This window comes from Mesoplodon mirus (genome assembly GCF_964341445.2).
Source record: "Mesoplodon mirus genome assembly, chromosome: 11".
NCBI classification, from domain to species: domain Eukaryota; kingdom Metazoa; phylum Chordata; class Mammalia; order Artiodactyla; family Ziphiidae; genus Mesoplodon; species Mesoplodon mirus.
The window spans coordinates 20,869,649-21,000,173 of record NC_138987.1 but is presented as its reverse complement, the minus strand read 5'-3'; the positions used below and the strand labels follow the sequence as shown (position 1 = coordinate 21,000,173).

Genomic DNA, 130,525 nt, shown 5'->3' with positions numbered 1-130,525 from the left:
TTCTCTGGGTATATGCCCAGTAGTGGGATTGCTGGGTCATATGGTAATTCTATTTTTAGTTTTTTAAGGAACCTCCGTACTGTTCTCCATAGTGGCTGTATCAATTTACATTCTCACCAACAGTGCAAGAGGGTTCCCTTTTCTCCACACCCTCTCCAGCATTTGTTGTTTGTAGATTTTCTGATGATACCTTTTCCTAACCAGTGTGAGGTGATACCTCATTGTAGGTTTTTTTTTTTTTTTTTTTCCGAGGGCTTTCTCTAGTTGTGGCAAGCGGGGGCACTCTTCATCGCAGTGTGCGTGCCTCTCACTATCGCGGCCTCTCTTGTTGCGGAGCACAGGCTCCAGACGCGCAGGCTCAGTTGTGGCTCACGGGCCTAGTTGCTCCACAGCATGTGGGATCCTCCCAGACCAGGGCTCGAACCCGTGTCCCCTGCATTAGCAGGCAGATTCTCAACCACTGCGCCACCAGGGAAGCCCCTCATTGTAGTTTTGATTTGCATTTCTCTAATAATTTCTCTAATAATTTCTCTAATAATTAGTGTTGTTGAGCATCTTTTCATGTGCCTCTTGGCTATCTATTTGTCTTCTTTGGAGGAATGTCTATTTAGGTCTTCTGCCTATTTTTTGATTAGTTGTTTTTTTAATATTGAGCTGCATGAGCTGTTTCTATATTTTGGAGATTAATCCTTTGTCCGTTGATTCATTTGCAAGTATTTTCTCCCATTCTGAGGGTCTTTTCGTCTTGTTTCCTTTGCTGTACAAAAGCTTTTAAGTTTCATTAGGTCCCATTTGTTTATTTTTGTTTTTATTTCCATTACTCTAGGAGGTGGGTCAAAAAAGATCTTGCTGTGATTTATGCCAAAGAGTGCTCTTCCTATGTTTTCCTCTAAGAGTTTTATAGTGTCCAGTCTTACATTTAGGTCTTTAATTCTTTTTTAAAAATTATTTATTTATTTATTTATTTTCGGCTGTGTTGAGTCTTCGTTGCTCCGTGCGGGCTTTCTCTAGTTGTGGCAAGCGGGGGCAACTGTTCGTTGTGGTGTGCGGGCTTCTCGTTGTAGTGGCTTCTCGTTGCGGAGCACGGGCTCTAGGCACACGGGCTTCAGTAGTTGTGGCACATAGGCTCAGTAGTTGTGGCTTGTGGGCTCTAGAGCACAGGCTCAGTAGTTGTGGTGCACAGGCTTAGTTGCTCCGCAGCATGTGGGAAATCCCCAGACCAGGGCTTGAACCCATGTTCCCTGCATTGGCAGGCGGATTCTTAACCACTGTGCCACCTGTGAAGCCCTTTGATCCATTTTGAGTTTATTTTTATGTATGGTGTTAGGGAGTGTTCTAAATTTCAGTCTTTTTCATGTAGCTGCCCAGTTTTCCCAGCACCACTTATTGAAGACCAACTGTCTTTTCTCCACTGTATATCCTTGCTTCCTTTGTCATAGATTAGTTGACCATAGGTGCGTGGGTTTAACTCTGGGCTTTCTATCCTGTTCCATTGATCTATATTTCTGTGTTTGTGCTAGTACCATATTGTCTTGATTACTGTAGCTTTGTAATATAGTCTGAAGTCAGGGAGTCTGATTCCTCCAGCTCCATTTTTTTTCCCTCAAGACTGCTTTGGCTATTTGGGGTCTTTTGTGTCTCCATACAAATTTTAAGATTTTTTTTTTTTAGTTCTGTAAAAACTACCATTGGTCATTTGATAGAGATTGCATTGAATCTGTAGATTGCTTTGGGTAGTCTAGTCATTTTCACAGTATTGATTCTTCTAATCCAAGAACATGATATATCTCTCCATCTGGGTTATCTTTGATTTCTTTCATCAGTGTCTTATAGTTTTCTGCATACAGGTCTTTTACCTCCTTAGGTAGGTTTATCCTTAGATATTTTATTCTTTTTGTTGCAGTGGCGAATGGGATTATTTCCTTAATTTCTATTTCTGATCTTTTGTTGTTAGTGTATAGGAATGCAAGAGATTGCTTTGCATTAATTTTGTATCCTGCAACTTTACCAAATTCATTGATTAGGTCTAGTAGTTTTCTGGTGGCATCTTTTTTTTTTTTTTTAATTTTTACTCATTTTGGCTGTGTTGGGTCTTTGCTGCGGGCAGGCTTTCTCTAGTCGCAGCAAGCAGGGGCTACTCATTGCGGTGGCTTCTCTTGTTGTGGAGCACGGGTTCTAGGCATGTGGGTTTCAGTAATTGTGGCGTGCAGGCTCAGTAGTTGTAGCGCATGGGCTTAGTTGCTTCATGGCATGTGGGATCTTCCCGGACCAGGGCCTGAACCCATATCCCCTGCATTGGCTGGCAGATTCTTAACCACTGCGCCACTAGGGAAGCCCTCTGGTGGCATCTTTAGGATTATCTATGTAAAGTATCTTGTCGTCTGCGAATAGTGACAGTTTTACTGCTTCTTTTCCAATTTGTATTCCTTTTTATTCTATGTATCATAAATGGGTGTTGAATTTTGTCAAAAGCTTTTTCCGCTTCTATTGAGATGATCGTATGGTTTTTATTCTTCAGTTTGTTAATATGGTGTATCACATTGGTTGATTTGTATATATTGAAGAATCCTTGCATCCCTGGGATAAGTCCCACTTGATATGGTATATGATCCTTTTAGTGTGTTGTCGGAATCTGTTTGCTAGTATTTTGTTGAGGATTTTTTGTATCTATATTCATCAGTGATACTGCTCTGTAATTTTATTTTTTTGTGGTATCTTTGTCTGGTTTTGGTATCAGGGTGATGGTAGCCTCATAGAATGAGTTGGGAGTGTTCCTCCCTCTACAGTGTTTTGGAAGAGTTAGAGAAGGATGGGTGTTAGCTCTTCTCTAAATGTTTGATAGAATTCACCTGTGAAGCCATCTGGTCCTGCTTTTGTTTGTTGGAAGATTTTTAATCACAGTTTCAATTTCATTACTTGTGATTGGTCTGTTCATATTTTCTATTTCTTCCTGGTTCAGTCTTGGAAGGTCATACCTTTCTAAGAATTTGTCCATTTCTTCCAGGTTGTCCATTTTATTGGCATAGAGTTGCTTGTAGTAGTCTCTTATGATGCTTTGTATTTCTGCAGTGTCCATTGTAACTTCTCTTTTTTCATTTCTAATTTTATCGATTTGAGTCTTCTTTTTCTTGATGAGTCTGGCTAAAGGATTATCAATTTTGTTTATCTTCTCAAAGAACCAGCTTTTAGTTTTATTGATCTTTGCTATTGTTTTCTTTGTTTTTTTTTCATTTATTTCTTCTCTGATCTTTATGATTTCTTTCCTTCTACTAACTTTGGGTTTTATTTGTTCTTCTTCCTCTAGTTCCTTTAGGTGTAAGATGAGATTGTTTATTTGAGATTTTTCTTGTTTCTTGAGGCATGATTGTATTGCTATAAACTTCCCTCTTAGAACTGCTTTTGCTGCATCCCATAGGTTTTTTTGTTTTTGTTTTGCGGTACGTGGGCCTCTCACTGCTGTGGTCTTGCCCGTTGTGGAGCACAGGCTCCGGACGCGCAGGCTCAGCGGCCATGGCTCACGGGCCCAGCCGCTCCGTGGCATGTGGGATCTTCCCGGACTGGGGCACGAACCCGTGTCCCCTGCATCGGCAGGCAGACTCTCAACCACTGCACCACCAGGGAAGCCCCTGCATCCCATAGGTTTTGGATAGTCATGTTTTTGTTGTCATTTCTCTCCAGGCTTTTTTTTTTTTTTTTTTTTTTTGCGGTACGCGGGCCTCTCACTGTTGTGGCCTCTCCTGCTGCAGAGCACAGGCCCCGGACATGCAGGCTCAGCGGCCATGGCTCACGGGCCCAGCCGCTCCGTGGCATGTGGGATCTTCCCGGACCGGGGCACGAACCCGTGTCCCCTGCATCGGCAGGCGGACTCTCAACCACTGCGCCACCAGGGAAGCCCTCTAGGTATTTCTTGATTTCCTCTTTGATTTCTTTAGTGGTCTCTTGGTTATTTAGTAATGTATTGTTTCACCTTCTTGTGTTTGTATTTTTTACGTTTTTTCCCCTGTAATTGATTTCTAATGTCATAGCATTGTGGTCAGAAAAGATGCTTGATATGATTTCAGTTTTCTTAAATTTACCAAGGCTTGATCTCTGACCCAAGATGTGATCTATCCTGGAGAATGTTCCCTGTTCACTTGAGAAGGAAGTGTAATCTGCTGTTTTCGGATGGAATGTCTTATAAATATCAATTAAATCTATCTGGTCTATTGTGTCATTTAAAGCTTGTGTTTCCTTATTAATTTTCTGTCTGGATGATCTGTCCATTGGTGTAAGTGAGGTGTTAAAATCCCCCACTATTACTGTGTTACTGTCAGTTTCCTCTTTTATAGCTGTTAGCATTTGCCTTATGTATTGAGGTGCTCTTATGTTGGGTGCATATATATTTATAATTGTTATATCTTATTCTTGGATTCATCCCTTGGTCATTATGTAGTGTCCTTCCTTGTCTCTTGTAATATTATTTTAAAGTCTGTTTTATCTGATATGAGTATTGCTATTCCAGCTTTCTCTTGATTTCCATTTGCATGGAATATCTTTTTCCATCCCCTCACCTTCAGTCTGTATGTGTCCCTAGGTCTGAAGTGGGTCTTCTGTGGACAGCATATATATGGGTCTTGTTTTTGTATCCATTCAGCCAGCCTGTGCCTTTTGGTTGGAGCATTTAATCCATTCACATTTAAGGTAATTATCAATCTGTATGTTCCTATTACCATTCTCTTAATTGTTTTGTTTTTGTTTTTGTAGGTCCTTCTCTTGTGTTTCCCAGTTAGAGAAGTTCCTTTAGCATTTGTTGTAGAGCTGGTTTGGTGGTGCTGAATTCTCTTAGCTTTTGCTTGTCTGTAAAGCTTTTGATTTCTGCATCGAATCTGAATGAGATCCTTGCCGGGTAGAGTAATCTTGCTTGTAGGTTTTTCCCTTTCATCACTGTAAATATATCATGCCACTCCCTTTTGGCTTGTAGAGTTTCTGCTGAGAATCAGCCTTAGTTAACCTTATGGGAGTTCCCTTGTATGTTATTTGTCATTTTTGCCTTGTTGTTTTTAATAATTTTTCTTTGTCTTTAATTTTTGTCAATTTGATTACTGTGTGTCTTGGCGTGTTTCTCTTTGGGTTTATCTTGCCTGGGACTCTGTGCTGCTTGGACCTGGGTGGCTATTTCCTTTCCCATGTTAGGGAAGTTTTCAACTATAATCTCTTCAAATATTTTCTTAGGTCCTTTCTCTCTCTCTTCTCCTTCTGGGACCCCTATAATGTGAATGTTGGTGCATTTAATGTTGTCCCAGAGGTCTCTTAGGCTGTCTTCATTTCTTTTCATTCTTTTTTCTTTAGTCTGGCATGGCAGTGAATTCCACCATTCTGTCTTCCAGGTCACTTATCCATTCTTCTGCCTCAGTTATTCTGCCATTGATTCCTTCTAGTGTATTTTTCATTTTAGTTATTGTATCGTTCATCTCTGTTTGTTCTTTACTTCTTCTAGGTGTTTGTTCTTTAATTCTTCTAAGTCATTGTTAGATTTCTTGCATCTTCTCGATCTTTGCCTCCGTTGTTTTTCCAAGGTCGTGGATCGTCTTCACTGTCATTATTCTGAATTCTTTTCCTGGAAGATTGCCTATCTCCACTTCATTAAGTTGTTTTTCTGGGGGTTTATCTTGTTCCTTCCTCTGGTACATAGTCCTCTGCCTTTTCATTTTGTCTTTCTGTGAATGTGGTTTTCGTTCCACAGGCTGCAGGATTGTAGTTCTTCTTGCTTCTGCTGTCTGCCCTCTGGTGGATGAGGCTATCTAAGAGGCTTGTGCAAGCTTCCTGATGGGAGGGACTGGTGGTGAGTAGAGCTGGCTGTTCCTCTGGTGGGCAGAGCTCAGTAAAACATTAATCCACTTGTTTGCTGATGGATGGGGATGAGTTCCCTCCCTGTTGGTTGTTTGGCCTGAGGTGACCCAGCACTGGAGCCTACCGGGCTCTTTGGTGGGCCTATTAGTGGACTCCAGTAGGGCTTATGCCAAGCGGTACTTCCCAGAACTTCTGCTGCCAGTGTCCTTGTTGCCACGGTGAGCCTCAGCCACCCCCCGCCTCTGCAGGAGACCCTCCAACGGTAGCAGGTAGGTCTGTTTCAGTCTCCTATGGGGTCACTGCTCCTTCCCCTGGGCCCCAGTGCACACACTACTTTGTGTCCTCCAAGAGTGGAGTCTCTGTTTCCCCCAGTCCTGTCGAAGTCCTGCAGTCACATCCCACTAGCCTTCTAAGTCTGATTCTCTGGGAATTCCTCTTCCCGTTGCCAGACCCCCAGGTTGGACAGCCTGACATGGGGCTCAGAAACTTCACTCCAGTGGGTGGACTTCTGTGGTGTAATTGTTCTCCAGCTTGTGAGTCACCCACCCAGTGGTTATGGGACTTGATTTTATTGTGATTGCACCCCTCCTACCGTCTCACTGCAGCTTCTCGTTTGTCTTTGGGTGTGGGGTATCTTTTTTGGTGAGTTCCAGTGTCTTCCTGTCAATGATTGTTCAGCAGTTCATTGTGATTCTGGTGCTCTCACAAGAGGGAGTGAGCACACGTCCTTCTACTCTGCAATCTTGAACCAGTCTCTGGGATTATTTTCTCTTAATGGGTCTCCTTAAGATGTCTCACTGTGTCAATGGCATTTAATTTATAATTGTGCTGGCCATTCATTTAATAATCTTTACTGTAATTTTATAGGATAGCACTTTTAAGTATCATTGTCAGACTTTTCATTTCATTCGTTATATATTTGTTGCAAATTTGACATAGTTATCCATTTGTTTGATTCTTGCATATAAAAGGTGAAGAACTGTATCCAGCAGTTACATAAAATTGTTCTTCCTAGGAAAAGCTAGAGATGTTTCTTCATTTTACTAAGAAATTTGATTTTTTTTTTTTGGTACTTGAGCACCATTCAGATTCTGAAAACTTTGCAGTGAAGAGAATTGAAACTCAGAAATATTGAACCTTGAACACGTGATTCATCTTAAACTGACAAGGTTCTTAAAGGTAAGAGAGGATGCCTTTTTGTTTTCCTTCCAAGTGATGTTGTTAACACACTGAATATGTTACTCTCTATATAGAAGTGGCTGCATTCTATTTGGTGCTTTATCAGCTTACATTTGAAAGAGTACTTGTTAACATGTTATAACGATCTTTTTGACCCAAGACAGTTCATGTGGTTGTTATTTTTGTGTGTTTTTGTTTTTACTATTTTTTAAAATTGTGGTAAAATACATATAACATAAAATTTGCCATTTTTACACTTTGTAAGTATACATTTCAGTGGCATTAATTATTACGTTCACAGTGTTGTAAAAGCATTTACCACAATCAAGCTCCAAAATTTTTCATCACTCCAAACGGAAACTTTGTACCCATTAAGATTTAGCCCCCGCCCTCCCACGTTTTCCCCTTTCCCCAGCTCTTGGGTTACCTCTCATATTCTGGATTGGCCAAAAAGTTCGGTTGGGTTTTTCTGTAAGATGTTATACGGAAAAACCTGAATGAAGTTTTTGGCCAATCCAATACTTTTTGTCTCTATTAATTTGCTTATTCTAGATATTTCATGTAAGTGGAATCATACCACACTTGTTTTTTTATCTGGCTTATTTCACCTGCATAATGTTTTCAGGGTTCATCCATGTTGTAGCATGTGTCAGAACTTCATTTGTTTTCATGCCTGAGTAACGTTGTACAGCTATACAACATTTGCTTATCCACTCATCTGTTGATAGACACTGGTTTTTTCCATTTTTGGCTCTTGTAAATAATGTCACTATGAACACTGGTATACAAGCATCTGTTTGAGCCCTTGTTTTCAATTCTTTGGGTTTTATATTCCTAGGAGTGGAATTGTTGGGTCAGTTAGTAATTTTATGTTACATTTTTGAGGAACCGCCAAACTGTTTTCTACAGTGACTGTACCATTTTACATTCTCAGTAGTAATATATGAGGTCCAGTTTCTCCTCGTCCTTGCTTTTTAAATTTTCTCCCATTATATTCATTCTAATAGCTGTGAAGTGGTGTCTCATTGTGGTTTTGATTTGCATTTTCCAAATGACTGGGTGTTAAGCAGCTTTTCATGTGTTTACTGGCCATTTGTATATCTGCTTTAGAGAAATGTCTATTCAAGTCCTTTGCCCTTTGAAAAATTTGGTTGGATGTCTTTTTGTTGTTGAGTTGTAGGAGTTCTTTATATATTCTAGATTAGACCCTTATGAGGTATATGAGTTTTAATTATTTTCTCCTGTGGGTTGTGTTCACTTTCTTGATGGTGTCCTATTGATATACAGAGTTTTTAATTTTAATGAAGTCCGGTTTATTTTTTCTTTTGTTGCCTCTGGTGTTGGTGGCATATTTAAGTTGCTATTGCCAAATCCAAGAACATGAATATTTTCCCGTTTTCTTTTAAGAGTTTTATAGTTTTAGTGCTTACGTTTAGGGGCTTGATCCATTTTGAATTAATTTTTGTCTGTGGTGTAAAGTGAGTGTCCAACCTTATTCTTTTGCATATGAGTATGTAGTTTTCCTAGCCCTACTTGTTGAAAGAACTCTTTTTCCCACTGGATGGTCTTGGCATCCATGTTGACAAGCAGTTGACCATAGGTATGAGGGTTTATTTCAGGGGTCTCAGTCCTGTTCTCTCAGTCTACATCTCTGTCCTTCTGCCAGTACCACGGTGTTTTAATTAATTGTAGCTTTAGAAGTTTTGAAATCAAGAAGGGTAAGTCCTCCACCTTTGTTTTTCAAGATTGTTTTGTATAGTCAAGGTTCCTTGAAATTCCATGTAAATTTTAGGATGGGATTTTCTATTTCTGGGGAAAATAAGTTTCTTTGGGATTGTGATAGGATTTGCATTGAATTGGTAGATCACTCTCTGTAGTATTGTGATCTTAACAATATTAAGTGCTCTAATCCATGAACGCAGGATGGCTTTAATTTCTTGATGTTATTTGTAGCTAAAAGAATAAATGGTAATTTAGTTTTTCCCATTCTCCTTACCTCCCTATCTCAGTACAGAATGACAGACAGAACTTCAGATTTAAAAGATCACAGGACCACTTTTCAAATCCATTCCCTTCCACCCAACTCAACCTCAATAAGTGTATTTGTTTCCTTAAATATCTGTGTTTAAATAAGATTTATATATACGTAGTATGTTTCGATGTGCAATATTTAAGCTAAATAACAATTCATTTTCCAACTTATACCCTATAGAATGGTGGAATTTGGATCATCCCAAGTAAATGGAAGTAAACCAATCCACTTGCCTCTTCACACCTTTTATCACAAAGTATTTATTGAACAAAAATAACAGTAAAAATGATACATATATGAAAGTTGAATGAAGATTTGCAGTCATAGAAAAGATGTGTACAAAGAGACCAACGTTTAGGTTATAGTTCTATAAAACTTTACCATAGCGTTTTAACACTGATCAAGCAAACATATAAAAAGGGGAAAACAAAGTTATTTCTTAAGTTTTTTGAAACCTATTTTCTGACTAAAATAATTGTTTAAAAAAAAAAAACAAACCCAACACACAGAATGAGTCAGAGCTATAAGTGTTATACTTCAATACCTCCAGTTCTCTGTTTGTGTTATAGTGAGTTTTTTGATCCATCAAAAATTATTGTATTTTTCCATTTCTAATAAGTGGAGTTAGAGTGTATGTTAATCATAGTATTTGGAGGAAGGGAGTACAAGAATCAGATTTACATTCAACATTTACATTTAAAATAATATTTTTGGTTGAGGTTTTTGCACATTGACTTAGTTTGTAAGAATCTTGAATTTGAGGTGTGCTCTTATCTGACAAAATGGGTTTTTTTTAATGCTCTTTTTTTTTTTTTTCCTACCTAACATACAGTTTTGGACCAGTAGTTACCTATAGCTAGGCATGGGGAACTAGAACTGGACTGAGCACCAATCATTGTTCTACCTTTAATGAACTATGTAGCCTTAGGCAACTCCCACTTCTCCTGTGCAGTGTCCTTAACCTGGAAATGGTGGTTGGATGCATTTTCAAAGGCCTCTTCTAACATTTTATGTTTGGTGAATACCAGTCCCCTGGACCAGCTCTTTTATTTTAAATGTACAGAATTATCCTTAGCCTATAAGGGAGTGATAGTAGTGTCTATTTGGAGATTTTGGAACCAGGCCCATTATTTTATATTCAAAGATGCATATTGGAGTGTTTGTTTGGATTTTTTCCCCCCAGATAAGGGCATACATCCCCAAACACAGAGATGCTCAATTCCACTTGAAAATCTCAAGCTTTGTAAGTGTCAAAACAAAATTTTAGATTTCCTGAAAATTCAAGAATATTTGTTTTGGCAACCTTTATTTTTTACCCTTTCTCATAATCCCTGCCATTTAATGCCTCATTTGGATCGAATTATTTAGCCACATTTCAAATTGGTTTCTGTTACAGTTAAGGATGATAATTAATTTAATATTGAATTGAAAGCACTGGGCACTTTCCAGTTCTTTTATCTTACATTAGAACTTTACTACTTCATATACAGAATGGCACTGTAGACTGGTGCCTGCTGATTTTTTTGAAGGAACAGAAAATATGTTTCTATTATCACTGCTCTAAACTACACTGCACAGAATTTACTGCTGAGCATTCCAAATTGTTATATAATCAGTTCAGTTCCACAATGATGAGGTTCCTGAAGAATTTTATATTTCTTTTATCAGTTTTCCTTCATTCTCACCATAAACAGTAATACATAAAGCAGTGTATCCTACACCTCTCAATTTCCACAAGCAAGGGTATACCTATACACATGAAGACACCTGGTGTTACAAAAAAATTGTTTGTACAAAATTGTTTCTTTGTTATTTGTATTCATCACCAGTCTGTGAACCTCTTCCAAAGCATAGGATTTTTAAACGTTAATTATAGTTTCTGGGGTTTAGAGAAACCCTAACATAACGATACAGTAAATGCGTCAGAGAGGTATGATTCTCTATGGAAAACTGGGAGAACCAGGTTAATTTTTTTAAACAAGAATGTGCTAAACTAGGAAATATTCCAGGGGCATGGATAGAGTGAACTTTCTATAGCTTTTCCATCTCAGGTTTTTGTTTGGAAGGAGTCTAAAAGATTGTAAACAGGAAGCTAGCCTTTCAACGTTCATTTCTCAAAAAATGCACTTTAGAATATTTTCTTTTATGAAAGTTTATTGTCTAAATATGGCTTAGTTTTTTCTTATAAAAACATTACTTGGACATTATATTCACTGAATTTCAGTTCAAAAGAGGGTTCTAAGGCAATTCTCATACAGTTGAAAGCAAAAAAGAAGTAATATGAATGCTTTCATATTGCCTACTTGTGAAAAATAATGAAATTCTACTAGAGAGCTGTTTGATACTAATTTTTGTCTTTCAAACAATTTCTCTTAATACTAAAAAATATATAAATCATTTACATTAAACTAAATGCAAAGGAAGGCACAGCTGGTTATAGTGTATATAAGCACAGTTCAGCATATGCAGAATTAAAGAGGAAAAAAGCTTCACATCCTTATTAGTTACATTGAAAACCATTAAGAAAAGTTCTTCACTGTCAACAGTGTTCAACACTTAAGAGCTAAGAAGATATAAAAACAAAAACATTAAAATTCACTTAATGCAAAACAGATTTTCATATATACTTGAATATAAAAAAGTTTTTAAAATGCTAACATAAATCTAGACCATCCATGTTATGAAAAGTGCAAACCAAATTAACAGACGGGTTTCACAACGTCCTTCTCACGACACAGGTAAACTAGCCCATGGGGACAAATTTGTTTCATCAGTTAATGAGTCTTTAATTGTGGCCAGATGTCATCAGGATTTCTGAGAGTTCGAAGAAAGCAGTACTGGAGAAGCAGCTCTGTCCAGACTGGGGATTGGCACTGGCATGTGGCCATTAAGCAGTGTAGGGAACTGTAGTGGACAAAAGATTTTTTAAAATAGTTATTGCAAATCCATCTGGAAGACCTGAGTTCTTTACACTCCTAGACAGACCATAGTGGATCAGTTCTCTCATCACCCCTGTGGTTGATAGAGGTCAGTTGCCCATTATTTTACAGAATGTGAGATTGGGAGATGACAATGAAATCAAGGTTACATACAGCAAACAGGCTAAGGCTTAGAAAATGTCCCTAATTATTTTATGTGCCTAGGCTAGTAGAAAAAAATATGTACTTTATATGTTGCTAAAGTATGTTCTAATACTATTTCTAAAAGATTCCAATCTACTCAGAATGATAATTTGCTTTAAATACTAAGAAAAATTAATTTTGAAAACCAGGAAACTGATTCCTTGCATGTAAATCAGTAACTTCTCATACTGTATTTTGAAATTGGCTATCAGTTTTCCAGAGTACTACAATGATGCTTCTTGGTAACTGTTAAAAATGAGGAAAGTTCTTATCTTTAAAGATATTCTTATTTTCTAAATCTTTTAAGTATTCTTTCTAATTAAAATGATAAACAATATCAAACTGAGTAGAGAGATCACCCATAAGTGCCCAAACTTAAAGACTAAAGTTAATTTCTGTCTTGTTGGTAACTAGGATGATAAATAGGACAAAGGTATATGATTTGATACCTTTCAGGTCTAAAATACAGCAGCTATACTCCCATTTAATTTTAATGAAATAATTAAAGACCTCCTTTTAAAACTGGTGGAAACTAGGTTTTCATTGTCCAGGATGATATGTGTCACAATGCTCCTCTCCTGGGCTGTCTTCTAGTTTAATTCCTATTTAGTCTAGATAAGCTAAATGTTAAACTTCACTTCATCAGTAAGTATCAAACTACAGAGCCAGGCATGTGTTAGAAGTACAATATTTGTAGAACAAGTAAATATATTTTTGCAGTTTTCAAACTATTTCAGTAACTGTTATGTGTCTAGTCCCTTACAGTTTATCAGTGGTTGTCATTTCATTTGATATCTAGAGCCTATAAAAGTTCAGTTATCCCCATTTTATGGATGAGAAAACAGATTTCAGTTAAATTCTGATTGGCTAAAGGTCATAGCTTAGAAGCAGTAAAGCCAAGTTTAAACTCTGAAGGATACTGTGCTTTCTGTACCAAACTGCCCAACTTATTTTTGTCAGGGGTTGGGGGATGGTGCTCTTTAATTACTATTTCAGTTTATTCAAGGTTTTTGTTTCTTTCCTGACACTTGGAATTTTAATGTTACATAGAATTTTATCCATTTCAGCTGGGTTATCAAATCTATTTGCATTTAGCTTATACTCTTTTTATTTAAGGCGTGCTCCTAACCACTATTCCCATTGATTAAGAGTGAACATTGGAAGAAGAGCAGATTTTGAATTTTCATTCTTTGAGTTTATTTATATCTTCTCTCAGTTTTTGTCCATCTTATTGGTGTTTTCAAAAGAATCAGCTTTTGGTTTTGTTACTGATTTCTGTCCTGTGCTCTTTATTTCTGTATACTCAGTTGTCATAGTTTCTCTTGGTTAGCCTGGCTTTTCTGACATATTTCATACTCCTCTTTATTGCCCCACCCCCCAAATCATCCACACACGGTCCCTTTTCTTAAACTTTTGTCCTCAGCCTTCCTTTCTCCTATACTGGACTCAACAAACATTTCCTGATGTCAGTTAGATATCCCCACCAATGCCTCTTCCCCACTCACTCTTAAGTCAAGAGGAGTGGTGGTAAGGAGCTCGGCCCTGAACAGGAATCAGGGCTCTGCCACTTATTAACATGCAATCTTGGGTAAGTTGAGCAACATCTCTGGGTCTTAGTTATCTTTTCTTTTTCTCGTGAAATTGGTTATCTTTTCAAATAGAACTATTGGGACTATTAAATAAGAAGCCATGAAAAAGTGTGCTTAGAACAATGTCTGGTATACAGCAGTCCTCAAAAAAATGGTAACTATTGTTATCAGTAGCATTCCCAGTCTTCTAATCACTTAGTAATCCTTGCCTTTTCCTAATTTTCACTACCTACTTCTTACACTCAACTAAGTCATCCTCTCAATTTTACCTCTGGAATGTCTTCTAAATATATTCCTGTTTTCACTGTTCTTATCTAAAAGATGATTCTTCCCTCAGAATTTGGAATAGTATAAATTTCCTCATGTTTTCCTGCCCCTTATGCTTTCTCTTCTGTCCTTTCTAGAGATGTTATGCTATTTCCAGCTTAAAAAGCCTTCCCTGGTTATCACTTAACAACTCCTTGGTATACTCTTCAAATCCCACAGCTGCTTTTCCAACCAGTCTCCTATCACCCAGTTCCTTCCAGAACAGACTATGTACGTTCATATCCAAATGATGCAGATCTATTCATTTAGAATATACTTTGCCAGAATCCTGGCCCTTCTTCCTAGCTCAGGTGACACTCTGTCCAGCCCCCAGCTGGAAAGAGCTACTCCTATGGGGCTCCTGGAGCACTTTGTTTACACATCTATTATTCACATATTGTATATCGCCACAGTCCCTGCCTCAGAGCATTGCAAATATTTGTTGGGTTAGATTTGTTGAATTAAAAATGACAGAAAACAGCCTCAATTGAAAATTACCTTGTTTCAAGATATAGCTGTACCGACCAGGTGTATTCCAAATCTGATCAAAATCTGTTTCAAAAGTGGAACAGACATCCTAAAGACAAGCTTAAAATGCTAAACGGTCCAACTGTAACCCATCTCTATTTATAAATCAAGGTTGTATATTTAGATTTAGCACAATGTCTTTGGCATCTCTCTCTTCACTAAAATGTGTCTAGATTCCAAAGCATACCTCTTCTAGAAAGGGTAATATAATATCTTCACTCTCCTTCCCTTAAGATTTTCAGTATCTGCTCTCACTTACTATAGTAGTATCAGGGGACCTTCTGTGCCAAAACCCCTCAGCTCTGTCAACTGTTAGCCTAAGGATTCTGATCGTTTCTAGTCATCATAGCAGGAAATCTGCCAGCATCATTTAAAACTTACTATAGGCCAAGTCTTAATTTGTTTCCTCCTCTAACACATTCACATAGCATATGTGATAGAGGCTTGCTATTTTTAAAGAAACTTACTTTCATTAGTTTAAAAAGGGGTACTGTTGATACTAATCTGAATTTTGAATCCCATCATTTGACATGTCTAATTATTAAAAATCTAATTCTTCTTCTTACCATGTTGTTTTACCATTTTCAAAACTGCTAATTAATTTCAGCTTTCACCAGCTCAATGCCCTTATCATAGGAAGAGTAATAATACTTTAAAAGGTACAAAATTGTTCTTCCTTAGGGCCCAAGGCCACGCGACCTGTCAGCCATCCAAACCTGGTTGCACTTTCCTTTTCAGGAATTGTTTTGCATGGTTCCAGGAGAGAGGACAGGTCCAGTTTGTGAAATCAAAATTCTGAGCAGGTAGCCTTTAAATGCAGCATTTCTTCTGCAGAATTCTAAATGTCAATTAGGAACCGCTGGTCCTCAGTGGTTCTCAAAGTGTGGTTCCTGGAGCAGCAGCATCAACTAGGAACTTGAAAGAATGTTTTTATCAGGCCCCATCCTAGACCTTCTGAATCAGAAACTGGGGGTGGGGCTCAGCAAACTGCATTTTAACACACCCTCCAGCTGATTCTGTTGCACGTTAACTTTGAGAACCACTGGTCTACAGTAGTGACTGAAGAGGAGGGATATGCCTATCTCCCAATTCCCAGAGCTCCTGATACCCTACTAATGTGTAGAATCACTAGGGACACAAACCACTGTTCCTGTTGGGAGTAACGGGCTGGAAAAGGTTTAGTGTCTAAGGCAAGAGATCTCAAAGACCTCCCAACCAGTAGTTCTCCATGGCTTCCTTCGGAGGTCACCAAGCCCTGCACCAGTCAGGTGGCAGAATTCCCAGTGAGGAGGGAAGGAAGAGTCCGTTCATTATTCACAAGTATCTAGGGAAGCCTAGAGAGGCCCTGTGTTAGGTTCTAGGATTAGAGTAGTATTACAGTCCCTACCGCCAGGGAGCTGGCTGTACGTATGCACCATACAACTAACTCCTTTCTGCTCTACTCGGAAACTCTCTGCTGCTCCCATCTGGAGACTTCCAGGAAATAAGGTCTGTTAGTTCCCCCACCAAAAGATTACTAATCTAAAACTTGCCTAGTACTGCACTTGCTCACTGGTTTTTGCTATTTCTAGTTTTTGTTTCCTTGCCTGAGTTAAAATGGCTAAGAATCACCACATTGGCTGTGCATGACCATATCCTCAATTTCTTGTGATGAGAAGGGCCAGGAAGAGAAACCTGATTACTCCAGGGATATAGTCACATCATGACACCCTACCTCAACCCTATTAGGAAACCAGAGAAGCAAGATAGTAATCAAAACCTCTTTAGCTCCACCCTTCTCCCAATGAGACCCTGAATACCAGCATGTACAGCCCATGGCACAGAGGTAGATATTAAACTTGACAAGCAAAATGAACAACTGAGAAAAGCACTGGAGGCCTGATCTTTTTAACACGTAACTTTCTTAGACATCTCTTGATGAATTCTGAGGCATCCATTCCTTAGTCGGCCAGTGATACTTACTGAACATCCTTCTGTGTACCAAGAAATGTGCTAGATGCCAGGCGCACACCACAGCAAACAAGATGGCCTCTTGAGGGCCCACAGTTTAGTGGGGAGATTGCCAGCTGAATACAAAGTGGCAAGTGCCAGATGCAACGAGAGCAAAAGAACTACAACTAACTTGGGGTAAGCCATGTTGGGGGGCGGGGCAGACGTGGGGTGCAGGGTGAATGAGACAGACCAGGCTAGAATCGGGTCAAGAGGGGGTTTGTACTTTATCCAGTTTTGCTTCATTCCTATGCCTAGGATCCCTTCTATACTACATTCACATATTCAAACAGTAACATCTTGGTCAGTGAGTAATCTTTGGGTCTCCAAGAGGAAATACTGATTTCCACACAATAGCAAGCGATGCTACTGCAGGATTCTAGTGTGGGAATGACTAATGAATGTGCTTACCTGGTACAGGGAGTTTTACAAGATAAAACAGCAGAGGCTTAATTCGTTTTTAACCAAATGACCTGGAAGCTTTTTTTTTTTTTGGATCAAGAACTTGATTCTGATTCATAGAATTATGCAGGTAACTTTTCCATTACAGTTTGGAGAAGCTGTTCACTATTTTTCAATTTACTTTGTGATGTCACTACATTGACTAATAATAGATTAGTATTTTAAAGTCTTTTATGAGATTTTATAAAATACAATTAGAACAATTTTTTTCCTTAATAAGTTTCCAGTTTTCATAGTCAGTGAAAATATCCAAAACACTTCAAGAACTAACTGTTCTATTTATGGGTATCTGACATGAGAACTCCACCTCAGTGAAAATACGTGCCTCTGAAGACAGCCTTTTGCAGCCACGTGAACATGAATTCCTTTTGGAAACTGAAACAGTGAGTTCTGCCCTATATTTAGTGAAAATATTACCTTGCAGGATATACTGGGGAAACATCCCTTAGAAATTCCACATTTAAAAGTTCGTTTCCAAATGCTCACCTGGAACAGCGTGTTTGGCCCTTGCAGCCGGGCAGGACTCAGTGGAGCAACTGGACTAAGGCTGCTCCAGAAATGTATGCTGGACAGCAGTGGGCTCGGGGTCAGAAGCAATCCATTTGGTGTCTGGGAAAGAAGCACACACACAGTGTTTGATACAGGTATCACCTGACTCCAGCTGTGGTCAGTAGTGTGGCCAGGGGCATTAGCCACAAACCAAGAAACAAGCGTCACCATTTTAGGAAAATCTGACAACTTTTTTATTTCTGCAGGGCTGTGCAGCTTAATTTCCTTCAATGCTAACTGTATGAGCAGTTTTATAAAGGAAGAAAGCATGGAAACGTTACGTTCCTTAAGCATTCTAGTAGAAAAGTCAAGTTCCTAGCAACTTTTGTCCAGGTGCTCTTCAATTTGCTCCTCCTCACGCATTAAACAAGATTTATTGTACAAGTAAGTGGGATCCCATAAAAGGGCTTTACTTTTTCTTATCTATATTTTCTTATTTTTCTACAGTGGACATCCATTCCTTTGGCTACACACACACACATTTTTTAAAGGGCCTCCCAAGCTTCACTTTCCCTATCAACAGCCCTTTAATACTTCAGGATCTGCTGCTAAAATACCCTGTAGCAGCTTCATCAAAAGCTCTGAACTGGGTTTTCCAGATTTCACTCCAGATATGGGGTTCATGAGAATTCATCTCCCTGGCAATGGTTTGGAGGGGGGGGCGGAATCCTTTCTTGTCAGATTGGGTATAAAGCCAGAACTCTGGGTTTCCTGGGAGAGTGCCAAGGATTGCATTTGCTTGCATATACGCAGCAGGAGTCCTGGCCTGCAAGCCAGCCAGAGTGCAGAAGAAACAGCACTTACCGCCCCAGCTGGCAAGTCTGCATGGCTTTTATTCTCAGCGGAGCCAAGCGCCCTGGCCAGGGTGGTTTTGTACCTTTGCTGACTAGGAGGGGCCCCTCGGTGGTTTTGTGATGTCAGTAAGGTGCTCTGCGTAGGAAGAACGACAGTAAGGGCGCCAGCATTTCAGATTGCATCATACTAGATGCTGAAGTGTTCTTTTTTCCTAGAATTGGCCCTAGCAGCTTCGTTAATTATCCAGAACATTTAGCTTAAATGAAAGGTCTGCTCTGTTCAGTGGAAAGGAGACAAACATCCAAAGGTTCTCAATCAAGCTGCTGATCAGACTCAAGTTATTTGAGTCTTTGGTTCTACAGCATTTCCTACATATTGAATGACCTATGAGGTCACTAGGATAAATACTTGTTTTGGATAAGCTTCCCATTTGTTCTAATTCAAGGCAATTTCACAAACTTGCCAGGCCATCTGGCCTAACGGTTCAGGCTTAGCAGTTCCACATGGGCTCTGCCAGGGTTCCAATCTCAGAACCACTACTTACTAGCTAGGTAACCTTTCTATGCCTCAGTTTCCTAATCTGCAAGACAGGGAGAAAAATGCCTACGTTTTTTGCATTACAGGATTGTTAGGAAGAATAAATAATCTATGTAAAGCTCTTAGTATGTGCCTGGAGCAAATGCTCAATAAGTGTTCAGGACTGTTATCATTAGTAATTAATTCAAAGTATACTTGATGAACTGTATTTCACCTATTCATGGGAGAAATCCTCAACTGTATATGGAAAAGTACTTAATGTTCTGAAACAGACAAACCAACCTAGTCAGCTGGTGCTTTAAGGTTCCTCTCAGTCATGGTAGGGTCAAGTCCACAGCTCAGGTGATCTGAGAACTAGTATTTGCATGTTACTCTGAAGCCAGGTCCCAACCACAGTATGCCACATTAATTTACTAACCAATGTGTTCAGGGCCTCCTAGTTTACCTACCAATGAAAGTCTCACAGCTCTAAAGAGACAGTGAATCTGCTAAACTACAAAACATAGCTAGCTACCTTTCTCTCATCCATGGCCATAAATATATATCCATTTCTTTTTAATCCTCTGAGCAACATATGAGGTGTAGAATATATTTTCATAGTCTAAAATTCATCCCCATGTCTGAATTTGAGAATTTGTTTCTAAGGGATACAGGATATACTCAGAATACAGTAGCCTTCTGTTTCTCATGTTAAATACATTCGAAATGTCTTCTATAATACATGCAAATAAATACTGTAAAATGACTACATTCACTCCTCTCCCTCCCATCCCTGTTCTGCCTGAAGATCTGCGGCCGTAGAGAAAAAAACTGGTTGGTTGCTCTTTTAGGGAAAATTCCTATAAAGCCTGGCCTGGGTTATCTCTGGTATCATGTGAGCTTTCACAGCCTCTCTCCACAAGCACCTTGAGTCATGGAGGGTAAGCTGAGCCCGAGGTAGAGGCTAAACAAAGAAGCCACCAGCAAAACGCACGCTTCCTCTTCCTTCACTGAAGAATGTCTTAGCAAATGAGCTCTTCCTTCACTGAAGAATGTCTTAGCAAATGAGCTCTTCTGAATGGCAGACAGGGACTGATCCTGGCACCTGCCAGGGAAGGGGATGCCCTAGGGCCCAAAGGCAATGGGTGTTCATTTTCAAGGGGAAAGACCCTCCTCTCAGGACCTCATTTCATCCTCCCCACTCAGTTCTTCTTACACTTAATACTGAGCCTTCTAGAAAGCCCTCATATCTGAGCTAAACCTGGTGAGTGAACACTGTCCAGACACACCCCTCCTGAGTGCCGTCCTCCTGGATCATGCCCTCTGACCATCAAAATGTCCTCCACCTCCTCAAAGGAGATTCCTGATTTCCCCTCAACCAGACAGCACAAACTCACCACCTTCTTTCCAAATCCAGTGTTTATGACGCATCCATTTCTATCAACAGGAGCACCATTTATCTAGCCACTCGACAAATACTGACCGAGTACATAGTATGTATCAAGCACCAGAGAAACAACGGTAAAACAAGACACTATCCCTGTACTCACAGCCCGGTCTACGACCCTGCATCCAGTCACTGAGGTGCAAAATGCCTTCCCCTCACCCCCTGCCACACCCTCTGGGCATGGCCTGTGGACACTTCCTGGAACTGACTCTCCTGTTTACCCCCTCCTTTGCAGTCTTGCTGCATCCAAGCCCCTATCAACTTCGGTGGCACTCAGCAACTGCCACCTGAAGCAGCCCAGCTGCCTCTGGTCTCTCCCTTCCAATCTGTTCTCATCACTGCCACTTGAATCACTCCCCTTAAGACACTGGGTTTAGTTTCAGGGAAAAAAAGAGTACAACCTCCCTGGCCACAATTCTAGGTTCCCCCATCGCCTAGTTTCATGTGAAAGCCCCCCCCCGTACGCCCCCCCACCAGCTTTGGTTGAAGTGTCCTGAGCACCACACAATTCCAACCTACTAGTTCTTTAGCACTCATTCCAGAACTGTCCTGACCACTCAGCCCATGGTCCCCTGGGCTAGAGCCGTTCCACAAGTGACCGTATCTGCTTCTGCAGTTATTAACCAACCACCACTTGACCATCCCCAGACTCTCTCCTTAGCCCCAACCGAGCTGGGTGTTTCCTCCTGAATGTCCTTCAGGCTCCTCAAACTCAGCACAGCCAAACCGGACCTGTAACCTTTCCCCATGAGCTTCTTTCCTTCCGTGAAACTCATACTCAACTTCTGGCTCTCCCCTGGCACCTCCACACCCATCACCAAGTCCTGTTGGTGGCAGTCCCTGTGTCCCTCAGAGCCATCACCTTTCGCCTCATGCCACTATCACAGCCTTAGGTCCTCGTTGTCTTTCACCTGGAATTTTACAGTCATATTCCTAACTGCTTCCAGCCTCTCCCCTCCCTTATCCACGTCATCAGGATGGTTTCTAAAACACAATTCTCATTGTGTCACTCAGGCTCCATCTTCCACCACTTCCTTTACCTTTGGAATGTATCCTCCCCTCTTGCTGAACTACTGTTCTGCCCTAATGCACAAGGCTATTGCACATCTTTTTTTTTTTGCGGTACGCGGGCTTCTCACTGTTGTGGCCTCTCCCGTTGCGGAGCACAGGCTCCGGACGCACAGGCTCAGCGGCCATGGCTCACGGGCCCAGCCGCTCCACGGCATGTGGGATCCTCCCGGACTGGGGCACGAACCCGTGTCCCCTGCATCGGCAGGCGGACTCTCAACCACTGTGCCACCAAGGAAGCCCCACTGCACATCTTTATGCTTTGGCTCAAGGTGTTCCTCTGCCTACAATGCCCTCTTCACCCCACGTGCCAGATAAATTGCTGCTGATCCTTTAACACCCTGCCCAAGTGTGATCACCCCTTCCACGAACACCTTTTCAACACCCTTCCCCATCCCCAAGAAAGTTAATACCTTCTTCCTTAGTATTCCTTTTATACCTAAGAATTCCATTTGTACTGTGTCCGGGATACTATATTAACCAACTTAAGTTACGAGTTCCCTCCCAACTAGCAGGGACTATCTAATTCACGTTTGCACCCCCAGCTCCAATCAAAGCCCGTGACATGACAGGTGCTCAATCTGGGTTTGTTGAATTGAACTACATGTTCTTTCCCCGTTCTGTTCCTAAGGTACTTCTCTGCACTGTGTATCTGGCTCTTGCCGTGTGCCATCTTGTGCGTGTGTATGCCTTGTCATGGCTAGGTCCTAAGGTCATAAAAATAGGCACTTGTACTTTTGGTGTCCTTCTTGTGATTTGCAGATAATGCTAAATAATTACTTGTTGATAGATTCTAACAGGGATTTTTGTTTCCCTTGACTTACACCTTCAGCAGCTATTAATTTCCCATCAAAACAAGTCTAAATTCCTCAGCGAGTTCCCAGGGCCCTGTATAATTTCACACCACCGCACGTTACATATTGCCCTTATTCTTTACCTACTGGCAGCAAGCTTGTAAGCTCATGAGAACAGGAACTGTGTCTGTCTTGCTCACCTCCGTATCTCCAGGTGCCTAGCCGATGGCTGGACAGGTTGTAGCAACAAACATCTCTAATCTTAATCTCCCATGGATGCCAACAGAATCCATGACAGTGCCATTTTGTGGTTAAAAAAATCCTCAAAAGGTGACAGTGAACCTCTGGAAACTCCTAGAGTTGTCTGAATTCAAATAAAAACACGGTTTTAAGAACTTCCAAACAGAAGTAGAGTCGCAGAGAAGTTTGCATAGCACTGAATGCGCGGATCTGAAGGAAAAGAGGACAAACAGGAGAGTTCCCTATTGGTCCAGGGCAGCCATGGTAAGAGGGGGAAAAACAGAGTAAGGGTAGGACTGGGGAGAAGTCGGCAGATCCACAAAGGATCTACAGAAAAGACGGGCCCCAGGGTGGAAAGAGGGAGGGCGACGGTCACACTTCGTTCATCTTAGGCAATCCAGAGCTGGGAGAAGAACCTTCAGCTGGAGTGTCAAGTCACCCCAAAGTCTACCAGTGACATCCTCCACTGAACAGAGCTCCTGAAAGGACACCCTTCTTCTGTAGGGCCTGGAGAAAGCTGCAGGCCGAGCTAGGGCAGTGTTACGGAGTGGGACGAAGGGAAAAAAAACCAAACTTACTTCCTTTTGGGATCATGGCGAAAGAGAGAGTAAGATGGAAACGACTCCAGAGCTGCGCCAGGAGGCAGTCTACCCAATGACTCCACACCACACGCATCCATTTTACGCCCAATTCCCACCTTACGATCTGGGCTCAAGGCTGTCACATCCATCAGTAAATGCAGGAGGGAGGTTTTAGCAGTTCAGTCCTCAGCAAGCTGTCTCTACTCAGTGTTAACCCAAAGCCGCTACTAATAAAATAGCCCGGGGCATGCATGCTCAGACTGATGTGAGTTCACGCCCTGGTGCCCGTGCATATCTGAGTTCAACATCTTAGACATCACGTGTGAGATGAACAGAGGTCTTGGCCTACATGGAGGGACGTGCAATGAGCCAACCTCCGATTCTGAGCTAACTTTACATCGGTAAGACAGGAGGAGGGAGAGACTAAAGAGAAGAGGCAAATGGAAGGAAGGAGGGACAGGTGACACCCAGATGCAGAAGATACAGAGAATCAGAAGTTCCAGCTGGCACCATTTGGGCTTCCACGGTGCCTGGCTGGAAACCAGGAGGGTTTCACATCCTGGCTCCTCCCCCCACCCCCATCTCAATTTCTGTAGCTCATGCCATCAGAGATAACATTCCTGTTTTTCTAGCAACAGCCTGATGTGACCTCGGTGGCTGAGCTCCAACTACCTCACTCCTTGGTGCCAGCTGGCTTTTGTATTCTCATTTTCTCAGTTCCTCACAGTCCACGCTGGGGCTGCCTCGGGGGGATCCTCGTGTCTGTCTACCTTTGTAATCGTTTCTCAAAGACTCAGGAGACTCATCTCAACTGCATCTTGTATGGGTGCCAGCAGATGTGCCACAAGTATTCTTGATGGGAGTGGCGGTTATGATGTTGGGGGAGTGGCAGAATGCCGATGCTTTTTCATGCTCATCATGCTGCAGCCTGAAATTTCTAATCTGAATTTGGGCCTACACGAGGTATGTGGTTTAATAAGGTCCTTGGAGGGCACTGTAACCACATGACCCTAAGCAGGCCAAGACATGCTTAATCCTACCCTTCCTCCTGCCACGCTTCTAGCTGAAACTAACTGGGAATTATCCTTGGAATAAATGAATCAATAAAATATAAATCATTCTTGGAATAAATACAAGTTCTTGGGAACTTCATTTTCAGGGTATCAAGTTATTACAGCACACTTTTATCTCTTTTAAAGCTAGCCACGAAGAAAGTTGATAGGCGGTCCCCACAGGTAACCAAATGTTTCTGCATACACACTGCACACCCCACAGAAAGTGGGAGTTTCTGCGACAGAAAGTGCTAAGGGAGGAGAGAAGCCAGTGAGCCGCGGAGTGAGGCGCCACTGCTGCCTGTGAGAGAAACGCCCCACACTCCCTTGGGTGGAGAGGAACCCCCCAGAGTTGACCTGGGGGCCAACAGGAGTCCGCTCCCATCCCTGGGGGCGATTTCAGGGAGATGGGCTCACCCCTCAGTTTGAGGCCCAGTGGACTTCAGGAGAACTGCTGAGGGAGCTGATGCTGATTCTGACTGTGCACTGGAGAACCAGGGGCTGGTGGGTGAGTTTCTGGGGCACCTGAAACAGCTCCTGTTCTCTGAGAATCCAAATCCTTCACGGACTCGAGGCCTCCCCGAAATCCTAGAAGACTCAAGGGCTTGTCAAGTCGAGATAAAACCACCTGACTCTCCTGTCTGCTCTCAGAGAAGCCACCTGGGGGAACACCCCACCCCTGAGTCTTGCCCTTCCTCTGCTCTCTCTGGTGTCTCCCTCCTGGCCTCTCCTCTCCCTCCCTGTCAGCCACAGGCGCTCCAGGTGCAGAGCTGAGCCCGCTAGAAGGTGAGGGGATCTCAAGTCCTGAGACTCCGCCATCCCCCAAAGGCAGCCGTTGACTCCTTTAGCTCTGAATGGCTTCAGACACTACCTAGCCCCCAACGCCACCCCCTCACACCTGATCCAAAGCCCCTCCCCTGGCCCAGGCTGCCACTTCCCCTCTCCTGTCCTTGTCCAGATCCTGCCCTGTGCCTCTCTCCCCTCAGGAAGCGCCCTCCCATGCCTTGGACGTTGTGGCCCACAGGTCGAGGCCCCGCCCTCACGGCCTGGGAGGACCAGCCCGCGCATCTCCCTAAGGCACAGGTTCTCTGTTAAACATCCGGCTTTCCCGTGCTTCCCCCTCCCTGCTGGCAGGCCATTCTAGTAGATGCCGTCTCCCAGTCCTGAGCTTTGCATCCATTCCTCCACATCCACCCTGTGTCCCTAACTCGTGTCACTGTCCCCCCTCCCCTCGGCCCAGTCACACATCCTCAGTCCTGTTGCCCGGAGCCTCCCTAAATTCACTATGTCCAGGCCCAGAACCACAGGGCTAGCCCGAGCCGCTTTCCTCCGACGCGACTACAGGGCTGGCACGTGTTCAGAGACGGTGATACACAGAGAAAGCAGAGACCGAAATCAGAGTTGGCCTGGGCCTGGCTCTAGGCCTCTCTACACCTCACAGCTGGAAACACAGAGGAGGCCGGGGAGGAGATCCTCAGATTGCACCCCTGGCCTGCTTCTCTAGTTACTTCTCTGAGCGACATCGGAAGCCACTGTGCCTGAGCCATTTACTCAGCGGTCCTTAGTCACTGGACAGCTTTGCTTGGTCAGGAAATGCCCCATTTAAGAGCACACATGCTCATTCTGCCTGTCACGGAGCCCTGAGCCCTCCCCTCCGCAGCAGCCTGCCGTCACCACCAGCTCACAAGCTGAGCCGACATGAAATCCCTGGGCCACAATCATCTGGGAGAAGCCATGGAGAGGAAAATGCCCAAGAGCTGCTTTCAGCTGCCTGCAGACTCCACGGGCGTCTCATGATCAGGGACAAGTGGGCATTTTCCCAGTGCACATGCCGAGAGCGTTTTACTTGCTTCTGAAGCGGACTAACCGGGTTCAAGTTCACCTCTGTGGCCTATTAGCTGTGTGATCTTGGATGAGTTACTTTACCTCCGTGCCTCATTTACCTCTGCTGGAAAAATGGGACAATAATAGTATCTCCTTCACGGGCCTGTGATGAAAAATAACTGAGACGGTGCATGGACGGTGTTTAGAACAGTACCTGGCACACATGAGCAGCTCAGTTATGCTGCCACTAATGATGGTGACAGCAAGGACACCTACAGCGACGGGTACAGAGGCAGGGGACAGAGCTCCTACCCACCTCAAGCATGACCCCACCCTGGTGCCACAAAGTCACATGATACTAAAACCTGCCGGTTGTAGCCAGCTCTCTTCCCACGGCCATTATCCCCTTTAATCCTCACAACAATCCACTGCACAGATGTGGAAACTGGCTCAGAGAGCAAGTACCTAGTCACGTTTCTACCCAGCAGTGCAGCCAGGGACTGAATCCAGGTCTGTGACCCCAAAGCCAACGCACTTAACCTCTGCCACTGAAACGCATCCAGTTTTCCAGAGGAAGCGGACGTCGGTTTACCAGTACCTGCCCTGCCTTTGCCCTGCAGCTGCCAGCTGGACAAGAGTGAGCATCTGAGTTCCGTATTTAGAGGAAAAGGCCGCCTTCCTGCTGGAGTTAAGAGCACCGAAGACTGGTCTTGCTCCACGAGTTTGCTTTCCTCTCCCCTGTGCTGTGGACCTGGGCTTTCTCAGGCCAGCACTGTTTTCTACTGAAGCTTCTCTTTCTCACCGTTTGATGTGGCCCCTGCATTTCTTATTAGAGACTCCAGGACAACCCAGCTCCCCACTGACAACTGCAATGGCCATATTGGTTAGCATCTATTTTCTTGTTAACAGAAAACAAATGGCTACTTATCAAGGGCCCCCCAGAGAGGATTCTCCCATAAAATTTTCATAAAGCCCAAGCGCCTTCTGAAACGTCACCGGCCTGCTCCGCTTTCCCTAGAAAATCACTGTTTGGATCTGCTTTGACGGCCAGTGTGCGTATTCCATCTTATGATCACTTTAGGCCCCTAAAAGCTAGAAACCAATCAAGCATCCCACTGTAGCCAATACCCTAAGCCATTCCTCTTGTGTACGCTCCCACCTGGGCATGGAAAAGTAATTTCCCTGCACACTGACACAGTGACTTTGCCACAGGGGCCCTCGAATTAGCCTCTGAAGGTCAGAAGGAAGTTGCTTCGGTTGCTCTTCCCTCCCGTCCGCTAAGCCACTGAGTCTGGGGGCGGCCAGGACGACGGAGACGCCTCTTACCTGGGCGGTGAAGAAGGCTGGGGTGAGGGATCCCGAGGGAAGGGCCGGGCTGTTGAGGGCGATGGAGCCGATGTCGGTGCCGGAGAGCACCAGCGGGGGCGCGGAGATCTCCAAGCCTTTGGGTTTTTTGGCCTTTGGGGGAAGAGATGGAGACCTGGTCTTGGAGCCCGATGACAGGTTCAAGGGCTCTAGGGAATCCGAGTCATGGCAGGCGGCCTCCAGGAAGAGGCTTCTGTGTTCGGAGGGGAGGGGCGAGTTCGGGGACAGGGACGGGGACCGAGAGGAGGAGGGTGAGGCAGACGAGATGCTGGCGGCGGCATTTGGCAACATTAACGAGGAGATCTTGGCGGAGACGGATGAGGCCAGGAAGGCCTCCGACGTGGAGGGCAGGGACACCACGGGCCTGCTGATGTGCTTGTCGGTTTTGTTGGTCACAAACCTGATGACAGTCCTGACTTCTTCCACGGGAGGGCTGTCTTCCGGCTGCTCCTCCAGTTTCTCCGTCTTGATGGCCTTGAGGGACTCAGGTGGGTTCTGCAGGGAGTTGATGGTGAAGGAGGAGTACAGGCCCGAGTGGATGTACTCGTTGCGGCTGGCGCTCTTGAGGGCAGATAGGCCGTGTCTGTGGGCCTCACGGCTCTCGGGGGGCGCCTTGCACTCGCTGTCCTGCAGCAAAAGGCTCTCCCGGCTGATCTCCACCGCGTGAGGATCCATTTTCAGTATCTCCGGGAAAGAGACGAACTTATACACAAACTTCTGCCCGATCACCTTCTTGATGATGTTCTGTGAACACAAAAGCAGACGTGGAAAAGATGAGTGCGTCAGAGAAACTGGTAAGAAGCTCCTTCTTGTGGGGGACCTTGCTGGCAGAAGCACTGAAACAGTCCTGATGGCACATCTCAGCTAAGGTGTAACGGAAAGAGGACTAAAGCTGAGGGCCGAAGAATGTGATTTGCATTCCAGTTCTGCTAAGTACAAATGGTGTGATCTTCGGCAAATTGGTCATTTTTAGTTTCCTCATCTGTGAAGTGAGGATCATTATACCTAAGAACATAGTAACAGTTGCCAATTATTAAGCACTTACTATGTCGCCGGTATTGTTTATGCATTAGCTCATATAATCTGTACAGCGATCCTAAAAGAAAGGGATGATTCAACTCCCATTTTAGACCTTAGGAAAATAAGCTTAGAGCGTTTAAATAACCCACAGAGCCACATGGTAGGTCAGTGGTAGAGGCAGCGTTTCCTTTACCATAATATAGTATTGTCTTACCTACCTCTGGGACTTGTGAGAATTCAATGAAATAATAATGGGAAAGCATTCTGTAAGCTGGAAAGCATTATAGAAACGTAAGTTATTATCACCAAAACACCACAGTGTTTTCTTAAATCATGCAGCCATTTTTTTCCTTTTTAATTCTCTGCCAAGAAAGCCGCTGGAGGAAAAAACAAAGTGTCTACTTGGATGTTCACGACATTCGTACAGTATTTTCAGTTGCTGGTGTCTACTTCTGGATCTTCAGGTTATGGCTCCCATCCTCAAACATTAGGATGTAAATGGAAACCAATAATCATTGCAAAAGTTTCCACCCCCTTTGGGAGAATGGACTTCATTTTAAAGGCTGTACTGTTCTTGAGATTTATTAAATCCGAACATTAGCAAAGTCTATCAAATGTTTGCCGGGCCCGAGGTACTCAAGGCAGACAAAGATGGTCTCCCTCAAGCACAGATAGGTAGTGGCACCACCCTGTGGGAAGAGGACTTCCGTACAAACTGTTCCTCCTAAAACCTGGGTATGGGGGCTTCCCTGGTGGCGCAGTAGTTGAGAGTCCGCCTGCTGATGCGGGCGACGCGGGTTCGTGCCCCGGTCCGGGAAGATCCCACATGCCGCAGAGCGGCTGGGCCCGTGAGCCATGGCCGCTGAGCCTGCGCGTCCGGAGCCTGTGCTCCGCAACGGGAGAGGCCGCAACAGTGAGAGGCCTGCGTACCGCAAAAAAAAAAAAAACCTGGGTATGAATGAGGGTAAAAAAAAAAAAAAAATCATTTTGGGGGAGAAGAGCTTGAAAAGTAGCTGCTGCTGAGCATCTACTCTGTCCTGGGCGTTATGCACAAGTGATCCCATTTGATCTCACATGAACCCACTTGTAGGCTGGAAGGTACCATCCTTATGACATAAGCTCAGAGATGGGAAGTGATGTGCTCAAGAGCCACAAGATCTACTAATTCTAAAGCCTAAGGTTGTTCCCATTTCCACACAAAGTTGGAGGGAGAGAATCAAAGAGCCCCCTTAGTAGAGATGACATTTTAAAATTAGTTCAGGGCTTCCCTGGTGGCGCAGTGGTTGAGAATCTGCCTGCCAATGCAGGGGACACGGGTTTGAGCCCTGGTCTGGGAAGATACCACATGCCGCGGAGCAACTAGGCCCGTGAGCCACAACTACTGAGCCTGAGCATCTGGAGCCTGTGCTCTGCAACAAGAGAGGCCGCAACAGTGAGAGGCCCGTGCACCGCGATGAAGAGTGGCCCCCACTTGCCACAACTAGAGAAAGCCCTTGCACAGAAACGAAGACCCAGCACAGCCAAAAATAAATAAATTAATTAAAAAAAAAATTAGTTCAGGGGCTTCCCTGGTGGCGCAGTGGTTGAGAGTCTGCCTGCTGATGCAGGGGATACAGGTTCGTGCCCTGGTCTGGGAGGATCCCACATGCCGCGGAGCGGCTGGGCCCGTGAGCCATGGCCGCTGGGCCTGCGTGTCCGGAGCCTGTGCTCCGCAACGGGAGAGGCCGCAACAGTGAGAGGCCTGCATAACGCAAAAAAAAAAAAAAAATTAGTTCATCTCAAATTTTTAAAAATTGAGATACAATTGACATACAACATTAGTTTCAGGTGTACAGCATAATGATTGACATTTGTGTATACTGCAAAATGACCACCACAATAAGTCTGGCTCACATCCATCAACACACACCAAATTTTTTTCCCCTTGTGATGAGAACTTTTAATATCTACCCTCTTAGCAACTTTCATATATATGAGAGGAAACTGAATTAAATGCTGATGTTCATCTTGTGATCATTTTGGTGTATAAATATACTATGCTTTTGCCTCCCCTCTTGTTACATCACAGCCTGCTAACGTGCCTCTGTCCTTCTTAAATGCATCCTCAAATCCCAGAAGTGAATTTATCCAGCAGTCAGGAGGGATGGGCATAATTACCAAGCCACTGAGATTTTCAAGGAAGAATTCTTCAGGGCAGGCATCTAAAGGAGGGACACTCAAGGTCCTCAGGCAGCACCAGAAAACCCAATAACGTAAATCCTGGCGAAACTTTGCTCAGCACCAGCACACAGGCGGTTCACACCTGAGTACGTGAGATTCAAAGCTGAACAGTTCCAGTGCATGGCATCCTGGCCTGCAATTTAACCCACCAAATCCCATTTACTCCATCTGACCTCATTTTCACACTCGACACTAGCAAAACTGAAAACCACTTAGAGAAACTTCAGAGAGATCTAGTAAACTTAAGCGTTCCACCTGGGCCTAATTGGCATCATCTCTGCATGTGACACACCAGGCCTGGGTAGACAATGGCGCCTGCGAGAAATCAGCTCCCAAAAGGAAAAGGTTAAATCAGGGTGTTACTGGTGCCACCTGACCCATAAAAAGAAAGCATGCTGGCCTGGTGTGTTCCTCTGCTAAAATTCTAAGGTATATTTTTGTTTCCCACTCATAATATCCTTCTCCCTGGAGGAAAACTTCATTTTATTCTCAGCCAGTTTGAACACTCATCTCAACTGAGTGAATCATTAAAGCCTAAATAATTACACAGAAGAAAAGAGAAACTGTATGGGCTGAACCCTTTCTTCTGCCAGGTCTTGGAAATTTTTTTTTTTAACAGAACCAACCTTTAATTTTATGATGGGTATTCAGAACATAATGTCTGAGCAGGGATTATGCTCACAAGCAAACCAAGAAGTCATCTGGGGCTGTGATAAAAATGATAAAAGTGGCTGGAAATTGAAAGGCAATCTCAAATAGAGAGCTGGGCGTCAATGTGTTAAAAAGAACATAAGGGGGCTCCCCTGGTGGCGCAGTGGTTGAGGGTCCGCCTGCCGATGCAGGGGACATGGGTTCGTGCCCCGGTCTGGGAGGATCCCATATGTCGCTGAGTGGCTGGGCCCGTGAGCCATGGCCGCTGAGCCTGAGCGTCCGGAGCCTGTGCTCCACAACGGGAGGGGCCACAACAGTGAGAGGCCTGCGTACCGCAAAAAAAAAAAAAAAAAAGAACATAAGGAACAACCCACACGACTATCAACTGAGAAATAAACAAAACAGGGGACAGTCATATGACAGCATGTCATCCAGCCATAGAAGGGAATGAAGCACTGGCATAGCTACAACATGGACACACCTTGAATGTGTTCTGCTAAGCGAAAGAAACCAGACACAAAAGGCCACCTATTGCATGATGGACTCTATTTATATAAAATATCCAGAAGAGACAAGTCTATAGAGACAGAAAATAGATGAGTCATCTCCTAGGGGATGCCTAGGTGGGATGGGGGAATTGAGGGGTGACAGCTGAAAGGTAAGACATTTGGGGGGGCTGGTAGTGAAAATGCTCTAAAATTGGATGTACAACTCTATAAAGACACTCAAAGCCATTGACTTGTATGCCTTAAATGGGTGAATTCGCTGGTATGTGAATTATACTTCAGTAAAGCTGTTATTTAGACAGAGAACATGAGGAATCCTTTTTCCCCCAGCTTTACTGAGATATAACTGACATATAACATTGTGTACATTTAAGGTGTACAGTGTGATGATTTGATGTACTATAGATCACACAATATTTACCACAATAAGGTTAGTTACCACATCCTTCACCCATGTAATTACTATTTTGTTGTTGTTGTGAGAAGATTTAAGGTCTACTCTCTCTGCAACTTTCATGTATATATTACAGTATTATTAACTCTAGCCACCACCCTGTACATTAGAGCCCCCAAATTTACTCATCTCACCGCTAGAAATTGGTACCCTATGACCAACATCTCCCTGGTTCCCCCACCTCAGCCCCTGGTAACCACCAATCTACTCTGTGAGTTCAGCTTTTGTGGATTCCACATGAGTGAGATCATACAGTATTTGTCTTTCTCTGACTGACTGATTTCACTTAGCATAATGCCCTCAAAGTCCATCCAGAACATAAGGAATTTTAAGAATTTTGGCATGCTTAAAGGGAAGATGGTGGGAACTTTTGATGGCTGGATGGCAACTGCCATAACATGCTAACCCCCACTCTGAACAGAAAACAGAAGACACTGCACAGGGCCCTGAACTCCGCTGAAGCAGTAAGGGCCCTTCAGCAGCTGCTGCCTTCGTGAGGAGAGCTGCTTGGACACCAAGATAGTTTTTTTAGGGAAAGGCTACACAGTGACAGGGATGGAGACAACTGAAGAAGCTGACGACCGACCGAAGGAGAAACAAACAGCTTTTGGAAAGAGCCAGGGAGGGTCTTGCTTCTCTAGAAACTAACAGGAAAGATGGACTAGATGTGGCTACCTGGACAATTTGAAACCTCTGCAAAGATGGAAGGCTGGGAAGGGCTGGGAGAAGAGGGGAGGGTGGGGTGCAGGGAGGCGTGCAGGAAGGAGGTCAGAGTGTGCAGGCCAGCTGTCTGGGAGCCCAACTCCACACCGGGGATATCTGCTCACATGAGGGGAGCCAGTGAGGAAAGCCCCCCACCAGGATGCCCAAGGCCAGAGACCTAGGTGGGTAGGGGGACCCAGAGGAGGTGTGTGCCTGGCCGCTGAACTGACAGCCCCTTCGTACCCGACTTCCAGGGCAGACCCCAGGAGCGTATTGGGGGCATGTGTGTTTGAAGATCTCTCTGTAGCCTCCAAAGGGAGGTTTCCTTGCAAGAGTTTGGCCTATGAGGGGCTTGCTGAGAAAACGCACAGCACAGGGGAATAACATCAGGTAGTATTTGCTGAGTATTATCTATCAGGCTGTGTACTAAGAACTTGGACCACCTTCAAGTCATTTAATCCTCTGAAAGATTGGAACTGTTATTACCCCCATTTTAGAGATGGGCAAACTGAGGCTCAGAGAGTATAGATCACCCCCAATCACGAGTGTGTACTTGGGCAGTCTGACTCCAGAGCACTTGGCCACAATGGAAGGTGACACAAGACTCGGGCTGACACAGCCCAGGACACGAGAGCACTTGGGATGGGCTCTTATTATGAAAAGTGACAAGGATATTCAGAAGAAGCCTGCTTTTTCCACCCCTTCCTCCCAGACTCACACATATTTGTTGTTTACGGTTGCCTGGTAACCTGACAAACGCTGCCTGTGTCCAGTTGGGCTGAGTGACTCTCAAGCACGGTTTCAGGGCAACAGTTGCACACATCTTCCCTCCACATGTGGAGGACCAGCCTCTGTTCGTAATTTCCCATCAAATGTGTATTCACAACCAGGGTGGACTTCTGACCCGGCATTCCGCGTGAGGTTACAGGCGGCAAGGACGGGACCAACTTCAGCGAGGGGGGAAAGCAACATCCACCCAACGCACCCCAAGCAGCAGTTCCAGCAGAAGTGGAAGCTCGGGTCCCCAAACCACTCCATTACCACTGCCCAGTGGGTGTTCTAAGACTGCTGGAGCCTACAGGGCAAGCAGTCCATCTGGGGCAGGACTGTGGCCGCCTTGTGCAAAGGAACCCTTCCTGACGCACCAGCTACCTCTGGTCCCTTGAGAGTCTCCCTAGGTTATTTCACCCTAACAAGAGAGACAGTGCCGAGAGAGTGGGTCTCGTTTCCACTTCCCTCAGTGTCACCTGCTGCCCTGATGGGTTCCAGGCTTACTTACAAAAATAGGGGTGTCCATGGGTGTGTTCAAATATGTATACGTTACACCCAACTCTGCCTTCTCCTCCCACTGAAGAAGAAGGAGCTTGTATAAATAATCCCATACAGTGGAGAACTCAGACATATGTCTATTAAGTATTATGGTTTAAAAAAAATTACATACAGTGCAGGGTATTGAAGAGATGCTTGTGGAATTGAATTTACCGTCTTAATTTTGATGTTATAAAGGATACTATTAAGTTCGCTACATGTTTACTGAATGAATGACTCTCATTGTGGAGAGAACCGACTGAAGCAGGAAGCCAGAGGCTTCACCCCATGACGGACAATTTTCCACGGCTAATCCCCAGGCTGGTTAAAGCTCCATGTGATGCATCCAATACATATACTTTCACATATGCTTTTTTGCTGGCATTTTTAAGTGGAAAGCTCCCAGACAGGCACTGGGGGCTAATACAAACCTCCACAACCTCACACCTTCTGTGAGAGCTTAATAAACTGTAATTCCACGTATCCCGGCAAATATCTGTTGCCTCTGTGGGCTCTGGCCTGGCACCCCAATTTTTTTTTTTTTTTTTTTTTTTTTGCAGTACGCGGGCCTCTCACTGTTGTGGCCTCTCCCATTGCAGAGCACAGGCTCCGGATGCGCAGGCTCAGCAGCCATGGCTCACGGGCCCAGCCACTCCGCGGCATGTGGGATCTTCCCGGACCGGGGCACGAACCCGCGTCCCCTGCATCGGCAGGTGGACTCTCAACCACTGCGCCACCAGGGAAGCCCGCACCCCAATTCCTGGGCTCAGACTTCTTTCCCCAGCTCTCATTCCTTCCCGGTGCTGCGCTTCCCTCGGGGGCTGTTCCTGACCCCAGGAGGAGCCGGACCAGCTGTGGGTTCCCCATCAGTAGGGCTGCGGCTCCCTTCATCCTCCACCATTTCAGGGCTCCCAGAAACTGCAGGACCCCTGCCCCCACCACCTCCGATTTCACAACTTTCCAATCTTGTTCTCAAAACTGAGAGATGTCTGCGGCTCACGAAAGACAGCCCATCCTTCTCTGAACCCAACATGGGCAGCAGGGCTGGGCACAGAGGCCTGAGTGGTGGATTTCCCACTTGACCTGGCCACCAGGGCTGCCCCTGGGATGACAAGGAGCGGCTCCAGAGTCACGGCCTGAGGTCAAATGCCACCCCTGTCTCTTATCAGTCGTCTCCTCATCTGTAAAATGAGGGGACCGACCTCCCACCCACCTTGCGGGATTGATTGTGTAATCCACATAACGCTTAGCAGAATGCCTGAGACAGTCACACGTGATAAGCCCACAGTATATATCAGCTCTTAGCATTATTATTTTTACACTCCCACTGAAGCAAAACCAAAACACAATGTAAAAATCACCCTCTATCAGCTCTAATGACAACTGAAGAGTCCAAATTAAACCTCTTACAAGGCTGTACTTATTCCCATGGGTCTGGGTGACCAGTTGGGTCATCCAGCAGACAGAAACACACCTGGTTTACATATCTCGACCAAGGAGGGGAAACATGATGATCTTTTTAGTTGGGTTAAGACACGAAGTAGACGCGAGGCTTCAGTCCGTCATGCCTCGTGTGGCCAGCACTTGACATCCACTGTGAAGAAAACCTCACACACGCCAACTGATTCAGGACTGGGGGGAAGAGAGGCCCTCCCACAGAGAGCAGCAGACGCGAGCAACTGGGGAATCCAAGCGTCCCGCTCAGAATGTCCCAGCAGCTTCGGCCGAGATGCCGCACGTTCAGCCTGACAACTGGTGCAAACACTAACCAGACACCCCAACCAATCTCGCTGTTCTCTGATGCCTCTCAGAGCAGGAAACACACTGCCCAGGCTGGAGGGAGCAGCCCAGATCCATGGTGTCTGCTGTGGCTGCGGCCCTCGGGGAGGGTGATGCAGGCAGCTGGCTCTGAGCGCCTGTCACCGAGATCCTGGGGCGGGGAAGTGGGAAGGATTTACTTGGGGGACTTTTGTCTGGCCAGGGTAGATAGCCTACATGAAAGGAACCCGTGGCCAGAAAGGGCAAAAGAAAGAAGCAAGCATTTGCGAGGGCCTATCACGTGGTGTACATGCACTGCCTCGCGAGATGGGCACTGGGATCCCTTTTTTTTTTTTTAATTTATTTTATTTTATTCTTTGGCTGTGTTGGGTCTTTGTTGCTGTGTACGGGCGGGGGCTACTCTGTTGCAGTGTGGTGGCTTCTCATTGTGGTGGCTTCTCTTTGTTGTGGAGCACAGGCTCTAGGCACACGGGCTGCAGTAGTTGTGGCACGTGGGCTTAGCAGTTGTGGCTCGTGGGCTCTAGAGCACAGGCTCAGTAGTTGTGGCTCGTGGGCTCTAGAGCACAGGCTCAGTAGTTGTGGCGCACGGGCTTAGCTGCTCTGTGGCACGTGGGGTCTTCCTGGACCAGGGCTCGAACCCATGTCCCCTGCATTGGCAAGTGGATTCTTAACCACTGCGCCACCAGGGAAGTCCCTGTGATCCCATTTTTTTTTTTTTTTTTTTTTTTGCGGTACGCGGGCCTCTCACTGCTGTGGCCTCTCCCGCTGCGGACCACAGGCTCCGGACGCGCAGGCCCAGCGGCCATGGCCCACGGGCCCAGCCGCTCCGCGGCATGTGGGATCCTCCCGGACCGGGGCACAAACCCGCGTCCCCTGCATCGGCAGGCGGACTCTCAACCACTGCGCCACCAGAGAAGCCCGATCCCATTTTTAAGATGAAAAAGTCGAGGCTCTTGGTTGGAAGTGAGGTTATACCCAATTTCCCACCCCACAGGGGTGGTTTCAATACTGGGTGAGCCTTACAACAGAATTCCACAGAGGTCTTTCAGAGGACAATACATCATTAACATTTCCCCATGTCTTTAAATTAAAATTAGGGGGAAAAGCAGCATGCCTGGGATGCTTCCATTATTTTAATGAAATCATTTTACATGTATCAAATAAAAGGAGAAAAAATAATCTTGAAAGGTGTGTAATAAAATTTGACAGAGGTAGGATTACCATTGATTTGCAAATTTGTTTTTGCTTATCTGCATTTTCACATTAAAAAAATTATGTTTCATATGTTTTGCTTGTCAGATTAAGAGAAGGAAGCAGGCTCTGAAAAGCTTAGGCACCCAAGACCACGGAGCTTGTAGCTGGAGGAGCTGAAGTTTGAACCCAGTTCTATCCAGAGCCAAGACCAAAGCCTCCCCTGTTCCACCACCACACCCTCTCCCAGAAAGCAGCTGAGTTGGCTGAGAGGCTGCTGCTTAAGCCAGGCTGCCAGGACCACGGGCTCTGCATTCCAGAGGAATCTCGGGGTAACTGCGGCGAGCCTGGGAAAACCAGCTCCACGCTCAGGAAGCTAGGGCACTTCTAGCTCCTCCTGAGGGAGGCCGGCCTTCCTGAGGCTGTTCTTTAACCCCACTAGAGCTGCCTCTGCCCACCTTCAGGGCAGAGGAGGTGCCTGCTTTGATGGGACACCCTACTTGAGGCACCGGGGACCCAGCGGTCCCACCGCAGCAGGATGGACATCAGAAGCCCACCTCTAAGTGGGTGACACCCAAGGGTGACAGGAAAATAACGGGAAGCTGATGTCCACATACAGGGCCTGGTTACGGCCCCTGCCGAGCAGCAGAAGGGCCTGGAGGGAGCATGGAGAGGGATGGGCAACCCCTCCCAGTATCCACAGGCCTGAGCAGAGCTGCTCACACACAGGGACAGACCCAGGGCCTTGATGGGCCAGAGGCGAAGTGCGACCAGCACTGGGGTGAACACACCCAGGTTTGAATCCCAGCTTCATTACTTACTATGACCTTGAAAAGGTATTGAACTTCTGCAGGCTTCGGTATGCTCATCTCAATTCAATGAGTTGGAAACACATTTAATATGAAATGTTGATATTCTCAAAGCAACCTTTTTACATGAATTTAGGAAAATGAATGTTAAACAACCTTGAAAACACGATACAGGATGGTGGTATCTTTGAAAAACATCCAAACGACGTTAAGAAGGGACAAGAGATGTATTAGATAGTTGCTTCCCCCAAACTAGATATTTAGTTTATTCCTAAAAGGGAAATAAAAATATCTCACAGGGCAGTTTTTTCTAAAAGGCCAGTGTATGTCAGTGCCTCACTCAGAGAAGTCCTCAAAACATGAGCTCTCACCCAGTGGAATCTCACCTAGCAAGCAATGATCTAATGGAATAGCATCCTCATTACATCACACTGTCTTCTCATTTTATTCTGCCTTCAAGGAATCAAAATTCCTTCTATGGGTACTTTGGTTTACAGTTACAGAAGGCTTATGCAGCATCTCATGTAAGCCTCACAACACTTTGAAACCCATTTCACAGATAAGGGATCCGGGGCTCCAAGCTGGGTTCACAACCTAGTAAAGCAAAGCTGAGCCTCCAGGCCCCCGGCTTCGCAGCCAACACCCTGTCTTCAGCTCCTTGTTTTGGGTTCCCATCCAGACCAAGATCTGATTCATTCTTTCCTGACACAGAACCTAACTGTCCTCTTTCCAAAGTCAGAACAAGGACTCACTGTAGGAGTCATGCTCCAAGTTCCTCCTCCATGACACGCAAACATTCTTTCAACAAACACCGAAGACGCGTTTGTATGGAAAGCTCCTTGCTAGGCTCTGAGGAACAGCAAGGGAAGGAAATCTGGCCTCTGGCCTCATCCTCTAAGTGTCTGATGGCTGCCTGCATGGCAGTGCCTGCCTCTTCTCGTCCCTGCCACCTGAACCCGAGGGGACGCAGAGGTTGGCTGGCTGTACTGGGCTCTGCTAGGAATCTGCCGTGGGCAGGCTCGCCTCCCAACGGCGGCCCTAGAGCAGCTATGAAAGGGCTCCTGCGACCCACCCATGAGCCTGAGTTCCCTCCCCCGGGGCAGTCCTTCTCTTCGGTCCTGAGTTGAATGGCACCGCCTTCACCCAAAATCCACACCCACCCTCAAATGAGACCTTATCTGGAAATAGGGTCTTTGCACATGTCATCAGCTAAGGATGTCAGGATGGAATCATCCTGGAGTTGGGGTGGGCACTAAATTAAATGACTGATGTCCCTACAAGAAAAGGAAAAATCCAGAGACACACACAGGACGAAGGCCATGGGAAGACTGGGGCAGAGATTGGCAGGTGCAGCTATAGGTCAAGGAACCAAGGATTTCCGGGAGCCAGAAGCTGGAAAAGGCAACGAAGGATGTTTCCCTAGAGCCTTCAGAGGGAGCGCGGCCCTGCTGAACCCTCGATTTCAGACTTCTGGCCTTCAGATCTTTTAGAGAATAAATGTCTACTGTTTTCAGCCACCAACGTGCGTGTTAATTTGTTACAGCAGCCCTAGGAAACTCCTTCCTCTTTCTCAACGTCTCTGTCCATCGGGGCAGGGAGGCCTGGCCTTTCCTTTCCAGAGCTCGGCCCGCCTTCACGCCGTCACATTGCTGAGGGCACTGGGTCCAGAACAGCCTGGGCCGTCCTGGGCCTCAAGCTGAAGCTTGGAGTGCGCACATTCGCACACACGCGCGATCACACCCAGCCCCACTTCCAACTTCTAAGAATAACGTGCTGCCAATAAAGGGCTCCACCTCTGTCTCCGAATTGGCCGACTCCCGGGGGAGGTTTCCTTGTGGTTTGGGTTGAGATCTCTATTCTCTGGCACTGTAAAGCTGCAGGGCCAACCGTCCTTCCAAATCCTCTCCCGGCCTGGAGTGAAGGGCTCCTCTCCCTGCCGCCCAGGGGGCGCCCACCACACCCGAGCGGCCCACACTGCACGATGTTAAGGGCATTTTCCCACCCCCTCTGGGCCCGCGGCTGTGTCTCACTGGATGGGGAGTCTTGTCTCCCCCTGGCTCCCTTTCAACACTCAAGGGTATTTTTATTAAAGGCCTCTGAAATGTTAATAAGACGTAAAACTGCTCCCCCACTTCCCCTGCGGGTGGGGCGGTTGCAGGGGATGCAGTCGGGATGGGGCCAGATGGTGAAGGGACTTTGGAGCCTTTCCTGGAGGCTGCACGGAGCCGGGCAGGTGCACAGGCGGAGGCGTGCTGTGCTCCAATCTGGCTCTCTTTACGAAGTGTCATCTGGAGGCAAAGGAAGTGCAGGGTGTTCTGGGGCATCCAGAACTACCACCTCACGTTTTCAGCAGTTTTTCCCATTATCATTTCCAACAACAAACATTGGACCCCTCTGCCTGCCTGCCCTGGGGCAGTAATCAGCAATATGAGGAATATGGGATTCAAGCTTGAGTTCCTGGCTCTGCAACTGTGTGACCCTCCAGCTTCGTAGTCCTGAGCGGGGGCCTTGGGGTCAAGGCTCCGAGGCAGAAAGCTCTGCTGCTCACCGGCCGCTTCATCTTGAACCTGTTAGTTAACCTCTCTGAGACTCAGTATCCCCACCTCTAAAATGGGCCCACTGCCAACAGAGATGACAGGCATTTCACGTGTTAGGGAACGAGTCTCTCAATGTAAAAATATCTACCACAGGGCCTGGCTCAAGACAGATGCTCCGTACATGTGAGCTTCCCCTCCTTCTGTCACAAATTTGGGGTAGGAACTGAGATAAACTGTTGCCGGAGCCCAGGCAGGAGACGGGGAGGAGGCCGCTCAGAGGAGCAGCTGGGCCTGGTGGGTAGATGGTAGGTGGCGGGCAGTATGCTGTGAACGTTAGGGATTTTGTCAGTTTGTCTGCACAGCCACTAAATTTTCCTGCAGCTAGAAGCCCAGAAGCGGGAAGGCTCATGCTGGCACACTGGTGTGGGCTTGGGTAACGGCCTGACGTAAGGGGATTCAGCCGGCCTGCCAAGCACAGCAGCCTCATCAACACAGCGCTGAAGTTATTCCCAAGACTCTGGGTGTTTCTTAGCAACGGCCCTATTTGGGGGAACACTGAGTGCCACAAGGAAGCTGGCTTGGAAGCTTGTGCAAGACAGGCGACACCCCCAATCAACACGCAGGGTCCCCCCTGCAGCCTGGCTCCCTCATGCCAGCTGCTCTCTCCCGGGGCAATGCGGCCGGGCTGGAAGCCCTCCACGAGGCCAGCAGCTACCCCGCAGGTCTCTAGGCTGCATCCAGGACCAAAAGCTTGCAGAGAGGCCCTGGTTAACCCCTCAGCCCCCAGGCAAAGCCCAGTTGCCATCTGTTGTACTCCAAACCATCCAAGCAGCTGACGGGACACAAAAGAAAAAAAGACACCCAACAAAACACGCCAGGCCCTCAACACTCAGACCCAGGGCTGAGCACAGAGGGTGCCTGTGAGATACAAAAGAACCCCAAATGGAGTCCAGGATAGATGGGTCTCCTGTGGCATTTTGCAACTAACCAAGGTGTTCTAGAAAGTTCCAGGATATAAATGCTCGCTGGACTTTTGTCCTTTCTCCACTCTGACAGACAATATGTCATATTATCTTCACAAAATGTATCTGGGGGAATTAAAGAATTCTGCCAGGGCCAGGCTTCTTGGTGCAGGCAGTTGAGCTCAGATATGTATTATGAACACGAACATTTTCCTGTCGTGATTGCGCACCCAATTTAAAATGAATTATCCAATTAAGTTAAGAAGGTGATGCGTTCCGCTTCCAGGAATATGTTGCCAATGACTCTGTCTTGACTGTTCTCCCCTAAAACCCTTCCAATTAAGTAAAGACCGCTCGGCACATCGTGAGGATAAGCCGGGAGGTTGCTGTGGAGACAGGAGGATTTTTCATCGTATCACCATTTCAATCTCCTGATGAGAAGGGAGCTGGCAAAGCTTTCAGCCTCCCCATGGGATGAACATTCACCGCCAACAACAACAAGGACAAAAGCTCTGCTGGACAGAAAAGGATGAAGGACTGTGTAAGCTTCCAGGTCTCCTTCGGCAGCAACACAGAGAGTCATGGCTTGGGCTCCCTTGAGCAGAAGTCAGTTGGCCGGTGTTCGCAAGAGGCAGACGCCACCATTTCCCTTCTCTCCCCCCGCCCCCTCTCGGGCAGTTCTGGAGCAGGGCGTGCAGGCCTGATGCTGAAGGTGTAACAGCACCAGCTCAGCCCGCAGAGAGCAATCGATTTGTGCTAACCAGCCAAAAAGATCAGGGCTGTGGGGTTGGACTGTGGCACCATCAATGTCACGAAGAGTAAGAGGAGACAAAGATCTGTATTTCTAAAATGCAAACCTGACCACGGCACTCGCTCGCTGACAGCCCTGTAGTGGCTTCTCCATTGCCCTTGACATCAAGTTCCAACTCTTTAGCACGACACTCTCCATCCTCCATCCCCTGCTCACTCTTCCAACCTCACCCCTCCCTCATTCCCTAAATAAACACTCAGACTCTTTCATCACACCTCCTGGCCTTTGCACATGCTGTTCCCTTTCTCAGTAAATCCGTTCCCAACTTTTGTCAGCCTGGTAAATGCATTCTTATTCCTCAAGACCCGGGTCAGATGTCTTGACCTCTGGTAACTTTGTCTCTGCCTTTACTTCTCTCCCCGTCTCTCCTGGAAGATAGATGCTGGAATCATGGCCAAGCCAGCGCTTTACAAGATGTCGCTATTATAATTGGTTTGCACGTTTGTCTCCCCAGCCAGCTGCTAAGCCACTCACGGGGAGGTGGTATGTTTTCAAAGGAATGACTGAACCACAGAAGAATAGTCAGAGGTGAGAGAAAGGGGCCATGTCACCTGGAGACGGATGTACAGGAGTATCTCGGAGATACTGCAGGTTCGGTTCCAGATCACTGCAATAAAGCGACTATCCAATAAAGCGACTATTGCAGTAAAGTGAGACACAAAGTTTTTGGTTCCACACTACGTATAAACGTTATGTTTACACTGTACTGTAGTCTATTAAGTGTGCAAGAACATCACATCTAAAAAAAGAGTACGTACGTTAATTAAAAAATACTTTATTGATTAAAAAAATGCTAACCACCATCTGAGCCTTCAGCAAGTCAATCCTTTTGAAATAGTAACATCGAAGATCACTGATCACAGATCACTGTAACAAACATCATACTAATGAAAAAGTTTGAAATACTGTGAGAATTACAACTCGCTCCACACACGGTTGCCACAAACTTTCAATTTGTAAAAAATGCAGTATCTGCAAAGTGCAATAAAACAAGGTATGCCTGCATAATTAAAAACCACCCGGAAGTTGTTCAAGAAGAGAATAAATGCTGTGAATCCCAGCCGTCCCCCATGCTTGTCACACTTGGGCCAATGGGTGTGGGCAGGCGTCAGGGCCAGTGATGGCTGTGAGCTGGGTACAGAGCCCTTTCTTCCCCACCCCAGGACAAGAGATTTAAAACGCAAGTCTGCCTGAGGTTATTAAGAGTTGTTAAACTTTTTAATAAATAAAATCTCTGTAAGAGATCCTTATTATAACATCAGGCTGTAAAAGTACCTTTTGGAAGACTCAGTTTAAAACTAAGAAGAGGGGGACTTCCCTGGTGGCACAGTGGTTAAGAATCCGCCCTGCCAATGCAGAGGACACGGGTTCAAGCCCTGGTCCGGGAAGAGCCCACATGCTGCAGAGCAACTGAGCAGCAATGAAGACCCAACACAGTCAAATATAAATAAATAAAATAAATAAATAAATAAATAAATTTACTTAAAAAAAAAAAAACTAAGAGGAGGAAAAAAGTCCTACCCCATGTGAGCCGCCAGAGCTACCATGAACCAATCTATCTCTGAAGGCTTACAGCAAGACTGAGGGAAACAAGCTGGCAGAGGGTGATGGTGAGATACCCAGGCACGAACTAAATGTTCCCCTTAGGTCTCTGTCAGCTCTGGTTTCTGCGCTTCATGGGCTCAGACACAGGCGTCCTCCCATTACCTGCACGTTTCCAAGCTGAACAGGGGCCTCCAGTCCATGTCTGAGGAATAAAATATGCTGCGTCCTGGTCTGGGCATCACTCCTTTCCAGCCGCCTCTTCAAAGCTCTGAGAGGGCCAGCAGGTCCTTGGCAGTGCCTGGCTGCAAAACCCGACCTCCCCAGCCTTCCTTCACGCATGAGAAATGGGCAATCCACAGAAACGCAGGTGGGGTAAGGAGCCTCAGGGACCAACACCAGACCTTAGCCATTGCTAACCCAGGGTTGGAGCCATCGGGGTCGGTTGGCTTTTCTCCCGGTCTATGTCATGTATTTAAATTCATCTGCTGAGCAGGGAACCACTGAATTTCTAGACTCTGAAACCCTCTAAGGCAGGACTCATCTTCTTGACTTTTGCTTCCACCCCAGGGGACCCAGCACAGCGCCTGGCCCACAGTGGGTACACTGTGACGTGCCTGTCAAAGAGTCTAATTTCACACCTGCAATTGAATCTAGCTGCTGTCCATGTCACGGGGAGCAGTTTTCCTTTAGGATTCGTTGAATCCAAAGCTCTCCCTTGGTGTGTAATTTTGAAAATCTAAATGTAAGTCCAGGAGTGTCAGAAATATATATACATTTTATGGGTTGAAGTGTGTTCCCCCAAAAGGTAGGGTGAAACCCTAGTCCCAGTACCTGTGAACGTGACCTTGCAGATGTAAGTGAGTTAAGATGAGGTCATGATCGTGGACTGCAATTCAATAGAACTAGCGTCCTTTTAAGAGGGAAATTTGGACACAAAGACACACAGGGACCACCATGGGATGGCAGAGGCAGAGATTGGAGCTACAAGCCAACGAACACCAAGGACTGATGACGACCACCAGAAGCTGGGAAGAGGCAAGGAAGGATTCTACCCAGAGTCTCAGAAGGAATGTGGCCCTGCGGACACCTTGATTTCAACTTTTGGCCTCCAGAACTGTGAGAGGATAAACTTCTGTTGTTTTAAGCCTCCCACTTTGTGGTAATTTGTTCCAGCAGCCCTAGATAATTAATACAGTACAATAACCCAGAGGCAGGAAGTTTTTGTTGTTTAACACCTATTTAGCTTCGGCTTTCATGATAGAAGTGATTTGAATTCGGGTGGCGGCCACTTCATTATGTTATCCGTTTGCTCATTCATTTGCTTCCAGTGTTTACTGAGCCCCTAACATGTGCCAGACTCTGTGCACAGTTCCAGGGTGACGAAAGTGGCTAAGCCAGGAGCCCGTGGTAAAGACGGCTTTGTAAGGATGACGGCCATAGACACGACTGTACCGCCAGGCAGTTAAGTCTTGCAAACGCGGGTATCAGAATCGACCGGTATTTGCTACGTGTCCTTACCAGGTGCTGAGCGCCTCACGCACATGGTCACACGTACTCCTCACACAATCCCACGGAGGAAGGTGCTATTCGGTGCCCACTCCCCCATCAGGGATCTAAGACTCAGGGAAGGAGGCACGGCAGGACTTTACCCTGGACAGCACTGACGGCAAAGGGAGCACGGGGGAATCAAACAGGGAGGTGTTTGAGTCAGAGGGGCAGGAAGTGTCATTTAAATATGCAAGCATCGGGGCTTCCCCGGTGGCGCAGTGGTTGAGAGTCCGCCTGCCGATGCAGGGGACACGGGTTCGTGCCCCGGTCCAGGAGGATCCCACGTGCCGCGGAGCGGCTGGGCCCGTGAGCCATGGCCGCTGAGCCTGCACGTCCGGAGCCTGTGCTCCGCAACGGGAGAGGCCGCAACAGTGAGAGGCCCGCGTACCGCAAAAAAAAAAAAAAGAAAAGAAAGCATCTTTGAAAGTTGAATTTTCAAACCAGCCAAAATAGATATCATTAAAAAGCACAGCAAAGCACTCCTGAGTGCTCACAGTGAGAAGAGCCGTAACACCCAGGATCTGCCCCCTCCCTGTGTGTAGGATGCTGGCACAAAGGTCCTAACTTTCTTCTTGGTACCTGCCTGAATTTTTCAAATTAGCGATAAGGAAACTATCCTCTGTGTCATTACTCTGGCTAACACTTGCAGCATTCGACGTGTTTGGGCACTGTTCTCAGCCCTGACCACGTGTTCACTCAGCTAATCCCCACCGTAACCCTCTGATGTAGACTCTACTCTTATACCCGTTTTATAGAAAAGGAAGCTGAGACCAGGAGAGATTAGGCAAAGCACTCACAGTCATGGAGCTGGATTCAAATCCAGACTCTGCAGCCCAGAGCTCATGCTATTATCATAGTTCTCACTGTGACAATCTGCCCCTCGGAGGAGAGGGAGGGATGTTTTAAGGAACGATGATTAAAGCACCTCAGCCCCAACCTGATACCATTAGCCCGTACATTGTTCTCTGACACCTTCAGCAAACTTTTGCACACATTTTCCACTTTTTTTTCTCTGCCCATTTCTAAATATTCTGGAATGAGCTAAACATATGACATATAACATACGAAAATAATGATATCCTCATGCCTACCTACTCTGGCAGGAAACGTCCCTATTAGGACGTTTCAAGGGATGGGCAATTTCAGCCGACAGTGAAGAGATGATGGCAAGCCGGAAAGAGGAAACACAACAGGGGCAAAGACGCAGCTGTCAGGTAGGGAGTCACTGACTTTATGCCACGTGCAGAGCAGGCTCTGGCTAAGTGCCAAAGGGAGGGGGAGGGGTGAGAAGGGGACTGAAGATGACACTGAAAGGCAGACAGGGTCACAGGAGGGCTGGGTGGCTGTGAGAAGCACGTGCAGTGCAGGATGGGGCACAGCAAGGGGTGCCCATGTGGCCAGGGGCTCCACATTCACAAAGACCTTCCTCGAATCTGTCTCTCCAGTGAGAGACCAAACCATTTAAGACTGCCCTTTCTGTGGGTCAAAAACGGTCAGATATGGGCAATTTCACACTATTCAACTTGCACAAACAGTCCCTGAGCAACGCTGGCCAAACTGAGAAACGTAAGAGTCCATCACAAAATGTAACATGGTTTTTTAACGTTCCTTCACCCTTTCTCCTCCCCCCTTTCTCCCCGCTTTCTGCCCGCCCTCTCCCCTCGCTCTCGCCCGACTCCTCTCTTCTCCTTCATCCTCCTCCCCCTCTCCTCCCTCCTCTTCTTCTCACGTACAACTACATTCGGTGTCTAATGACCACTCTTACTCATCACTTGACAAGGTTTCATGAGAAAGATTCAAACGGCCGTGTGTAAGTGCGTGCGTACGGTGGACACGTTTCCAAGGAAGGACGATGGGCGTCTTCTCCTGGTGGCCAAGCCTGCACGACACCCTGGACAAGAACCACTCCCGCCCTCACTGTCAGGGCCAGCTGGCTGCACGACGGTCACGTGGCCGGACCTTAGCTCAGCCCCAGCAGAGGAGGAAAGGGACACCTGGGGTGAGCAGGCCACACTGGCCACTTGGACCTGGGGCTTCACAGTCAATACAAATTTCTAAGGTTGCGATACCCTTTGTGCTGCCTGACTGCCTACCTGGAACTCAGGTATTCAGAGGCAAAGGAAATGAACAGCACAGAAGGCAGGGCGCAGGCCTTCTGGCCAGGAATGTGGGCATCCTGGCTTTACCACTTCCTGGCTGCAGGAGCTTGGGCAAGGTTTCCATCAAACGCCACTACGTTCTTATCTGTAAAAGGGGGAGAGGCCAGCAGGACTGTCTCAGGGGGCTGTGATAGTTTAAAGGAGATCAGGGGTAGGGAGTGCTTGGCACACAGTCCCTTAGACACAGAAAGTACCAAGACATGGTGGGTGACTGAAGGCTCTGAAACTGCTTTCCCTCAAGATTTTCAAGATCTGCCAGAGGGAGATCAGATGTAGTCTGAACAGCACAGCTTTGCCCATCTTTTGGGGAGTCATCTCCAGCCCATGATCCCTCTGTGTGCTGAAGATACACAATCCTCAGCCCCAATGCCTGGGCCACATGAAAAGGTGAAACCGAGTCACAGATGCCAAATTTCTTTTCTGTGACACATTGATTTAAAACAATAAAATTCCTTTTTTTTTTTTTTGGTCAGTCTCAAAGCCATGCTCTCAGGCACCTTGCCAGCCAGCAAGATGACTGTTTTCCCTCAGAGGGCCCCAATTCCCATTGTGTAACTTAGAACCTGGGGGAAACAATGCAAAGCAATAAACCATCTGCAAGGCTTTCCGACAGTGCAATTTGTGAGAACTGCTTTTACATCTTGGTAAGACGCTGCATTAAGCCAGCATTAAGTAACTGCTACATTAAAGAGAAGCACCTTTAACATTTCAATGACAATCATACGCAGTTACGCTCATACAAAGGAACACTATAATTAATGATGCTCCCACTTCCTGCAATGTGCAATCCTCTGTCTTGAATTCCAATGAGGCTGGCAAGAGGAAGGCACCAAACACAGATCAGGAACTAATATTTAAATCCGTTTTTAATTCACCTTTCACCAAGAAGAGTAAAACCAGAACAAAAGCTTATCCTTATTAGGACTCCAAATCTTTATGTCTATGAGGCTAAATATTCAGCAACAACAGATCAACACAGAAATGGTCAACAATTACAGGCCTGAAATGATTACCCCTAAGGGCACCAATTTTTGCCCTACCAGGCACATCAACTGCTTTCCCAGAAATGCATTACGACTCACCCCAACAGTCCTGGCTTTGGAAACTATGCTGTGTTATCATTAACAAAGCACTCTGACTTGTTTCTGTGACTTAAAAATGAGAATGGTTTTTCTTTTAATTAGGGAAGTTTCCCACGAAGTCGCAATCCCCAGGCACCAAGCACCGTTCTAAGTGCTTAACGTGTGTTGGCTTGTTTAGTTTTTCTCGGCAATCCTGAGCCCACACTATTATGAGCCCCATTTTATACGTGAGGATAGCAGGTGCCCAAATATTAAATAAACTGTCCCAGGTGCCATCCCCCGGATTCCTGCAAAGCCTGTCTGAGTGAATCACAAACCGGACAGACTTTCTAGATTGCATTCATTCTGTCACTCAAGAACTACCCACGAGGGAGGCCCCAGAACCTTCCCGCATCTAATTTCTGTTGTTATTAGCAAAATCCTGCAGCAACACAGAAGAAAGTGCAGAGGGAACAAGATTTGACCCACGATAACACCTTAAGGGCTTCCAGAAAAAAAAAATCCCTACGGCATAGCTTTTCTTATAAAACAACAGCAACAAAACCCACATAAATTGCCTCTATTTCCCTACTTTCCACTTGCATGGATGGATTGTGAAGGTGGCTCCCGCCCCGTGACAGCCTCCCGTAAGGGCAAAGGCTTACCTTGTCATAGTAGTATCGCAGGGCTCTGCTCAGCTTGTCGTAGTTCATGTTTGTTTTGTTTTTCCGGAGTCCCCACAGCTTGGCCACTTCTTCTGCTTTGAGGAGCTTGAATTCACCATCGTTGGAGGTCCAGCAGATCAGGTGCTCATGTTTCTGGTCCAGCAGCAACTGCAACAGGAACTGCCACAGCGTGATTGCACTCTCCATACCTGGGGAGGGAGGGGCCGCGTCAGTGCAGGTGCCAGGCCTGGGGGGGTCGGGGGCTCAGGGCGGGCACCTCAGCACCTCCCCCTGCCCCCAGTGAGCCTAATCAAAAGTTGCTTTCATTTCCATCCCAACAGGCCACTCTGAATCAGGTGCCTTCTGGCTGCATTTTTTTTTTTTTTTTTTTTTGCAGTACGCGGGCCTCTCACTGTTGTGGCCTCTCCCGTTGTGCAGCACAGGCTCAGAGGCCATGGCTCACGGGCCCAGCCGCTCCGTGGCATGTGGGATCTTCCCGGACTGGGGCACGAACCCATGTCCCCTGCATCGGCAGGCAGACTCTCAACCACTGCGCCACCAGGGAAGCCCCTGGCTGCATTTTTGTAAAGAGCCACAATTCAGAAGTACAGGGAAGCCCTGTGACCTTCGTATTCGCCACACACATCCCGGCAGGTAACGGGGGTGCGTTGAGAATAATGTGGAAAAAATGATTAATGAACTGCCCATTCCTAGAATCAGTCCTCATACACACTATCCCCCATGTTAATCAGTGTTAATGCCCACAATGATTAACATGTTCCCGCCCATCCTATCAACTCCTTTGCTGCTCAGCCTCTAGGCCATTATTTGTGTGAAACGTTGGACCCCGTGATAAGTGCATTTACGTGGGGCCTGGGGTATTTCCATCAGTGTGACCACACGGGGAGCTTCGTGAGGAAGGGACTTTGTTGGATTACTCTTTGTATCCCCAGCACTCTGATAACCCAGCCCAATGCCCGAGTGTAGCGTGCGTCTGACTGATACATGTTTATAGACCTGAGGAATGGGTCACTGCCACTTGAAGAGTCGTTCTCTTTCCCAGGCACTTGTCATGTGGCACAAGCACAGACATGGGAAAAGCATTTTTTTCTCCACTGTGAGAGGAAAGCCTATAAAATCTTATCTTCTTTCCTTGACTCTGGTGTGGACTTTGTAGGTGCTGTTCCTTCTGCCTAAAATGCTGTTCCCTAGCTTTGGAGCCTGGTGAACTCCTACTCATCCATCATGACCCAGCTTATACGGGACCTTCTTGAGGAAATTTTTCCCCACTCTCCCAGGCAGTTACCAACTTCAGACATCTGAGGACTTTCATGGCAATGGGTACTGATTCTAAAAATAATAACAACGACAGTAATAACAACCGTTTGCCTTATCAACATTCGTACATCAGGAAAGAAGCAGCGGTTGGGCTGGCCTCAAAAGCTTCACCGCAGATCGACTGTCATGACTGGACACGTGAAGTGCCCTGGGCTTTGATCTGGGAGAAATGGGGGTAAGATCCTAGTGCTGGGCTGAGGGAGCCAGGGATGACCAGAGGGTGGAAAACTGTCTTCTGGCACAGATGGAAGCTTCAAAGGCCAGTTGTGAGGTGGGGACAAAGCCAGAGAGAACTTGGGATCATCCCCTACTATGCAAGGAGGAAACTCTGAAGCCCCAGGAGGTAGCCAGGGTGAAGGGAACAAGGGAGCAGTGAGAAAGATGCACGACTCCGGGAGACCCAGAAGCCAGAATAACAGCCTTAGGGGGTGTTATTTGTACCAATATTTTTGTCAACTCCACACCTCTCCTGCATTTCTCTTAAAGGGGCAGCGTTCAGACGGACAAATCATTTTTCTTCCTTTCCACACAGGGATGGATGTGAACATACCTAGCCCTCCAGTAAGTATTCATTTCCGTATTTCCTTTCACATGTTTCGCCAAAAGAATACATTTTATTGTTTCCCTGAGCAACGTGGGTTTCTCAGTTAAAGGGAAGCAGATTAGGAATGTTCTTCAAACACCCACAGGGTACTTTATTTATGGCTCTTTAAAGGAGATATTCTCTACAGAAATCAATCTTTATCACAATGGCCACTCAGTCTGTAAGACAGTAAGTCATTTCATTGTTAGATCAAAACCGCCTTTGCATCTCATGAGTCTTGTAAGCGCAACGGCGGTGGCGCATCCGCAGCAGCCTGCCAGCTCCAACTCCTAATATGAGCTTCCAATTACTTGAGGACGAGCCACAACTTTCTTCTCATCATTGGCACTAAGAATTGTTAACAGTTGTCTCAAACTCTTTGGTGTGTTCTCGGCCAAACACTTCAGACAGTAAGCTTTCAAATATCTTTACAATTTTACAGGGCAGAAGGCGGCCAGTGGGTTTAGAGGTCTGGACAGAAAGGATTTCTGGGTCTGTGGCTCACATGCCAGGTAGGATGGTGGTCAGCCACCTGCACCTCCCCCACCTTTAATTGACACGAGCCATCCTGTTCCAGATGGGACGGGAGGACAACGTAAACACCCCCATCTGTTTTACACTTAGTGCTTCTACCAACCAGGACTCCTCGGAGCTTCTTGTGCTTCCTGGAATCCCTTTCCTTGGCGTTCCAAGCCCGTGTATCAGAGCCATGTGCCTCGGACATAAATGATGAGGACCTGTATGGCAGACTGGATAAATGTTCTCCGTTCTTCACCCCTTCTCCCTTTCAAGTGACCATGAAGCAGTGCCCCACAGAGGGTGGAGTACTTTCTTCCCATCCCACTGAAATTTGGGCTTGGCCACGTGATTTGATTTAGCCAATAGAAGGATGAGTAGAAATGACAATGTGCCAATTCTCAGCTGAGGTCTAAGAGGCGTCCCATGTTTGCACTTTTCCTCTTGTGCTCCTGTTACTGCCGTGAAGCTGCTGCCCAAAAATGAAAGGCATGCGGAGCCAACCTGAGCTCAACCCAAAGCCTGGAGCCAAGTCCCACAACACACAGTCTGAAGCAGCATCCCTGAGGTTAACCAATGAGGAAAATAAATACTGCTGTTTGCCAGTGACTCCCGGGGCTGTTTGTTATGCGGCACCATTGTAGCAAGAGTTGACAATTACAGTGCCCGACATCTTGGTCTAAAATAATTCTCTCTTTGCTGGGGTGCAATATCTTTACACTGTAAACTTACATTCACAATCATGAGGTGTGTCTAGACACAAGAAAGCATGCTATGTAGGGGGATTGCCCGATCACACCTTTACTCAGAGGGTCACGAGTGGGCCACAAAAATGACCATGGGTGCTGTGGCCACGGCCTACGGCAAACGCAGAAGGAGGAAAGAGGGAAAGAAAAGGGAGACATAAAAGAGTAGAAAGTGAAAAGGCAGAAGAGCAAATGGTGGGGATGTGGACCCCCTCATTAGGGCCCTCCCAGATTTCTGGAATAAATGAACTGGGCTGAGGGGAGGCACGTGCTGAGAACTAGGAATCACAGAGCCGCCCCGACAAACTCAGAGCTTTGGTGAGGCTGGGTGGGCTGAGGAACAACCCCTTCGCCCCCTTACTCTCCCACACCAAGGTGTCAGAGCCAGGCTACGGCTGCGGATGGGAGGATCCCTTAGAAGGCGGATGTGAGTAACAGGGCTGCACTGGAGGTGACTAAGGCCTCAAGCCACCTCTGCCTAAAGCACATCAAGCCCGGTGCTGAGGGCCTCCTTCTCCTTTGCCAGCTCTTCGGCCACTCCTCCACCCTGGTGGGTCCACCAGTTTCAATGGGTGTGCAGTCACACAAATCTTTACTGTTAGAAATCCAGCCACACATTACTCAGAGATGAGTCTCAAAAATGTTTCCTTGTGGGCTTCCGTGGTGGCCCAGTGGTTGAGAGTCCACCTGCCGATGCAGGGGACACGGGTTCGTGCCCCGGTCCAGGAAGATCCCACATGCCGCGGAGCGGCTGGGCCCGTGAGCCATGGCCACTGGGCCTGTGTGTCCGGAGCCTGTGCTCGGCAACGGGAGAGGCCACAACAGTGAGAGGCCCGCATACAGCAAAAAAAAAAAAAAAAAATTTCCCTGTGAGCGTACTGCATCTACAAACATCTGTCATCCCCTTCTACACTCGGCAGAAGTCATTCTGGGAGACAGTGGGCCCCCAGGGCGGCTCTGGATGCCCCCATCCTCTCTGGCTGGAGCCAGTGGTGTGATGGAAATGGGGAGTGTACGTGGGGAGTGGGGACACGGGGAGGGAGGGAAACAGGAGGGCAGACGTGGGAGGGGTCACCAGCTGACGTCACCGCTGTGGTTCCAGCCATCAAGGGTACTCACTGTTTCTTTGATTTTAGTTCCCACCTTAACTTATTTTAACTATGATTAAGTTTCATCCTTTACACAGTTGTCTTCACATACAATCATGCTTCACGTTCTGTGACACACCTCTGCCAGCTACAAACTTTGCCCCCTCCCAGACGCTGGCAAAGAAAAAGAGTCTAACATCGTGACTGGGGAATAGTCTCCCCCGTAACCACCAACACATATTAGCAAATTCATCCAAATGAAGATTTCTCTCACCAGAAAGAAAAATTAAGTGTTTTTTTAGAAAAATTAATTCCTTGATGCCTAGAATCCTTAATAAAGTCCTATATCTTAACATGTGGGTACAATCAAGTCCAAGTTATACGGCTGCCATTGTAAGGAATGTGTGTAATTCAGACAACATCCTGTGGCTCTTATTAAATAAAAAGTTCAAGAAAGTGTTGATACTTGAGATTTATGTTTGATATATTATTATACAAACCGGGGTCTGCTTTAAGTTAAAATGTTTCATCAGCCTAGCCTCACTGAGCCGATTTCCCACAAATCTCCACTTAAAATACATAGAATACATAAAAGAAATGCTATTAATCAAAAAAAATTTCCCAAATCAAATTTTTGGCTACCTAGAAAATGCTGTTTTTTTCCCCCCAGATCTTACTTTGAATGGATGAAATTTTATCAGGTATTGTAATGCCATTCTTTTTTTTTTTTTTAGAGTTGATAAAATTTAATTTTCAATATGAACACATGATCCTTTGAAACCTTAAAATCTCATGAAATGATATGATAGCTGCAAAACCATCAACTGATGATTTTTAAATTATTTTTAATTTCATGGAAAGCACATGATTCTATTCTTTTTTTTATTTTTAATTTTTTTTATTGATTGATTCTTTAAATTCTATAGCACTTATAATGCCATTCTTAATGCAAAAGCAAACTCTGCACTTTTACATTTAGGAGGATCCACTTCTAAAGCATCACTGCTCTTACAGGAAGAGGTGTCCTTCCGCATTAGATACTTTCTGTACCCCACTGACTGCACCCTCAATCCCACCGCCTGCCGTGGATGGTCTCTCTCTCACCACTTCTGTTGGAACTAACCCAAGACCGCAGTCACAGCAGCTGGCAAGCCCTCATCCAGGCCTCTCCAGAGAACAAAGCTACCTGCTATTTGTCCCAACTGTTCCTTTTCCTTTGTAATTTATAGCCTAGATCTTGCTGCTGTGGAGCACAGTTAGATCATTTGAAACAGTTTGTCAAATCTGAATAATACACACATATCCTTTTAAAGGAGCAAGAGGTATGTGTATTATGTTCCCATGTTGACAAATCTTTTTCACTAAATTTTTTTATTATAGTCTCCCTTCAATATAAAGAAGAAAAATGGATATAAACACCTCAAGGTTTATAGTTCTTATACAGCCACATGAAATTCACAAATAAAATAGACTGCTCCCACCCTATTCAAATTAACAATTAATTTTGTATATGACACATGATGTTTTGTTGAAAGGCAACCAACAAAAAGGTTATGGCAATGTAAGTTATTTTGAGTAAGATGTGTTTATATGATTATACCCTACAAAGAGGAGAGAGACCCAATTCTCTCTCCACTTTTTTCAAAATTTTTTTGAGTGTACATTTTATGCCAAGACACCCTCTGGGTATTTGGGACACATCAGAGAACAAAGGAGATGAAGACCTCTGTCCTCATGGAGCTTACATTCCAAAGGGAGAAGACAGGCCATAAACAACAAACATATGACTATTAAAATACATAGTATGTTGGAAGAATAGTGTTATGGGGAAATGCAACCAGAGCAGGATAAGGGTGTGGGGAGCCTGGGGTGTATGAGCAGAAGGTCATGGAAGGCCTCACTGAGAAACTAAGAGTTGAGAAATAACTTTGTTAAAAAATAATTTTCAAAATGGGTGAAATCATGGCTCTCCTACAGATATAAAATGAAGACATGTTAAAGATTTTATTTCACTCATTAGTCAAGCAGGAACTTGGCAGATGTTCTAACGAGTTCAAAAAAGAATCTGAATAATAAAGGCATTTATAAATTAGGAATATTGAAATGAATGCACAAATGGGGTGAGAGAGGAATCAACTGAACACTATAAGATAGAATAGAATTTGCATATCTATAGACAATAATTATTTTGCTATCAGTTATCTATAATTAACAGGATTGCAAAATAGCTTCCATAAAGCCAGAATCACATCATCCAAAGGGGTTTTTCTCTAGAGACTAGATAATGCAGTTTTTCATGGAAGCACAATTATTTTCTACAGCTTGCAGCAAGCGAGAGGGTGAACCACTTCTGTCTACTTGGAAGGTTACATAATGGGTAAAACAGATTCAGAGCCAGACTCTCTGGGTTCAAATGCACGTACCAGTCCTGTCTGCCTGTGGGACTTTGGGTAAGTTACTTAACCCTTCTGTGCCTCAATATCCCCATAAGGAAAATGGGGATGATGATAATAAAAGTATTTCCTTTACAGGGTGGTTGCAAGGATTACATGAGTTACTAAGAATGCACTTGAACTACACCTGGTACATAATAAGTGTTATTCAAATGTTTACTATTATTTTTTAAGCAACAGGGAAACCTCTGCATAGAACACATTGTGAGGACATTTGGCCTTCACCTAGCTCAAAGGCATCATTTAGCTACTGTATCCACCTTGGTTCTTTGTTCATTAGACAACGACTCCAATACAAGCATTGAAATCCAGGGAGAATCTTCAGCTATTTGGTGACTATTGTTTATAAGGTGACCTGGAATACGTTTATGTGAGGTTTTTTTTAAAGATTATCATCAAAAAATGAAAGAACATTAACAGATATACACTACTATATATAAAATAGATAAATAACAAAGACCTACTGTATAGCACAGGGAACTATATTCAATATCTTGTAATATGTAAATTGATACAGCCATTATGGAGAACAGTATGGAGGTTCCTTAAAACACTAAAAATAGAATTACCATACGACCCAGCAATCCCACTACTAGGCATATACCCTGAGAAAAACCATAATTCAAAAAGACACATGCAGGGGCTTCCCTGGCACAGTGGCTGAGAATCTGCCTGCTAATGCAGGGGACGCGGGTTCGAGCCCTGGTCTGGGAGGATCCCACATGCCACAGAGCAACTCGGCCTGTGAGCCACAACTACTGAGCCTGCGCGTCTGGAGCCTGTGCTCCGCAACAAGAGAGGCTGCAATAGTGAGAGGCCCGCGCACCGTGGTGAAGAGTGGCCCCCGCTTGCCACAACTAGAGAAAGCCCACACACAGAAACGAAGACCCAACACAGCCAAAATAAATAAATTAATTAATAAACTCCTACCCCCAACACCTTTAAAAAAAAAAGACACATGCACCCCAATGTTCACTGCAGCACTATTTACAATAGCCAGGTCATGGAAGCAACCTAAATGCCCATCGACAGATGAATGGGTAAAGAAGATGTGGTACATATGTACAACGGACTATTACTCAGCCATAAAAAGGAACAAAATTGGGTCATTTGTAGAGCTGTGGATAAATCCAGAGACTGTCATACAGAGTGAAGTTAATGAGAAAGAGAAAAACAAATATCGTATATTAACGCATATATGTGGAACCTAGAAAAATGGTACAGATGAACCGGTTTGCAGGGCAGAAATTGAGACACAGATGTAGAGAACAAACGTATGGACACCAAGGGGGAAAGCAGCGGTAGGGTAGTGGTGTGATGAATTGGCAATTGGGATTGACATGTATACACTGATGTGTATAAAACTGATGACTAATAAGAACTTGCTGTATAAAAAAATAAAATAAAATTCAAAAAAAACAAAACAAAAAAGTGAAAGAACATTAACAGATACACACTACTATATATAAAACATAAATAACAAAGACCTACTGTATAGCACAGGGAACTATATTCAATATCATGTAATATGTAAGTTGATACCACCACTATGAAGAACAGTAAGGAGGTTCCTTAAAAAACTAAAGATAGAACCACCATACAACCCAGCAATCCCACTACTGGGCATATACCCTGAGAAAACCATAATTCAAGAGGAGTCATGTACCCCAATGTTCATTGCAGTTATATTTACAATAGCCAGGACATGGAAGCCACCTAAGTGTCCATCAACAAATGAATGGATAAAGAAGATGTGGCACATATATACAATGGAATATTATTCAGCCATAAAAAGAAATGAAATTGAGTTATTTGTAGTGAGGTGGATGGACGTAGAGTCTATCATACAGAGTGAAGTAAGTCAGAAAGAGAAAAACAAATACCGTATGCTAACACATATATATGGAATCTAAAAAAAAAGGTTCTGAAGAACCTAGGGGCAGGACAGGAATAAAGACGCAGACATAGAGAATGGACTTGAGGACACGGGGAGGGGGAAGGGTAAGCTGGGACGAAGTGAGAGAGTGGCATGGACTTATATACACTACCAAATGTAAAATAGATAGCTAGTGGGAAGCAGCCGCATAGCACAGGGAGATCAGCTCGGTGCTTTGTGACCACCTAGAGGGGTGGGATAGGGAGGGTGGGAGGGAGATGCAAGATGGAGGGGATATGGGGACATATGTATATGTATAGCTGATTCACTTTGTTGTACAGCAGAAACACACCACTGTAAAGCAATTACACACCAATAAAGATGTTAAAAAATATATCTTGTAATAACCTACAATGGGAAAGAATCTGAAAAAGAATATATATATATATATATATATATATATATATATAACTGAATCACTTTGCTGTACACCTGAAACTAACACAACATTGTTAATCAACTATACTTCAATTTTTAAAAAAATGAAAGAACAGATTAAAAAAAAAATTCTGGCAGAAAACTCAGATCCTGAGTACCTATTTACTGCCTTCAGCTTAAGAAACAGTGGTTTAAAATGCTTAGCCTGAGGCCTCCGAGTTGTTGTGACTCCAGCAAAGATGGCCCTTGAGTGCTCACACTTCCCTTGGAGCTAGGTCTGTCCCCATCTATCCTGTGCCCCTGGAGCGGGGAAGGGAGTCAAGTAGATGAGAACTGCTGGGTCAGAAAGAAAAAAGAGAAGTGTTCTAAAACGACAAGCCAAGGGATAGCCATGACAACACTGCTTATGAAGATGGAGCCCACCTGGGTCCATTCCCTGGGCTGGTCATGGTGGAGGTGGCCCAAGTGTAGAGCTTGTCCACTGGCACAGAGCGGGAGGGACACTTAGGCAGACTCTGAGCGGTTACTTTCCACCCTCGTTCTGTGTTTTCAACTCCTTGTTTTTAAAGAATGCAAATAGTATCATTGATTCATCCTTTAATTTCTGGATGGAGGTTCAAAGGGAAGGATGCTATAGACTGTAGATACTGACTCATCATCGCTGGTGCACCTCTCGGCCCATATGAGAGCCGTCAGGCCACGTGGCCCCATCACAGCCTTGGCATCTCCCTCGGGTCAAGGGTACCAGCCACCAATGCTCTGGGCACACCAACCAGCTAAAGCCAGGCAGACTTCCACTGGGGGTGGGGGTGGGGAGCTGAACACCCTCCTCGGGAGCAGAAACAGGGCCAACGCTCGTGAAACAGGGTGAGAACAGTAAAATGCAGTCACCATCCTTGTGCTAAGTCAGGTTGCCTCCAACAGTAAGTACAAAGCACAGGACAGAGAAGATCAAAAGGTCCTCCCAAATGGACATCATTTACACTCACACACTCATGTGAACACACTCATCCCAGGGGTCCTTAGAGCACTTTATCATAGTGTGTCCTCCAGTGGTATCATTCATTCACTAATCTGTCTTTTCCGATTATAAGAGCCTTCTCTTGGTTTTCTCTGTACATGTTGGGTATTATGTATTAAGCCTTTAGCATATACCAAGCACTTTGCATGATCTCACTGAATTCCCACAATAGCCCACAATAGTTAAATAAAATTACTGTTCCCTCCTTGCAGATGAGGAAATTGAGGCCCAACTGTGGAAGAGCACAGTCTACTCTCTGTGTGGCCAACATCAGTGCAAACTGTTGGTCACCAGTCCATGATGAGTTAAGTACAGGAACTGAGAGTAAATATTTAGAGACTTCACTGCAATTTGTCATTGTCACCACGTCCAAGTATGTGATCAGTAGGCTTGTCTGGTCAGCACAAACTATGGACTAGTCAGAAACATGAAGAAGGACCATGCTAAGATGTGTGATGTTCAAGGTTAGTTTTTCAACTATAACCCCAAAGTGTATAAAAATCTACAATTCATTGGTTTCATTAAAAGATGATTTAATTGTAACTGTATTATGTTATAGGATAAATTGTTGGAACTGGCAACTAATGAAGGAATGAAGATGGAGTTTAAAATTCAGCAAACTTGCTGCATTTTAGATGAAAGTTAAAAAATGGGTATCCTGAGTTTGCTGGAATGGCTTTAAAAATCTCTTCTTTCTGTCTGGTCAACATACCTCTGTGAAACGGGCCTCTCTCAAGCGTAATTAAAATAAAACACAGAAACAGTTTATATACCTCGTCTCCTGAAAGTAGTACTGTTGTATCCAACCTAGATTAATTAGTCAACCTAAACACTTTCCTACATGAAAAGCTAAGTATTCATAAATATGGTGTTTGTTTAAAGTGTGCTTATAGGCATTTAATACAGGGAATCTCTATTTCACCTATGACTTTTTCCTTTGGCTAAAGTTACAGAACGACAAAAGTTATCAGTAGGAATAGTGATCTTCTATGTAACTGCCTTTATATGCATTTTCACTGAATATGTAGCTTTTTTTTTTTTTTGCGGTACACGGGCCTCTCACTGTTATGGCCTCTCCCGTTGCGGAGCACAGGCTCCGGATGCGCAGGCTCAGCGGCCATGGCTCACGGGCCCAGCCGCTCCGCGGCATGTGGGATCCTCCCGGACCGGGGCACGAACCCGTGTCCCCCCTGCATCGGCAGGCGGACTCTCAACCACTGCACCACCAGGGAAGCCCCGAATATGTAGCTTTTTGTAATTATTTCCCCCATTATGTTTATTCTTATTTACTGAAATATAATCTTACGCCTGCCTAATCTATAATAAAAACTAGGGGCTTGTATTTTGGTATCTTTGTTTTTAATTTTATTTTCCTAGTAATTAATTTTTATGGTATTATCCAAAATTATCAGTCCACAATGTACTGGAAATTTAAAACACCGGTCCTTCTCCACAGATGGTTTGAAAAGCACTGCTCTTGAAGGTTGACTCCACGAGTCCCAAACTTTGTTTTGCTTGCTGATGCAGCCCTAACTCTTAGATCACTGCCAGGTCATAGTAGGTGCTCAAGAAACATCTGTCAAATAAATGAATGAATAAAACTGAGATTAGTATAGGCCACAGCCCATGCCCTTAGCCACTCTGTTATACCGCCTCCTACCAAGGATGTAGAAGTCACATCAGGATCAGGATTAGGATCAGACTAGCTGGAGAAGGCTTTCTAGAAGAGTAAGCTTGAGCACAGCCTTAAACAAAAGGTGAGGAAAATTTGAAAAGGGTGAGAGGATTTGATCAAACCCCCTCCTTCAAAAGCTGAAAGCTAGAGTTAAGGAACTGCTGCTGACCAGAGAGCAAGCCCAGAATTTCTCCCCTTTCCTTGCTAAAATTTAGCTTCTGTTGGGTCCTAAAAACCAGGTTCTGGTACAGATTTACAATTCACTGAGTTGTGTCCTCAGGAGTGAGTCTTGGGTAGGAGAGCATTTGAGGTTCTGGGGGCCAGAAGCCAAGAGAAGAATATTCTCCCACCTTAAAAAAGAAAAGCGTGAGAGGATAGAGGCAGATGTTCCCCGCAGTGGGCAGGGCAGGGGTGGGGGGCAGCAATGGCAAAGGCGAAAGCAAGGCTCAGCGTAGGGGCCTGGATGAAACGGCTCTGCGATCTACCCAGAGACAACCTCCAACTTGTGCCTGAAAAACAAAGGCCACCCTAGACGCACAGAGAACAAACTAGTGGTTACCAGGAGGGAGGGGGAAGCGGGGAAGGACAAGATAAGGGTACAAACTACTGTGCATAAAATAAACAAGCATGGGGCAGAGACAAGATGGCAAAGTAGATGGACGTGAGCACACCCCCCTCACGAAAACACCAAAATCACAACTAACTGCTGAACAAGCATCGAAAGAATAAATAAGCTACAAGGATACATTGAACAGCACAGGGAATAGAGCCAATGTTTTATAATAACTATAAATGGAGTTTAATCTATAAAATTTGGAAACACTCTGCTGTACACTGGAAACTAATATTGTAAATCAACTCCACCTCAATTAAAACAACAACGACGAAGTCCAGAGGTTACTGTGCTCCTTCAAAGTCCACCAAGCCTCCAGCAGCGGCCAGGCTGCCAGGAGAGTTAGCCCTGCCCCATGAGCGCCAGCATCACCACCTTGTCACCCTGCCGCCAGGAGGGCTCCCAGTGAAGCTGATGGGAGATCCGAATGCCCCGGGGACCACCACCTGGCACAAGTCTAGGGGCCCCAGGGATTTTGTATTTATAACTTGGTGGGGGCCTGTACAAAGAGGATTTCCCCAAATTGTTTAAGCTTCAGCCCCCTTGACACCTAGACCTGCCCCGGCACCTTCTCAGGCCGCCTCCTTCCTCATAGAAGTTGCTTTCCTCTCCTTCGAGGCAGGCATTCTCTCTATCTGCCACAAGGTGGCGCCAGACATCCTGACGTGAGACGGGACTGCACAGAACATGTACGCAAAGCGTGAGGTTTTTGCTTCCATTCTTAGAAGCTGAAAAGCCCACTTATTTGCTCTTCTTTATATCCGTGGCAACTTAACACTTCTCTTTGCATGTTTCTGGTTTCATTTTTTAAGTTACACTGAGGTGGGGCCTGAAGGGGGTCAGATTATCTTTATAAATCCTACATATTGTGGGAACTAGAGAAATTAGCCAACTTAAAAAACACCAATTAGTCAGAAACGAGAGAGTCCAAGGAAAGGAGAAAAACTCCTGTGTAAGAAATAAACAAAGTAGGTGTTGCAAGTTCATGTCTTTTTACTTGTTAAAAACTGCATGGTTACAGAAGTGAGTATGGATTTAAACACTTAGTACTGAAAATTCTCTGAAGTCCAATTCCTCTGTCCAGAGCAACATCTATTAAGAGTTTCTGTATTGTTATGTTATCAGTGTCCAAGAGAAACGTCAGGAACCATCGCACTCCCGATGCAGGGGGCCCAGGTTCGATCCCTGGTCAGGGAACTAGATGCCCCATGCCTCAACGAAGATGCCGCATGCCGCAACCAAGACCTGAAGCAGCCAAATAAATAAATAAATATTTTTAAAAAACAAACAAAAACCACCTATACTTAAGGCAAGGAATTGGAAAACAACAATGCGTACTATTTGTGGTCTGAGATAACTCAGCACAGAATAATTTTAGGGCACCAAGTCAATAAGGATTAATATTTGGTAACTAAGCAGCACAAACTGAAGTCTTTTTTGTTATTTTTGAGAAGGTGGAACTAAGATTATTAACATTTATTTTCAGAAGACATCTTAATTACTGTCAAACACTGCATGTAAAAAAAAAAAAGCTAATCGGTGAGGCCAAGTTCATGTCCCTCAAAGCTCCCTTATCTATTAAAAAATGTTTATATTCTCATTCATTCTGTGAATATCTACAGATTGTCCATGCTTTGAAGAGCAGAGTGAACAGGAAAAGAGGGAAAGCAGCCATGGCTCAGCCTACTTTTTTACCCTTTAGAGTTCACAATGTTTTTCAAATCTGGTTTTTCAAATAACTCCTCTATCTGAGGACAGAGAAAGATTTTTCCGGGGAAATCACTGATAGCCACTGTAATAACAACATCTGCCCTTTACTGTGTGTATGATCCACCCCTCCTTCCTTCTGAAACTCTGTTGTCTGTGGGTAAATGAGAAGCAGTTCAACTGGTTTGCTGGAGACTTTTACATGGGTGAATTTCCTTTGGAAAAGTAACTGGATGGCTACATTAACGCCAGCTGGGAAAGTGCGTTCCAGCCATTCTACTTCCTCCCACATCTGTCTATGCAGGCCATTCCCCCCACCCCACCCCAGGATTGCACATCCAGCCCTATCTTATCCCACACTTTCAGGCTAGGCCCACATGCAGATGGGAAAGGGCCTCTTCTCACTCTCGGCTGCCTCACATGGATACCCCTTGGGTCCCTAATTTGGCAACATCCCCAAACTTCCTAATGTTCCTGGTACTGAGTTTGTTCCTCCTGGGCCAGAGGAAGAGGTGGTGATCAGTCCACGGGGTTAAAAATAATAATAATAAATGATTGTCCCAGAAGCACCCACTTATTTCTCTGCACCTGAAAGAAACAAGTCGATTTGAATGAGATAGTGTATGGGAGAAGCTGGGCACAGGGCCCTGTACATCGTGAGCCTTCAACAAGGCTTAGATGCTGCCTGCATCTGTGCCTCCTATGAAGCTCTCAACAAGGCTCCCACAGATGGAGCTATTTCTTGTTAGCCATCATTCCATCAGCATCACCCAGCAATTCCAACACAGCACACCTGGCAAACCGCAGGCATTCAATAAAAAAGTGAGCCATGAATCTCAAGTTCTTGGGATCTCAATTTCTTTACCTTTAACGTCGGGACTGTAACATCTGACTTCAGAGACTCTTCTATCACATGCTAAAGAGCCCAGACACAGTAGAATTTTATTTTTCTCTTTTTTTCCTTGGGAGAAAGATGGACTTGTCCACTTCTCCAGCATCTCCCCACGTGGCTCACAATCAGGTAGCCACACAAATAGTGTACGATCTGTAGTCCTCCACATATGTACACATCTCCATTTAATCTCTTCCTTGAAAGCATCAGACATAATTTTATAAAGCAGTTAAAGGAACACAAGCCTGCTAGATCAAAGCGGCCAACTGGTCACCCAGCTTTCCCGAAGTGGGGCTGTAGTTCATTACAGCCAATCACCACCCCGGTATGTCAACATGCCCGGGAAACAGACTCAGAAGCCCTGGGCACTGCAGGGAAAATCTTTCCAGGTAACCAATGGTATTTTTTAAAAAAGCAGACGTCTTGAAAGATGATTAGGACTGTAAAGAATCAGAGGTTCCTACAACCTGAGACAGTCCCCAGGTGCCCCCATGGAGTCTCACAGAGAAGCACAGGCTCTGCTGACAATGCTTTTTCTTTAAACAGATGGGTTGCTCCTTCCCAGACACTGTTGGACTAAACACCCGAACCTTCACTTTCTTTGCAATTGTTTTTGTTGTCCATGTTGTTTTTGAGGATCTTACTTCTGGCTTGAAGCACGTCCCCTTTCAGCTCTCATACTTGGGAACGTTTGGCTTCCTCTTCTTCTGCAGGTTGCAGGCAGGAAACTGGAAAATGGGCCACAGGAAACCTGGCCTCCTACATCTGTCCCGCTTTGTAATTGCAGCTCTGGTTTCATTTTGCCTTGTGTGTCAGCTCTGTTTTAACCCTCAACACGACAGCCAAACTCTGCTTTCTGTAAGAACACTGCTACTCTTATTGCCCAAGGAAACTCACGGAGACTTTTTTTTCTTCCCCAGAGTCATTAACCATATGAATTCAACGTGGAAAAAAAATACTGAACGAATTCTCCTAACAGTAGTCGTTTGGGTCAAAAGAGTATGGAGCTAGAAAAATGATACATTCAATGTGATAAAACTACTACTAAGTCCCCAGTGAAAATTCAAGACTACTTCATAACACTGCACACAGCAGAAGTTATATCAGGATGATTATTAGTGGTCCAAGGCTGCCTGACAAATGTTGACTTTTGAGGCTTTGATAAATAACATATGAAAATAAAATATAATCATTCTTCATTATAATCTCTCTCATTATGATGCTATTTCAAATTATGTTTCTTAACCATATCACCAACTATTAGGTTCAACCATATGAAGTTGTTTTTATGGGTCAAAAACAGTCAAATACCAACAGTCTCATACGGTCAACCTAAAGCATATAATTACACCCAGAGAACAGATACACACACACACACACACACTCATCCCCAGGGCAGTATCTTCTTCCTGTGTTTGGTCCATGGACCCTTTCTGAGACTCTAACATTCTCTAGTGGAGAAAAAAAACATAGATTTAAATCCTAAAGGGAACTTATAAATCTCAAAGAGTCCCATTCTAAAGGAAATGTTAGCTATATCGTCCCCCACCAGCCAATACTGAGTGTCCATGGAATTCTCAAGAATAGGGCTCCTACCAAAAAAAAATCCATTACTTATTTAAATAGGAGCTTTTCTTTTTTAACGCTAACATTTGATGAGCATTTACTAGGTAGCAGGCATTGTGTTGAGCACTTGATACACGTTATCTGAATTTGATACTGCATGACTTAACAAGGTAGAATAAGACGCTCCGGCCACGGGAGTATTTTGGGAAAACAGAGACTTGTATACAGGGCACGTGGCTCCAAAGTCCAGCTTCTTAATCACCACACATAGTTTCCCCAGCAGAGGCTTCATTTCTTATATGCACATCTCACTGCTACTAAGAGAAAAGTCCCATTTTAACACAGAGGGCGATACAACATTCCTATGAGAAATCAAATCAGGAAGTTTCCTTGTTCATCTCTGGCTTGCCTAATCTGTGACTCCAGTTGTTCCAACTGGTTCTGTTTTTAAGAAAATTTGAACCCATCCCACCATCACTTTTTTTAAAAACCCAGTTCCCCTTTAAAAAGATCTGCTATTGGTTTAAATACACAGCTGTGTCATCCAATGCTAAATAATCGAGGTTGCCTCTTGATGAAGACAGGAGGTGAGAAGCTGTGCCTTCTGTAACCTAGCTCCTTCTCAACAGGAAAGACTCATCCTCTTGTTCGGTGTGTGCACACTGTATGGTGGAACAAGAGGAAGAAAGTGGAAAATGAAAGGTAGGCGATCTCGCCGGCCCCGGAGCGGGGCCCCAAACCTGCGTGCATTTCACGTAACAATGACATGTACCATGAGAAACACTGAACTGCGAATAGGGACATGATGGGGATCCCACTGAAACGACAAGACTGACGGAACTTGGTGAGCACCCAGCAGGGGCTAAAAATTTTTCCTTTAAAAACGAACACCTCTGGGGAAGCCCCCTTTCAGGTTCTAAGAAAGCCATATTTGGGATTTCATGGCATCTCATGACACGCACATAAAATTTAAGAAGGTGTTTTGCATTCAGTAAAACTTACTTAAGATCTTGCTAACTGTTCTTGAATTTGAGCTTCAATTTAATGAGCTCCCTAATTTCCAGTGGGTATTTCCCCACACACTACCCCTGATTCTTATATTTCATAGGCCTTTGAATGGAAAATCTTTTACCTAAACTTTTGTACTGTTAATATTAATAAAATTCGATCCTGTGTGCAAGGGGAAACATTGGAAGTCAGAACATATAAATTTTCATCGTAGCCATGACCTTAAAGAGTTGCTTGGGGCTTCCCTGGTGGCGCAGTGGTTGAGAGTCCGCCTGCCGATGCAGGGGACACAGGTTCGTGCCCCGGTCTGGGAAGATCCCACATGCCACAGAGCGGCTGGGCCCGTGAGCCATGGCCGCTGAGCCTGCGCGTCCGGAGCCTGTGCTCCGCAACGGGAGAGGCCACAGCACCAAGAGGCCCGCGTACCGCAAAAAAAAAAAAAAAAAAAAAAAAAAAAAAAAAAGAGTTGCATGACCTCAGGCAGGGATGTTAACTTGTTTCAACTTCTTAAGCAAGGCCAACCCTATCCCCCCTCCATACATGAAGGTCAGCAAACTAAAAGACTTTTTACAATTAAGAGTATTTCAAAAGTAAAAATGTAAGATATCCTTTTGATCAATACATCGTGTAAGTGATCTTTAAAATAAAAATGGAATAATGCCTTCAGCTTCAAATAAAGCCTTCACAGAGAGATTTTTTAAATCTGTGGTTGCCTTCACATCAGAAAATGTTTATTTGCTTACTTTGTTTTACAAAAATCGAAAATAAAGGAAATCTTCCAGGCCACTTCTACTAGAATGAAACCATAACCTTTCAGATAAACTTGAAACCTTTTCTGTGCTAAATAATAAGCTGGTAAAGGCCACAAGTATATACCCAGTGTGGTAAGAACACTTTTGCATGACACAAAATGATGGTAGTTTTTCCACATCCAGAAACTGAAGCATTTCCTGCCAGAGCATCCTCCAAACTCTTCTATTGTGTTGAAACTGTAAAATCTTTCTAAATCAGGACTTCCTCCTATTATGCTTTAGAGGCGTCTTTCTGGGAAGGGTAGATCCAAGGCAAAAGGTAGGAATTCCTGCAGCACCACCCAGTGGAAACATTAGAAAAAAAAAAGCAAGATAAAACATGCTTAATAAAAGAAAATTCACGTCCTAAAAGCTCTGCTAATTAAAAATCTGGACAGTGCACTTTTTCCATCAATGGCAACCAGCAATATGTTTTGCTTAACAACAGTGCCCTTTCTCCCCGGTGCCGTTCCTTAAATGCCAACCACACAAATGATCGTCAACATCACATCTGCCTTGTCTCTTTCACACGTGTGCACACACGCTGCGCCAGGGAGGAAGGAGTCCCGGGTGGGGTCAGGTGTGGCCCAAGACACCATCCCGTCCTCTCAGAAGGATCCCCAAGGGACCGTGGGGACCGGGAAATCTGCACAGCTGTGCTCAGCGTCCCAGTCCAGCTGCAGCGTCGGGCGTTTCCTGGCAGAAAGGTAAGATCTGTGCACCTTTCCCTGGTCTGAATACACCTGGTCTGAGCCACCTCCTACATCTGCAGGCACTTCTACCTCCCTCAGTCCCCCCGAGGGAAAGGCTCAGAGCCTTTCCTCCCCCTGTGGCCCTTATCTCTGGTCCCCCCCCCCAAGCTCTCTCCATGGTGACCATCGCTTCTGCTCCCCTGTCCGACCAAAGCCTCCCACAGGTCGTTTCAGTCTCTGTCTACTTCACTTATGCCCTCATCAGAACACGTCTCTTCACCAGCGGCTGCTTCTCACACACGCATGACACATCAGGCTACTGATCCTGGGAAGGGGATCAGAGCGATAGGACCCCCCAACCCTCTCCTTCCAGCTTTCCTTCCCAGAGAGCCCCGGCAGCAGCCAGGAGAGGGAGAGAGCTGTCGTCGTCTTCCCGGAGAAACTGAGAACTCTCTCGTCTTCTCTACAGAATTTAAAATAATAAAGTATCATTTCTTCAATCACGTCTGGATGCTTAAGTCACTAAAGAAAATGGTCCCTAACAACAGCACTCCTGGGAAAGTTATCTTTCCCTCTTCCTGGAATAAGTCCACCGAAACCATTTTAAATGTCTTTTAAAAATAGAAAAGAGGGAGGGGATATGGGGATATATGTATACGTATAGCTGATTCACTTTGTTATACAGCAGCAACTAACACAACAATGTAAAGCAATTATACTCCAATAAAGATGTTAAAAAAATAAAAAAAAAGAAAAGGATACTAGTTAGCCGATCTTGATATTGTTCAGAAATATATGATCTGTGTTAAAACGTTACAATATAGCATATTTGAACTGATAGCTTGCAAATGGCTAATAGTATTATAAACCCTTTTTTCCCCTTTTTCTGAAGTGTAACATTTCACAAAATGTGCTGGTTTCTGGAAATGTCAATATTTGGAAAATATTGACATTAGCTAGTCTTGGGGCCCCACTATATATAGTACTGTTGCAAAAATGTTACGAGTTACTGGTATTTGTGTGACATCTTCTTTAGGGATTTTGGAGAAGCACTAAGGCTGCCTTCCGGGGTGGTTACCTAAGCAAAGAACTGCACTCTTCCAGATCCTGTGGTCACTTTAGCCTCACCGCTTTTCTTCAGTGCTCTTCTCAGCAAAACTTTTGCATGGTTTAGAAAATGCAAATTCTAGGCCTCAACATTTATACATAAATCTGGTATGATAATATATTCACGTTGGAAGGGATCTAAAAAAACAGTGACTCTGCAGCCTTCAAAATATCATCACCTGCTCATGTGGTGGACATCTGTGGGGATTTTAGCTGCACCTAAAGTCATGAAGGTAGACTCTCCCTTTTATAGCTTTACTGTCTCCATATACATATTTCTCTCCCACGTTTTTGTACAGGCATCGAGTTTAGCTACATATAACAAGTACGGTGCCAAAATGCAGTTTCTTCTAAATTTAAATAACTGCTAATAAAGTTCTTTTTAACATGAAGCAAAACTACAATGGCGTTAAGTTAAAATAGCAAGCAAAAGGCATCTTGTTTTTCACAGAATGTCCATTTAAAATCTAGCCTGACTTGTAGACAAACTACAGTAAGTGGAACACATTTAAAATATCTTGGTGTTTCTGTTGAGTACAATTATTTGTAAAAAAAAAAAAAAAAAAAACGGTTGCAAAAATAGACAGTGAGTGATTTCAAAACTAAATAATCTCCTCCAATACATTACAGTTAAAACCTGTTGATTAACCCCCAAACCAATGAATACGTGAACAAAATAACACTGAAACTGTCATCAAGTGGAAGACCGAGAGTTCATTCTTTCGTGTCAGGTTGATGTTGTGCACACACATTTCCTTCAAGAAGTCAACAAAAGCATCCCACGGAAAAGAATGGCTGTTGGTGGCATCAGCATCGAACATCAGATATGTACGTAAAGCCCCCTCACAGCCCTTAATTCCCATTCGGGAATCGGCCATCCACTAAGTTGGCTTTAGCCCTTTTTGTAAATGTCACATACGACTTGTTCCTCCGCTTACTCTTCCAGTAATTGTTCCACGTGAAAATATTAACTGTACAAAACAAATGCTAGCTTCCGCTTTAGAGGATCTTTCCCCTTTGCTAAAGAAAATCACCCTTTCTGTATTTTAATCATCTGGTACATGTACGATCTTCTACATCAAGGTCTTAAAGTTTCTACTTTCCTAAAGACAAATTGGTAGGTCTTAATATTTAGGTTAAAAAAAAAAACAAAACAAAAACAAAGGATGTGGCAAAGCCTAGAGGAAGATGCCGTTCTTGTGGTTCATCTCTGATTTAAATCAAAGCAGGGCAATGCTCTTGAGAGTGAGACACGGAGCTTCTGAGAGCCCAAGTACTCTTGGGTCATTTTGTTTGATTCAAGACATCTTTTAACAGCATATACTTTGGTGGTCAAAGTAATTCACTTTAAGAAATTGTTGGGGACTTCCCTGGTGGTCCAGTGGTTAAGACTCCACGCTCCCAATGTAGCGGGGCACGGGTTCAATCCCTGGTCGGGGAACTAAGATCCCACATGCTGCACGGTGTGGCCAAAAAATAAATAAATAAACAGTACAACAGGAGAAGAGTTCATTTAAAAAACAATGTACACTGAAAAATTGTTAACTCTCTTCAAAAGTACTCAATGTCCTAAATGCAGAATTGAGCATGAGGGCTAAAGAGCCTAAAGAAGTGAATGAAGCAAACTTAGCAATGCTGAGTGGCTGGCTGAGCCATGCTTCTGGTTTTGCTTCGACTATCAGAGGTGAAGTGGGCCCATCAACAGGCTTTCTTCCCTCCTCTATAGGCTCAGCATGGATGTGTCAGCATCTCTCTCTCTGCCTGGGGTTTAATCAGTTCCAACCCTGTCTCAGAATGTCACTTGGAGAATTTGGAGATGTTTGTTCTAAAATGTTTTTTTAAAAAAAAAAAAAACCCAGCCATGCTCTACTACCCAACACCCTCTGGGTCTAAATGGTCAGTATCTGGAGCTTGAAAAACAGGCAGGAACTTTAGCGAAAATAACTTCCCCACAACACTCATGAATTCTAGATTCCAGAGGATTTCAAAACGCAAGACCATACAAGAAGATGAAGGAGCCGCCTCCACATACAGTCTTCAAATAATACTAAATGGTTTGGTCCTTTCCTGTATGTTCTGTATGGGGCTTGCTGAAATTATAAGGAATCTGAGCTTTCTCTTCTCCTGAAAACTAGAACAAAAATCTAAGTTCTGTCTTGAGTTCTCACAATGAAAAATGATTCTTTGGGATGGAGAGCTTTAGCAAACATTTCCTTATGCTCTAATCCTCTGTATAGAAGTGGGGCTTGAATCCTACATGAGAGGGCTGACTCTACAGAGAAGGAAAAAAAACTGAGATCATATACTGTCCCACTGTCTTGGACTCATGCATTCCTCTTGTAGCTACATTTATTGAGGCACACCCAAATACACACACACACACACACACACACACACACACTCCTCATCTGCCAGTGCTTATCTCCAACAACCAATGGCTTATATTTTAGCCTCTAAATGCACACGTTCCAAACTCCAGTAAGGGAATAGTGTGGAAGTTACATTTCCAGTTCACTAAGTATTAACCAGAGATGTACTCTTCTTAACTACTAGTATTAGGAAATAGTTCTCACATCTACAGCCCTTCCCCTTGCCTAATAGAGCTAACAGAGCATTCTGATCATTCTGGGCCCCAGTATCACCATTCTGAAAATGATGAGGACTTACAGGTGGAGACAACGTAGGAATCCCTGCAGTTAATTCCTACAGACAGACCCTACAGTTACCCAGGAGCACATCGTGGAATAAATTCTGGGGCTTATTCTGTTGTGGTGGTGGTGGTTGTCTTAATCTCTGACAATTAAGTGCAGGGAGAAAAAAAATCTGCTTAATTACACATTATGGTTAATCAAGGTTTGACTATCCACAAACCACTCCTTGGCAAAATCCAGCTGAAATTAACAGATCTAGCCCTCGACCAAAACCAATTTAGGTATTTAATCATTCATCCTTTCATCATCACACAGGCAGTGTCATTATTTTAAAACTCGATCAGAAATGTCATTTATTAATTATAAAAGGTTATGGACAAAAGCTACACACACAGGTTTTAGTATAAGTGAGGAAGCAATTTCACCAGTGAATATTACGAAACTCAGTCCAAGGGATCTATGAAAATTTGGTCAACTGAAGTCTTGATAAAGGACTATGATCCTTGCTGTAGAACAATTCATTTTAACATGGAAAGAACTTTACATTGAGATTCTTTCAAGCTGTACTATCCTATAAATTACCTAACTGTTAACCAACCATTCTGAGTATAACACTGATATCAACAAATAGGGCTAAAGTTTGTCCTCTCAGATGTTAACACACCTGATCTCTGTACATTCACTTCTCCTACAAATCTGGACAAAAATTCTGGAAAATGATATATCCTCTATACAGGATCCTCTTGGCTGTCTCTTTGGTTTAACCAAGAAATATGCCTCTTATTAATTCAAATAATTGACTGTCTAGGAAAGAGTTGGATTTAGGCATAGCAATAAAGTGCTTTATCAAGTCCACTGGCAAAATGCAAAGAGAGGAGCTATGGCGACAAAGTTTTCCCCCTTCCGGTTGCTTTTAACTCAACGAATGCCAGGTATTGTACAAGGGCTGGGATAAACCCAAGGATGAGAATAGCAGATGAAGCCCAGAGGGAGCTTACAGACTGATGGGCAAGACAGATGTGAAACACATCTTGATACATACACGCACAGATATCCCTCAGTTTCCAAATCTAATGAATTCCAGGGTTTGGACAGTGACTTCAGATAGCAAAGGGTAGCCTGCTATCAAATCTACTTGGTTCCTGAGTTCTGGATAAGGAATATTAATGAATAATGAGAAACACCAGCCCTATCTCCAGAAATATATATCTGAAACTGGTACCTGTGCTTGGACAGTAAGAATCTGCAGAGGAAGAATCCAGGTAACAAGGAAACCTGTAAATAAAGCCTGTGGAGGGCTTCCCTGGTGGCGCAGTGGTTGAGAGTCCGCCTGCCGATGCAGGGGACACGGGTTCGTGCCCCGATCCCGGAAGATCCCACATGCCGCGGAGCGGCTGGGCCCGCGAGCCATGGCCGCGGAGCCTGTGTGTCCGGAGCCTGTGCTCCGCAACGGGAGAGGCCACAGCAGTGAGAGGCCCGCGTACAGCAAAAAAAAAAAAAAAAAAAAAAAAAAGCCTGTGGCAAGGGCTCCGAAGGCATGGGATGGGTGACTGGGGAGATCTAATCTGGAGGACCAGCAAAGGCTTCCCCAGGGAAGAGATGCTTGAGCTGAGACCTGACCGATGACTACACACTGGCTCGAAAGTGGAGTGAGAGAAATCGATGGGAGCGGAGGACCAGGAGGGAATTCCCAGAAGAGAGAACAGCATTTAGAAGGGCCCAGTGGCCAGGGGGCACGTTACACATTTGAGGAATTGAGGAAAGGCCAGTGTAGTTGGCCTAAATCACAGCATGCTGCTTACATTAAAGATTTTTGGTCTCTATCCCAGCTGAAGCCACTGGGAGATTGGAAGCAGAACAGCGAAAAAGTCGGATCTGTGCTGGAAGGGTTGCTCTAGCTTGTGGGCGGAGAAGGGACCAGAGGGAGGGGGTGAGGGGAAAGGTGGACCCCTCAGATCCAGCGGTGGAAGATGGACAGCATTTTCAAAGACTATCAGGAGGAAAGAGTAGGGACCTGACCTGGTGATCAAGATCTTGGGGCCTACTCAGCACCCAACCTGGAGACAGTCACTGGTGTCCCCAAGAAGGAGGCAGTCGTCTTCAGAAATGAGTGGTGCCTGTCACAAACCTCAAAAAGAGGAGGAAAGGAAGCACAGCAGCTACTACCGACCTTCCCTCAGGTGTTCCTTATTCAACAAGGGGCCCCCATGGGATTGAAGGGGAAACTTAAGGGGAATCCCTTTTTCCACCCCAAAACAGTTTTTTAAAATTACTGTATATGTCTCAAAGTCAGCTTTTTGCGGATGACAGCAAACATTCACTCTACACTTTCACAACTCCTAGAAGAATCCAAGTTCTTTATTCTAAAAAAGAGCACAGATGAATAGGACTTTGGGATGCAAGGCATCATCCCAACCTCTCTACTCCAGCCATTTTGCCCTCCAGCCAGGGAAACTGAGGTCCAGGGAGATTAAGTGATATCCTCTAAACACAATTGGTTTTAAGGGAATCTACATTTTCCCTGCAGCATACATATTACTTTTGGTTAGCGTAAGTGATATTAAATAGTGTAGAAAGGATTTTTCCTCTTATTGGATGATGAGGAAATCCACACTTTCTGATGATTTATTTTTAACCAAGTAGATTAAATAAAAATACTGCAGTATCTTATCCAGGTGCTCTGGGGTATAATAACATGGTAGAGTCATGAAATTGCCATAATACAATTAAAAATAGCCAGGGAATGTTTTGGGGTGATGGAAGTATTCTCTACTTAGAGGTAGGGGGTGGGGATTATATAGGTGTATACAATAACATTTAAGAGCTGTGAAGTTTCATGTACATAAGTTACACAACAGTGAAAGAAAGTAAAAGACACCAAGAGTCTCAGATTCGTTCTATTTGGAGTAAGCGACCCCTAACCTCACCAAACAGTGTAAGAAGGTATCAGATACATGTGTTTTATACCTACCCCATCACTCCCATATTTATACCTGGAACATTAGGAATTGTTCTTAGATATGGTAGCTTTAAAAAGACTTAGGATACTGTGTGCTTTAGAACTCCTTTTTAAAGAAGTTAAAGTGAGTAAATTCATTTTAGTCCAATTCAAATCAGAATATATTAGTATAACCATCATCTTAATTTCTTTAAAAATATGCAAATAACTCTCACAGCCAATTATAAAATAATCCCATTTAATTCCTAATTTAATAATTACTTTCCAGCAACTGTAAATTAAAACACATAAAGTGGTCAATGAGTAATTCCTAGTGGCAAATCAACCAAATTACAACTTACTGAAATGATCAATTCAAAGTTTACTTTTAAACTGCTGACATATATGTAAGTTTCCAGTAATGGATGAAAGGCCATTTTCATTTCGGTTGTGGGTAGGGATAATTTCTACTTAAAAGACTGGAGGCCCTTAGGATTTGTTAACAGTGCACCCCAGACATAGAAAACAAACTTATGGTTACCAAAGGGGAAAGGGGGGTGGGAAGGGATAAATTAGAAGGTTGGGATTAACATACTACATGCTACTATATATAAATAGATAATCAACAAGGACCTACTGTATAGCACAGGGAACTATACTCAACATTTTGTAATAACCTACAAGGGAAAAGAATCTGAAAAAGAATTTATATAGGTATATATACGTGTAACTGAATCACTGAGCTGTATACCTGAAATTAGCACGATATTGTAAATCAACTATACCTTAATAAAAAACAAAACAAAAACAGTGTGCACGCACGCACACGCACACTCTGATCATTCAATTTACTGGTGCTGTACTATAAGTGGCAAAACTGGAAACTTTACTGATATAAAGTGAAACAGTAATAAGTAAAGAGTCACCAAGTGTGCAAGAGGCACCTTCCTCCCTCCTTTATAGTTAGAGAAGTTCAAGGTGTATTTTTGGTCTAACCTAGTTTCTCTGTTTTCATCACTGAACATTCTATTTTGATGTGTCGCACCCTGGACTTCCTTTTACTACATCTTGATATTATACTGCAAATCATGACTCATCCTTAAATCATAGAGAAACTCATCAAAATCCCAAACTGCACAGCACATATGAATTCAGTCTTTCAAGAGGGCAGCATTCTTAGAACATTACTTGGAGCCACAGAGACAAAAACACTGAACAAGTTCATGTAGAAATTCTGTCAATCCACTGTTGAGTCAACACATTTATTAGACCAATAAATACGAGCTCTATGTGTGGTAATTTTGGTCTTAGTACCAGTTATTAAACTGTGTTACATGATACATTAACTGAAAATAAGCTACAAAACAGAAAGTATAGTGTGACTCCAATTAAAAATTTTATGTGTGTGCATGTGCAGCTGTGTGTATATGTATTTTAAAAGACCAGAAAAATATACAACAAAATGTTAACAGAGGGATTATAGATGTTTTTTTTTCTTTGTGGTTTTCTGCATCTTCCTAAGATAATTCATATTAATATTTTTTATAACAGAAAAAAACAACTAACCTTTAGAAAATATTGCTATACTAATGTAATCTCAAATATGTCATCAATCTACAAAGGCAAAGGGGAATTATGGATAAATAATAAAACATAAAATACTCTTGCCTTAAACATACAGAAAAATTTGCCATGAGTGGCAAATTAAATAAATGACCAGGACCACTCATCTATATGTGCAGGTACCAGCCCTTAGGGGCAGAAGCCAGCTGCCTACAGCCAGGTCACAGCCAGAATAAAAGAAATGGGTTCTCTGTCCAAAGTTTAATGAGGAACCCCAGGTCTAGGAAACATGAGGATGGCTGAATCATTCCCTGGGACTAGAAGGGAGTAAAGCCGTTAATTAGTAAGCAGTAATTCACCATCAGCGAAAAAAGACTTTACTCCAGGAAGTCACATCCTTAGATAATTTTTTTAAAGTGTTTTGGGTTTGTTTTGTCTTAGGTAATGTTTTGCAACCATACTGGTTTTTTGAATCCTACAGATACATAATTGGGTAGCACAGGACGCACAAAATCCGATACATGACAGCTAAGAAAGGAATATTTTAATTTATACGCACTGCCTGGAAGCCCTTTAAAACCGATTTCAGGAGAAGTTCTAAAAAGTTATTACAACTATAAATTTCAATATATGATCTCAGAGTTACTGTGATTGTACATTACCAGGTTTGAATTAGTAAATTATTTTTTAATAAGAAAAAGAGGAGGGCTTTAATAAATGTTTAGCAAACTTCAAAATTCAAATGGGGCTGTGCTCTCCCCCATGTGGGCTATTGCCATTCTGGTCTAAAAAGCATTAGTACCAAGTGAGTGAGATTCAGAGATGGTCTAATTCAGCTTACAAAGGTACACCATCACACTGTCATTCCACACATATTACTGACCGAAAAGAGAGAAAATTCATGCATACTGTGTTATTCACATGGCAGAAAAGTGCCAGTGATGACTTTTAAATGTCCTATTCCTTGTATGAATGCATATAAAAGTTGTCATCACCATTAATGTAAACAAGAGTTTCTCAATCTGGGTACTCCTGACATTTTGGGCTCGAAAATTCTTTGTGGGCATTGCTGGATGTTTAGCAGCATCCCTGACCTCTATTCACTAGATGCCAGTAGAACCCCCTCTGATTATAACAACCAAAATGTCTCCAGATACTGCCAAAAGTCCCTTGGGGAGCAAAATAACTCCCAGTTGAGAACTACTGATATAAATGAACATTATTCATTCCAAATAATAATCTATCGGAACGAAGAACTCTAATTATCCCCTTTTTATTTTGAAGGAAATGTAGTCTTGAAAGGAGAATACTTAACAACCTTCATCCTTAAGGAGTGGTCATGCAAAGTGATGTTGACTTTGGAAAGCTTTCTTCCTTCTCTATTTAATATAAGTCCTGTTATCCTACTCACAGCTTTCAATGCAACAATTTATTGAGCATCTACTTTGCACCAGGTGCGGTGTTAGGGACATCCTGTACTCATGTCCACTGACTCACACCCTGCTCGGGCTGTTTGGGTTGTTTTTAGGACATGCTTTGCCACCAGAAGAGAAACACGGACACCTTAAAAAACCCTCAAGAGAGCAGCGTGTCCTTGTCAATAAAAGAGCCCCGCAGTTCCAATCAGGTTCCTTAAAATTCTTTACCCTTTTTAGTAACTCTACACATTTGCAACATTTAAAGGTTTAAAAAAAAAAAAAGGCCAGAAGGCCTTTGCTATATTTGGCATAGAATGACCATCAGGGGTTTTTGCAGGCAGGATCATTACTGGAAACTCCAAAAACACTTAGGGACAGTCTTCTTAACTGTCTGACCCACGTGCCCTCTTAACACAATTTGTAATTTTATAACCCCCATAAATTGAAACTCATAACTGACCTTTCCCAAATAAGTGTGTGTCACAGAGAGACAGAAGAAAAGGGAGAGAGATCGGAGGGCATTTTGTTTGGCAGTAAGGCTCAGAAATCAATTTGAGCTCATTAATAGATGCCCGGAACATGCCTGGTTTCTCGTCACCTCCGCCCTCCCCCGCCAAGAGTGAAGCACAGACGCGAGAGGATGGGTGTGTTTGAGGTGCTTGGGCAATAGAAAACACACACACGCACACACACCTGGGAGAGAAAAACCTGTGAGTTCGGAATCCAAAATGGCCAAAATGACTTCAGTTTTCAAGATGCTGCCCTGAAAAGGTTCGTTGGGCGGCTGCCCCTCTAAGTAAATAAAGCCGTAACTTGTCTCCCTCTCCAGCGCAGGGCTCCCCCGGCTGACAGTGGCTGCACAAAACCCCTCCTGTGCCGAGCAGCGGAAACTCCTAATGAGATTAGTTGGTGTGTGTGCAGACATTACTTAGCAATGACTACAGGGGCTCTCTCTTCCTGCAGCAGCCAGTGGAAAATTCAGGGAACTTTTTCCCCCGCAGCAGCAGAATCCCTTTAACCCTCTTCCCCAGCCAACTCCAAAAACAACTCAGCCTCCCCCAGCGTCCCCCCTCCCGGCCGGGGTGCTGGGGGGAGTTAAAGACCCGCCAGGGACTTCCAAAAGCGGGAGGGTGGGAGGGGGCCGGCGGGGAAGGGGCGGGTGACCCCTCGAACACTACAAAGGAAACTGTAAAAGGCACAAATACATAAACCTGAGAAGGAGCAAACCACAGTTTCTTTGTGAGCTCCTCTAGTGAGTCATTTTCAAGATGCTGTCTGCTGCCAGTTTCAAAGCGGAAGCGCATGGCAATTAGTCTTGCCGTTTCCAGACAAGCCAGAAACTCTCCCGACACTCGTTTTTTTTTTTTTTTCCTTCTAAAAAGCCCCTTTTGCAGTTTCTGAAATAACATTTCTTTCTCCCACCTCCATCCGCCGCCTAACTGCAGCTTGTCCTCAGGACGATTCGGTTCAGAAAACGTAACAAAACCGAGACCTCTAATTTTTTTTTTTTAAGCCCTCCAAAATCGTAATTCCTCCCCCAAAAAGTTACGGAAGCATTACAGGCCAACATTCAGATGCAAGCTGAAGAGCCCCATCCCAAAGTGCTGGGGGCTCCAAGACCATCTCCTGCCCGGTCCTCCTCCAAAACCATGTCCAGTAATGACTCCACTGGCTTTTAAAGGTCCGGCTGGGCGTGCGCCTGGGGCGGGGACCCGGGCGGGGGTCACCTGCCGAGCGAGAGGGGACGCGGCCCCCAGCCCCGCGGCTCGGCTCCCCACGCCCTCCGCTTCCCTCTCCACCCCTGTCCTCTCCCTGAATCCGAGCGTCGGTGCCCACTGCCAGCCCGAGGAGAGCCCCAGCCCCGGCTAGGTCAGCGGTGGTCCAGCCTCCAGGCACGCAGCCCGCTCCAGTCACCGTTCCTCCTAGGGGGACCCCAAGTCTCACCGCCGCCCGCTCCCCCGAGCGCCCCCTCCTCCGGGCTCACAGCGCAGCCCAGGGCGGGGTGTGCCATCGCCGGGTGGCCGCAGCCCCCGGGCCGGCGCGCGGACCCGGCGCAGGAGCATCCCAGCTGCGCCCACTTCCCGCGGCCGCCCCCAGCCCCGGGCCTGCAGCCTCCGACGCGGTGCCCACCCGCCCCACCCCCACCAAGCCAGAGAAAAGAAAGAAAGAAAAAACCAAGCCCCACGAAACTTTGCAACTGTCCGAGCAACAGGCACGGACCCTACTACATACCCAGATGCGGGGGAGTTTTCAAGATCCTTCTTCGGGGGAATTTCTAGGAGGAACCGGGCGAAAGTCCCCGACTTTCCATGCTGACAGGCGTCTGCAGACGGTCTGTTGCTCTTGTAATGAGATCCTGATTTTTTCCCCCTTTTTTTTTCTTTCTCTCGCTCCTCTTTTTTTTTTTTTTTTTTTTTCCTCTGGTGTGTGTGAGAGCAGGAAGTTGGAGCAGTCAGGCCGAGCCGGCTCACTTCCTTTACTGCATTATTCCCCAGGCGGTGTGCAGTCTGTGTAAACAGGCTTTTCCGCCCCGCGCCGCGCGCCCCGGCCGCGGCTGTGCGCCGGGGCTGGCCGCCGAGGCCCGCGCATACTCCGCCGCCTGGGGCCCCGCACCGCGCCCCCGCCCGCCGCTCTCCCCGCTTCCTGCTCGGCCACCCCCGGGGAGGAGCCTCAGGAACCCGGGCGACTCCGCGTGGCCGCAGCCCCTCCCCACGGGGGGGCGGGCAGCTCGGCCAGAAACGCAGAGAAGCCGCCCCCGGCGCGCCGAGGGGCTGAGCTTGGGTTGTGGCTAGACGGGGGATCCCTCTTCTCCCCTCTGGGGTCCCTGTGCTGGGCCCAGCAGTGGGGTCTTGCCCTGCTCGGTCGGTCGGTCTGGGCGGGGAGGCCCGAAGTGGGGAGGCCGCTGGACTCGCTGTTTTCTGTCAGCTGGGATGGAAGAGTTGTAGGGCCAGGGGGCATCGGGAGTGGGGTCCGGGTGCTCTGGGCCAAGGGCTGCTTTGCTCGTGGGTGGGGGTGTGATTGCTTAGGATGAGAAGATGTTGCATGTGCAGAAAAGGAGGCACGGGTTTTGTCAGGGGATGGACACAGTTCCTGTCTGGGATTTAAAAAAAAAAAAGCCAGCGCTCAGAGTAGGGGGCCCACTTTGGGGAAAAGGATGAGAAGCCGTAAACTGGAAGCCAGGATTCTCCAGGAAGAACCCTTTCTGGCCGTTCGCTATGGCCCCGCCACAGGCCCAACCTTTCCTGCCTGCTAAGGGACTCCGGAGCGAAATGAGCAGCGGCCACGGAGCCGAGTGACTGAGGCTTCCGAGGGAGGCTCCGTGGTCTCAAAACTGGAGTCCACACCACACTATCCCTCAAGGACCGCCCACCCCGAAGGGCTCAGGCCAGACTCTGACGGGAGAGCTTGTCCACTGCCCTGAGGCTTAGAGGAAGGAGGAGGGTGCGGAAGAGTCCCTCATCCCAGCCCTGTGTGCCAGCCCCAACTGCTCCCCTTTTGGACCTCTCCATTCCCATACCTCCGCCCCTTAGCAGCGCAGACCAGCGGCTCCCAAACTTAAGCGTGCACCGGCATCACGTGGGGGGCTTGTTAAAACACAGGTTTTAACCTCATTGCCAGCGTTCCTGATTCAATACGTCGGGGGTGGTTCTCAGCCCTGGCTAAAGTTAGAATCACCTGGGGAGTGTTTTGAACACTATTGATCTCTATACACAGCCCAAACCAATTAAGTCGGCTTCCCTGGGAGCCAGGGGCGTGAGTGCTCTCCAAAGGGCATTCTAAGAGCTCCTCCACTTGCTTATTTGTTTCTTATTTCTGCAACCTTTCTGATTATTTGTTTACGAATCTCTCACTATTACTAACTGTGGGCTTCTAAGGGCAGGGATGTATTTTACTCTAGTTAGTACCAGGTCAAGGCACCTGACTCATAGGACAGTCCACTTGGCAGCATTTGCTTTGGGGCTGGCATGGATAGTTCAGTGAGAAGTGGGACAAGGCCCACCAGACCTCTGAGAAGGGTGGGAAAACATGAGGTGTGGGGGGCTGGGGGAAAGGTAGGAGAGTAGAGAAGAAGGAGAAGATATGGGGGAGAGGGCTGTTTATCAACCCCTGATTTTCCACAGCTGATTTTACACTTTAGGGATTATTGTTTTAATCCCTAGTGGGCTTCTCCTGTCACTCAGCAGAGCTCACTCTGTGTCCCTGTATGATCTAGCTGTGGACTGGGAGAATGTAAACTTATTTTATTTTCCTTCTCAGGGAGAAAATATCTCACATATACAATTCAGAACACTGTTGCTTTATCTAAAAAGTGTATATACCAAAGCCAAGCATATCTTAAACCAGTGACTTTCATGATTTTTAATGTACATCTTCACAACAAATCTTTGTTGAATCCTAATATGTAAGAGAGAAAAGGTGTACATGCTTTCATCAGACTTTAATTGTTTTGAAGAAATGCCTCTTTGTCTAAGGCACCCCTGAAACACTCATGGGCAGCCTTGGCATTTCCCAGACCAAATGAAGACCTCCTTAAGTTTTCCTGGTGTTTTAGGTTGTCCATACCACTATGCCAAGCTCTTTGTTAGAATGAATAACTCAGAGCTGACACTGCTCTTCCCCAAGGCACGGGGAACAAATTTTACTTGTAGGTGTCCGCAGCTTCTGTAACTTGCATAAGACAGCTTCTGCTGTCTTTGCTCAGGCTGCTATAATAAATGCCCTAGACTGGGTGGCTTAAACAACAGACATTTATTTCTCACAGTTCTGGAGGCTGGGAAGTCTAAGATAAAGGTGCCAGCAGATTTAGTTCTTGGTGAGGGCCCTCTTCCTGGCTTGTAAAGGGCCGCCTCTTGCTGTGTCCCTACATGGCCTTTCCTCCATATACACATGTAGAAGGAGAAAGAGAGAGGAAGCAAACTTTTTGGTGTCTCTTTTCATAAAGGGCACTAATCCCATCATGGGAGCTCCACCCTCAGGACCTCAACTAAACCTAATTATCTCCCAAAGGCCCAGCTTCTTAATACCATCACATTGGGGGTTAGGGTTTTAACATGAATTTAGTGGAGACGTTAACACTCAGTTCATAATGTCTGCTATTTGTTTTTTTGTGCTTTCCTTCTCACTATCAAAAAGTAGCCAAGAGATGTGGCATTTAGTATTGTGTGATCCACACTATTTTTATGCTTCTATTATAAAACAGATAGGACTTAGGATTATATGGGTTATGAGTAAAATTTCTTCAGGAATCCTTTATAGCAGGTGACAGGGTCATTCATTTCTGCTAGCCAAGAGAGAATGAGGCTCTCTCAGCTTTGATAAGAACAGCAGACATCTTACCAGAGATTGGAGTTAGTCAATGTGATGTGTTGGAGGGTGCTTGGGGCAGGATGAAGGAGGATCAGCTCAAATAAACCCTACAGATGAAGAGTGGAGGTGGGGGCTGAGCCTCCTGAAGAAAATAAAAACCCTGGTTCCCAAAGAAGGGGTGTATTACTCAGCTTTTGCTACTATAATACTGTGTAACAAACAACCCCAACACTCACTTAAACAACAAATGGGTTGCTTAAACAACAAATGGGTCTTGGTTGGTTGGGTTCATATTTGTTTCACATGTTTTTCTCATTCTGGGACCCAAGCTGAAGGAATGGGCTCAGTGTGGGACACGTGGCTTTCTGGAAGGGCAGGAGCTCCAGAGAAGTGAGTGGAGACACATGGAGCCTCTCAAAACCTCTGCTTAGGACTAGAACACTCTCATGTCAACTCACAACCCAGTGGGGAAAGCAAGTCATATGGCCAAGTCTAAAGTCAATGGGACAGGAAGAAGGAAAAGGAGGGAAAAAGGGAGAATTCTGAACAAATAATCTACCACAAGAGAAAATGGATGTTGGGTATAAAAAAACAACAAATCTCTTTGTTCCCTCATAATTTAACATTCCATAATGTATAACAGAATGGGATGCTGTGGATGGTTTAAAAAAATACAGATGGATGAGGAAGTATAATTAGATAGGACAGGAAAAAAATGAGTTTTAGAATATATCAAACTAAAATATTTTAGAACATAACAGAACAAATAATATATGAAACGTATGAATTGATGGTATTAAACTTATGAATTGATGAATTTTGGTAGAAACTCAAAAGCGGTTTGCCTCAGTACTTTGGAGACTGCCTCAGTGTTGAGGGGGATGCGGGTAGGAGTTGGGAATAGACAGCCAAAGCCTGATGGGAAGGCAGCCCACTCAGGTGGCAAGTATACATTTGGAATCAGGAATTTGGGTATCCAGTCCCATACTGACTTGTTCTAGCTCTGTGACCTTGACTAAGTCACTCACCCTCTCTGAGCCTGCATGAACATCAGTTTTTACTGATTTTTACAGTGAATGCCAATTTTACATTAAAACAACATGTGTTATGGACTAGGATTCAAAAAATTTCATGAACCTCATTTGAAAGAGTATTTAAAATAATTTTATAGACTTGCGGGAAGACCCCACTGGGAGTCTGCATTCTCCCTTTCGCATTGTTAAAGATCTTTCAGTGGGGACATTTGAGAGGCATTGATTTGGGCCATCTTTTTTGCCCTCAGACTGGCCATCGATAGGCCAGAGGTTGGCAAACTGCAGGCCCACCGCCCGTTTCTATGACTTTCAAGGTAAGAGTTAACTTTTTTCTTTTTTAAAAAATGTTTAACTGTGGTAAAAATCATAACATAAAATTTACCATCTTAATTGTTTTTAAGTGTTCAGTACAGTAGGGTGTTAAGTATATTCACATTGTGGCGCTACTGATCTGTAGAATCTTTTCAAAAGTTTCAAAACTGAAACTCTCTACCCATTAAACACAATGCTCCCTTCTCTCTTACCCCCAGCCCCTGGCAACCACCATTCTACTTTCTGTTTCTATTAATTTGACTACTTTAAGTACCTCATATAAGTGGGATTATATACAGTATTTATCTTTTTTGTGACTGGTTTATTTCACTTAGCATAATGTCAAAAGTTCATCCATGGTGCATCATGTGACAGGAGTTCCTTCCCTTGCAAGGCTGAATAATATTCCATTGTGTATATACACCACTTTTTTTTTTAACCATTCATCGGTTGATAGACATTTGGGTTGTTTCTACCTCCTGGCTCTAGTGAACAATAAGAATTTACGTGTTTAAGCAGTTGAAAACAAATCAAAGGAAGAATAATATTTCATAACATGTAAAAATTGTATGAAATTCAAATTTCAGTGTCCATAAATAAAGCTTTGCTGGAACAGAGCCACGCTCACTCACTTACGCGTTACCCAACACTGCTTTTGCGCTACAGTGGCAGAGCTGAAGAGTTGTGACAAAGACTGTTATGGTCTATAAAGCTGAAAATATTTACTTTCTGATTCTTTACAGAAAAAGTTTGTCATCCCCTGGCATAGGCCATTTGAGACAAATGAGATTCTGCCCCGTTTTTTGGTTTGGTTTTAACTGCATTTTCTTTCCGATTCTGAAGAAGGCCTTTCCTTGCCATATGGGGTAAAAATCTTAGTGTCTTTAACAAACTTCACATCCAGGAACTTCAACTTCATCTTCAGAGGAAACCAAGTTGTTGTGCTTCATTTAATTCCTCTTATTTGATCTTCTTCTGAGGTGGAGAATAGCTGGCTTGGACTCTCCTTGTCTCCCCGGAGACAGCCTTTCAGACTTTTCTCTGGTCTCTGAATAAACCTGAGTTCCCAGCCCTGGTTACACGTCAGAACCATACGTACCAGGGCCTCACCCCTGAGATTCTGAAGTTGAGTCCGAGAATCTCTATATCTCCAGTGCTCCACCCAGATGACCGCTCTCCTTATGAAACCCTTGTAAATGTCTTACTCACCCTTTAGACTAAGCTCAAACCCCACCTCATCCAAGAAGTCTTCCAAGATCCACCAGATGAAGTCCATGGCCCATTTCTCCTGCATCCCCACCACACAGGGTTTGAACTTTACCACTTAGCATTATCCCAAATGCCTGCAAAAAAACGTGCTAACAAATTTTTTTTAATCAATCAATTCATCAGTAATATTGGGTTGGCCAAAAAGTTCGTTTGGTTTTTTCTGTAAGATGGCTCTAGTAGCACTTAGTTGCCTTTAACTTAATTGGAAAATTTCTGTTAGATTGTATTGTGACAGCTGTCATATTAGTGTGCATTTTTTTAAAAACTCATCAAAATTGGTGAATTTTTGTGTAGCCGTTTTAAGATGGAAGAAAATAAAGCAACATTTTTGGCATATTATGCTTATTATTTCAAGAAAGGTAAAAATGCAACTGAAACGCAAAGAAAGATATGTGCAGTGTATGGAGAAGGTGTTATGACTGATTGAACGCGTCAAAAATGGTCTGTGAAGTTTCGTGCTGGAGATTTCTCACTGGACGATGCTCCACAGTTGGGTAGACCAGTTGAAGTTGATAGCGATTAAATCAAGACATTAACTGAGAACAGTCAACACTTGGGAGATAGCCAACATACTCAAAACATCCAAATCAAGCGCTGAAAATCATTTGCACCAGCTTGGTTACGTGAATCGCTTTGATGTTTGGGTTCCACGTAAGTCAAGCAAAAAAAAATTTCTTGAACATATTGCCCCATGCAATTCTCTGCTTAAAAGTAATGAAAATGTTCCATTTTCAAAACAAATTGTGACAGGCAATGAAAAGTGGATACTGTACAATAATGTGGAATGGAAGAGATCACGGGGCAAGCGAAATGAACCGCCACCCACCACACCAAAACGCCGGTTTTCATCCAAAGAAGGTGATGTTGTGTATACGGTGGGATTGGAAGGGAGGCCTCTATTATGAGCTCCTTCCGGAAAACCAAACGATTACTTCCAGTAAGTACTGCTCCCAATTAGACCAACTGAAAGAAGCACTCGACGAAAAAAGTCCAGAATTAGTCAACAGAAAACGCATCATCTTCCATCAGGGTAACGCAAGACTGTATGTTTCTTTGATGACCAGGCAAAAACTGTTAGAGCTTGCCTGGGAAGTTCTGATTCATCAGCCATATTCACTAGACATTGCACCTTCGGATTTCCATTTATTTTGGTCTTTACAAAATTCTCTTAATGGAAAAAATTTCAATTCCCTGGAAGACTATAAAAGGCACCTGGAACATTTCTGTGCTCAAAAAGATAAAAAGTTTTGGAAGATGGAATTATGAAGTTCCTGACCAATGGCAGAAGGTAGTGGAACAAAAGGGTGAATACGTTGTTCAATAAAGTTCTTGGTGAAAATGAAAAATGTGTCTTTTATTTTTACTTAAAAACGGAAGGAACTTTTTGGCCAACCTAAAAGGAGTGATACGCCATGGAGTTTTGTAAATGATATTGTATAGTCCTGAGGCATGTGAACAATCACTAGGAGGGATAATAACTGAGGAATTAACACTGATTCTGAGCTTTAGATTTTTTAAATTCACAATTGATTGAAATTTATTAATACTTTGTATTCTCGCACTTTGTATCCCCAAATCCACATTGTAGCATTACAAAGGAAAGGAGATTAAAACACAGTGATAGGGTGTCACAACTCCAAAAACTGTGAGTCACTGCTGTTCTTTCCAGGATGCATACGACTGAGAAACTGTCCTGACCAGCTACTGGTCAAAATCATTTCCTACATAATAGAAATCTGACTTGTCCAGAAAGGTACAAATGGTCTTGGGCCTTTTTTCTTTCAGTGATGCCCAGAGTTCCTGTGTAAACAGCTGCTTTGGATTTTAAATGTGTAGATCAAGAAAACAGGGCACTTCATCTCTTGTTTTGATCCTAGAAGGTGTTGGGCAAGACTATGCAGAAAACTGCAGTCTTTCTTTTCCCACAGCATCACAGTCACAGAAACCCAGGCAATACCCCATGGGCAGGAGGTCGTGCTGTGCTTTAATGGCAAAGATGGGCAAGGGGTGGTTCGGGGAGTTTCAAGACCAACTCCTTAATGGTGCAAAAATCTAATGAATTGGAGGCTGATTATCACCTTTGAAAAATCCTGAAACTCAAATGAGAATAGTGCTTTGAGAGCAGCAAAGGCAGGCCTGGGGCCATGACCAGGCTTGCCAGAGATGATGGTAGCACAGGGGCCTTCAGAGGGAGTAGAAACTCCCAGGCACAAGCATAATAGTTTAATTCCTTCCCAAGGGTCTATTTGCATGGGGGGACAGGCCTTGTTTGGGGAGGCTGGAGCCAAGGGGGGATTTTGATGCAAAATCAAAACAAATGAAGTTGTTTCCTGCGAAATTTAGGGGTATTCTGAACCCAGGCACTCCTTCTGCCTGGGGTCCAGCACCGAGAGGGCATGCAATCTGACATCCCTTGTAGTCATGAGGAAGCCCCTGAATAAGGAAGCCAGAGAACAAAGAACAGGAGGCAATAAGCCTTCATGTTTCTGTCTGGAAGGATCTCCAGTAGGAAAGGGAGAGGGAAGTTCTCTGACTGGCGAGTTTAGGAATAGCAACTGCAACACTTGGCTCAGCTCCCACCTGCCCCCTCGTTTGGAACCCGCTTGTCCCAAGAACACACGGTCTCTTTTCTCCACACTGTGGGTGCCTGCAGTTTTCCAGCTTGGCCCAGGTAGGAAAGTTTAATCCAGGGGCGAAATGACAGCCAGCCCACTGTGCCTGTAGATGGGAGGATCATCCTCCAATCTAGCTGTTATCAGTAGTAAGACGATTATTTTGATCTCCACCAGCCTGGCACCTGCTTTCTCTCTCAATTGTTTCTGAAATTGGACTGGAAACAGAGAAGTAATTTAGTGGGCTGGGGTTTACCTAGCCAGCTCGTGTAAGACACTGCAAGTGGAATTCTGAGAAATAACCAGAGAAGAACTGGGTTTAGGGGGAGTGGAGGTGCAGTACTGAGTACCCCCATGAGCATGTAGAGATTCAACAGTGTCATTAGCGGGGTGTCCATGGTCATAGGGCCTCATGTGTACCCACAGGCTGATGAGACTACAGATGTGACCCAGGATGGAGAAGAGAAACGCCCTCTACAGGCTGCTGTCAGGAACCAGGCACCATGGTTTGGAGGTAAAGGAAGCTGGGGCAATGGCATGTTATTGAACTAGCTTTCAATTAACTAGGATTTCTGTAGACTCCTGTGAGGGCTCTGAGGACAGAAGCAGATGCTGGGGCGAAATGAATGGGAGAAGCGTCTTCTCCCCAGAAAGTGTCACCGGATCCTCTTAAGAGGGGGTGAGACTTGGGAATATTAGTCATTCCCCCCTTCATCTCCACAGCAATACACATTTCTTGAATAAATATCATAGATACTCAAGGAGAAAAAATAATTATTAGAAAATATGTATAATGCCTCACAGTGTAAAAAGTGTCTTTAAAGAGATGAATTCAATTGGTCTCTAATAGGATGAATCCTGTTTTACATTTGATACTACTGAGGAGTAGGAATGTTGATTTGTGTGCTCAAGATCACACAGTAAATGATGGGGTTGGGACTAAAGCCCAGGTTTTCTGACCCAAACCCAAACCCTTTCTGGTATTCTTTGCTGAGTTATAATAGAGGACCACACAAAGTAAAAAGAAGAAACCCAGGATGGAGAGGCAGAGGCAGAGGATGGGAGCGTAAGTGCTACCACGGATTTGCCCTATGGCTTTTCTTAGACTCAGCGTCTTCCCTCGTCAAACTGTAAACTGAGGGCGTTGGACCAGAGCATGTCTGAGACCCTGACGTGCTATGAAGGTCCTGGATGGTTCTCAGCATTAACTCACCTTCCACAGTACTTATTCACAGCAGTTCTGCCTAAGAAGCCCCCGGTCACACAATCTGCTCAGGGGAAGGCTGGGGTGTTTTAATCTGCCCCCTAGAGCAGCGGATTAAAAACTTTAACTCCTACCCACAGGAGGAAATGCAGTTTACATCTAAGCCCTATACACACATGTAAAGAATTGAAACAGCCTTCACAAAACAATAGTTTTTTTTTTAATGTTTACTATGTGTGATGTATTTTGATATTTTCTATCCTGTTTTATTTGCCTAGAAAATGTCGGTTGCAGCCCACCAATCTGACTTCATGATCCATGAATGGTTTGAGAGGCACAGATTGCTGAAAACTGATGGGTAGTGGTGGGGCCGACCATAGGACAGCGGGATCACAGAAGCCAGATGAGGTCGAGTAGGAGAAGTGGCTTCATATAAAAGGGAGAGTATTTGTTTGTGTATGTATGAGTCAGTGTCCTTCTAAACATCCCCCTACACTTTCGCATTGTCTGCCATCCCACCAAGCACGTTCCCACCTGTCACGAAGCTATCTTCCCCGAATGCAATACTTAAAAGACACTTTTGAATGTCTTCGCTTTGTCTCTCACTGTCTTGATTTATCAGCCCGTCAGCCCACGTATTTCTTGAGGAACCTGCGCTGTGTCTGTGGCCAGCTGCTGTACAGTTGGCCCTCAGTGTCTGCGGGTTCTGCATCCGCAGATTCAACCAAACACAGATGGAAAATATTTGGGGGAAAAAATGCCAGAAAGTTCAAAAAAGCAAAACTTGAATTTGCTCTGCACCCAGCAACTATTTACATAGTATTTACAACTACGTACACAGCATTTACACTGTAGTAGTATTGTAAGTAATCTAGAGATGATTTAAAATATATGGGAGATACAATGGAATAGCATCAGTCAGCCATAAAAAAGAAGGAAATAATGCCATTTGCAATGACATGGATGGATCTAGAGATGATCATACTAAGTGAAGTCAGTCAGACAGAAAAGACAAATATCATATGATATCACTTATATGTGGAATCTAAAAAATGATACAAAGGAACTTACAAAACAGAAACAGACTCACAGACATAGAAAACAAACTTATGGTTACCAAAGGGGAAAGAGAGTGAGGGATAAATTAGGAGTTTAGGATTAACAGATAGACACTACTATATATAAAATAGATAAACAACAAGGCCCTACTGTATAGCACAGGGAACTATAGTCAATATCTGGTAATAATCTATAATGGAAAAGAATCTGAAAAAGAATATATATATATATATATATATATATATATATATCTGAATCATTTTATTGTCACCTGAAACTAATACCACATTGTAAATCAACTATACTTCAATTAATAAATAAGTAAATCAATCGATCAATAAGTAAATTTCAGAAACTGATTTAAAAAAACATATGGGAGGATATGTATAGGTTATATGTAAGTACTACACAAATACCAATGGACAACTGTACTTACCATGGTGGGACGTGTGATATGTTAAGGGGGGGGTGCATAGGACAAGATCCTGATGTCACCACGGGAAGGCTGGTTTGGCTGGTGGTCCATGGATAGCATCACCTTGGTGATGGTCTTAGCCTGAGCCAACAGGTTCAGAAAGTGGACCTACACCTCTGAGCACAGCCTCACCACACAAGGCCTCATATTTAGCTCTGACATTGTCGCCAAATGATCTTATTCTTGCAGGTACAGAGACAGCCCGATAAAGTTGAAAGTAGAAGGCATTCATCACATATCCTTAACCATACATCCCATCATCCAACCACTGCTTAAAGTGCACTAAGAACTAATATTTTTGTAGGTCCTTAATTATATTGTCACTAGCACAATACTATCTCATTGTTTTGTATGTTAACAATTAAAAGGTAAAATGTTACAATATACAAGTTTTACACCCTTCTTTTAGCATTTGTTCAGTTTTTAATATACCCAGAACCTCAACAAACAGCAGTGGTCTATGCCTTTCCCAACTTTGAGAGGCCCCACCCCCAGGGAAGACCAGATTCTTGGTAACACAGCTTTCTTGAAACATCTACAAGTGAATTTGCTTATAATGGAGAACATTCCTTTCTCAAAGTGACTGAAATGCTTGCCTCTACTGCCCAGAGGCATAACCAGGAAGCCAAATCAACATTTGAGAATTTGGTGCTCGGTGGTCAACAATGAAAGCACATGAGGTAAATTTCTTATCATGGAGGGTCATCTCCGGAAATAACAAAGCGCCCACGCCTCACAAACATTTCCCCGCGCTACATTCTGCTGGACAGTCAAGCCAAAGGTGGCCTTTCTCCTTGTGCTCCATTCCCACCTACACCCTATTCTGTCCTCACATCCTTTCTTTGGACATTAAAGTCCAGCAAAGTAACTGTTCCAGGGGACCTGAAGACGTCTGGATTTAACCTTTTTGGTTTAATTTTCTGAGAGAAAACTCACTTCCAAGACCCGGGGTGAACCTCTCTGCAGGCTCCACACACTCCCAATGTGCATGGTGCAAAGTAGATACTGTGCCTGACCTTGAGGATTTACCAAACTAAAATGGTAGGTTAAGCCAAGAAACCTGTCCTAAACAGATAAATTGGAAGCAGCATGGTTTGGTGGAGAGAACCATGATTTAACAGCATAGACTCTCATTCCAACCCTGTCGTGTGATTTTGGGAAAGACACTTACATTCCTGTACTGAAAATGGTAGGCCTGAGGTGGGAGGTGGTTCAGAAAACCTCTCATGACCGAAACCCACTCATTCATTGATTCATTCATTCACTCATCATATAGGAATTAGCACCTCCTGTGTATCAGAGAATGAGTCACAACCAAATGGCAAGATAAGTAATACATGATTCCTGCCTTCAAGGGACTTTCAATCTATAACTTACAGCCCTAAAATCTCGCTCTTCAAAATACAACGATAATCAGAAAACTTATTAGCACAGGGTGGTCAACCATCTTAATAAGGCCACGTGCTACATGGGAAGGTCTCCCACAGTGCAGTCAGATGGTCCTAGGTTCAAGTTCAATTCCATGACCTTGGGCAAATTCCCTTATCCTTTCCAGTCTCCATTTCCTTGTCCCTAGAATGGGCATCATAAGATCTGCTTTGAAGCACTGGGAGGATTAGAAATAAAATATACAAAGTATCCCACACATAGTTAGCATTTAATAAACCACCCTCCCATTTCCACTCTTAACCCTCAACATCCATTCTCCAAGAAGCTAGATTGTTCTCTTAAAAATGTAAATCACATCCTATCACCTAGTACCCTTCCATGTGCCCCCTCAAATACACAGATCCCGGACTCTGTATTGTGGCCTACGGGCCATGATCTGGCCTCTGCCTTCTCCCTGCTCCGTCTCCTTCCTATCCCCTCACTGCTCCCTCCAAGAGACCACATACCTCCTCTCTGTTTTCTCAGATAAGATAAGTTTGTCCCCACCTCGGGGCCTTTGCTCTCTGCATTTTCTGAAGTGATTAGTTTCTCACCGATCAGGTATCAGCTCAAATGCCACATTGTCAAAGAGGTGCTTCCCGGCCATACATCTCCCAGTTCAGTCCCTCTATCACATTTTCTTGTTTACTTTTATACCACCAGCCTCTAATTTTCTTGTTTATTTCCTTGTGTACTGTCTGCCCTACCTCCTTCAAGAATGTAAATTCCCCAGAGGTAGATTCCTTGTGTCTCTTATTCACTATATCCCCAAAACCGAGGCAGTGCCTGGCATATAACAGGTGCTTGAAAAACATGCTTTGAATTTATGTTGTAAAAATGACCATTATCATCTCGTGGTTGGAATTTATCTTCCACAGATAATGTCTGAATCTTGAGCCAAAAGAGGGAACTAGTTTCATGTCTGAAACACAAAGCTGAGAAGAATGTGTGGAAAACTCAGGAATCAGGAGGAAGGAGGGTATGAGCTCTGAGAGGCCTTTTAATGCAATATAAAGAGTTCTGGATTTGGAGTAAGAAGTCTGAATTCTAGGCCTAATTTTACCAGGAGCTACCTCTCTATTCCTTAACTTCTCAGGCCTTCATTTCTTCATATGTGTAAGAAAGAAAAGGTGGAACTAACTAGGCCTTTCCATGCCTTTAGGACAGGGCCACTTTGGGAAGCCCAGAAGCATACACGTGAGATGCTAAAGGAAAGCAGCTGAGAAGGGAGTGATGGGTGAGCCCCTCTCTGTGCAGAACCACTCAGATCCTGTGACTGATCCACTCCATGGCCAGACTGTCCCTCACCACACTGCTTCCCAGGCAGGGCCTGGTGGACGGCCGCTGCTCACAAGGTATTGGCTGAATGAAGGAATGTCCTCTGGAACCACAGGGAGGAGGAAGTGACAACTCAGTGACTCAGAAGAAAGGACCGCTGAGTCACCAAGCCACTTCCTGTCTTGCTCAGTGTCCTTCCATGGTGGGAAGGTGGCAAAGAGCTTAAGCTCTAGTGGGTCCAGATGCAATGACATTGCAAAGAGAAGGCCTTCAGGGTCAGGGGTTGGGGGAGGAGGGGAGAAAATGAAACAGTCACTTAACCTTTGAGTTCTCTACAGCCAACCCTAACATACAACTAAATGATCATACAGCCTGATTCCTTTTTCAGAGCAATAAAATCAGTCTCTAGATTGTCAGCTATAAAAGGGGCTGTATCAGCTATCTGGTCCTGTGTAACAAACCACCACTTGGTTGGTTAAAGCAACAACCATTATGTTTGCTCACAGTTCTGTTCGTCAGCAGTTTTGGCTGGGCTCAGCGCAGTGGTTCCTCTGCTGGTCTTGTCTGGGGTGGGTCATGTGACTGTTCCTCTGGCAGCTCAGCTGGGGTTGGATGGTCCAAGATGGCCTCTTTCACATCGTCTGCTGGTTGGTGCCGGCTGCTGGCTGATCCTCTCTGTTCACGTGAGCTTTCCTCCTCAAAGAGGCTGGCCTAGGCTTGCTCACATGGCCACAGCACCATTCCAAGAGAGTGACAGTGGAAGCTGCAAGACCTCTTAATGCTTAGACTCAAACAGAATGTCACTTGTACTGCTTTCTATTAATGCAAGTCAAAGGGCTAGCCCACTTTCAAGGGGAGAGGAAATAGATTCTACCTCTTTTTTTTTTAAATAAATTTATTTATTTTATTTTTTGGCTGTGTTGGGTCTTTGTGGCTGTGCATGGGTTTCCTCTAGTTGCGGTTAGCGGGGGCTACTCTTCGTTGCGGTGCGCAGGCTTCTCATTGCGGTGGCCTCTCGTTGCGGAGCACGGGCTCCAGGCACGTGGGCTTCAGCAGATGTGGCGCACGGGCTTCAGTGGTTGTGGCGCACGGGCTTAGTTACTCCGCGGCATGTGGGATCTTCCCGGACCAGGGCTCGAACCCGTGTCCCCTGCATTGGCAGGCAGATTCTTAACCACTGCGCCACCAGGGAAGCCCTAGATTCTACCTCTTGATAGGAGAAAAAGCAAAGTCATGTTGTGAAGGACGTGAACAGGCAGGGATGGGAGAAATTGTGGCCATCCTTGAAAACAATCTACTGCAAAAACCCAGAGGCTCATATAGGCCTCTCATTATTACACAAATGAGAAGACTCCAACACACACAGGCTAAGTGACTTGGTCAAGTTCAGAGAGTCAGTGGCACATCCAGAATGGGAAACCAGGTCTCCTGCGACTCAGTTCAACGTTTTCATACTTCAAAGACCTCTTCCACCTAAAGGGTCTATCTTCTTTATCCAAACCTAGTGACAGAGCCAGTCTTTGGAGCTACCCCACTTCTCAGGCTTCCTCCTCTGGATTAGCTGACCGGTACAATCACAGATTTAGGAACAGACCACCAAAGGCTGGCTGCAGCTGCCTTTGCTCTGTGAGTCTCCTTAATAGGAAAGGAGATGCCACTCCATCTTCTGGCCTCTTGAGAGCTTGCCAGGCTCCCAGGCCATAGCTAGATTTGACAGCAAAATCTCATTTCACTGGGTTCTGTTATGGCCATTTAATAAGACAGTGCTTTGTAGCTGTGGTAGTTTTTAAAGCAATATGTCTCTAGTATGTCTTGCAAGGGTAGTAAACCAATCCGTTAGACACAATACAATTATCAAGAATTAGTTCATCAGAATAGCTTCTGAAAGTGAAGACTAGAAGGAATAACAATAATCATCTAATATTTATTGAGCTTTAACTACATCCAGGCACTGGGCTCAGCATCTGCACGTACTAGCTCATTTAATTCTCATAACTACCACGTGACATAGGTCTTATTGCTATCCCCATTCCTAAAACTGGTCTCTCAAATGTCACCTTAGTGTCCAATTGCCAAATCCAAGGTCTTATTTGCAACCTTTAACCTTTTCAACTCTGCATAATTTGAAAATACTCATTTATTCATTCATCCCTACATTCATTCTATTAGGTGATAAGACCTGGTCCAGGTATAGGCGATAGAGCAATAAACAAGTCAGAAACATTTCTTGCCCCGACAGACCTTCCCGTCTAGTGGGATGGACAGGCACTGAGTAAGTAGCAGCCTGCAGGTTGGGTGTTATGAAGAGAGGTCTGGTGAAGGACCCTGAAAGGTGAGTCTCTCTCCCCTTGGTTTCTGGGAGTTGCATCTCTCCAGATTCTAGCTCCTATTCCTCTGTCCACCCCTTTGCTGATTCCCAGGGTTTGGAGCTTGTCTCCTCCCCTTCTGGCTTCCTATGCTTTCCCTGGGAGCTCTCCTAAAAGCTCGTGGCTTCAACACCTGCTGAGGATTCCCAAACTAGCTTTCCAGTCACATCAGCATTCCAGCTCCCTTATGGATGTTGTAATCGACATATCCAGAATCGTGCCTCGGCCATTCATAACCCCTTGCTGATATTTTTAGTTATGCCTTCACCCACCCCAGCCTTTTCAGCCAGCTACAATCCCATTCACCTTCAGGGCACAGCTCACGGCCAGCTTCTCCAGACAGTCTACCCCACCCTCTCCAGGTGGAGCCAGTCACTTTTTTCTCTGAACTCACATATTTCCCCCTGGCTACTCCCATACTTATCACCTTATAGAATAATTAGCTTTGTCTGTGCCAGTATCCTCTGCTAGACCTTGTGTTCCCTGAAGGCAGGGTCCAGGACTCGTTCATCTACATGCCCTATGTTTTGCAGAGCAGTAAAAGCCCAAACACTATTTATTGAACTGTTGAACTCAATTTGGATCTAGGAAACTCTTCCAATCTCCCAGTCGAAGGCAGTGCTTTTTAATGTGACCACAACACTTCCGTTAGCAATTCTGTTAGGGTTAGCTGAGTGTGCCTGGCTCAATCACGAGGTTGCTGGCAATCTCTTTGCACATTTTATTTGTCTTTTGTCCACCAACAGCCTCCAGTACCAGTCATATAATGAAAATGTTTGTGGTCCAGAATCATTCCATTGCCTTGGTCCATCCTTGGTCAAAGTTCATTCATTAATTCACCCATGTGTTCATGTACTTATTTAACAAGCACTAACCGAGGGCCTTATTTGAGCCAGGCATTACTCAAGGCAAACCCTGCCCTCAAGAAATTTAAATTTTAGTGGAGGACATGGACAATAAACAAGCAAATAAATAAGTCAACAAGGAAATATCAGATTGATAAGTGCTACCGAAAGGAATAAACAGGGAGATAAGATAGCAGAAGGGGTGGCATTTTGGGTAGAAGGCACAAGGAAGTCCAGAAGAGACTTGAGGAGGGGAACAGGGAGGGCAACAGTCCTGACACAGGCAGAAAAAAGGGGGCATATTAAGAAATTGAAAGGAGCACATGTGCCTTGGGTGGAACGCACACACGGAGCACGATGCAGGTAAGCAGGGGCCAGGGCACCAGGAGTCCTGCAGGCACGGAAGGACTTTTGATTTTATTAAAAGCAAAATGGGGAACCATTAAGGGATTTTATGCAGAGGAGAGACACAATATGATTTATTTTGTAAAAACAGTTCTCTAAAAAAATGTAGGCAGGGGCTTCCCTGGTGGCGCAGTGGTTGAGAGTCCTCCTGTCGATGCAGGGGACGCGGGTTCGAGCCCAGTCTGGGAAGATCCCACATGCCGCGGAGTGGCTGGGCCCGTGAGCCATGGCCGCTGAGCCTGCGCATCCGGAGCCTGTGCTCCGCAACGGGAGAGGCCACAACAGTGAGAGGCCCGCGTACCGCAAAAAAAAAAAAAAAATGTAGGCAGGACACAGTGAGAGCAGAAAGACCAGTTACAAGATTGTTACAATGGTGCAGATTAAGTTTACTGCTGGTTAGAGCAGGCGCTGGCCTCACAGAGGGAGAGAAATTGACTCCTACGGACACCAGGCTTGAGTCTGTCGGCTCTTGCTACTTCTGGGAACCATCTACCCAACCAGGAGAGTTCTTAGCGATGCCACTGCGTGCCCGGGGCCCAGGAAAAATCCACATGGGGTGGGCGAGAGGTACCCAGAGCTGGCCGGGAGCCCACGTCCTCTGGTCTCTGTCTCCTTGGCCCTGTTTTTTCTGGCTCAGCCCCATAAGAAGGAGAGCCCTGCTTCTGTGCCAGCCCTTCAGAGGTCTGGAGAGATTGGAAGGGCACAGGAATGCCTGAAAGCCGACACTGCTGCGGGATTTGGCAGGTGTGGGCAGCAGTGGTGGTCGTCTGGGCACCTACCAGCCGCCTTAGCTGTAGATCCCTACTCCATTTTCCTAGGCTGCTGTCCTATCTTGACTTACTCTCAGACCCTCTCTAAATGCTTCACTGTTGCCCTGACTGCTAAAACACAGTTCGTTAATGTTGTTTTTTCCCCACAAAACCAAGGAGTGTTTTTAAATCAATTAAACAGAGTTGAAGTGCACCTGCCAACTGTTAAGAGCTGCCAAAAGGTGCCCAGTGCCACTGGCCTCACCTCTTCACCTACTCCCACTGGCCTCACCAGCCTCCTTCCTCCTGGGGACCTGGTGCTCTCCCCTGCTTACCTAACTCCTCCTTTAAATCTCAGCTCTTATATCACTTCCTTCTCAAGCCCTCCCTGAGGGCTGCCTGCCAGTCTCTGTGCCCTGATTCAATGCACTCTAGGCACCAGGGACTTTTCATAGGACTCATGGTAATTATAATTACATACTTACCTAGCAGGGTGGAAATATACACACTACAGTTCAAGTTTTCTTTTCCTTCTTTTTTTTTCTTAAAGGTCGCTTAAATTTTTAATTTTTATAACTAGTCTCCCATTCCTGCTGATGGTGGGGAGGAAAAAAAACCCTTCAACTTGCCAATGCAAGGTAATAGCCTCTTCTAGTTTAAAACCATGTTTCCCTCCAATAATCAGTTACTTCAAGGTTGACGCTATCAGGGATTCTCCCTTCCCTCCCAAATGCTTTGCCTGCTGGTCCTCCTTCCCAAGATGGGGCCTGGCTGCAGGGAGGGGTGGGTCAGGGGGCCTCAGGGCGCTGGGCAGGGCCCAGGTGGGCTGCCCTAGGCTGAGGAGGGTCCCTCCCCACCTGGCTGTCAGCCCCCGACAGCCACACCCCAGGACACACCCAGCCTTGTACACACCCAACTCCGGGAGACCCCAGGGATCCCCTCCTGCCCACCACACACCCGGCTCAGCTCTTGCTGGCCCCCGGTTCCCCCAGGACACCTTGGACACCATGTACACCCCCAGTGCCTCCACGCCTGTGATTTTGGGGGTCAGCTCCACCCTCCAGCCCTCGACTGCCAGGCCACGTCTTAGTTTGCTTGAAAGCTCACAGTCTTGGCCTCCTCTTGGGGAACTTCTATTTCCCCTGCATGCCATACACAGGCCAAGAGGAAGTGGGGGGCAATCTAGGACCCCTTGCCGCAGAAGCCCCACCACCACCCTTTTGACTCTGCTGTGATGAGGAGCCTGGAGAGGGCTTCCTCTAAGTTCCGAGCAGAAAGCAGAGCCCAGTCTCCTCTGATCTGACTCCCTCTCTGTGCCACCTGGACTTTTCTCATCCCTGCCCGGATGTTTGTTCAGGATGAAGGGACCCAAGTCTTTTTCTCCCTCCATCCTCCTCCTCCAGGTGGAATAGAGCTTTTCCCTTCTCTCCCAGTCTTGCCAGATCCTGCAACCCTGTGATATGGTCTCCGTAGACTCACAGTGTGAGTCCCTGAAGCCCATGATCCAGGTTTGCCTCTCCATGTGTAAAGGCAAGCTGTGGAAATTAACCTTCACCTCCTACCCCTTAAATACACACACCTGCCCCCCAACTTACACTTTTTCCTTCTCCCACAAAGCCTGCCTTTTAGGATTATTGTCTTGTGGATCTAAAAATCGAGCATGACCCTCAAGGCTGGGCAGTGACTTCTTTCTCCTAGCTGGCATCCACCCTCTCTGAATCCATCCATTCATGGACGGGGGCTACACAGTTTTCAGGAAACAAAAAGCACCTTAGCTTAATGTTTTGAAAAATAACTTCCTATTATAGTAGTTTGTGTGATTCTTTGCTGCAGGTCTATCTCTACATCTCTTTGCTCAGCCCTGTTTTCTTTGTGACTAATGCATGTCCATGTGACTAACATATTTTGTCACGTGATTTAAGTGAATGGTTTAACTTTATAATAATCAAAAAATGTCAAAATTGCCAGGTACCATACAGATCATTTAGTCCAATGCCTTTATTTTAGGAGAAGGAACTTAAGGCCAGGGTGATTTAATTTATTGTTCAAAGTCACACAAATAATGCCAGGTGTGGATCTTGAATCTCCAATTCTTCTATTCTCAATTTATTCCTTCTCCAATTCACCCAACTGTCCTTGCAACAGATTTCACTTGCCTCTGTCTCCTAAGCCAAATTTATATAAGTTCATAGAGAACTAGTTGTCTCAATCGACTAGTTTATGGAGATAAACCCTCTTCCCCCTTCTCGTTTTCTTCATCGGGCAGATAGATACATAGATATGTCATTTTTAGAATGGAAATAGTTTAAAGTTTCATGATTACAAAAATCAAACATTCTCATTATAATACAAAAGTGTAAGGAAATCTTTACACTGTGTTCCTAGCATTTAACGTAGTGCCAGTAAACACTGAATTCTTGTTGAATGAATATTAATGAAGAAAATAAAAACCACGTGTAATTGTGCTACCCAGAAATAATGATTTATTCAGTGTATATGCTTCAGTGCACATGCTTTCTATTTGCACACATATACACATCATAAAAAATAGAATTAGATATTTATTTTTCCCTTATCAGATTCTTTAAACACACCAAAACATATTTTAAAAAGTAATGGCCCCTTCAAGGAGGTCACGTTGGGAGACTATGCTCTTATTTTAAACATGTTATTGTTGCTAATACGCTTATGGAATTGCCTTCCAAGACTGTTGCTAATTATTTTATTCCCAGTATGAACAAATATTCATCCTTTAATGGATTTTACTTTGGAACAGAGATATTATTTGAATAACAGTGAAAAAAGTGGGTGTTACTGTTCTGGATCAAAAACAAGATGGGAATATAAAATAATGAGATTGACTTTTACTGTGTGACTCATAAATTGCTTTGAAGATTAGCCCCCATAGGGAATCCCAAAATATTTCTAGCAGGGGCATCATGGGAAAAGGGGCCTATCTTCCAAGGGGATCACTCAGCAGGTTTGCATCTGAATGTAAAAATTCCAGTAGATGAGTTTTAAAAGACAACCATATTGGTTTATAGTAATATTTTGTATAATATTGGGCTTTTATAGAAAATTATTTGTAGTTGCAGGGAATTTAGCTTAATAATCGGGTTGTTTTGTTTTTAAGTTGAAATTTGAGGTCTTATATGATTTGGACTTGAGGGGATCAAGGATTTTCTTCCCAATTGTTAAAAGCTTTCTCCAGGAGTTGCTTTAAATTTGCCCATGATTGCTTCATTTCTCTCCTCACTGTTATCTTTTAATTTTTTGGTACTTAATAATAATTCGCAAGAGACATATGCTCCGCACATACTTCTGCATCCTAATATATGTGTTATCAGAGCAAAAGTACATCCTATTTTTAGGAAGAGTCTAGTTGATGGGCCAGGCAGGTCACATAAATGAATGAAGAGGGCTGAAGAAGGCTGTCTGTAAGAAAACAATAGTGTCAGCCTGATGACAAATGGCAAACGATGGTCAGCCTCAGTGTTGGAAGGCAATAAGGAGTGGTGGGGACTGGGGAAAGTCAAAGAACACATCCCCGTGGAAAGGGGGCTGGTTTTTGCCATGGGGGAATATAAACTCAGGGTTATTAGAACTTCTGATTTTTAATTCTGACAAGCTGGGAATCTGGGTTTTTATCTTATCTCCCTTGATTTTTAAATGTCAGCAAATAATTCAAGCATACCAGAGAGGCAGAGGCGCACACCAATCCAGAACTCTTACTCTGGAGCCAGACAGCTTGGGTTCAAATTCCGCCTCTGCCATTTATTAATTAACTGTGCCACTTCAGACAAGTTACTCTGCCTCTCTGTGCCTTGGTTTTCTCATCTGTAAAATGGGGCTGGTCATAATAAGTTTTGATGTGATGATTAAGTGAGTTAATACATGTAAAGTGTATACTTGCCTGGTGTGTAGTTAATGCTACAGAAATGTTAGCTTTTGCTATTTAAAATGAGAAATCACTGTATGGGCTTAATAAAACACATCTGCAGGCACCCATAGACTTCCAGTTTGGGTGCTCTGGTCTAGAATCAGGAAAGAAAGCTTCTGTAACCTAAGACAGTTTGCAAAAAATTATACTCACCATCTCAGCATACTCCAAAGTACACTAAGTCTTTGAAATAGACTGTGAAGGTCAACTGACCCTTAGTAACTCTCCAATTTGCTGGTGAACACAACTGTCCCAGTAGTCACTCAGCTGACCCACAGGAGTGGGAGACCTTTCCATTTTACCTGGGCAGGCTCTATAGGTACGGCTGTTTAAGTTGTTAACATATTAAAACACTTTCATACTGGTCCATAAATGCTGTCCTAGCCAACTGCATCTATCACTTGGCTACCCTGGTGACCTCAGCCTCTCCCCCAGTGGCCCCTGTCCCTCAGACCCTGCTTCCGCTCCATGGACTGGCACCTGTTCTGATTGGGTAGTGTCCACACCATACCAGTTGTGAAATATTTTGTTTACCACCTCTGTGCTTAGGTGCAGCAAAGCCAAATAAGTTGCAGATTCAACTTTCATTCATTCAATTTTCATTTAATGAAAAGTTTTGTTCTGCTAAAACTTGGTATTTAACCTCTCTGAGCCTTAGTTTCCTTGTCTGTAAAATGGGGATAATATTAGTAACTACTTCTTGAGTTGTGATAAATGAGAGAATCCATGTAAGATGCTTAGCATGGGGCCTGAAACATGGCAACCCACCCACACCATAAATGCTACTAGGCTATTAATTTAGGTACTCTAACAGAAGGCCATGCCTTGAATCCCTTTTACCTTTGGGAAGACTTCATCTGGCTTACTATTCAAGGCCTATGGATTTACAACTATATATGTTAAATCACTAACCATTAGAGAAATGCAAATCAAAACTACAATGAGGTATTACCTCATGCTGGTCACAATGGCCATCATCAAAAAGTCTAAAAACAAAAAATGCTGGAGAGGGTGTGGAGAAAAGGGAACCCTCTTGCACTGTTGGTGGGAATGTAAATTGATACAGTCACTATGGAGAACAGTATGGAAGTTCCTTAAAAAACTAAAAATAGAACTACCATATGATCCAGCAATCCCACTACTGGGCATATACCCTGAGAAAACCATAATTCAAAAAGAGTCATGTACCAAAATGTTCACTGCAGCTCTATTTACAATAGCCAGGACATGGAAGCAACCTAAGTGTCCATCATCAGATGAATGGATAAAGAAGATGTGGCACATATATACAATGGAATATTACTCAGCCATAAAAAGAAATGAAGTTGAGTTATTTGTAGTGAGGTGGATGGACCTAGAGTCTGTCATACAGAGTGAAGTAGGTCAGAAAGACAAAAACAAATACTGTATGTTAACACATATATATGGAATCTAAAAAAAAAAGGTTCTGAAGAACCTAGGGGAAGGGCAGGAATAAAGCTGCAGATGTAGAGAATGGACTTGAGGACACAGGGAGGGGGAAGGGTAAGCTGGGACAAAGTGAGAGAGTGGCATGGACATATATACACTACCAAACGTAAAATAGATAGCTAGTGGGAAGCAGCCACATAGCACAGGGAGCTCAGCTCCGTGCTTTGTGACCACTTAAAGGGGTGGGATAGGGAGGGTGGGAGGGAGACGCAAGAGGGAGGGGATATGGAGATATATGTATACGTAAAGCTGATTCACTTTGTTGTACAGCAGAAACTAACACAACATTGTAAAGCAATTATACTGCAATAAAGATGTTAAAAAAATAAAAACTCTGTATGTTAAAAAACCTTAACACAATTAACTATAAATAATATTAGTAAAATTCTATTTTATTTATTATTATAGATTACAGAAGCATATAAACACATTATAAATCATTTGGCCAATAAAGAGGATAGAAAAAAATCTAATATCTCGCCAATCTAGAATAGCAGCTTCTAAACAGCATATTTAAACATGATTAAGAAAAACCATATGATCATCTCAATAGATGCAGAGAAAGCTTTCGACAAAATTCAACACCCATTTATGATAAAAACCCTGCAGAAAGTAGGCATAGAGGGAACCTTCCTCAACATAATAAAGGCCATATATGACAAACCCACAGCCAGCATCGTCCTCAATGGTGAAAAACTGAAACCATTTCCACTAAGATCAGGAACTAGACAAGGTTGCCCACTTTCACCACTCTTATTCAACCTAGTTTTGGAAGTTTTAGCCACAGCAATCAGAGAAGAAAAGGAAATAAAAGGAATCCAAATTGGAAAAGAAGAAGTAAAGCTGTCACTGTTTGCAGATGACATGATACTATACATAGAGAATCCTAAAGATGCTACCAGAAAACTACTAGAGTTAATCAATGAATTTGGTAAAGTTGCAGGATACAAAATTAATGCACAGAAATCTCTGGCATTCCTATATACTGATGATGAAAAATCTGAAAGTGAAATCAAGGAAACACTCCCATTTACCATTGCAACAAAAAGAATAAAATATCTAGGAATAAACCTACCTAAGGAGACAAAAGACCTGTATGCAGAAAATTATAAGACACTGATGAAAGAAATTAAAGATGATACAAATAGATGGAGAGATATACCATGTTCTTGGATTGGAAGAATCAACATTGTGAAAATGACTCTACTACCCAAAGCAATCTACAGGTTCATTGCAATCCCTATCAAACTACCACTGGCATTTTTCACAGAACTAGAACAAACAATTTCACAATTTGTATGGAAACACAAAAGACCCCGAATAGCCAAAGCAATCTTGAGAACGAAAAATGGAGCTGGAGGAATCAGGCTCCCTGACTTCAGACTATACTACAAAGCTACAGTAATCAAGACAGTATGGTACTGGCACAAAAACAGAAAGATAGATCAATGGAACAGGATAGAAAGCCCAGAGTTAAACCCACGGACATATGGTCACCTTATCTTTGATAAAGGAGGCAGGAATGTACAGTGGAGAAAGGACAGTCTCTTCAATAAGTGGTGCTGGGAAAACTGGATAGGGACATGTAAAAGTATGAGATTAGATCATTCCCTAACACCATACACAAAAATAAGCTCAAAATGGATTAAAGACCTAAATGTAAGGCCAGACACTATCAAACTCTTAGAGGAAAACATAGGCAGAACACTCTATGACATAAATCACAGCAAGATCCTTTTTGACCCACCTCCTAGAGAAATGGAAATAAAGACAAAAATAAACACATGGGACCTAATGAAACTTAAAAGCTTTTGCACAGCAAAGGAAACCATAAACAAGACCAAAAGACAACCCTCAGAATGGGAGAAAATATTTGCAAATGAAGCAACTGACAAAGGATTAATCTCCAAAATTTATAAGCAGCTCATGCAGCTCAAGAACAAAAAAACAAACAACCCAATCCAAAAATGGGCAGAAGACCTAAATAGACATTTCTCCACAGAAGATATACAGACTGCCAACAAACACATGAAAGGATGCTCAACATCTTTACTCATTAGAGAAATGCAAATCAAAACTACAATGAGATATCATCTCACACCAGTCAGAATGGCCATCATCAAAAAATGTAGAAACAATAAATGCTGGAGAGGGTGTGGAAAAAAGGGAACACTCTTGCACTGCTGGTGGGAATGTGAATTGGTACAGCCGCTATGGAGAACGGTATGGAGGTTCCTTAAAAAACTACAAATAGACCTACCATATGACCCAGCAATCCCACTACTGGGCATATACCCTGAGAAAACCATAATTCAAAAAGAGACATGTACCAAAATGTTCATAGCAGCCCTATTTACAATAGCCCGGAGATGGAAACAACCTAAGTGTCCATCATCGGATGAATGGATAAAGAAGATGTGGCACATATATACAATGGAATATTACTCAGCCATAAAAAGAAATGAAATTGAGCTATTTGTAATGAGGTGGATAGACCTAGAGTCTGTCATACAGAGTGAAGTAAGTCAGAAAGAGAAAGACAAATACTGTATGCTAACACATATATATGGAATTTAAGAAAAAAAAATGTCATGAAGAACATAGGGGTAAGACAGGAATAAAGACACAGACCTACTAGAGAATGGACTTGAGGATATGGGGAGGGGGAAGGGCAAGCTGTGACAAAGTGAGAGAGCGGCATGGACATATATACACTGCCAAACGTAAGGTAGATAGCTAGTGGGAAGCAGCCGCATAGCACAGGGAGATCAGCTTGGTGCTTTGTGACCGCCTGGAGGGGTGGGATAGGGAGGGTGGGAGGGAGACGCAAAAGGGAGGGGATATGGAAACATATGTATATGTATAACTGATTATATTTGTTATAAAGCAAAAAAATAAAATAAAATTTAAAAAAAAAAAAAAAAAAAAGAAGAACTTTTCAAGTGATTCAAGTACAATTTCACACCTTTCTGACATTTGGCCAGACTGTTAGCCCCCTGAGGGCAGGGTCACGTCCATCTTGGGCACTGCTGTGTCCTCAGCACCTGTAGAGTGCCTGGCCATGATCAGTACTCAATAAATATTTATTGAATGATGCTTGAACGCTGAGTGAATGAGTGAATGAAGACTGGGGAAAAAGCAGAACAAGAGAGCCCAGGGGAGACCCAGGCTGGGCACCTGCTCGCCTTGGAGGATGGTAGACCTGACTCCACAGGTAGCTGCGCCCCTGCTGGGCCAGGTGGGGAACAGAGCATGGGGCTGTCTCCCTCCTGGCTGATTGTCCTTAACATAACTCTTGCTGCTTCCAGCCCCATTTCATATCCTGTCTCTGATTAGAAGGGCCCTTCCTCCCTCCCACTGCTTTCCTTCAGTGGGAATGAATACCCTCCTGGGACCTATATGGGACTTTAGGCTCAGGTCAGTTGAGACTCAAAGACCCTTACACCATGTCTCTCTCTGAGTAGCTGCTAATTTAGAGCAGCAGGCCCTAGACTGTTGGTTTCTAGAGATAGGAGACTGTGCTTTGTACATCATCACATTCAGGGCTGTTATTTAGCTTTCATGCAACGGCACAGCTGTAGTGGTTACTGAAATATTGAAATGCACTATAAAGCAACTAAAGGGTTAACACTTGGCACAGGGGTGGGGAACCTCCAGCAGAATGTCCAGCAAGGTCTCCAAGAGCCAATGTCTTGCTGTGAAATGTATTGAAAACCACCCCTGATTGTCCTTAAAATGTAACCCAGTGCCTGGCACCTTATTCTATAAATGAACAAATACATGAATGAATGAGTGAATGAATGCATGGAGGGATGTAGGTAATGGTTGTCCCAGAAATGTGTGCTGCATGAAGGAGTTCTCCATCAACTGTTTTCTGAAAATGCAGGTACTCCTTCCACGCCGCAGAGCATTCTGAACACATCTTAACCAGCATTTTAAACTGCTTTCAGAAGTCAAGGTCACCCTCATACTTGTACCTGGGCTTTTACATAACACACGTCAATCACCTGTCTGGGGCAACTGTCAGAAAAGCTTTCTCTTGTGAGTAACACATCCGGAGCGCAAGCCATATTTTGCTTTACATACTTAAGTGAAGAATTGGCCCCTGGCTGAACGTAATGGGAATCATTTGTTCTGGAAAAAGCAATTCAGGAAAAGATATCACCTAAAAAGCTAGAGCAACCCACTCAGAACTCTCTCCTCTGATGGGCCGTGAAAGATACTTGTGCTTAAGAGCTGTTGGGGGGTGGGGGAGATCAGGGGTGCTTCAATTTCCCGTAATGGCATCTTCTAGGAAGTCCCTCTATTCACTGTAACCATTTGCTTCTGCAGTGTGTGATTGGCCCCATCTGAGAAGTAACAAATGTTCCTTTTAGCGTCTGGCAGCCCCCGTTAGAGACAGTTTGTAAGTGGCTTCTACAATTCCTAGCCAAGTTGAAGACATTTCAATCAGTGGGAAAAGTAGAGAGAAATTCCTTACACATCAGACGTTGCCCTTGAGAAGACCCTTTCCCTCAAGCCCCCAAGCAGGGAAGGGGTAAGTTTTCCATCATTATCTGTCACCCATCTCTGTAGCCTGAGGCAAAGGGGAGTCATTTTGGTTTCACACACAGGTACTAGGAATAGGGGGTGTGGACCCCTCCAAAGCTGCTCTCTCTTTTTATCTTGGCCCTTTTCTTTCACACTTAACCATGGTATCCCTGCTCCCTGTTCCAGCTGTGTTTTTCATAACTCAAGCCTAAAGCCAGGAGCCATGTGGCCTCAGGATGGGTTCAGAGATTCTTGGGGTAGCTTCTTCTGAGCCCTGGTAGGTTGAGGACAGCAGGGGGGTGGGGAGGGAAAATTCCAGCCCTCACTACCATGGCGATAGAGCTGTTCTCACATCAGTTAGGAGTGTGTTTCTTGTGGCACATCTCTGGCCAAAACTGGGGACGCAAACCTAAGCCCTTGCCTTGTTGTGGGAAGCAGCGATTTGGCCACTTTCAACTTTCGTTCAAAGCTTCCTAAAAGGGAGCCACCCTATCCCACACGGGACTTCAGGGAAGCTGTGCCCTCCCCAGAAATGACAAATGGAAAAGACAGAACAGACTCCAGCCAGGCCAGGATACAGTCTCTGGAAAGAGGTTGTTTTTGTCTCCAGTGCCACAGAAAACACATCCTCTTAACTTATTAAGTAGGGAAACAGCACAATCACACACGCTGGAGGTTACCAAGGTGAACAGAATCCGAGATTAAAATCTGCCAGCCCAGTGGCGCGTGGAAGCATGGAAGGCCCAGAGAGGAAATCTAGTTCACGATTGGTAAATTTTTTTGGATGCTGTTTATGTTTGAATTTTTCTCTGTTTTCCTGTAGAAACTTCCGTACCCTCTTCCTGTGTCCCTGCAAAAGGCCTGGACAATGCAGTCCCAGCAAGGCTGTAGGACATGGGCGGGGTCCCACCTTCCTCCTTCCTGCAGGGATATCCTTTCCTATAGAAGAGGTAAGAATGTAAGGTTCATGTGAAAATGTGATTATATTCCTTATCTCAGTCATTTCGTGATTTGCTGTTTGGTGACAATAAGTCAGCCTGGCCACGTTCACAATAGAAGTGGCCCCAGTTCCTAGTTTTGGCTCCTGCTGTTTTCTCAGCTGAAGAGGGCAAACGGCTGTTAAAAACGCAGCTTGTTTTCCAGGATCTTATCAAGAGTTCATGTCTAAGGCCAGAAAGAGAAGGGAGGGCTCCATTTTTTTTTTCCCTCTCCTCATTGTTTCCAACTGAATTGGCAGGAAATGGGAGTCCTCTACCTGTCCCTCTTGGGAGCAAAACTGATTCGATTCCATTTTTCAGATGTATCCGCTACCACCAGAAGTTGGGGACATTTCCGCTTACCCCAAAACGAATGTGTCCTGCATTTACACAAATGACATCTTTCAAAATTGGAAATGAACCAAACCTCAATGGAGAGCTTTGGGCTTGATGATTGCCATAAATTGCCTCCCAACGTCTCAGATTTGTTTTATTTTCTCATTTACCACTCGAGAAAGTGCCTTTTGGGGCTGTAGACCTTGACTGACTCTAACAAGTGTGCAAGTGTGTGTGTGTGCATGTGGACCGTGGATGGCATAGACACTCAGAGAACTGAAATCCTTCATACCAAGTTTTGCATCGGTTAAAACGGTTCACGTTGATAGCTGCCTGAGAGCATACATGACAGACGGGGCAATGCAGAATCCAGACAGAAGAGAAGTCAGTTTCTCAAGAATCATGGTGTGTTTGTAATTGACCCAGTATTTTCCATTTAACCCAGTTCAGCCAATTCAGTCAATTTGGATAAGATTCAAGGTTCATCTGGATACTTCATTTCATATAAAATCAGCCTCAGGTGATTATATTTTAAGGGAATTGGTTGTTTTACTGCCTATAGATAAACTTTCAACATAGGAATTATATAAACCACAGTATTCCATAAACAGAAGAATCTTTCAATGTCAACCTTTCACCTTGGAGCTTAGACACAGAACCTGGACAGTTCCTAGATGGGATCATGAAACAATCCATTTTTAACTACCCTCAAGAGCCTAAGAACCGGAAAAAGCAATTTGAACCCACTCGAGTGGGGTCTTGGTTTTCCCAGGCCTCATCATCCTCAGTCCAGGGCCCTGCTTCTGATCAAAGAGACTCTGCCCCGACCCAGTCTGGTTCTGGAACTTCCAGCTCCTTCTGCTATGTGAGGATATTTGCAGGTAGGGAGAAACTTTCCTGACTCTCTTCCTGTGGGTCCCAGGTGGCCCATAGGGCAGTGCTCATCCCAGGGTACCCAACTGATGTTTCAGATACAGAAGTCCAATTGATCTGCCAAGAGCTACCCCAGAGAGTTTTTCCATCCAAGTGAGGCAAGCAACTTTAGATCAGCCTCCAAGGGATTAGATTTGTGGGAGAAAAATACTTAACATCCTTGTATTGTATTAACTGATGCTTCCCCCCAATTCCCACATTTCCTTTCTCTCCTTGGTGCTTCCCTCATGTCCCTAACTCCCTTTGAAGCAGTTGGGCTCTTCTGTGCTGACCCGCCTCAGAGAAAGGATGTTACAGTGGAAAACAGAGCCGGGAAAAGATTCTTCCTGACTTTGGAATTTCAAAAGCTTAGGTAGGTCATTAGGGAAATGAAAAAGACCCACAGAGAGGACAAAACATTTGGCAGAAATATCATGAGTGAGAATAAAATTCCTCACCAGCCCTACAAAATGAGCTCCAAGAATTGGGGAGAACCAGAGGGGAGAGAAAAACTGCTGGGGTCTGGGAAAAAGAGTGCCCGATGTGAAGGGACGCCAGGGGCATGAGCAGAAACAGCCTCCACAGACCACCCATTATCCACTCACATGACCCTGTGCATCACCCATGCCCAGGGGCTACACTAGTTACTTTGTCCTTTGGCGTTCAGTGAAGACTTCTCACTGACTCTTTAGCAGGAATAATAACTGACTGTGCCCCCGAGCTTGGCTGTTTTGTTGTAGTTGGACTTAGGCCATGTGATCAACCCAACATACAATATCTCAGGGCACTTCTAAGCCCCCAAAGAGGAGGGGGTCCTGGGGCACCTGGCAAGGTAGTGCTAAGAAAGGAAAAGTCCCTTGTGTCTACAACTGAAGGCTGAATGAAACCAGTCAAGATTTTCCCTGAACAAAAATGGTGGTTAAGCTCCCCAAGTCCTCTCGGTTATATGATATTCTAGTTCTTTGAAAGGGAACCACACTGCTCTTCTATGTTGAAGAACTTTGGACTGTTTCCCACAGAGCTGGTCCAGTGATCTATTTGGGTGATTCTACCCTGTCTTGCATTCCCAGCCTCTGAACTAACCTTGAACTTGATCTTGATCTTGGATAACTGCCTGGTTTTCCAGGTTCTCATGCCCCTCACCCTAGAACCCTGCCCTCCCCAGTTCCCAGGCCAGGGTTTGTGCAGCTTTCATCTCTTCTACTTCATGGGGTGTCAGTCCCAATGCCCCAGCCACCCTCCTTCTCATGGGCACATCAATCGCACACCTAGAAGTTCCCTAACTTCTGTGACCCTCAGCTCCACCACACCTCATCTTCCCTAAGATGGAGTGAGTGACAGACAAAACAGAGTCCTCAGAGCCACACCATAAGTACCAGAAAGTGGAGGTTGTACCTGGAATGAATCAAGGTATTATACTAACAGAACCAGGTTGGGCCAGTGGCTGGCCTGGATCCCTTCTTATCAACATGGAGTTTCTCTCATGTGACTGGTGTGGTCAGACCATCCTAAGACCAAGCATACTCTCCTCTTCACTAGGGGGGAAGGTAGTAGGGTGGCTTCAGACCCTAAGGAAAGGCTTCTCCTGTAATCTAGAGGTAAGGTCCAGAGGGCCACAGGATGGGCCTGCGGGAAAGTGTCAATAGCTGAGGTTTTAAACTAGAGAAGAAAGGGTGCAGCCAAACCAGATAATTCTTCAATGTGAAAGTTCTCTGATCATGTCTACACTGAAAAGATAAACATGGAAAACATAAAGTAGAAGGAACACTTCTGGCTTATGTCACATACTTAGCACATTGTTCATCTTTGCACATTCCCCTGCCCATCCCTGCTTCATAGAGACGAAGGCTTAATTAATGCTGATAAAGTGTTCTACAGGTCTCAGATGAACATTCTTATAAAACTGCAAGAATGAGCACCATTACTGACCCCAATTAGCCTGAAGCCAAGTGAGTATTAACTAGTTTTAAAGGTATAGGAATGTTGGTGTATGTTTCAAAGGCTACCACTACCTGAGGGGAAGACATTAACCATGAAAGGAGATTTTTCACAGTATTCGGAGTAAAAAAAAAAAAAGGAGCAAACATCAAGGGATTATGAGCGACCATGAAAGCAGACGAGTTAGCAAAAACAAAGCAGGTCCTCCACCAAGCTGACAGTATGACTGATTTTTATGTAAGATTTTTCAGATCAAGTCTATTAAAAGATCTGTCGGCTCTGTGAACTTTCACTGTGGTGCCCTTTCTCTGCATTGACTGCTGGCTGAAATTAATGGGGGTGTGGGCTGTGGGTGAAAAGCTTTTATTAAAATGCAGAAATTTTTGTGGTAAATTATGGTAGCTAGGAGTTTGTGGTTGGGGGAGGGGAATGTTCTAGAACATTTCTTCTAGCAATTGCACTAGCAATCATATCCATCTTTGGAGGCTCACTGCTTGTCTTCTAATCTTTAGTGACCTTGGGGCAAGTTATTTAACCTTTTTGTGCCTCAGTTTCCTCATCTGTAGGAAGGGAATAGTGAAAATGCCTACCTTATAAGGTTGGTATGAGGAAAAATGAGTTAATACATGGAAAGCACTGGTACATGGAAAATAGTACTAAAGGGTTTACTATCATTATTATGATTAACCTTGTTATAATTGTACTCTGCCCTTGGACAGGGAATCTTTCGGAGATTGAATAGGCTCTAAATAGGGCCCAAAGAAGGTCTAGGCCTCAGGGAAGAGACAACGGAGAAGGAAAGATGCCAGGTGGAAGGAGAGTGGATCTGCTGTGAAGATTTTCTTGGACAGGTTTTCACCTATTCCAAAAGATTTTTCATGCTATTCCACCTCATTTGAAGCCATTATCAAAACAGTATTTGGCCTATAGAACCAAACTGTTTGCAATCATGTTCAAGCCCTGTTTGTAGCCCAATATTTTGAAGCAACATGGGACACAACAGCATTATTTGGCCCTTCTCTCTCAGTTGTCATGGGATTTTCTGAAAAGGGTATTTTAGATAATGGAAAGGAGATGGATAGTAATAACATGTGTCAGTTATTTCTAGCCCTCCTCCTGCTGGGCACATGATGGGATTATACTTCTGGTCCCCCTTGGGGCATTGGACGGGGTCAAGTGGCTAGTTCTGGCCCACGAGTTGTGAAAAGCAGTGAGGTGTGTCTCTTCCAGGCTGAAGCATTCAATAGCCAGTGCAAGACCTACCAATCCTCTCCTTCCCTCTCGCTTGGAAGCCAGCAGCTTTTGGAGGTGGTGACTGTTCATCAGCCTGCATTCCTCAGGGACTGGTCGTGATGAGCAGAACAATCTCATGCCCACCCCCTTCCAACCGATCCCCAATAAACATGAGAGAGAAATAGACTGTTATTGTTTAAAGCAGCTATTTAGGGGAGTATTTGTTATTGCAGCATAACCCCATCTCCCGTGACCAATACAGATGTCTTTAGTGTAAAAAGCTACTTGTACGCTGAAACAGTGAATTACAATAGTGAAAAGCCATCCTGACTACTGTCCCCAGGTAAATCTTTGTGAAACACGTCTTGTGTTATGAGATTCGTCTTACAGCCTGGTATGAGATTCCAGCTCCTTGGCTTTGCCCCTCAGTCTCCAATTTGACTTTCTGTCTCACAACTTCAGTAAAGAAACATTCTCAGTTTAGACTGCACTCATTTTTTTTTTTTTTTTTTTTTTTTTTGCGGTACGCGGGCCTCTCACTGTTGTGGCCTCTCCCGTTGCAGAGCACAGGCTCCGGACGCGCAGGCTCAGCGGCCATGGCTCACGGGCCCCACCACTCCGCTGCATGTGGGATCTTCCCGGACCGGGGCACGAACCCGTGTCCCCTGCATCGGCAGGCGGACTCTCAACCACTGCACCACCAGGGAAGCCCGTGCGCTCATTTTTTAAAAATTAATTGATTAATTCATTTATTTTTGGCTGTGTTGGGTCTTTGTTGCTGCGTGCGGGCCTTCTCTAGTTGTGGCAAGCGGGGGCTACTCTTCGTTGTGGTGCACGGGCTTCTCATCACAGTGGCTTCTGTTGTGGCGGAGCACGGGCTCTAGGCACACGGGCTTCAGTAGTTGTGGCATGCAGGCTTCAGTAGTTGTGGCTCACGGGCTGTAGAGCGCAGGCTCAGTAGTTGTGGCGCACGGGCTTAGCTGCTCTGTGGCATGTGGGATCTTCCCAGACCAGAGCTCAAACCCGTGTCCCCTGCATTGGCAGGCAGATTGTTAACCACTGTGCCACCAGGGAAGTCCTAGACTGCACTCTTTGTCATGGAACCTCAACAAGCCTTATTTATTCTCACCTCCCAGAGTATTCAAACTGTTTCCCTAACAAGAGCAGCTCTCACTACTGTTCTCTGCCTATTTAAATCCTATCCTTAGAGTGTAATTGTTACTATCTTTCCAGAGAGCAACTGGAAAACAACTACAAAACTTTAGAACATGATTATTGTGATATTATCAAACATAGATCCACAAATACAAGAGGGCCATGCAAGGACCAAAGATGACAACCTGAGATGGACCAAGGATTATGATGTACAACTGAGGTCCCTGCACATCAGTATGGATAGTCTTTATTGGCCACAGTGTCACATCCAGGACCTTATCCTGCAGCTGCACTATCACAAGTGTGCAAAACTGCATCTCTGAGACATTCACTACACAGTGGTCATTATGGTGAGAAACTGGGAAAGCCTCAGTGGCCATCAATATGGCACTGACTGAATTAATTACCATAGATCCATAAACTGATATGCTGAGCAAGTGTTCAAAGGGATAAAGTGGCGTAATACGTATTGACATAAACAGATAAGCATGACATATGGTTGTGTAAAAAAACTTGAAGAACAGTATATATGGTATGATTTCATTTATATTGCTGAATATATTTTATATTCATAAAAGCTTCGGAAGGGTACTTACTAAACCTACAGCAGTGGCTACACCTATGGAGTAAGATTGCTGGAGTGGAGTGGGGAACTCTTCCACTGTTTACTGTATTTCTGGACCTCTCACTTTTATGACAATAGTAATAACAGCTGTTGTTCACTGAGCACTTACTATGTGCCAGGATGCCACTAAGCTCATATGATAATCATGACAGTGTGATGCCGTGAAGAAAGTTTTTGTTTTTAACCAGCCCTATTCAAGTCACTGAACGTCATGTTATTTTTTAAAATGAATTAATTTATTTTTATATTTATTTTTGGCTGTGTTGGGTTTTCATTTCTGTGCAAGGGCTTTCTCTAGTTGTGGTGAGCGGGGGCCACTCTTCATCGCGGTGTGCGGGCCTCTCACTATCACGGCCTCTCTTGTTGTGGAGCACAGGCTCTAGAGCGCAGGCTCAGTAGTTATGGCTCACGGGCCCAGCTGCTCCGCGGCACGTGGAATCTTCCCAGACCAGGGCTCGAACCCATGTCCCCTGCATCGGCAGGCAGATTCTCAACCACTGCACCACCAGGGAAGCCCCGAAGAAAGTATTTTTATTCTCCTTATTCAATGGATGAGAAAACGGAAGGACAGAGAAGTGAAGCAATTCACCCAGAGTTAGTAAATGTCAGAGTCAGGATTTGAACCCAGGTAGTTTAGCTCCATGTTGTGTGCTCTTAATCACTGAACTACAATACAAACAAATAACTTTAAAAAGCCTGTTCTCCCTTCAAGACACAGTTCAACTCTCACTTCAGTGATGCAACCTCTGACCACATCAGGCCATTCATTCATTCAACAAACATTTACTAAATACTTATTATGGTCAAAGGGTCTGTTTGGAATATTGAAAAGTATATAAGTCAAATAAACCACAATTCCTGCTGTTTAAGAGCTTGCTGTCTAGCAGGGGAAGATAAAGTGACCTCAGAAACTGGAACAGGAAATGCTAAGAGACAGAGACAAGATTCTCTAAGAGCTCAGAGAAAAAGAGAAGACACTTCCAACTCTGGAAGCAGAGGCAAGCCTTGAAGGCAAGAAGGACATCAAGAAAAGCAAATCAGGGCTTCCCTGGTGGCGCAGTGGTTGAGAGTCCGCCTGCCGATGCAGGGGACAGGGGTTCGTGCCCCGGTCTGGGAAGATCCCACGTGCCGCGGAGCGGCTGGGCCGGTGAGCCATGGCCGCTGAGCCTGCGCGTCCAGAGCCTGTGCTCCGCAACGGGAGAGGCCACAACAGTGAGAGGCCCACGTACCACAAAACAACAACAACAACAAAAAGAAAAGCAAATCATTCTCTTTGGAGTAAGGAGGAGTAATAGACAAAGCTGCAGAGAAGGGGAGGGGAAGGACTCGACAGCCTGCTAAGGGTCATGGCCTTGGTTTGGGAGGAAATAAGACCCCATGAGAAAATTTGGAATAGTGCAGTGGTAGAATCAGAACAACTGAATGATAATAGCAAATATTTTAAAAGTGTCAGACAGGATGCTAAATACTTCCACGGAGAGAAACTCATTAAATCCTCGGAACAACCCTAAGAGGAAATTACTAATACTTTCCCATTTTTACAGGGAGCTGAAATGACTGGCTAGTTGGGTAGCACAGCTGGGATTTGAACCCAAGGAGTCCGGGTCCAACGTTTGCACCTTTAACCACTTTATTTTACTACCTGTTGCTGGAGAAATCTCTCTGGTACCACTACTTGGGGTAGCTTGGGGGAGGAGAGAGCCTTAAGGCACAGGAAAGCTGGTTCGGAGACTATTACAACCCTCCAGGCCACCACCCCAAACTCGCATAACATTTTGTCCAAAGTATTTATTTAGTCCTTTATTCTAAGTCAGCTTTTCTTATGTGTATTAGTGTTCTCAAGTGGATAAGAAACAATCCATTGCAACACTATGTACAATAGCCCGGACGTGGAAGCAACCTGCATGTCCGTCGACAGATGAATGGGTAAAGAAGATGTGGCACATATATACAATGGACTATTACTCAGCCATAAAAAGGAATGAAATTGGGTCATTTGTAGAGAAGTGGATGGACCTAGAGAGTGTCATAGAGAGTGAAGTAAGTCAGAAAGAGAAAAACAAATATCATATGTTAACACATATATGTGGAATCTAGAAAAATGGTGCAGATGAACCTATTTGAAGGGCAGGAATAGAGACACAGACGTAGGGAATGGATGTGTGGACATGGGGGTGGGAAGGAGGTGGAATGAATTTGGAGGTTAGGATTGACATATATACACCACCACGTGTAAAACAGATAGCTAGTGGGAACCTGCTGTAGAGTGCAGGGAGTTCAGCTCAGTGCTCTGAGGTGACCTAGATGGGTAGGATCAGGGTGGGGGTGTGGGAGGGAGGTCCAAGAGGGAGAGGATATATGTATACATATAGCTGATTCACTTCATTGTACAGCAGAAACGAACACAACATTGTAAAGCAATTATATCCCATTAAAAAAAAAAAGGAACGACCAAAAGTGTATTGTTTCTATAACCCATGAAACATTCAAACATACATGCACACATAGGTCACGTAAAAGGGCTTGAATTTATAATTTCTAATATTCTGTCATTCTCTGATTCCATAGGGAGTAGATCTTGATACCAGTTAGAGTAACAAACTCCAGTGCATGGCACTTTGCAGTTTTACACTTTCCTCCAGAGCACCGTTCTAATTCTGATCTTTAGAATGAACTTCTGAGGCGGAAGAGCAAGCATTTCTTTTTACAGAAGAGAAAATCGATGAGGTGAGGTTAAGTGAACTGCCCAAAGTTGCAGAGCTTCCAAGCAACAGAATCTGGACTCAAACCCAGGTATGTGATTCCAAGTCCAGTGCTCTTTTGAAAGCTGAAGAAAATACCATGATTCCTTATGACAGAGCTCTCCTAAAAACACAACCTAATCTTCATATTAAAGCTTGCTTCTGAGAAACTCAGTGTTTCAGACATTGCATTCATCTTTTCAGCACCTAAAGGGGTGGGCAGGTAGAACTAAACCTGCTTTTAAAGTAGACAAACCTCAGCACAACTTATGGGCGCATCAGAGCTGGAGTGACCAGGAGCTGGACTGTAGACCCCAGTGGCTTCTGTCACCACCCACCACATTACTTAGGTTGCAGCTTCCCACACCTTCAACTTTAAGGTCACATTAATTTTGCTGCCCTGGCATTCATCCATATACACTTTGATGTGGATAGACTTGGATGTGAAGTCACCCTCTTTGATTCACTTCTACTTCAAAGAAACAAATTATAAATGAACCCACCCCAGGTATGTCAAAACACTAGAAATCATGGGCCATTCCCTGCTAATTTTTGCAAGACCCCCTCCTGGACATGATTACATGAAATATGGTTTGTGGAAGTGTCTAGCACTGCGCCAGGCATGTACTAGTCTTTGGATAGCCAATCATTTCTGAGCATCGCTTGGGCCAGGCTCTGCTCTAGGTGCTGGGACTAGAGGAGCAAACAAAACAGGTGAGGCTCCCGTCCTCAAGGAGCCCAGCTGGGGAAGACAGAGAATGAATGAGGAAATAAACAAGAAGGCGTATCAGGTTCCAGAAAGAGCTATGAAGAAAATGAAACAGGTGACATGGTGGAAAGTGACTGTGAAATGACTTTAGATATAGTAGCCAGGGGAGGTCTTGTGACAAGAAGCCTTTCATTTAAGGGCCAGTCATCCAAATGGCTGCAGGAATGTCATTTGGGCAGCAGCACCCATGGGCTTAGCCTGTGAGGGATGAAAGAAGGTGACGTGGCTGCAATGCGAACAAGGGAAAAGAGGCTAAGACAGCATTCTAGAAAGGAGATGGCAGCCAGATCATGGAAGGTCTTCGTAGGCTGGAGAGAGGTGTGTGAGTCTGGAAGTGAATGGGGAGGTTAAGTCAGAATGACTTGAGCTGACCTCTGCTGGGAAAAGCTGACTCTAGCTGTTGGGGGGAGAGTAGCGTGCAGGGAAACATGTCTTAGAAAACCTAGGCTGCTACAACAAAATGCCACAGAGTGGGTGGCTTAAACAACAGATATTTGTTTCCCAGAGTTCTGGACACCGGGAAGTCCAAGATCAAGCAGACAGCAGATCCGGTTCTGTGAGGACCGACTCCCTGGCTTATAGACGGCCACCTTATGGCTGTGTCCTCACATGACAAAGAAAAGACGCTCTGGTCTCTCCTCCTCTTCTTATAAGAGCATTAGTCCCATCATGGGGACTCCACTCTCATGACCTCACCTAAATCTAATTACCCCCCCAAGGCCCCACCTGATACCATCACATTGGGGGTTAGAGCTTCAACATGTGGCTTTTGGGGAGACACAAACATTCAGTTCATAACAGGGCAGGTGGAAACAGTGAGAAGAGGCAGCTGAAGAGGTCCAGGTGAGAGATGGTGAGGCCTGGACCAGGGTGGGTGTAACTGGATGGAGAGATGCAGACAGATTCCGGTTGTCCTTTGGCATTGAAGCCCACAGGACAGACCCTGAATGCATGTTTCCACACGTGTTTACCTTGCTTCCTTTCCTCCCTTGCTATCTCCTTCATTTCATTTGTTGAGCTTGGGCAAAGGGTATTTCCACAGTAATTTACATCTTTTTCTTTAAATGCACAGATGATAATTACATCCAAAGCCAACTCAAATGGATTCAACAAAACTTTGCTGAGAAGAGAATATGTAGTGTGGGAAACACACAACCTTCTCACATCAGATGCTCTTTCTACTCATTTCAGTTCATTTCAACAATGGGTTGTGATTGGCGGTTATGAGCCAGGCACTAGGACGGGTTCTGGCAGTTCAGATGAAAAAGACACAGACCTAGCCTTCGACGATCTCACAGCCCAAGAATGGAGACAGATGGGCAAGGAAACAAGGTACTATATAGGGAGACAAGTGAAACACAGATATATGTAAGATATAGGACAGAAACAATGCAGGGGGAGAAAGGAACACTCATAGAGAGAGGAAGAGGAGAAAGCTTCCCAGAGGAGGTGCCTGCTGGCCCAAGTATCAGGGAAGGACAGTTTCCTGGGGGACAAGGAGTGGGTACAGGGCAGGGGCAACAGTACAGGCAAATACACGGAGGAACAAAACAGCAGGGTTTAATTGAAGAAGCCTAGGCTGCTCGGAATTGGTAGAGCCAGTATAACAACAGAGGGAGATGAGGCTATCAACGTAATCAGGACCCGGATCATAAAGGGCCTCATTTACTATAATTAACAAGCTTGTACTATATTCTGTAAGTGATGGGGAGTCAGAGGAGTGTTTCACACGGGATGACACTTTCAGATTTCATTCAATTCTACGCATTCGCCAAGTGCATACCTTTAAAATGCACACAGACACATGCACATTATTTGAGAATATTTGCAAAGCTGTGTGAATGAGATACTTTAAAAACGTGGCTCCAAGGAAAGTCTGTAATTTGGAAAGGGCAGGGAAGGAAGAGAGGAAAAACTACAGCAGCTCAAGGAGAGATTCTCGGCCCCGTTCCAGCCCCCAGGAAAGGTCCGACGCAGGAAAAGCAGCCCGTCTGTTTTGTCTGCAGGCGTCTGAGGCGAGCCCGGCTCCTCCAGAGAACAGAGCGATTCATGCAGAATGTTGAGACGAGAGGTGCCCATTTTCCAGGGGCTGCACTGCCAATTCCAGTTGCAGTAAGAAGGTGACAGGAGCCTGGAGGCCTGGCTGTGTCAAGGTACACATTTCCAGTGGGCACACCATTAAGGCCATTAAGTTAAAAACTCCTAATTGTGCTCAGAGGATTTTCATAGAGCTTGGCATCTTGGACCAGCTGTGGAATGTGCAGCTCCCAGGCCTGGCTGAGTGGAGCGTCCTAGCATCTTGGAGGGTCTCGAGAGGTGGCGTGAAAGTCGGCCCCGATGCATGACAACGAAATTCATTTGAATTCCACTTTGATTTTATTTTTTCAGATGCCACATAAAACTTGGGAAAGGAGATGTCATAAACCAGAGTCACAAGAGGATGGCATCACTCTGTGAGGTTCCTGCTGTGAAGAATGAACTGGGAAGGTCAAGGTTTCAACATGGAAACATCCCCCCGAGGCTTCTAAACGTTGTTGTTGGCATGCTGGATTGCTTGTAGAAACTGTAGGGGGGCAGCCCTCATCTTTGTAGTGGGCAGAGAGGCAAAACTGGGCTCAGGGCATGGCCAGGAAAGGAAATGGAAATGGTTCTATTATTTGGACTGAAAATGCTCAAACATTCTCTATTGTCAGCTGCTACAAAAATCTTATAAATCTGCAATGTCCGGCAGGGTAGCAGCCAGCTGCATTGTTAATTGAACTGAAACTTGCGTTAGCCACATTTCAAGGGCCCTGTAGCCACAGCGGCCAACAGCCACTCCATTGGACAGTGCAGATGGAGACCATTTCCATCGTGGCAGAAAGTTCTACCGGACAGTGCGGTTTTAGACACTGGCTTCTTGGTGCTTTTTCCTCAGACCATAGACTCTGAGTGCTGCCTCGTATAATGTTGTGATAAGAGTAATAATTGCATTAATAATAATGAGGAAGATGGTCTGGCTCTGCCAGGCACTGTGCTAAGGCCCTTCTGTATCTGGCAGGTTCATTCATTGAGAAGTTAATTTTTTTCATCATTGCCTTTTCCCTCTCCCCACCCCAAAATCCAAGAGAGAAGGGACCATTGGCTCCTGTGTAAGGAGAGGTTGGTGCCGCAGAGCCCAAACTCAAAGTCCACGGAACATATCTCCTTCTCTTTGGCAAGAAAGCTAAGCTCATGGAGGAGATTGTGCTGGATCTCACGGACGGGGAGAGGAATGAGGGGAGAAACGAGCAGGAGAGAAGGAGGATGGAGCAAGTCACCTGGACTGAAAAGAGGGCAAAGGTCAGAAAGTCCCTTTGGCAGTGGAAACAAAACCCCACTGCCTGGAGAGGAATGGCTGCTGGTAAGACTCCCAGAGAGGAATAACTGGCTGTCCCTGGGAAGGCTACACTCAGGCCCTTGGCTCCCAGCCCCTGCAAAAGCTTCTACGCCCCAAGCATGACATAGAAGTCCTGGAATTACTGAGCTTTAAGGGATCACGAGCCAGACCACCACTAGTCCATGTGGTGCCTTTGTGCTAATTAGAAAAAGGCAAACTTCTTCCGCATATAAAATATTTAAAGTCAGTATGTTACTGATATGGGCTGAATTGTGACACCCCCATTCATATGTTGAAGCCGTAACCCCCAGTACCTCAGAATGTGACTGTATTTGGAGATAGGGCCTTTAAAGAGGTGATTAAATTAAAATGAGGCCATAGGGTGGGACCTAATCTGACTGATGTCCTTATAGGAAGAGGAAATTTGGACACACAGAGACCACAGGAGCCCACATGCACAGAAAGACCATGGGAAGAAGCAGCACGCCAAAGAGAGAGACCACAGAGGAAACGAACCCTGCCAGCACTTTGATCTTGGACTTCCAGCCTCCAGAATTGTGAGAAAATAAATTCCTGTTGTTTAAGCCACCCAGCCTGGGATACTCTGTTATGGCCCCAGGAGACTAATACAATTATTGTGCAGTCTGACCAGCTCTCCCTGGTTAGTCTCTGCAGAGCCCGTCCTGACTGCGTGCTCACTCCTGTTCACATACACGCTGTGCACCTGGACAGGTGCTGAGGTGAAGAGAGCCTGTCCGGTTTAGAGGGAGGGACACATAGGAATGGGGCCTCTGAGGGCTGTGGACGGGAAGAAGGAGCAACTGCTGGAAAGAGGTGTAGCACGGCCCGGCCCCGTGTGCCAGTGAGGGTGCGCGTCTGGCATCTACTGAACGTGTGCAGAGCTGAGTGGACTCTGCTGCTCCAGGACTCGGCAGCCAGAGGCCTGGGCTGCCCATGTCCGCTCTCACAGTCCCACAAACCTTAGTACAGGTCTCTGCTGTGAAGGGCACCCCTTTAGAGGAGACGCTGGCCAGCAGATGGGCTTGGACGATGAGGCAATCAGCAGCAGTGAGATGCTGGAGGCCAAAGAGCACAGTTCTTACTCTAGCGAGACCCTGGAGAAGTGAACTGCCACCGTGTTTCCTGCCAACCCAGTGGAATGGGAGATTGGAGGCAAATTTCATTTTATTCAATGAAAATAGATTAGGTGACCCTTCTTGCACATATAAGTTTGTGAAATAAGATTCATGCTTTATGTATGACTCCGAAGCAGGAGCTGTGGCCGTTGTCTGCCAGAAGCCCAGCAGGCAAGAAGCCTGGGGAATAAGTACCCCAACGCAATTTTTCCACCCTCTGACCTCTGCTGTGAGAATCCTTAGAGTCAAGCCCAACCAGAAGCGCAGAGCAGGGTGAGAAGGATAAAGAGTGACACTAGGCCAAACAGGGAAATCCAGCACACCTCTTAAACATGGATCAATTTATCTAGATCTCCAGAGATTCTCCAGTTAGGCCCAATTATTATCCCCATTTTATAAATACAGAATCTTAGGCTTGGGGAGGCGTTTAAGTGATCTGTCTCATTAGATTCTAGAATGTAAGCTCCATAAAGGCAGTGAAGTTGTTTGTCTTGTATCCCATTATAACCCCAGGGCCTAAAAATGTGCCTGGAGTACAGTAGGTGCTCATTATGTGTTTGTTGAATGACTAAAAGAGTAAACTCCTCCAAGATTCCACAAGTACCATGTGGTAGTGCAGGATCTGAACCCAGACTGTCTGATGGCAAAGCTCACAGGTTTAAGGATCACATCAGGGACTTACTTCCCTGGTGGTGGCGCAGTGGTAAAGAATCCGCCTGCTGATTCAGGGGACACAGGTTCGAGCCCTGGTCCGGAAAGATCCCACATGCTGCAGAGCAACTAAGCCCATGGGTCACAACTACTGAGCCTGTGCTCTAGAGCCCGCGAGCCACCACTACTCAGCCCATGTACTGCAACTACTGAAGCCCTTGCGCCTAGAGCCCATGCTCCACAACAAGAGAAGCCTCTGCGATGAGAAGCCCGCGCACCACGACAAGAGAAGCCCCCGCTCTCCGTGACTAGAGAAAGCCCGTGCGCGGCAGCGAAGACCCAACACACCACAAAAAAAAAAAAAAAAAAAGGATCACATCAATGTTCCTATACCAAGGTCTGTAGATCCTGTAGCTCTAAGAGTGTGCCATGATAATTGAAAACGTTTGTGATTTTGTGTACTCATTTCAAACACAGCCTTAAGGCGTTAATATTAGCATACCCCGGGTCACCTACCCCATACACAGGGACAGTTTTCCCAAGTCTGTGTCTGCGTTCACTGTCATATTGGCACAAAGCAGTAGCACCGTAATCATCTTGGGCTAATGAGAAAGGAACGTGGATAGACCTAATGCCTAAGTGATACCTATGAAAACCAAGCGACACCATGGAACACTGTACAAGCAAGAAAAGCTGGGGACAGGGTGGGGGTGGCACATGCAAAAGAACTGACACCAGGAGGTCAGAGCCCTGGTGTCCTCATGGTCAGTAATTTACGTTACTGCAAACACCATCTTTCATGCTAATGTTGTTATTCTGAATTATACTGATTGTGTAACGGTTTGGGCTTTTTAAATTCAGTTTGATTTTATAGTTGCATAGGAGTTTAAGCATAATTTTACACTTATATAGTTTGGGACAAAGTACAATTTAAGTCAACCTTTAAAGGTTTTTTCCTTTAAAATATGCCTGGGTATTAGTCAAGTATAGGAAATGCTTGTGCTATATGCTATAAACTGTGGTATGAACTGCTTGCAGCAGGAACCCAATGGAAGCAGCCCAGACCTAACTAGAGATGTCTGGGAAAAAAGAAAAGTCTTGATTTTCCCTTCCCAAAGCTGGAAATAGTTATTATTTATTGAGTACCTATTAGTCCCTGTACTGAGTTCTTTACATGTGCTATGGACTGAATTGTGTCCCTCCAAAAATCCTGTGTTAAACCCCTAACCCACAATTCGATGGCATTTGGAGATGGGGCCTTTGGGAGGTAATTAGGTTTAGGTGAGATCATGAGGGTGGGGCCCTTTTGATGGGATTAGTAACCTTATAAGAAGAGACACCACAGAACTTGCTCCCACTATTTCTCTCTTAGTCATGTGAGGACACAGCAAGAAGGTGGCTGTCCACAAGCCAGGAAGAAGAACCTGATCAAGAATTGAATCTGCCAGTACCTTGATCTTGGACTTCCCAGCCTCCAGAACTGTGAGAAAAAGATGTCTGTTGTTTAAGCCACTCAGTCTATGGTATTTTGTTATAGCAGCCAGAACTGACTAATACAACATGTGTCATCTCAAACCCTTCTAACAACTTTGCAATGTAATTATTATTTCCCCATTTCACAGACGAGGAAGCTGAGGGTCAGGGGGGTGTAATTTGTCCAAGCACACAACTAGAAAAAGGAAAATAAGGATTAATTTATAAAAGTTTGTGAATAAAGATTTATAGATTTTTAAAAGATTCTCTACCTTCTAAGTCTCGATTAATAGGTGACAAGGATTATTCCTACCATTTATGGTGAATATCATACTGTTAATACTGATAGAAACACTTCCTAGTCCCACATGATACTTTCTAAAATTTTTTTCAACTTTATACAGATCTGTGGACCATTTGTTACTAACATGAATGTTAACTAGGGTAAAACTGACTGTTCAGCTCTAATCACTTTAAACTTTGAGCATCTTTGAACCTAACTTCTCTTCCCACTGAAAGCATTCCTACGTGAGCAAGAAACTATATCTGCTATATGTCTTCTATACTCACATGGCTAAAGCTTAGATGAAAGAGCTCAGCTTGGCATTGCAAAAAGCTGGGGCTGTTCTCACTACTCTAACCCCTTGTAATGAGTCTCCAAATCACCAGCAACACCCAAGCTGACAGACAGCACTACGGGTCAACCTCAAAGATAGAAGCAATTAATGATACCATCCCTTGTAGCTGTATAGTGTTGCAGAGTCCACAAGGAAAATATGTCAGAAATTATGTCACATAACTTCAAATCAGGGGTATTAGTCTCAACTTAAAGATGAGAAAATTGAGTCTCAAAAAGGTTAAATGATTTGTTGAGGTGTTGAACCCGGATTTTTGGACTGACTGTAAATCTAGTGCTCATTTTTACTATTCTGTTGGTTTCCCTAGTCTGAGGAGCATGGACCTCTCAGAGGCCACTGCATGCTTGTAAAAGAATCTAATACCAGCACATGTTCAAATTACTAGGAATGTAAACTCCAGGATGGCAGGGGTTCTCAAAGCAGTTAAGAGCTGGGGAGCTGGACCTGGACTGCCAGATTCAAATCCCAGCTCCTCCATTAGCTAGCTGTGTGACTTGGGGCAAGTACCTTAACCTCTCTGTACCCTCATCTTAAAATTTTTATATTAATATGTAGTAAGTTATAGTAACATTAATAGCATCTACATTATTGTGTTTTAGGAATAAATTAACGAATACACATAACACCTTTAACATAATGCTTAATACAATGAGTACATAGAAAGCACTCAGTATATACAAACTATAATTATTATTGTTTACCACTGAATTATTCAGCATCTAGATTAATGCCTGACACCTAGTGCACCCTTCAATTACTTGTTGGATGAATTAAGTAAATAAGTATTTTAACAGAGGATTCCAAAGATAATATAGTGAAGAGGGAACCCTTAAAACATTTTTACTTTAAAAAGTAAAAACAAAATATCTCCCTGTGACACTGACATCTAACCTTGAATTTACAACATTTCTAGATGATTTCAAATACCCAGAAAAAAATTAATTTCGAATCACTTTGGCTTTTAAAAATAATTTCACATCAGCGGCTAGCACAATTGGATGGCATACAATAGGCAGTCACTACATATTTGTTTTTGATGAGAAATACATTATTTTGTATCTGTTTGGGGCAGGAACAAAGGAGAGGACAGGATCACAGTTTCTGGAAAATAATTTCTGCAGAAACTTGGCAAAAAGAACTCAGACGGCTGGTCTCGACATGACTGATACTGTTTGAATGTTTCTTGTTGCGCGTCAGTCCTTGTATTAGTAGAGGTAAACTCTATCCTGAGAATGGAAATTCAAGAGACTTTTTTTTTCTTCCTTTCCTAGAGGCAGGACTTCTGCTTTTCTGCAGTAATTTGAAAATCAGGAGAGTGAAAGTCGAGGTGGGTTCCACCCAGGCGAGAGGTACAAGGCTGGGCATGCAGGATGTCTGCAAAGCGCTGCATGTCGGTTTACCCAGAAAGCTCTTAAGCTGCAGCTTTCGTGATTCAGAAGACACGATAACCCTGGGCGGCCAGCGATCACGGGTGTAAACTGCCCACCAGCAGGCTGAGAAAATGCGAGCAACTTTTCTAATATCAAGACTTACTGCTGCTCAGGGAGTTTTTGTTCTGTGGAATGCTATTTCTCTCTTTGCAATCGACCCCACGTCTCTTTTCTTATTAGACATTTTTGACTTTTATGAATTTACTTAGAAAATTACGTTCTCAGAGTAATCGGGAGTTCCTCTTTCTAGGATGGATTTGACCCTCCTGCCCTCCCCCACTGGGAATTTTCCCTGAGACAGGTTTGCAAAAAAGCACTCGGAATCTTTTCAACACACCATGACTGTTCACAAGGCACAATTGTTTGTCTTCAACTTGGAATTCATCTCCATTGAGCCAGGAACAAAATAAGGCGACAGAGGTTTTAAAATTCAGACAGGAAGTTCTGCCCTTTTGACCTGGGAAACCAAGAGGAAGGTGAGGAGGAAGACGATAAAGAAAAATACGGGGGGGGGGGCGGGGGGGGTCTGATATCTGTGCCTCTTATATACCTTCCATGTTTTGCCAACAAAAATTTTTAAGGTAGAAGTGGTCTTTTTCAAAGCTACTGATGAACACCAAGTGAGTCAGAAGACACCCCCAGCCCTGATCCAGGCAGGCTCCTTGTCATAAACTCCTTTTTTGCACAGATACAACTAAGGCAAGTAGCTGGAAGAGAGAGGTGGGGGGAAGCAACTTAGAAAAGACTTGTGTCCTGAACCCTTCCAGCAGAGATGTGCTTTCCACACTCACGTCCTCCATTTCCCACCTTTTTTCTCCCCGCCGGCCATATGTTCACATCTTTCTCCTTCCTTCCTGTGTGGTCACTCCTGCCCCTTGTCTATTTCTGGCTCACTTCAACCTGTTCCCTCCTGCAATTCTTGTTGCTTCCTTCCTCTGCTGTACCCTGGCCATCCCTCCCAAATCAATTTCTCTCTGTTTAAACCACATTTGTCCCACTTCTTTCATTTCTACCATTTGTTCTCAGTAGGATTTTCTAAGAAAAGCACCTCTTCCCTGTGGGTAGTATCAGAGGCTACTTTACAAACTGTGGTTTAGCTGGCCCGGGGGTTACACTTCTAGGTAAATGTTCCACTGACATCTGAGACTGAAGTAGGCTAAAACTAAATTCATCACCTCCACCCCCAATTCCTCTCACTCCCACTATGACTTCTCTGGTCCTCCTTTTCCTCATCTGCCTGGATCCCCTCAAACTAGATCCCTCCCTCTCCTGCTTCCCCCAAGGCCTGTTGATATCTCTGCAAGGTCTTTTAAATGTTTTTCTTCCTCTCTGTTCCCATTGCCCTAGTTCAAGACTTCATCATCTCTCACCTGAACTGTTTTCAGCCCTCCTAATCCTGCACCGGTACCTTCGTTCCATTTCCCATCAGACTTGACTCTCTAAAACCCAGACCTGATTGCATCACTTCCCTGACTTAAAATTTTTCAGTGGCTCCCTGTACCTAAGGGCTAATCCACATCCGACAGCAAGGCATCAAGGCTCTTCACCATCTGGCTCCGACTTATTTTTCCAGCCCCGTCTCCCACCAACCACATGCAGGGTCCTACGTCACCATGCATTGAATAAAAAATGCTTTGTCTTAGGATGTTTTCTTCCATGATTATAGCAGCTGTGGTTCATACTCAGGGCTCCAAAATATACTGTCTCCTGACCCAGGTAAATGCTGAGGCATGGCTACCCTGAGGGGTCCATCTGGGTCCTAGCCAGGACCCTGAAACTAACTAGCTGTGTGACGTCTGGCCGCCCTTGCTTCTTCAGGCCTAGGTATCCTCATTAACAACGCAAGGCCAAGATGACTTCAAAACTACCCTCAGTGTTAAAGATGATGGATAAGATGTGCAGACTCTCCAAGCCAGACTTCATGGGCTGTGGTACTTTGCTGAGTTATCCAGGTACTAACTCTGACCTCTCAGTGCTGCCCATTTGAAGCCACCATCGCATTCAGGGATGAGATCAGATCCTGAGAGAACTGACTTATACTGCCCAGACTCAGACAAGTTGGATTTGTCCCAGAAAGCTCCTTTACGAATATGCAGTAGCAAGAAGACCTCCACCTGCTACCCAGAACACCTTTTCCCTACATGAATTGTGTATGTGTATTAACAAACTATCTAGATTTTTTTCTTAGTAAGTTAAATTAGTTACCAAAGATTATTTGGGCTTATGGATTCAGAGCAAAAAGGGCTCATGATCCAGAGGCTAGTGTTTCTTGGCTGTAATAGGGTCTGATGAATTCCCTTTGTTCCATGTGTCTGTTAGAAGTGTCTGATTGCAAGCAGTAGAAACTGACCCTGGGTGCACAGAGCAAGAAAGAAGGATTATTGGGAGGATCATGGGTAGCTCATGGAGGCTTTCCCTGACCATCCTATCTGAAGTGGCCTATCCAGCTGGTCTCCAACACCCCACCCCACCTCTCTCTTTCACAGGACCTGTCTAGTGTGCAGTGATCTTCTTTACTTGTTTGTCATCAGTCTCCCCTATTAGACTGCTCACTCCATGAGGGCAGGGACATTGTCATTCTTGTTTGTACTCCAGAACCTAGGACAGTGCCCAGCACACACAGTGTGCTCACCAATATTTGTGGGATGAATCAATGAGTAGAAAGGAGAAGGTGAAAAATTAAGCCCTGGGAATGACAGGAAACAGGGGTAACCAGTAGCAGGAACGTCTGAACCTTCTTTGTAGGCATTACCATGGGATGACTCAACTCCAGCTGTATTTGTCCCTCTGTGTTTCTGCTCCAGGTTCACATGCCTAGAATGGAGAATTCAATCAGCTCCAATGAGAATCACATGCCCACTGTAGAGTCTTGGGGTTGGTTGCAGAGCCTCACGTGGAAGGTAGGAGGGCCGATCCTCAAAGAAATGGCTACCAGGCAGACGTCCAATGCTTAGTGACTACTTTTCTTAGAGACTTGTCAGTTGGACATAGCAAT

The 130,525-nt window shown here is 44.7% G+C and overlaps 1 protein-coding gene across 2 annotated transcripts; it reads right to left on the bottom strand.

The window, feature by feature from the left end:
- Nucleotides 1-9,280: 9,280 nt before the first annotated feature.
- On the bottom strand, nucleotides 9,281-80,499 carry ELK3 (ETS transcription factor ELK3). Of its 2 annotated transcripts, XM_082636138.1 has the most exons (6): nucleotides 80,108-80,499; nucleotides 49,196-49,404; nucleotides 27,229-28,011; nucleotides 18,390-18,515; nucleotides 17,523-17,645; nucleotides 9,281-11,944 (listed from the first exon to the last, which is right to left on the bottom strand). In XM_082636138.1, exons 2-6 carry the CDS (start codon nucleotides 49,400-49,402, stop codon nucleotides 11,846-11,848), a joined length of 1,338 nt encoding a protein of 445 aa, XP_082492264.1. In that variant the 5' UTR covers nucleotides 49,403-49,404; nucleotides 80,108-80,499; the 3' UTR covers nucleotides 9,281-11,845. The 2 variants fall into 2 exon arrangements, with proteins under 2 accessions (XP_082492264.1, XP_082492265.1); XM_082636139.1 differs by lacking the exon at nucleotides 18,390-18,515 and having other exon boundaries at nucleotides 80,108-80,495.
- Between the last annotated feature and the right edge of the window lie 50,026 nt (nucleotides 80,500-130,525).

Bases quoted from the DNA above. Each gene is read 5' to 3' on its own strand.
- ELK3 (XM_082636138.1), bottom strand. From the start codon at position 49,402: ATGGAGAGTGCAATCACGCTGTGGCAGTTCCTGTTGCAGTTGCTGCTG. The intron at 28,012-49,195 runs GTAAGCCTTTGC...TTGTGTTCACAG, and splicing joins TGCGATACTACTATGACAAG to AACATCATCAAGAAGGTGAT. The intron at 11,945-17,522 runs GTGAGCATTTGG...TGTCCACTACAG, and splicing joins GGCCAAACACGCTGTTCCAG to TTCCCTACACTGCTTAATGG.